Source organism: Erythranthe guttata, chromosome 14, assembly GCF_056151865.1.
Source record: "Erythranthe guttata isolate IM_541 chromosome 14, IM_541, whole genome shotgun sequence".
Lineage (NCBI taxonomy): Eukaryota > Viridiplantae > Streptophyta > Magnoliopsida > Lamiales > Phrymaceae > Erythranthe > Erythranthe guttata.
Genome location: NC_142546.1, coordinates 12867371 through 13011549, shown reverse-complemented (window position 1 = coordinate 13011549; position 144179 = coordinate 12867371).

Here is a 144179-nt window from a genome sequence, read left to right as displayed (position 1 = left end):
CATGCTTTTGTACTTTTACTTATGTGCGTAACTCTTCTAGCGAGTGTTTTTGTGCACGTTTCTTGATGCGCATTCATGTCCTCGAACGGTAGTACGTATTTTCATGATCGCTTTTGGAATCCAATTTTGACCATGTTCGAGTCCGAATTTGGAATTTTGCCATTAGACAGGAATTGTAGCCAGCTGAAATAGCTTTCCAATGCCGCCGGAACCAGTTGATTTGGAGTACGTATGAGAAAGTTATGCTCGACTTCGTGGACACTACCAAAGATGTTCGGGGATTCTCTCTTCTAATTTGATTTTATTTTCCTAATTGCAACTCTTTTCTTACTCTTTGATCATTTTTGCTTCCTGTACACCTAATTTTCGACTTTGTACCTATAAGATACCAAATCCACCAATTAATATAGAAATATAAATTAATCCGAAAAAATCCACCTAAACGTAAACGTAGAGTTTTAATTCTACACTCCACTTTATCTTTTTTATCTAGTGTTTTTGCTGTTGTTTGTTGATGCGCATTAAAGTCCGAGTATTGTAGTTCGTGTTTTTAAGAACGTTGTTGCGAATGCACTTTTGCGCATGTTTTTTTACATGTACGTTTGTGCATGTCCATTTGAGCGAGTGTGCTTATGCATGTTTGTTGATTTGTATTAATGTCCTAGGATTGTAGTTTGTGTTTTCATGATCCTTTTTGCGAATCCACTTTTGCGTGAGTACTTTTGTGCATGCTTTTGTACTTTTACTTATGTGCGTAACTCTTCTAGCGAGTGTTTTTTTGCACGTTTCTTGATGCGCATTCATGTCCTCGAACGGTAGTACGTATTTTCATGATCGCTTTTGGAATCCAATTTTGAGCATGTTCGAGTCCGAATTTGGAATTTTGCCATTAGACAGGAATTGTAGCCAGCTGAAATAGCTTTCCAATGCCGCCGGAACCAGTTGATTTGGAGTACGTATGAGAAAGTTATGCTCGACTTCGTGGACACTACCAAAGATGTTCGGGGATTCTCTCTTCTAATTTGATTTTATTTTCCTAATTGCAACTCTTTTCTTACTCTTTGATCATTTTTGCTTCCTGGACACCTAATTTTCGACTTGTACCTATAAGATACCAAATCCACCAATTAATAAAGAAATATAAATTAATCCGAAAAAAATCCACCTAAACGTAAACGTAGAGTTTTAATTCTACACTCCACTTTATCTTTTTTATCTAGTGTTTTTGCTGTTGTTTGTTGATGCGTATTAAAGTCCGAGTATTGTAGTTCGTGTTTTTAAGAACGTTGTTGCGAATGCACTTTTGCGCATGTTTTTTTACATGTACGTTTGTGCATGTCCATTTGAGCGAGTGTGCTTATGCATGTTTGTTGATTTGTATTAATGTCCTAGGATTGTAGTTTGTGTTTTCATGATCCTTTTTGCGAATCCACTTTTGCGTGAGTACTTTTGTGCATGCTTTTGTACTTTTACTTATGTGCGTAACTCTTCTAGCGAGTGTTTTTGTGCACGTTTCTTGATGCGCATTCATGTCCTCGAATGGTAGTACGTATTTTCATGATCGCTTTTGGAATCCAATTTTGACCATGTTCGAGTCCGAATTTGGAATTTTGCCATTAGACAGGAATTGTAGCCAGCTGAAATAGCTTTCCAATGCCGCCGGAACCAGTTGATTTGGAGTACGTATGAGAAAGTTATGCTCGACTTCGTGGACACTACCAAAGATGTTCGGGGATTCTCTCTTCTAATTTGATTTTATTTTCCTAATTGCAACTCTTTTCTTACTCTTTGATCATTTTTGCTTCCTGGACACCTAATTTTCGACTTGTACCTATAAGATACCAAATCCACCAATTAATAAAGAAATATAAATTAATCCGAAAAAAATCCACCTAAACGTAAACGTAGAGTTTTAATTCTACACTCCACTTTATCTTTTTTATCTAGTGTTTTTGCTGTTGTTTGTTGATGCGTATTAAAGTCTGAGTATTGTAGTTCGTGTTTTTAAGAACGTTGTTGCGAATGCACTTTTGCGCATGTTTTTTTACATGTACGTTTGTGCATGTCCATTTGAGCGAGTGTGCTTATGCATGTTTGTTGATTTGTATTAATGTCCTAGGATTGTAGTTTGTGTTTTCATGATCCTTTTTGCGAATCCACTTTTGCGTGAGTACTTTTGTGCATGCTTTTGTACTTTTACTTATGTGCGTAACTCTTCTAGCGAGTGTTTTTGTGCACGTTTCTTGATGCGCATTCATGTCCTCGAACGGTAGTACGTATTTTCATGATCGCTTTTGGAATCCAATTTTGACCATGTTCGAGTCCGAATTTGGAATTTTGCCATTAGACAGGAATTGTAGCCAGCTGAAATAGCTTTCCAATGCCGCCGGAACCAGTTGATTTGGAGTACGTATGAGAAAGTTATGCTCGACACTACCAAAGATGTTCGGGGATTCTCTCTTCTAATTTGATTTTATTTTCCTAATTGCAACTCTTTTCTTACTCTTTGATCATTTTTGCTTCCTGGACACCTAATTTTCGACTTGTACCTATAAGATACCAAATCCACCAATTAATATAGAAATATAAATTAATCCGAAAAAATCCACCTAAACGTAAACGTAGAGTTTTAATTCTACACTCCACTGTATCTTTTTTATCTAGTGTTTTTGCTGTTTGTTGATGCGCATTAAAGTCCGAGTATTGTAGTTCGTGTTTTTAAGAACGTTGTTGCGAATGCACTTTTGCGCATGTTTTTTTACATGTACGTTTGTGCATGTCCATTTGAGCGAGTGTGCTTATGCATGTTTGTTGATTTGTATTAATGTCCTAGGATTGTAGTTTGTGTTTTCATGATCCTTTTTGCGAATCCACTTTTGCGTGAGTACTTTTGTGCATGCTTTTGTACTTTTACTTATGTGCGTAACTCTTCTAGCGAGTTTTTTGTGCACGTTTCTTGATGCGCATTCATGTCCTCGAACGGTAGTACGTATTTTCATGATCGCTTTTGGAATCCAATTTTGACCATGTTCGAGTCCGAATTTGGAATTTTGCCATTAGACAGGAATTGTAGCCAGCTGAAATAGCTTTCCAATGCCGCCGGAACCAGTTGATTTGGAGTACGTATGAGAAAGTTATGCTCGACTTCGTGGACACTACCAAAGATGTTCGGGGATTCTCTCTTCTAATTTGATTTTATTTTCCTAATTGCAACTCTTTTCTTACTCTTTGATCATTTTTGCTTCCTGGACACCTAATTTTCGACTTGTACCTATAAGATACCAAATCCACCAATTAATATAGAAATATAAATTAATCCGAAAAAATCCACCTAAACGTAAACGTAGAGTTTTATTTCTACACTCCACTGTATCTTTTTTATCTAGTGTTTTTGCTGTTGTTTGTTGATGCGCATTAAAGTCCGAGTATTGTAGTTCGTGTTTTTAAGAACGTTGTTGCGAATGCACTTTTGCGCATGTTTTTTTACATGTACGTTTGTGCATGTCCATTTGAGCGAGTGTGCTTATGCATGTTTGTTGATTTGTATTAATGTCCTAGGATTGTAGTTTGTGTTTTCATGATCCTTTTTGCGAATCCACTTTTGCGTGAGTACTTTTGTGCATGCTTTTGTACTTTTACTTATGTGCGTAATTCTTCTAGCGAGTGTTTTTGTGCACGTTTCTTGATGCGCATTCATGTCCTCGAACGGTAGTACGTATTTTCATGATCGCTTTTGGAATCCAATTTTGACCATGTTCGAGTCCGAATTTGGAATTTTGCCATTAGACAGGAATTGTAGCCAGCTGAAATAGCTTTCCAATGCCGCCGGAACCAGTTGATTTGGAGTACGTATGAGAAAGTTATGCTCGACACTACCAAAGATGTTCGGGGATTCTCTCTTCTAATTTGATTTTATTTTCCTAATTGCAACTCTTTTCTTACTCTTTGATCATTTTTGCTTCCTGGACACCTAATTTTCGACTTGTACCTATAAGATACCAAATCCACCAATTAATATAGAAATATAAATTAATCCGAAAAAAATCCACCTAAACGTAAACGTAGAGTTTTAATTCTACACTCCACTGTATCTTTTTTATCTAGTGTTTTTGCTGTTGTTTGTTGATGCGCATTAAAGTCCGAGTATTGTAGTTCGTGTTTTTAAGAACGTTGTTGCGAATGCACTTTTGCGCATGTTTTTTTACATGTACGTTTGTGCATGTCCATTTGAGCGAGTGTGCTTATGCATGTTTGTTGATTTGTATTAATGTCCTAGGATTGTAGTTTGTGTTTTCATGATCCTTTTTGCGAATCCACTTTTGCGTGAGTACTTTTGTGCATGCTTTTGTACTTTTACTTATGTGCGTAACTCTTCTAGCGAGTGTTTTTGTGCACGTTTCTTGATGCGCATTCATGTCCTCGAACGGTAGTACGTATTTTCATGATCGCTTTTGGAATCCAATTTTGACCATGTTCGAGTCCGAATTTGGAATTTTGCCATTAGACAGGAATTGTAGCCAGCTGAAATAGCTTTCCAATGCCGCCGGAACCAGTTGATTTGGAGTACGTATGAGAAAGTTATGCTCGACTTCGTGGACACTACCAAAGATGTTCGGGGATTCTCTCTTCTAATTTGATTTTATTTTCCTAATTGCAACTCTTTTCTTACTCTTTGATCATTTTTGCTTCCTGGACACCTAATTTTCGACTTGTACCTATAAGATACCAAATCCACCAATTAATATAGAAATATAAATTAATCCGAAAAAATCCACCTAAACGTAAACGTAGAGTTTTAATTCTACACTCCACTGTATCTTTTTTATCTAGTGTTTTTGCTGTTGTTTGTTGATGCGCATTAAAGTCCGAGTATTGTAGTTCGTGTTTTTAAGAACGTTGTTGCGAATGCACTTTTGCGCATGTTTTTTTACATGTACGTTTGTGCATGTCCATTTGAGCGAGTGTGCTTATGCATGTTTGTTGATTTGTATTAATGTCCTAGGATTGTAGTTTGTGTTTTCATGATCCTTTTTGCGAATCCACTTTTGCGTGAGTACTTTTGTGCATGCTTTTGTACTTTTACTTATGTGCGTAACTCTTCTAGCGAGTGTTTTTGTGCACGTTTCTTGATGCGCATTCATGTCCTCGAACGGTAGTACGTATTTTCATGATCGCTTTTGGAATCCAATTTTGACCATGTTCGAGTCCGAATTTGGAATTTTGCCATTAGACAGGAATTGTAGCCAGCTGAAATAGCTTTCCAATGCCGCCGGAACCAGTTGATTTGGAGTACGTATGAGAAAGTTATGCTCGACTTCGTGGACACTACCAAAGATGTTCGGGGATTCTCTCTTCTAATTTGATTTTATTTTCCTAATTGCAACTCTTTTCTTACTCTTTGATCATTTTTGCTTCCTGGACACCTAATTTTCGACTTGTACCTATAAGATACCAAATCCACCAATTAATAAAGAAATATAAATTAATCCGAAAAAAATCCACCTAAACGTAAACGTAGAGTTTTAATTCTACACTCCACTGTATCTTTTTTATCTAGTGTTTTTGCTGTTGTTTGTTGATGCGTATTAAAGTCCGAGTATTGTAGTTCGTGTTTTTAAGAACGTTGTTGCGAATGCACTTTTGCGCATGTTTTTTTACATGTACGTTTGTGCATGTCCATTTGAGCGAGTGTGCTTATGCATGTTTGTTGATTTGTATTAATGTCCTAGGATTGTAGTTTGTGTTTTCATGATCCTTTTTGCGAATCCACTTTTGCGTGAGTACTTTTGTGCATGCTTTTGTACTTTTACTTATGTGCGTAACTCTTCTAGCGAGTGTTTTTGTGCACGTTTCTTGATGCGCATTCATGTCCTCGAACGGTAGTACGTATTTTCATGATCGCTTTTGGAATCCAATTTTGACCATGTTCGAGTCCGAATTTGGAATTTTGCCATTAGACAGGAATTGTAGCCAGCTGAAATAGCTTTCCAATGCCGCCGGAACCAGTTGATTTGGAGTACGTATGAGAAAGTTATGCTCGACTTCGTGGACACTACCAAAGATGTTCGGGGATTCTCTCTTCTAATTTGATTTTATTTTCCTAATTGCAACTCTTTTCTTACTCTTTGATCATTTTTGCTTCCTGGACACCTAATTTTCGACTTGTACCTATAAGATACCAAATCCACCAATTAATATAGAAATATAAATTAATCCGAAAAAAATCCACCTAAACGTAAACGTAGAGTTTTAATTCTACACTCCACTGTATCTTTTTTATCTAGTGTTTTTGCTGTTGTTTGTTGATGCGTATTAAAGTCCGAGTATTGTAGTTCGTGTTTTTAAGAACGTTGTTGCGAATGCACTTTTGCGCATGTTTTTTTACATGTACGTTTGTGCATGTCCATTTGAGCGAGTGTGCTTATGCATGTTTGTTGATTTGTATTAATGTCCTAGGATTGTAGTTTGTGTTTTCATGATCCTTTTTGCGAATCCACTTTTGCGTGAGTACTTTTGTGCATGCTTTTGTACTTTTACTTATGTGCGTAACTCTTCTAGCGAGTGTTTTTGTGCACGTTTCTTGATGCGCATTCATGTCCTCGAACGGTAGTACGTATTTTCATGATCGCTTTTGGAATCCAATTTTGACCATGTTCGAGTCCGAATTTGGAATTTTGCCATTAGACAGGAATTGTAGCCAGCTGAAATAGCTTTCCAATGCCGCCGGAACCAGTTGATTTGGAGTACGTATGAGAAAGTTATGCTCGACTTCGTGGACACTACCAAAGATGTTCGGGGATTCTCTCTTCTAATTTGATTTTATTTTCCTAATTGCAACTCTTTTCTTACTCTTTGATCATTTTTGCTTCCTGGACACCTAATTTTCGACTTGTACCTATAAGATACCAAATCCACCAATTAATATAGAAATATAAATTAATCCGAAAAAATCCACCTAAACGTAAACGTAGAGTTTTAATTCTACACTCCACTGTATCTTTTTTATCTAGTGTTTTTGCTGTTGTTTGTTGATGCGTATTAAAGTCCGAGTATTGTAGTTCGTGTTTTTAAGAACGTTGTTGCGAATGCACTTTTGCGCATGTTTTTTTACATGTACGTTTGTGCATGTCCATTTGAGCGAGTGTGCTTATGCATGTTTGTTGATTTGTATTAATGTCCTAGGATTGTAGTTTGTGTTTTCATGATCCTTTTTGCGAATCCACTTTTGCGTGAGTACTTTTGTGCATGCTTTTGTACTTTTACTTATGTGCGTAACTCTTCTAGCGAGTGTTTTTGTGCACGTTTCTTGATGCGCATTCATGTCCTCGAACGGTAGTACGTATTTTCATGATCGCTTTTGGAATCCAATTTTGACCATGTTCGAGTCCGAATTTGGAATTTTGCCATTAGACAGGAATTGTAGCCAGCTGAAATAGCTTTCCAATGCCGCCGGAACCAGTTGATTTGGAGTACGTATGAGAAAGTTATGCTCGACTTCGTGGACACTACCAAAGATGTTCGGGGATTCTCTCTTCTAATTTGATTTTATTTTCCTAATTGCAACTCTTTTCTTACTCTTTGATCATTTTTGCTTCCTGGACACCTAATTTTCGACTTGTACCTATAAGATACCAAATCCACCAATTAATAAAGAAATATAAATTAATCCGAAAAAAATCCACCTAAACGTAAACGTAGAGTTTTAATTCTACACTCCACTGTATCTTTTTTATCTAGTGTTTTTGCTGTTGTTTGTTGATGCGTATTAAAGTCCGAGTATTGTAGTTCGTGTTTTTAAGAACGTTGTTGCGAATGCACTTTTGCGCATGTTTTTTTACATGTACGTTTGTGCATGTCCATTTGAGCGAGTGTGCTTATGCATGTTTGTTGATTTGTATTAATGTCCTAGGATTGTAGTTTGTGTTTTCATGATCCTTTTTGCGAATCCACTTTTGCGTGAGTACTTTTGTGCATGCTTTTGTACTTTTACTTATGTGCGTAACTCTTCTAGCGAGTGTTTTTGTGCACGTTTCTTGATGCGCATTCATGTCCTCGAACGGTAGTACGTATTTTCATGATCGCTTTTGGAATCCAATTTTGACCATGTTCGAGTCCGAATTTGGAATTTTGCCATTAGACAGGAATTGTAGCCAGCTGAAATAGCTTTCCAATGCCGCCGGAACCAGTTGATTTGGAGTACGTATGAGAAAGTTATGCTCGACTTCGTGGACACTACCAAAGATGTTCGGGGATTCTCTCTTCTAATTTGATTTTATTTTCCTAATTGCAACTCTTTTCTTACTCTTTGATCATTTTTGCTTCCTGGACACCTAATTTTCGACTTGTACCTATAAGATACCAAATCCACCAATTAATATAGAAATATAAATTAATCCGAAAAAAATCCACCTAAACGTAAACGTAGAGTTTTAATTCTACACTCCACTGTATCTTTTTTATCTAGTGTTTTTGCTGTTGTTTGTTGATGCGTATTAAAGTCCGAGTATTGTAGTTCGTGTTTTTAAGAACGTTGTTGCGAATGCACTTTTGCGCATGTTTTTTTACATGTACGTTTGTGCATGTCCATTTGAGCGAGTGTGCTTATGCATGTTTGTTGATTTGTATTAATGTCCTAGGATTGTAGTTTGTGTTTTCATGATCCTTTTTGCGAATCCACTTTTGCGTGAGTACTTTTGTGCATGCTTTTGTACTTTTACTTATGTGCGTAACTCTTCTAGCGAGTGTTTTTGTGCACGTTTCTTGATGCGCATTCATGTCCTCGAACGGTAGTACGTATTTTCATGATCGCTTTTGGAATCCAATTTTGACCATGTTCGAGTCCGAATTTGGAATTTTGCCATTAGACAGGAATTGTAGCCAGCTGAAATAGCTTTCCAATGCCGCCGGAACCAGTTGATTTGGAGTACGTATGAGAAAGTTATGCTCGACTTCGTGGACACTACCAAAGATGTTCGGGGATTCTCTCTTCTAATTTGATTTTATTTTCCTAATTGCAACTCTTTTCTTACTCTTTGATCATTTTTGCTTCCTGGACACCTAATTTTCGACTTGTACCTATAAGATACCAAATCCACCAATTAATATAGAAATATAAATTAATCCGAAAAAAATCCACCTAAACGTAAACGTAGAGTTTTAATTCTACACTCCACTGTATCTTTTTTATCTAGTGTTTTTGCTGTTGTTTGTTGATGCGTATTAAAGTCCGAGTATTGTAGTTCGTGTTTTTAAGAACGTTGTTGCGAATGCACTTTTGCGCATGTTTTTTTACATGTACGTTTGTGCATGTCCATTTGAGCGAGTGTGCTTATGCATGTTTGTTGATTTGTATTAATGTCCTAGGATTGTAGTTTGTGTTTTCATGATCCTTTTTGCGAATCCACTTTTGCGTGAGTACTTTTGTGCATGCTTTTGTACTTTTACTTATGTGCGTAACTCTTCTAGCGAGTGTTTTTGTGCACGTTTCTTGATGCGCATTCATGTCCTCGAACGGTAGTACGTATTTTCATGATCGCTTTTGGAATCCAATTTTGACCATGTTCGAGTCCGAATTTGGAATTTTGCCATTAGACAGGAATTGTAGCCAGCTGAAATAGCTTTCCAATGCCGCCGGAACCAGTTGATTTGGAGTACGTATGAGAAAGTTATGCTCGACTTCGTGGACACTACCAAAGATGTTCGGGGATTCTCTCTTCTAATTTGATTTTATTTTCCTAATTGCAACTCTTTTCTTACTCTTTGATCATTTTTGCTTCCTGGACACCTAATTTTCGACTTGTACCTATAAGATACCAAATCCACCAATTAATAAAGAAATATAAATTAATCCGAAAAAAATCCACCTAAACGTAAACGTAGAGTTTTAATTCTACACTCCACTGTATCTTTTTTATCTAGTGTTTTTGCTGTTGTTTGTTGATGCGTATTAAAGTCCGAGTATTGTAGTTCGTGTTTTTAAGAACGTTGTTGCGAATGCACTTTTGCGCATGTTTTTTTACATGTACGTTTGTGCATGTCCATTTGAGCGAGTGTGCTTATGCATGTTTGTTGATTTGTATTAATGTCCTAGGATTGTAGTTTGTGTTTTCATGATCCTTTTTGCGAATCCACTTTTGCGTGAGTACTTTTGTGCATGCTTTTGTACTTTTACTTATGTGCGTAACTCTTCTAGCGAGTGTTTTTGTGCACGTTTCTTGATGCGCATTCATGTCCTCGAACGGTAGTACGTATTTTCATGATCGCTTTTGGAATCCAATTTTGACCATGTTCGAGTCCGAATTTGGAATTTTGCCATTAGACAGGAATTGTAGCCAGCTGAAATAGCTTTCCAATGCCGCCGGAACCAGTTGATTTGGAGTACGTATGAGAAAGTTATGCTCGACTTCGTGGACACTACCAAAGATGTTCGGGGATTCTCTCTTCTAATTTGATTTTATTTTCCTAATTGCAACTCTTTTCTTACTCTTTGATCATTTTTGCTTCCTGGACACCTAATTTTCGACTTGTACCTATAAGATACCAAATCCACCAATTAATATAGAAATATAAATTAATCCGAAAAAATCCACCTAAACGTAAACGTAGAGTTTTAATTCTACACTCCACTGTATCTTTTTTATCTAGTGTTTTTGCTGTTGTTTGTTGATGCGCATTAAAGTCCGAGTATTGTAGTTCGTGTTTTTAAGAACGTTGTTGCGAATGCACTTTTGCGCATGTTTTTTTACATGTACGTTTGTGCATGTCCATTTGAGCGAGTGTGCTTATGCATGTTTGTTGATTTGTATTAATGTCCTAGGATTGTAGTTTGTGTTTTCATGATCCTTTTTGCGAATCCACTTTTGCGTGAGTACTTTTGTGCATGCTTTTGTACTTTTACTTATGTGCGTAACTCTTCTAGCGAGTGTTTTTGTGCACGTTTCTTGATGCGCATTCATGTCCTCGAACGGTAGTACGTATTTTCATGATCGCTTTTGGAATCCAATTTTGACCATGTTCGAGTCCGAATTTGGAATTTTGCCATTAGACAGGAATTGTAGCCAGCTGAAATAGCTTTCCAATGCCGCCGGAACCAGTTGATTTGGAGTACTTATGAGAAAGTTATGCTCGACTTCTAGTGTTTTTGTTGTTGTTTGTTGATGCGTATTAAAGTCCGAGTATTGTAGTTCGTGTTTTTAAGAACGTTGTTGCGAATGCACTTTTGCGCATGTTTTTTTACATGTACGTTTGTGCATGTCCATTTGAGCGAGTGTGCTTATGCATGTTTGTTGATTTGTATTAATGTCCTAGGATTGTAGTTTGTGTTTTCATGATCCTTTTTGCGAATCCACTTTTGCGTGAGTACTTTTGTGCATGCTTTTGTACTTTTACTTATGTGCGTAACTCTTCTAGCGAGTGTTTTTGTGCACGTTTCTTGATGCGCATTCATGTCCTCGAACGGTAGTACGTATTTTCATGATCGCTTTTGGAATCCAATTTTGACCATGTTCGAGTCCGAATTTGGAATTTTGCCATTAGACAGGAATTGTAGCCAGCTGAAATAGCTTTCCAATGCCGCCGGAACCAGTTGATTTGGAGTACGTATGAGAAAGTTATGCTCGACTTCGTGGACACTACCAAAGATGTTCGGGGATTCTCTCTTCTAATTTGATTTTATTTTCCTAATTGCAACTCTTTTCTTACTCTTTGATCATTTTTGCTTCCTGTACACCTAATTTTCGACTTGTACCTATAAGATACCAAATCCACCAATTAATATAGAAATATAAATTAATCCGAAAAAATCCACCTAAACGTAAACGTAGAGTTTTAATTCTACACTCCACTGTATCTTTTTTATCTAGTGTTTTTGCTGTTGTTTGTTGATGCGTATTAAAGTCCGAGTATTGTAGTTCGTGTTTTTAAGAACGTTGTTGCGAATGCACTTTTGCGCATGTTTTTTTACATGTACGTTTGTGCATGTCCATTTGAGCGAGTGTGCTTATGCATGTTTGTTGATTTGTATTAATGTCCTAGGATTGTAGTTTGTGTTTTCATGATCCTTTTTGCGAATCCACTTTTGCGTGAGTACTTTTGTGCATGCTTTTGTACTTTTACTTATGTGCGTAACTCTTCTAGCGAGTGTTTTTGTGCACGTTTCTTGATGCGCATTCATGTCCTCGAACGGTAGTACGTATTTTCATGATCGCTTTTGGAATCCAATTTTGACCATGTTCGAGTCCGAATTTGGAATTTTGCCATTAGACAGGAATTGTAGCCAGCTGAAATAGCTTTCCAATGCCGCCGGAACCAGTTGATTTGGAGTACGTATGAGAAAGTTATGCTCGACTTCGTGGACACTACCAAAGATGTTCGGGGATTCTCTCTTCTAATTTGATTTTATTTTCCTAATTGCAACTCTTTTCTTACTCTTTGATCATTTTTGCTTCCTGGACACCTAATTTTCGACTTGTACCTATAAGATACCAAATCCACCAATTAATAAAGAAATATAAATTAATCCGAAAAAAATCCACCTAAACGTAAACGTAGAGTTTTAATTCTACACTCCACTGTATCTTTTTTATCTAGTGTTTTTGCTGTTGTTTGTTGATGCGTATTAAAGTCCGAGTATTGTAGTTCGTGTTTTTAAGAACGTTGTTGCGAATGCACTTTTGCGCATGTTTTTTTACATGTACGTTTGTGCATGTCCATTTGAGCGAGTGTGCTTATGCATGTTTGTTGATTTGTATTAATGTCCTAGGATTGTAGTTTGTGTTTTCATGATCCTTTTTGCGAATCCACTTTTGCGTGAGTACTTTTGTGCATGCTTTTGTACTTTTACTTATGTGCGTAACTCTTCTAGCGAGTGTTTTTGTGCACGTTTCTTGATGCGCATTCATGTCCTCGAACGGTAGTACGTATTTTCATGATCGCTTTTGGAATCCAATTTTGACCATGTTCGAGTCCGAATTTGGAATTTTGCCATTAGACAGGAATTGTAGCCAGCTGAAATAGCTTTCCAATGCCGCCGGAACCAGTTGATTTGGAGTACGTATGAGAAAGTTATGCTCGACTTCGTGGACACTACCAAAGATGTTCGGGGATTCTCTCTTCTAATTTGATTTTATTTTCCTAATTGCAACTCTTTTCTTACTCTTTGATCATTTTTGCTTCCTGGACACCTAATTTTCGACTTGTACCTATAAGATACCAAATCCACCAATTAATATAGAAATATAAATTAATCCGAAAAAAATCCACCTAAACGTAAACGTAGAGTTTTAATTCTACACTCCACTGTATCTTTTTTATCTAGTGTTTTTGCTGTTGTTTGTTGATGCGTATTAAAGTCCGAGTATTGTAGTTCGTGTTTTTAAGAACGTTGTTGCGAATGCACTTTTGCGCATGTTTTTTTACATGTACGTTTGTGCATGTCCATTTGAGCGAGTGTGCTTATGCATGTTTGTTGATTTGTATTAATGTCCTAGGATTGTAGTTTGTGTTTTCATGATCCTTTTTGCGAATCCACTTTTGCGTGAGTACTTTTGTGCATGCTTTTGTACTTTTACTTATGTGCGTAACTCTTCTAGCGAGTGTTTTTGTGCACGTTTCTTGATGCGCATTCATGTCCTCGAACGGTAGTACGTATTTTCATGATCGCTTTTGGAATCCAATTTTGACCATGTTCGAGTCCGAATTTGGAATTTTGCCATTAGACAGGAATTGTAGCCAGCTGAAATAGCTTTCCAATGCCGCCGGAACCAGTTGATTTGGAGTACGTATGAGAAAGTTATGCTCGACTTCGTGGACACTACCAAAGATGTTCGGGGATTCTCTCTTCTAATTTGATTTTATTTTCCTAATTGCAACTCTTTTCTTACTCTTTGATCATTTTTGCTTCCTGGACACCTAATTTTCGACTTGTACCTATAAGATACCAAATCCACCAATTAATATAGAAATATAAATTAATCCGAAAAAAATCCACCTAAACGTAAACGTAGAGTTTTAATTCTACACTCCACTGTATCTTTTTTATCTAGTGTTTTTGCTGTTGTTTGTTGATGCGTATTAAAGTCCGAGTATTGTAGTTCGTGTTTTTAAGAACGTTGTTGCGAATGCACTTTTGCGCATGTTTTTTTACATGTACGTTTGTGCATGTCCATTTGAGCGAGTGTGCTTATGCATGTTTGTTGATTTGTATTAATGTCCTAGGATTGTAGTTTGTGTTTTCATGATCCTTTTTGCGAATCCACTTTTGCGTGAGTACTTTTGTGCATGCTTTTGTACTTTTACTTATGTGCGTAACTCTTCTAGCGAGTGTTTTTGTGCACGTTTCTTGATGCGCATTCATGTCCTCGAACGGTAGTACGTATTTTCATGATCGCTTTTGGAATCCAATTTTGACCATGTTCGAGTCCGAATTTGGAATTTTGCCATTAGACAGGAATTGTAGCCAGCTGAAATAGCTTTCCAATGCCGCCGGAACCAGTTGATTTGGAGTACGTATGAGAAAGTTATGCTCGACTTCGTGGACACTACCAAAGATGTTCGGGGATTCTCTCTTCTAATTTGATTTTATTTTCCTAATTGCAACTCTTTTCTTACTCTTTGATCATTTTTGCTTCCTGGACACCTAATTTTCGACTTGTACCTATAAGATACCAAATCCACCAATTAATATAGAAATATAAATTAATCCGAAAAAAATCCACCTAAACGTAAACGTAGAGTTTTAATTCTACACTCCACTGTATCTTTTTTATCTAGTGTTTTTGCTGTTGTTTGTTGATGCGTATTAAAGTCCGAGTATTGTAGTTCGTGTTTTTAAGAACGTTGTTGCGAATGCACTTTTGCGCATGTTTTTTTACATGTACGTTTGTGCATGTCCATTTGAGCGAGTGTGCTTATGCATGTTTGTTGATTTGTATTAATGTCCTAGGATTGTAGTTTGTGTTTTCATGATCCTTTTTGCGAATCCACTTTTGCGTGAGTACTTTTGTGCATGCTTTTGTACTTTTACTTATGTGCGTAACTCTTCTAGCGAGTGTTTTTGTGCACGTTTCTTGATGCGCATTCATGTCCTCGAACGGTAGTACGTATTTTCATGATCGCTTTTGGAATCCAATTTTGACCATGTTCGAGTCCGAATTTGGAATTTTGCCATTAGACAGGAATTGTAGCCAGCTGAAATAGCTTTCCAATGCCGCCGGAACCAGTTGATTTGGAGTACGTATGAGAAAGTTATGCTCGACTTCGTGGACACTACCAAAGATGTTCGGGGATTCTCTCTTCTAATTTGATTTTATTTTCCTAATTGCAACTCTTTTCTTACTCTTTGATCATTTTTGCTTCCTGGACACCTAATTTTCGACTTGTACCTATAAGATACCAAATCCACCAATTAATATAGAAATATAAATTAATCCGAAAAAATCCACCTAAACGTAAACGTAGAGTTTTAATTCTACACTCCACTGTATCTTTTTTATCTAGTGTTTTTGCTGTTGTTTGTTGATGCGCATTAAAGTCCGAGTATTGTAGTTCGTGTTTTTAAGAACGTTGTTGCGAATGCACTTTTGCGCATGTTTTTTTACATGTACGTTTGTGCATGTCCATTTGAGCGAGTGTGCTTATGCATGTTTGTTGATTTGTATTAATGTCCTAGGATTGTAGTTTGTGTTTTCATGATCCTTTTTGCGAATCCACTTTTGCGTGAGTACTTTTGTGCATGCTTTTGTACTTTTACTTATGTGCGTAACTCTTCTAGCGAGTGTTTTTGTGCACGTTTCTTGATGCGCATTCATGTCCTCGAACGGTAGTACGTATTTTCATGATCGCTTTTGGAATCCAATTTTGACCATGTTCGAGTCCGAATTTGGAATTTTGCCATTAGACAGGAATTGTAGCCAGCTGAAATAGCTTTCCAATGCCGCCGGAACCAGTTGATTTGGAGTACGTATGAGAAAGTTATGCTCGACTTCGTGGACACTACCAAAGATGTTCGGGGATTCTCTCTTCTAATTTGATTTTATTTTCCTAATTGCAACTCTTTTCTTACTCTTTGATCATTTTTGCTTCCTGGACACCTAATTTTCGACTTGTACCTATAAGATACCAAATCCACCAATTAATATAGAAATATAAATTAATCCGAAAAAAATCCACCTAAACGTAAACGTAGAGTTTTAATTCTACACTCCACTGTATCTTTTTTATCTAGTGTTTTTGCTGTTGTTTGTTGATGCGCATTAAAGTCCGAGTATTGTAGTTCGTGTTTTTAAGAACGTTGTTGCGAATGCACTTTTGCGCATGTTTTTTTACATGTACGTTTGTGCATGTCCATTTGAGCGAGTGTGCTTATGCATGTTTGTTGATTTGTATTAATGTCCTAGGATTGTAGTTTGTGTTTTCATGATCCTTTTTGCGAATCCACTTTTGCGTGAGTACTTTTGTGCATGCTTTTGTACTTTTACTTATGTGCGTAACTCTTCTAGCGAGTGTTTTTGTGCACGTTTCTTGATGCGCATTCATGTCCTCGAACGGTAGTACGTATTTTCATGATCGCTTTTGGAATCCAATTTTGACCATGTTCGAGTCCGAATTTGGAATTTTGCCATTAGACAGGAATTGTAGCCAGCTGAAATAGCTTTCCAATGCCGCCGGAACCAGTTGATTTGGAGTACGTATGAGAAAGTTATGCTCGACTTCGTGGACACTACCAAAGATGTTCGGGGATTCTCTCTTCTAATTTGATTTTATTTTCCTAATTGCAACTCTTTTCTTACTCTTTGATCATTTTTGCTTCCTGGACACCTAATTTTCGACTTGTACCTATAAGATACCAAATCCACCAATTAATATAGAAATATAAATTAATCCGAAAAAAATCCACCTAAACGTAAACGTAGAGTTTTAATTCTACACTCCACTGTATCTTTTTTATCTAGTGTTTTTGCTGTTGTTTGTTGATGCGTATTAAAGTCCGAGTATTGTAGTTCGTGTTTTTAAGAACGTTGTTGCGAATGCACTTTTGCGCATGTTTTTTTACATGTACGTTTGTGCATGTCCATTTGAGCGAGTGTGCTTATGCATGTTTGTTGATTTGTATTAATGTCCTAGGATTGTAGTTTGTGTTTTCATGATCCTTTTTGCGAATCCACTTTTGCGTGAGTACTTTTGTGCATGCTTTTGTACTTTTACTTATGTGCGTAACTCTTCTAGCGAGTGTTTTTGTGCACGTTTCTTGATGCGCATTCATGTCCTCGAACGGTAGTACGTATTTTCATGATCGCTTTTGGAATCCAATTTTGACCATGTTCGAGTCCGAATTTGGAATTTTGCCATTAGACAGGAATTGTAGCCAGCTGAAATAGCTTTCCAATGCCGCCGGAACCAGTTGATTTGGAGTACGTATGAGAAAGTTATGCTCGACTTCGTGGACACTACCAAAGATGTTCGGGGATTCTCTCTTCTAATTTGATTTTATTTTCCTAATTGCAACTCTTTTCTTACTCTTTGATCATTTTTGCTTCCTGTACACCTAATTTTCGACTTGTACCTATAAGATACCAAATCCACCAATTAATATAGAAATATAAATTAATCCGAAAAAAATCCACCTAAACGTAAACGTAGAGTTTTAATTCTACACTCCACTGTATCTTTTTTATCTAGTGTTTTTGCTGTTGTTTGTTGATGCGTATTAAAGTCCGAGTATTGTAGTTCGTGTTTTTAAGAACGTTGTTGCGAATGCACTTTTGCGCATGTTTTTTTACATGTACGTTTGTGCATGTCCATTTGAGCGAGTGTGCTTATGCATGTTTGTTGATTTGTATTAATGTCCTAGGATTGTAGTTTGTGTTTTCATGATCCTTTTTGCGAATCCACTTTTGCGTGAGTACTTTTGTGCATGCTTTTGTACTTTTACTTATGTGCGTAACTCTTCTAGCGAGTGTTTTTGTGCACGTTTCTTGATGCGCATTCATGTCCTCGAACGGTAGTACGTATTTTCATGATCGCTTTTGGAATCCAATTTTGACCATGTTCGAGTCCGAATTTGGAATTTTGCCATTAGACAGGAATTGTAGCCAGCTGAAATAGCTTTCCAATGCCGCCGGAACCAGTTGATTTGGAGTACGTATGAGAAAGTTATGCTCGACTTCGTGGACACTACCAAAGATGTTCGGGGATTCTCTCTTCTAATTTGATTTTATTTTCCTAATTGCAACTCTTTTCTTACTCTTTGATCATTTTTGCTTCCTGGACACCTAATTTTCGACTTGTACCTATAAGATACCAAATCCACCAATTAATATAGAAATATAAATTAATCCGAAAAAATCCACCTAAACGTAAACGTAGAGTTTTAATTCTACACTCCACTGTATCTTTTTTATCTAGTGTTTTTGCTGTTGTTTGTTGATGCGCATTAAAGTCCGAGTATTGTAGTTCGTGTTTTTAAGAACGTTGTTGCGAATGCACTTTTGCGCATGTTTTTTTACATGTACGTTTGTGCATGTCCATTTGAGCGAGTGTGCTTATGCATGTTTGTTGATTTGTATTAATGTCCTAGGATTGTAGTTTGTGTTTTCATGATCCTTTTTGCGAATCCACTTTTGCGTGAGTACTTTTGTGCATGCTTTTGTACTTTTACTTATGTGCGTAACTCTTCTAGCGAGTGTTTTTGTGCACGTTTCTTGATGCGCATTCATGTCCTCGAACGGTAGTACGTATTTTCATGATCGCTTTTGGAATCCAATTTTGACCATGTTCGAGTCCGAATTTGGAATTTTGCCATTAGACAGGAATTGTAGCCAGCTGAAATAGCTTTCCAATGCCGCCGGAACCAGTTGATTTGGAGTACGTATGAGAAAGTTATGCTCGACTTCGTGGACACTACCAAAGATGTTCGGGGATTCTCTCTTCTAATTTGATTTTATTTTCCTAATTGCAACTCTTTTCTTACTCTTTGATCATTTTTGCTTCCTGGACACCTAATTTTCGACTTGTACCTATAAGATACCAAATCCACCAATTAATATAGAAATATAAATTAATCCGAAAAAAATCCACCTAAACGTAAACGTAGAGTTTTAATTCTACACTCCACTGTATCTTTTTTATCTAGTGTTTTTGCTGTTGTTTGTTGATGCGTATTAAAGTCCGAGTATTGTAGTTCGTGTTTTTAAGAACGTTGTTGCGAATGCACTTTTGCGCATGTTTTTTTACATGTACGTTTGTGCATGTCCATTTGAGCGAGTGTGCTTATGCATGTTTGTTGATTTGTATTAATGTCCTAGGATTGTAGTTTGTGTTTTCATGATCCTTTTTGCGAATCCACTTTTGCGTGAGTACTTTTGTGCATGCTTTTGTACTTTTACTTATGTGCGTAACTCTTCTAGCGAGTGTTTTTGTGCACGTTTCTTGATGCGCATTCATGTCCTCGAACGGTAGTACGTATTTTCATGATCGCTTTTGGAATCCAATTTTGACCATGTTCGAGTCCGAATTTGGAATTTTGCCATTAGACAGGAATTGTAGCCAGCTGAAATAGCTTTCCAATGCCGCCGGAACCAGTTGATTTGGAGTACGTATGAGAAAGTTATGCTCGACTTCGTGGACACTACCAAAGATGTTCGGGGATTCTCTCTTCTAATTTGATTTTATTTTCCTAATTGCAACTCTTTTCTTACTCTTTGATCATTTTTGCTTCCTGGACACCTAATTTTCGACTTGTACCTATAAGATACCAAATCCACCAATTAATATAGAAATATAAATTAATCCGAAAAAAATCCACCTAAACGTAAACGTAGAGTTTTAATTCTACACTCCACTGTATCTTTTTTATCTAGTGTTTTTGCTGTTGTTTGTTGATGCGCATTAAAGTCCGAGTATTGTAGTTCGTGTTTTTAAGAACGTTGTTGCGAATGCACTTTTGCGCATGTTTTTTTACATGTACGTTTGTGCATGTCCATTTGAGCGAGTGTGCTTATGCATGTTTGTTGATTTGTATTAATGTCCTAGGATTGTAGTTTGTGTTTTCATGATCCTTTTTGCGAATCCACTTTTGCGTGAGTACTTTTGTGCATGCTTTTGTACTTTTACTTATGTGCGTAACTCTTCTAGCGAGTGTTTTTGTGCACGTTTCTTGATGCGCATTCATGTCCTCGAACGGTAGTACGTATTTTCATGATCGCTTTTGGAATCCAATTTTGACCATGTTCGAGTCCGAATTTGGAATTTTGCCATTAGACAGGAATTGTAGCCAGCTGAAATAGCTTTCCAATGCCGCCGGAACCAGTTGATTTGGAGTACGTATGAGAAAGTTATGCTCGACTTCGTGGACACTACCAAAGATGTTCGGGGATTCTCTCTTCTAATTTGATTTTATTTTCCTAATTGCAACTCTTTTCTTACTCTTTGATCATTTTTGCTTCCTGGACACCTAATTTTCGACTTGTACCTATAAGATACCAAATCCACCAATTAATATAGAAATATAAATTAATCCGAAAAAATCCACCTAAACGTAAACGTAGAGTTTTAATTCTACACTCCACTGTATCTTTTTTATCTAGTGTTTTTGCTGTTGTTTGTTGATGCGCATTAAAGTCCGAGTATTGTAGTTCGTGTTTTTAAGAACGTTGTTGCGAATGCACTTTTGCGCATGTTTTTTTACATGTACGTTTGTGCATGTCCATTTGAGCGAGTGTGCTTATGCATGTTTGTTGATTTGTATTAATGTCCTAGGATTGTAGTTTGTGTTTTCATGATCCTTTTTGCGAATCCACTTTTGCGTGAGTACTTTTGTGCATGCTTTTGTACTTTTACTTATGTGCGTAACTCTTCTAGCGAGTGTTTTTGTGCACGTTTCTTGATGCGCATTCATGTCCTCGAACGGTAGTACGTATTTTCATGATCGCTTTTGGAATCCAATTTTGACCATGTTCGAGTCCGAATTTGGAATTTTGCCATTAGACAGGAATTGTAGCCAGCTGAAATAGCTTTCCAATGCCGCCGGAACCAGTTGATTTGGAGTACGTATGAGAAAGTTATGCTCGACTTCGTGGACACTACCAAAGATGTTCGGGGATTCTCTCTTCTAATTTGATTTTATTTTCCTAATTGCAACTCTTTTCTTACTCTTTGATCATTTTTGCTTCCTGGACACCTAATTTTCGACTTGTACCTATAAGATACCAAATCCACCAATTAATATAGAAATATAAATTAATCCGAAAAAAATCCACCTAAACGTAAACGTAGAGTTTTAATTCTACACTCCACTGTATCTTTTTTATCTAGTGTTTTTGCTGTTGTTTGTTGATGCGTATTAAAGTCCGAGTATTGTAGTTCGTGTTTTTAAGAACGTTGTTGCGAATGCACTTTTGCGCATGTTTTTTTACATGTACGTTTGTGCATGTCCATTTGAGCGAGTGTGCTTATGCATGTTTGTTGATTTGTATTAATGTCCTAGGATTGTAGTTTGTGTTTTCATGATCCTTTTTGCGAATCCACTTTTGCGTGAGTACTTTTGTGCATGCTTTTGTACTTTTACTTATGTGCGTAACTCTTCTAGCGAGTGTTTTTGTGCACGTTTCTTGATGCGCATTCATGTCCTCGAACGGTAGTACGTATTTTCATGATCGCTTTTGGAATCCAATTTTGACCATGTTCGAGTCCGAATTTGGAATTTTGCCATTAGACAGGAATTGTAGCCAGCTGAAATAGCTTTCCAATGCCGCCGGAACCAGTTGATTTGGAGTACGTATGAGAAAGTTATGCTCGACTTCGTGGACACTACCAAAGATGTTCGGGGATTCTCTCTTCTAATTTGATTTTATTTTCCTAATTGCAACTCTTTTCTTACTCTTTGATCATTTTTGCTTCCTGGACACCTAATTTTCGACTTGTACCTATAAGATACCAAATCCACCAATTAATATAGAAATATAAATTAATCCGAAAAAAATCCACCTAAACGTAAACGTAGAGTTTTAATTCTACACTCCACTGTATCTTTTTTATCTAGTGTTTTTGCTGTTGTTTGTTGATGCGTATTAAAGTCCGAGTATTGTAGTTCGTGTTTTTAAGAACGTTGTTGCGAATGCACTTTTGCGCATGTTTTTTTACATGTACGTTTGTGCATGTCCATTTGAGCGAGTGTGCTTATGCATGTTTGTTGATTTGTATTAATGTCCTAGGATTGTAGTTTGTGTTTTCATGATCCTTTTTGCGAATCCACTTTTGCGTGAGTACTTTTGTGCATGCTTTTGTACTTTTACTTATGTGCGTAACTCTTCTAGCGAGTGTTTTTGTGCACGTTTCTTGATGCGCATTCATGTCCTCGAACGGTAGTACGTATTTTCATGATCGCTTTTGGAATCCAATTTTGACCATGTTCGAGTCCGAATTTGGAATTTTGCCATTAGACAGGAATTGTAGCCAGCTGAAATAGCTTTCCAATGCCGCCGGAACCAGTTGATTTGGAGTACGTATGAGAAAGTTATGCTCGACTTCGTGGACACTACCAAAGATGTTCGGGGATTCTCTCTTCTAATTTGATTTTATTTTCCTAATTGCAACTCTTTTCTTACTCTTTGATCATTTTTGCTTCCTGGACACCTAATTTTCGACTTGTACCTATAAGATACCAAATCCACCAATTAATATAGAAATATAAATTAATCCGAAAAAAATCCACCTAAACGTAAACGTAGAGTTTTAATTCTACACTCCACTGTATCTTTTTTATCTAGTGTTTTTGCTGTTGTTTGTTGATGCGTATTAAAGTCCGAGTATTGTAGTTCGTGTTTTTAAGAACGTTGTTGCGAATGCACTTTTGCGCATGTTTTTTTACATGTACGTTTGTGCATGTCCATTTGAGCGAGTGTGCTTATGCATGTTTGTTGATTTGTATTAATGTCCTAGGATTGTAGTTTGTGTTTTCATGATCCTTTTTGCGAATCCACTTTTGCGTGAGTACTTTTGTGCATGCTTTTGTACTTTTACTTATGTGCGTAACTCTTCTAGCGAGTGTTTTTGTGCACGTTTCTTGATGCGCATTCATGTCCTCGAACGGTAGTACGTATTTTCATGATCGCTTTTGGAATCCAATTTTGACCATGTTCGAGTCCGAATTTGGAATTTTGCCATTAGACAGGAATTGTAGCCAGCTGAAATAGCTTTCCAATGCCGCCGGAACCAGTTGATTTGGAGTACGTATGAGAAAGTTATGCTCGACTTCGTGGACACTACCAAAGATGTTCGGGGATTCTCTCTTCTAATTTGATTTTATTTTCCTAATTGCAACTCTTTTCTTACTCTTTGATCATTTTTGCTTCCTGGACACCTAATTTTCGACTTGTACCTATAAGATACCAAATCCACCAATTAATATAGAAATATAAATTAATCCGAAAAAAATCCACCTAAACGTAAACGTAGAGTTTTAATTCTACACTCCACTGTATCTTTTTTATCTAGTGTTTTTGCTGTTGTTTGTTGATGCGTATTAAAGTCCGAGTATTGTAGTTCGTGTTTTTAAGAACGTTGTTGCGAATGCACTTTTGCGCATGTTTTTTTACATGTACGTTTGTGCATGTCCATTTGAGCGAGTGTGCTTATGCATGTTTGTTGATTTGTATTAATGTCCTAGGATTGTAGTTTGTGTTTTCATGATCCTTTTTGCGAATCCACTTTTGCGTGAGTACTTTTGTGCATGCTTTTGTACTTTTACTTATGTGCGTAACTCTTCTAGCGAGTGTTTTTGTGCACGTTTCTTGATGCGCATTCATGTCCTCGAACGGTAGTACGTATTTTCATGATCGCTTTTGGAATCCAATTTTGACCATGTTCGAGTCCGAATTTGGAATTTTGCCATTAGACAGGAATTGTAGCCAGCTGAAATAGCTTTCCAATGCCGCCGGAACCAGTTGATTTGGAGTACGTATGAGAAAGTTATGCTCGACTTCGTGGACACTACCAAAGATGTTCGGGGATTCTCTCTTCTAATTTGATTTTATTTTCCTAATTGCAACTCTTTTCTTACTCTTTGATCATTTTTGCTTCCTGTACACCTAATTTTCGACTTGTACCTATAAGATACCAAATCCACCAATTAATATAGAAATATAAATTAATCCGAAAAAATCCACCTAAACGTAAACGTAGAGTTTTAATTCTACACTCCACTGTATCTTTTTTATCTAGTGTTTTTGCTGTTGTTTGTTGATGCGCATTAAAGTCCGAGTATTGTAGTTCGTGTTTTTAAGAACGTTGTTGCGAATGCACTTTTGCGCATGTTTTTTTACATGTACGTTTGTGCATGTCCATTTGAGCGAGTGTGCTTATGCATGTTTGTTGATTTGTATTAATGTCCTAGGATTGTAGTTTGTGTTTTCATGATCCTTTTTGCGAATCCACTTTTGCGTGAGTACTTTTGTGCATGCTTTTGTACTTTTACTTATGTGCGTAACTCTTCTAGCGAGTGTTTTTGTGCACGTTTCTTGATGCGCATTCATGTCCTCGAACGGTAGTACGTATTTTCATGATCGCTTTTGGAATCCAATTTTGACCATGTTCGAGTCCGAATTTGGAATTTTGCCATTAGACAGGAATTGTAGCCAGCTGAAATAGCTTTCCAATGCCGCCGGAACCAGTTGATTTGGAGTACGTATGAGAAAGTTATGCTCGACTTCGTGGACACTACCAAAGATGTTCGGGGATTCTCTCTTCTAATTTGATTTTATTTTCCTAATTGCAACTCTTTTCTTACTCTTTGATCATTTTTGCTTCCTGGACACCTAATTTTCGACTTGTACCTATAAGATACCAAATCCACCAATTAATATAGAAATATAAATTAATCCGAAAAAAATCCACCTAAACGTAAACGTAGAGTTTTAATTCTACACTCCACTGTATCTTTTTTATCTAGTGTTTTTGCTGTTGTTTGTTGATGCGTATTAAAGTCCGAGTATTGTAGTTCGTGTTTTTAAGAACGTTGTTGCGAATGCACTTTTGCGCATGTTTTTTTACATGTACGTTTGTGCATGTCCATTTGAGCGAGTGTGCTTATGCATGTTTGTTGATTTGTATTAATGTCCTAGGATTGTAGTTTGTGTTTTCATGATCCTTTTTGCGAATCCACTTTTGCGTGAGTACTTTTGTGCATGCTTTTGTACTTTTACTTATGTGCGTAACTCTTCTAGCGAGTGTTTTTGTGCACGTTTCTTGATGCGCATTCATGTCCTCGAACGGTAGTACGTATTTTCATGATCGCTTTTGGAATCCAATTTTGACCATGTTCGAGTCCGAATTTGGAATTTTGCCATTAGACAGGAATTGTAGCCAGCTGAAATAGCTTTCCAATGCCGCCGGAACCAGTTGATTTGGAGTACGTATGAGAAAGTTATGCTCGACTTCGTGGACACTACCAAAGATGTTCGGGGATTCTCTCTTCTAATTTGATTTTATTTTCCTAATTGCAACTCTTTTCTTACTCTTTGATCATTTTTGCTTCCTGGACACCTAATTTTCGACTTGTACCTATAAGATACCAAATCCACCAATTAATATAGAAATATAAATTAATCCGAAAAAAATCCACCTAAACGTAAACGTAGAGTTTTAATTCTACACTCCACTGTATCTTTTTTATCTAGTGTTTTTGCTGTTGTTTGTTGATGCGTATTAAAGTCCGAGTATTGTAGTTCGTGTTTTTAAGAACGTTGTTGCGAATGCACTTTTGCGCATGTTTTTTTACATGTACGTTTGTGCATGTCCATTTGAGCGAGTGTGCTTATGCATGTTTGTTGATTTGTATTAATGTCCTAGGATTGTAGTTTGTGTTTTCATGATCCTTTTTGCGAATCCACTTTTGCGTGAGTACTTTTGTGCATGCTTTTGTACTTTTACTTATGTGCGTAACTCTTCTAGCGAGTGTTTTTGTGCACGTTTCTTGATGCGCATTCATGTCCTCGAACGGTAGTACGTATTTTCATGATCGCTTTTGGAATCCAATTTTGACCATGTTCGAGTCCGAATTTGGAATTTTGCCATTAGACAGGAATTGTAGCCAGCTGAAATAGCTTTCCAATGCCGCCGGAACCAGTTGATTTGGAGTACGTATGAGAAAGTTATGCTCGACTTCGTGGACACTACCAAAGATGTTCGGGGATTCTCTCTTCTAATTTGATTTTATTTTCCTAATTGCAACTCTTTTCTTACTCTTTGATCATTTTTGCTTCCTGGACACCTAATTTTCGACTTGTACCTATAAGATACCAAATCCACCAATTAATATAGAAATATAAATTAATCCGAAAAAATCCACCTAAACGTAAACGTAGAGTTTTAATTCTACACTCCACTGTATCTTTTTTATCTAGTGTTTTTGCTGTTGTTTGTTGATGCGCATTAAAGTCCGAGTATTGTAGTTCGTGTTTTTAAGAACGTTGTTGCGAATGCACTTTTGCGCATGTTTTTTTACATGTACGTTTGTGCATGTCCATTTGAGCGAGTGTGCTTATGCATGTTTGTTGATTTGTATTAATGTCCTAGGATTGTAGTTTGTGTTTTCATGATCCTTTTTGCGAATCCACTTTTGCGTGAGTACTTTTGTGCATGCTTTTGTACTTTTACTTATGTGCGTAACTCTTCTAGCGAGTGTTTTTGTGCACGTTTCTTGATGCGCATTCATGTCCTCGAACGGTAGTACGTATTTTCATGATCGCTTTTGGAATCCAATTTTGACCATGTTCGAGTCCGAATTTGGAATTTTGCCATTAGACAGGAATTGTAGCCAGCTGAAATAGCTTTCCAATGCCGCCGGAACCAGTTGATTTGGAGTACGTATGAGAAAGTTATGCTCGACTTCGTGGACACTACCAAAGATGTTCGGGGATTCTCTCTTCTAATTTGATTTTATTTTCCTAATTGCAACTCTTTTCTTACTCTTTGATCATTTTTGCTTCCTGGACACCTAATTTTCGACTTGTACCTATAAGATACCAAATCCACCAATTAATATAGAAATATAAATTAATCCGAAAAAAATCCACCTAAACGTAAACGTAGAGTTTTAATTCTACACTCCACTGTATCTTTTTTATCTAGTGTTTTTGCTGTTGTTTGTTGATGCGTATTAAAGTCCGAGTATTGTAGTTCGTGTTTTTAAGAACGTTGTTGCGAATGCACTTTTGCGCATGTTTTTTTACATGTACGTTTGTGCATGTCCATTTGAGCGAGTGTGCTTATGCATGTTTGTTGATTTGTATTAATGTCCTAGGATTGTAGTTTGTGTTTTCATGATCCTTTTTGCGAATCCACTTTTGCGTGAGTACTTTTGTGCATGCTTTTGTACTTTTACTTATGTGCGTAACTCTTCTAGCGAGTGTTTTTGTGCACGTTTCTTGATGCGCATTCATGTCCTCGAACGGTAGTACGTATTTTCATGATCGCTTTTGGAATCCAATTTTGACCATGTTCGAGTCCGAATTTGGAATTTTGCCATTAGACAGGAATTGTAGCCAGCTGAAATAGCTTTCCAATGCCGCCGGAACCAGTTGATTTGGAGTACGTATGAGAAAGTTATGCTCGACTTCGTGGACACTACCAAAGATGTTCGGGGATTCTCTCTTCTAATTTGATTTTATTTTCCTAATTGCAACTCTTTTCTTACTCTTTGATCATTTTTGCTTCCTGGACACCTAATTTTCGACTTGTACCTATAAGATACCAAATCCACCAATTAATATAGAAATATAAATTAATCCGAAAAAAATCCACCTAAACGTAAACGTAGAGTTTTAATTCTACACTCCACTGTATCTTTTTTATCTAGTGTTTTTGCTGTTGTTTGTTGATGCGTATTAAAGTCCGAGTATTGTAGTTCGTGTTTTTAAGAACGTTGTTGCGAATGCACTTTTGCGCATGTTTTTTTACATGTACGTTTGTGCATGTCCATTTGAGCGAGTGTGCTTATGCATGTTTGTTGATTTGTATTAATGTCCTAGGATTGTAGTTTGTGTTTTCATGATCCTTTTTGCGAATCCACTTTTGCGTGAGTACTTTTGTGCATGCTTTTGTACTTTTACTTATGTGCGTAACTCTTCTAGCGAGTGTTTTTGTGCACGTTTCTTGATGCGCATTCATGTCCTCGAACGGTAGTACGTATTTTCATGATCGCTTTTGGAATCCAATTTTGACCATGTTCGAGTCCGAATTTGGAATTTTGCCATTAGACAGGAATTGTAGCCAGCTGAAATAGCTTTCCAATGCCGCCGGAACCAGTTGATTTGGAGTACGTATGAGAAAGTTATGCTCGACTTCGTGGACACTACCAAAGATGTTCGGGGATTCTCTCTTCTAATTTGATTTTATTTTCCTAATTGCAACTCTTTTCTTACTCTTTGATCATTTTTGCTTCCTGGACACCTAATTTTCGACTTGTACCTATAAGATACCAAATCCACCAATTAATATAGAAATATAAATTAATCCGAAAAAATCCACCTAAACGTAAACGTAGAGTTTTAATTCTACACTCCACTGTATCTTTTTTATCTAGTGTTTTTGCTGTTGTTTGTTGATGCGTATTAAAGTCCGAGTATTGTAGTTCGTGTTTTTAAGAACGTTGTTGCGAATGCACTTTTGCGCATGTTTTTTTACATGTACGTTTGTGCATGTCCATTTGAGCGAGTGTGCTTATGCATGTTTGTTGATTTGTATTAATGTCCTAGGATTGTAGTTTGTGTTTTCATGATCCTTTTTGCGAATCCACTTTTGCGTGAGTACTTTTGTGCATGCTTTTGTACTTTTACTTATGTGCGTAACTCTTCTAGCGAGTGTTTTTGTGCACGTTTCTTGATGCGCATTCATGTCCTCGAACGGTAGTACGTATTTTCATGATCGCTTTTGGAATCCAATTTTGACCATGTTCGAGTCCGAATTTGGAATTTTGCCATTAGACAGGAATTGTAGCCAGCTGAAATAGCTTTCCAATGCCGCCGGAACCAGTTGATTTGGAGTACGTATGAGAAAGTTATGCTCGACTTCGTGGACACTACCAAAGATGTTCGGGGATTCTCTCTTCTAATTTGATTTTATTTTCCTAATTGCAACTCTTTTCTTACTCTTTGATCATTTTTGCTTCCTGGACACCTAATTTTCGACTTGTACCTATAAGATACCAAATCCACCAATTAATATAGAAATATAAATTAATCCGAAAAAAATCCACCTAAACGTAAACGTAGAGTTTTAATTCTACACTCCACTGTATCTTTTTTATCTAGTGTTTTTGCTGTTGTTTGTTGATGCGTATTAAAGTCCGAGTATTGTAGTTCGTGTTTTTAAGAACGTTGTTGCGAATGCACTTTTGCGCATGTTTTTTTACATGTACGTTTGTGCATGTCCATTTGAGCGAGTGTGCTTATGCATGTTTGTTGATTTGTATTAATGTCCTAGGATTGTAGTTTGTGTTTTCATGATCCTTTTTGCGAATCCACTTTTGCGTGAGTACTTTTGTGCATGCTTTTGTACTTTTACTTATGTGCGTAACTCTTCTAGCGAGTGTTTTTGTGCACGTTTCTTGATGCGCATTCATGTCCTCGAACGGTAGTACGTATTTTCATGATCGCTTTTGGAATCCAATTTTGACCATGTTCGAGTCCGAATTTGGAATTTTGCCATTAGACAGGAATTGTAGCCAGCTGAAATAGCTTTCCAATGCCGCCGGAACCAGTTGATTTGGAGTACGTATGAGAAAGTTATGCTCGACTTCGTGGACACTACCAAAGATGTTCGGGGATTCTCTCTTCTAATTTGATTTTATTTTCCTAATTGCAACTCTTTTCTTACTCTTTGATCATTTTTGCTTCCTGGACACCTAATTTTCGACTTGTACCTATAAGATACCAAATCCACCAATTAATATAGAAATATAAATTAATCCGAAAAAAATCCACCTAAACGTAAACGTAGAGTTTTAATTCTACACTCCACTGTATCTTTTTTATCTAGTGTTTTTGCTGTTGTTTGTTGATGCGTATTAAAGTCCGAGTATTGTAGTTCGTGTTTTTAAGAACGTTGTTGCGAATGCACTTTTGCGCATGTTTTTTTACATGTACGTTTGTGCATGTCCATTTGAGCGAGTGTGCTTATGCATGTTTGTTGATTTGTATTAATGTCCTAGGATTGTAGTTTGTGTTTTCATGATCCTTTTTGCGAATCCACTTTTGCGTGAGTACTTTTGTGCATGCTTTTGTACTTTTACTTATGTGCGTAACTCTTCTAGCGAGTGTTTTTGTGCACGTTTCTTGATGCGCATTCATGTCCTCGAACGGTAGTACGTATTTTCATGATCGCTTTTGGAATCCAATTTTGACCATGTTCGAGTCCGAATTTGGAATTTTGCCATTAGACAGGAATTGTAGCCAGCTGAAATAGCTTTCCAATGCCGCCGGAACCAGTTGATTTGGAGTACGTATGAGAAAGTTATGCTCGACTTCGTGGACACTACCAAAGATGTTCGGGGATTCTCTCTTCTAATTTGATTTTATTTTCCTAATTGCAACTCTTTTCTTACTCTTTGATCATTTTTGCTTCCTGGACACCTAATTTTCGACTTGTACCTATAAGATACCAAATCCACCAATTAATATAGAAATATAAATTAATCCGAAAAAATCCACCTAAACGTAAACGTAGAGTTTTAATTCTACACTCCACTGTATCTTTTTTATCTAGTGTTTTTGCTGTTGTTTGTTGATGCGTATTAAAGTCCGAGTATTGTAGTTCGTGTTTTTAAGAACGTTGTTGCGAATGCACTTTTGCGCATGTTTTTTTACATGTACGTTTGTGCATGTCCATTTGAGCGAGTGTGCTTATGCATGTTTGTTGATTTGTATTAATGTCCTAGGATTGTAGTTTGTGTTTTCATGATCCTTTTTGCGAATCCACTTTTGCGTGAGTACTTTTGTGCATGCTTTTGTACTTTTACTTATGTGCGTAACTCTTCTAGCGAGTGTTTTTGTGCACGTTTCTTGATGCGCATTCATGTCCTCGAACGGTAGTACGTATTTTCATGATCGCTTTTGGAATCCAATTTTGACCATGTTCGAGTCCGAATTTGGAATTTTGCCATTAGACAGGAATTGTAGCCAGCTGAAATAGCTTTCCAATGCCGCCGGAACCAGTTGATTTGGAGTACGTATGAGAAAGTTATGCTCGACTTCGTGGACACTACCAAAGATGTTCGGGGATTCTCTCTTCTAATTTGATTTTATTTTCCTAATTGCAACTCTTTTCTTACTCTTTGATCATTTTTGCTTCCTGGACACCTAATTTTCGACTTGTACCTATAAGATACCAAATCCACCAATTAATATAGAAATATAAATTAATCCGAAAAAAATCCACCTAAACGTAAACGTAGAGTTTTAATTCTACACTCCACTGTATCTTTTTTATCTAGTGTTTTTGCTGTTGTTTGTTGATGCGTATTAAAGTCCGAGTATTGTAGTTCGTGTTTTTAAGAACGTTGTTGCGAATGCACTTTTGCGCATGTTTTTTTACATGTACGTTTGTGCATGTCCATTTGAGCGAGTGTGCTTATGCATGTTTGTTGATTTGTATTAATGTCCTAGGATTGTAGTTTGTGTTTTCATGATCCTTTTTGCGAATCCACTTTTGCGTGAGTACTTTTGTGCATGCTTTTGTACTTTTACTTATGTGCGTAACTCTTCTAGCGAGTGTTTTTGTGCACGTTTCTTGATGCGCATTCATGTCCTCGAACGGTAGTACGTATTTTCATGATCGCTTTTGGAATCCAATTTTGACCATGTTCGAGTCCGAATTTGGAATTTTGCCATTAGACAGGAATTGTAGCCAGCTGAAATAGCTTTCCAATGCCGCCGGAACCAGTTGATTTGGAGTACGTATGAGAAAGTTATGCTCGACTTCGTGGACACTACCAAAGATGTTCGGGGATTCTCTCTTCTAATTTGATTTTATTTTCCTAATTGCAACTCTTTTCTTACTCTTTGATCATTTTTGCTTCCTGGACACCTAATTTTCGACTTGTACCTATAAGATACCAAATCCACCAATTAATATAGAAATATAAATTAATCCGAAAAAAATCCACCTAAACGTAAACGTAGAGTTTTAATTCTACACTCCACTGTATCTTTTTTATCTAGTGTTTTTGCTGTTGTTTGTTGATGCGTATTAAAGTCCGAGTATTGTAGTTCGTGTTTTTAAGAACGTTGTTGCGAATGCACTTTTGCGCATGTTTTTTTACATGTACGTTTGTGCATGTCCATTTGAGCGAGTGTGCTTATGCATGTTTGTTGATTTGTATTAATGTCCTAGGATTGTAGTTTGTGTTTTCATGATCCTTTTTGCGAATCCACTTTTGCGTGAGTACTTTTGTGCATGCTTTTGTACTTTTACTTATGTGCGTAACTCTTCTAGCGAGTGTTTTTGTGCACGTTTCTTGATGCGCATTCATGTCCTCGAACGGTAGTACGTATTTTCATGATCGCTTTTGGAATCCAATTTTGACCATGTTCGAGTCCGAATTTGGAATTTTGCCATTAGACAGGAATTGTAGCCAGCTGAAATAGCTTTCCAATGCCGCCGGAACCAGTTGATTTGGAGTACGTATGAGAAAGTTATGCTCGACTTCGTGGACACTACCAAAGATGTTCGGGGATTCTCTCTTCTAATTTGATTTTATTTTCCTAATTGCAACTCTTTTCTTACTCTTTGATCATTTTTGCTTCCTGGACACCTAATTTTCGACTTGTACCTATAAGATACCAAATCCACCAATTAATATAGAAATATAAATTAATCCGAAAAAATCCACCTAAACGTAAACGTAGAGTTTTAATTCTACACTCCACTGTATCTTTTTTATCTAGTGTTTTTGCTGTTGTTTGTTGATGCGTATTAAAGTCCGAGTATTGTAGTTCGTGTTTTTAAGAACGTTGTTGCGAATGCACTTTTGCGCATGTTTTTTTACATGTACGTTTGTGCATGTCCATTTGAGCGAGTGTGCTTATGCATGTTTGTTGATTTGTATTAATGTCCTAGGATTGTAGTTTGTGTTTTCATGATCCTTTTTGCGAATCCACTTTTGCGTGAGTACTTTTGTGCATGCTTTTGTACTTTTACTTATGTGCGTAACTCTTCTAGCGAGTGTTTTTGTGCACGTTTCTTGATGCGCATTCATGTCCTCGAACGGTAGTACGTATTTTCATGATCGCTTTTGGAATCCAATTTTGACCATGTTCGAGTCCGAATTTGGAATTTTGCCATTAGACAGGAATTGTAGCCAGCTGAAATAGCTTTCCAATGCCGCCGGAACCAGTTGATTTGGAGTACGTATGAGAAAGTTATGCTCGACTTCGTGGACACTACCAAAGATGTTCGGGGATTCTCTCTTCTAATTTGATTTTATTTTCCTAATTGCAACTCTTTTCTTACTCTTTGATCATTTTTGCTTCCTGGACACCTAATTTTCGACTTGTACCTATAAGATACCAAATCCACCAATTAATATAGAAATATAAATTAATCCGAAAAAAATCCACCTAAACGTAAACGTAGAGTTTTAATTCTACACTCCACTGTATCTTTTTTATCTAGTGTTTTTGCTGTTGTTTGTTGATGCGTATTAAAGTCCGAGTATTGTAGTTCGTGTTTTTAAGAACGTTGTTGCGAATGCACTTTTGCGCATGTTTTTTTACATGTACGTTTGTGCATGTCCATTTGAGCGAGTGTGCTTATGCATGTTTGTTGATTTGTATTAATGTCCTAGGATTGTAGTTTGTGTTTTCATGATCCTTTTTGCGAATCCACTTTTGCGTGAGTACTTTTGTGCATGCTTTTGTACTTTTACTTATGTGCGTAACTCTTCTAGCGAGTGTTTTTGTGCACGTTTCTTGATGCGCATTCATGTCCTCGAACGGTAGTACGTATTTTCATGATCGCTTTTGGAATCCAATTTTGACCATGTTCGAGTCCGAATTTGGAATTTTGCCATTAGACAGGAATTGTAGCCAGCTGAAATAGCTTTCCAATGCCGCCGGAACCAGTTGATTTGGAGTACGTATGAGAAAGTTATGCTCGACTTCGTGGACACTACCAAAGATGTTCGGGGATTCTCTCTTCTAATTTGATTTTATTTTCCTAATTGCAACTCTTTTCTTACTCTTTGATCATTTTTGCTTCCTGGACACCTAATTTTCGACTTGTACCTATAAGATACCAAATCCACCAATTAATATAGAAATATAAATTAATCCGAAAAAAATCCACCTAAACGTAAACGTAGAGTTTTAATTCTACACTCCACTGTATCTTTTTTATCTAGTGTTTTTGCTGTTGTTTGTTGATGCGTATTAAAGTCCGAGTATTGTAGTTCGTGTTTTTAAGAACGTTGTTGCGAATGCACTTTTGCGCATGTTTTTTTACATGTACGTTTGTGCATGTCCATTTGAGCGAGTGTGCTTATGCATGTTTGTTGATTTGTATTAATGTCCTAGGATTGTAGTTTGTGTTTTCATGATCCTTTTTGCGAATCCACTTTTGCGTGAGTACTTTTGTGCATGCTTTTGTACTTTTACTTATGTGCGTAACTCTTCTAGCGAGTGTTTTTGTGCACGTTTCTTGATGCGCATTCATGTCCTCGAACGGTAGTACGTATTTTCATGATCGCTTTTGGAATCCAATTTTGACCATGTTCGAGTCCGAATTTGGAATTTTGCCATTAGACAGGAATTGTAGCCAGCTGAAATAGCTTTCCAATGCCGCCGGAACCAGTTGATTTGGAGTACGTATGAGAAAGTTATGCTCGACTTCGTGGACACTACCAAAGATGTTCGGGGATTCTCTCTTCTAATTTGATTTTATTTTCCTAATTGCAACTCTTTTCTTACTCTTTGATCATTTTTGCTTCCTGGACACCTAATTTTCGACTTGTACCTATAAGATACCAAATCCACCAATTAATATAGAAATATAAATTAATCCGAAAAAATCCACCTAAACGTAAACGTAGAGTTTTAATTCTACACTCCACTGTATCTTTTTTATCTAGTGTTTTTGCTGTTGTTTGTTGATGCGTATTAAAGTCCGAGTATTGTAGTTCGTGTTTTTAAGAACGTTGTTGCGAATGCACTTTTGCGCATGTTTTTTTACATGTACGTTTGTGCATGTCCATTTGAGCGAGTGTGCTTATGCATGTTTGTTGATTTGTATTAATGTCCTAGGATTGTAGTTTGTGTTTTCATGATCCTTTTTGCGAATCCACTTTTGCGTGAGTACTTTTGTGCATGCTTTTGTACTTTTACTTATGTGCGTAACTCTTCTAGCGAGTGTTTTTGTGCACGTTTCTTGATGCGCATTCATGTCCTCGAACGGTAGTACGTATTTTCATGATCGCTTTTGGAATCCAATTTTGACCATGTTCGAGTCCGAATTTGGAATTTTGCCATTAGACAGGAATTGTAGCCAGCTGAAATAGCTTTCCAATGCCGCCGGAACCAGTTGATTTGGAGTACGTATGAGAAAGTTATGCTCGACTTCGTGGACACTACCAAAGATGTTCGGGGATTCTCTCTTCTAATTTGATTTTATTTTCCTAATTGCAACTCTTTTCTTACTCTTTGATCATTTTTGCTTCCTGGACACCTAATTTTCGACTTGTACCTATAAGATACCAAATCCACCAATTAATATAGAAATATAAATTAATCCGAAAAAATCCACCTAAACGTAAACGTAGAGTTTTAATTCTACACTCCACTGTATCTTTTTTATCTAGTGTTTTTGCTGTTGTTTGTTGATGCGTATTAAAGTCCGAGTATTGTAGTTCGTGTTTTTAAGAACGTTGTTGCGAATGCACTTTTGCGCATGTTTTTTTACATGTACGTTTGTGCATGTCCATTTGAGCGAGTGTGCTTATGCATGTTTGTTGATTTGTATTAATGTCCTAGGATTGTAGTTTGTGTTTTCATGATCCTTTTTGCGAATCCACTTTTGCGTGAGTACTTTTGTGCATGCTTTTGTACTTTTACTTATGTGCGTAACTCTTCTAGCGAGTGTTTTTGTGCACGTTTCTTGATGCGCATTCATGTCCTCGAACGGTAGTACGTATTTTCATGATCGCTTTTGGAATCCAATTTTGACCATGTTCGAGTCCGAATTTGGAATTTTGCCATTAGACAGGAATTGTAGCCAGCTGAAATAGCTTTCCAATGCCGCCGGAACCAGTTGATTTGGAGTACGTATGAGAAAGTTATGCTCGACTTCGTGGACACTACCAAAGATGTTCGGGGATTCTCTCTTCTAATTTGATTTTATTTTCCTAATTGCAACTCTTTTCTTACTCTTTGATCATTTTTGCTTCCTGGACACCTAATTTTCGACTTGTACCTATAAGATACCAAATCCACCAATTAATATAGAAATATAAATTAATCCGAAAAAATCCACCTAAACGTAAACGTAGAGTTTTAATTCTACACTCCACTGTATCTTTTTTATCTAGTGTTTTTGCTGTTGTTTGTTGATGCGTATTAAAGTCCGAGTATTGTAGTTCGTGTTTTTAAGAACGTTGTTGCGAATGCACTTTTGCGCATGTTTTTTTACATGTACGTTTGTGCATGTCCATTTGAGCGAGTGTGCTTATGCATGTTTGTTGATTTGTATTAATGTCCTAGGATTGTAGTTTGTGTTTTCATGATCCTTTTTGCGAATCCACTTTTGCGTGAGTACTTTTGTGCATGCTTTTGTACTTTTACTTATGTGCGTAACTCTTCTAGCGAGTGTTTTTGTGCACGTTTCTTGATGCGCATTCATGTCCTCGAACGGTAGTACGTATTTTCATGATCGCTTTTGGAATCCAATTTTGACCATGTTCGAGTCCGAATTTGGAATTTTGCCATTAGACAGGAATTGTAGCCAGCTGAAATAGCTTTCCAATGCCGCCGGAACCAGTTGATTTGGAGTACGTATGAGAAAGTTATGCTCGACTTCGTGGACACTACCAAAGATGTTCGGGGATTCTCTCTTCTAATTTGATTTTATTTTCCTAATTGCAACTCTTTTCTTACTCTTTGATCATTTTTGCTTCCTGGACACCTAATTTTCGACTTGTACCTATAAGATACCAAATCCACCAATTAATATAGAAATATAAATTAATCCGAAAAAAATCCACCTAAACGTAAACGTAGAGTTTTAATTCTACACTCCACTGTATCTTTTTTATCTAGTGTTTTTGCTGTTGTTTGTTGATGCGTATTAAAGTCCGAGTATTGTAGTTCGTGTTTTTAAGAACGTTGTTGCGAATGCACTTTTGCGCATGTTTTTTTACATGTACGTTTGTGCATGTCCATTTGAGCGAGTGTGCTTATGCATGTTTGTTGATTTGTATTAATGTCCTAGGATTGTAGTTTGTGTTTTCATGATCCTTTTTGCGAATCCACTTTTGCGTGAGTACTTTTGTGCATGCTTTTGTACTTTTACTTATGTGCGTAACTCTTCTAGCGAGTGTTTTTGTGCACGTTTCTTGATGCGCATTCATGTCCTCGAACGGTAGTACGTATTTTCATGATCGCTTTTGGAATCCAATTTTGACCATGTTCGAGTCCGAATTTGGAATTTTGCCATTAGACAGGAATTGTAGCCAGCTGAAATAGCTTTCCAATGCCGCCGGAACCAGTTGATTTGGAGTACGTATGAGAAAGTTATGCTCGACTTCGTGGACACTACCAAAGATGTTCGGGGATTCTCTCTTCTAATTTGATTTTATTTTCCTAATTGCAACTCTTTTCTTACTCTTTGATCATTTTTGCTTCCTGGACACCTAATTTTCGACTTGTACCTATAAGATACCAAATCCACCAATTAATATAGAAATATAAATTAATCCGAAAAAATCCACCTAAACGTAAACGTAGAGTTTTAATTCTACACTCCACTGTATCTTTTTTATCTAGTGTTTTTGCTGTTGTTTGTTGATGCGTATTAAAGTCCGAGTATTGTAGTTCGTGTTTTTAAGAACGTTGTTGCGAATGCACTTTTGCGCATGTTTTTTTACATGTACGTTTGTGCATGTCCATTTGAGCGAGTGTGCTTATGCATGTTTGTTGATTTGTATTAATGTCCTAGGATTGTAGTTTGTGTTTTCATGATCCTTTTTGCGAATCCACTTTTGCGTGAGTACTTTTGTGCATGCTTTTGTACTTTTACTTATGTGCGTAACTCTTCTAGCGAGTGTTTTTGTGCACGTTTCTTGATGCGCATTCATGTCCTCGAACGGTAGTACGTATTTTCATGATCGCTTTTGGAATCCAATTTTGACCATGTTCGAGTCCGAATTTGGAATTTTGCCATTAGACAGGAATTGTAGCCAGCTGAAATAGCTTTCCAATGCCGCCGGAACCAGTTGATTTGGAGTACGTATGAGAAAGTTATGCTCGACTTCGTGGACACTACCAAAGATGTTCGGGGATTCTCTCTTCTAATTTGATTTTATTTTCCTAATTGCAACTCTTTTCTTACTCTTTGATCATTTTTGCTTCCTGGACACCTAATTTTCGACTTGTACCTATAAGATACCAAATCCACCAATTAATATAGAAATATAAATTAATCCGAAAAAAATCCACCTAAACGTAAACGTAGAGTTTTAATTCTACACTCCACTGTATCTTTTTTATCTAGTGTTTTTGCTGTTGTTTGTTGATGCGTATTAAAGTCCGAGTATTGTAGTTCGTGTTTTTAAGAACGTTGTTGCGAATGCACTTTTGCGCATGTTTTTTTACATGTACGTTTGTGCATGTCCATTTGAGCGAGTGTGCTTATGCATGTTTGTTGATTTGTATTAATGTCCTAGGATTGTAGTTTGTGTTTTCATGATCCTTTTTGCGAATCCACTTTTGCGTGAGTACTTTTGTGCATGCTTTTGTACTTTTACTTATGTGCGTAACTCTTCTAGCGAGTGTTTTTGTGCACGTTTCTTGATGCGCATTCATGTCCTCGAACGGTAGTACGTATTTTCATGATCGCTTTTGGAATCCAATTTTGACCATGTTCGAGTCCGAATTTGGAATTTTGCCATTAGACAGGAATTGTAGCCAGCTGAAATAGCTTTCCAATGCCGCCGGAACCAGTTGATTTGGAGTACGTATGAGAAAGTTATGCTCGACTTCGTGGACACTACCAAAGATGTTCGGGGATTCTCTCTTCTAATTTGATTTTATTTTCCTAATTGCAACTCTTTTCTTACTCTTTGATCATTTTTGCTTCCTGGACACCTAATTTTCGACTTGTACCTATAAGATACCAAATCCACCAATTAATATAGAAATATAAATTAATCCGAAAAAATCCACCTAAACGTAAACGTAGAGTTTTAATTCTACACTCCACTGTATCTTTTTTATCTAGTGTTTTTGCTGTTGTTTGTTGATGCGTATTAAAGTCCGAGTATTGTAGTTCGTGTTTTTAAGAACGTTGTTGCGAATGCACTTTTGCGCATGTTTTTTTACATGTACGTTTGTGCATGTCCATTTGAGCGAGTGTGCTTATGCATGTTTGTTGATTTGTATTAATGTCCTAGGATTGTAGTTTGTGTTTTCATGATCCTTTTTGCGAATCCACTTTTGCGTGAGTACTTTTGTGCATGCTTTTGTACTTTTACTTATGTGCGTAACTCTTCTAGCGAGTGTTTTTGTGCACGTTTCTTGATGCGCATTCATGTCCTCGAACGGTAGTACGTATTTTCATGATCGCTTTTGGAATCCAATTTTGACCATGTTCGAGTCCGAATTTGGAATTTTGCCATTAGACAGGAATTGTAGCCAGCTGAAATAGCTTTCCAATGCCGCCGGAACCAGTTGATTTGGAGTACGTATGAGAAAGTTATGCTCGACTTCGTGGACACTACCAAAGATGTTCGGGGATTCTCTCTTCTAATTTGATTTTATTTTCCTAATTGCAACTCTTTTCTTACTCTTTGATCATTTTTGCTTCCTGGACACCTAATTTTCGACTTGTACCTATAAGATACCAAATCCACCAATTAATATAGAAATATAAATTAATCCGAAAAAATCCACCTAAACGTAAACGTAGAGTTTTAATTCTACACTCCACTGTATCTTTTTTATCTAGTGTTTTTGCTGTTGTTTGTTGATGCGTATTAAAGTCCGAGTATTGTAGTTCGTGTTTTTAAGAACGTTGTTGCGAATGCACTTTTGCGCATGTTTTTTTACATGTACGTTTGTGCATGTCCATTTGAGCGAGTGTGCTTATGCATGTTTGTTGATTTGTATTAATGTCCTAGGATTGTAGTTTGTGTTTTCATGATCCTTTTTGCGAATCCACTTTTGCGTGAGTACTTTTGTGCATGCTTTTGTACTTTTACTTATGTGCGTAACTCTTCTAGCGAGTGTTTTTGTGCACGTTTCTTGATGCGCATTCATGTCCTCGAACGGTAGTACGTATTTTCATGATCGCTTTTGGAATCCAATTTTGACCATGTTCGAGTCCGAATTTGGAATTTTGCCATTAGACAGGAATTGTAGCCAGCTGAAATAGCTTTCCAATGCCGCCGGAACCAGTTGATTTGGAGTACGTATGAGAAAGTTATGCTCGACTTCGTGGACACTACCAAAGATGTTCGGGGATTCTCTCTTCTAATTTGATTTTATTTTCCTAATTGCAACTCTTTTCTTACTCTTTGATCATTTTTGCTTCCTGGACACCTAATTTTCGACTTGTACCTATAAGATACCAAATCCACCAATTAATATAGAAATATAAATTAATCCGAAAAAATCCACCTAAACGTAAACGTAGAGTTTTAATTCTACACTCCACTGTATCTTTTTTATCTAGTGTTTTTGCTGTTGTTTGTTGATGCGTATTAAAGTCCGAGTATTGTAGTTCGTGTTTTTAAGAACGTTGTTGCGAATGCACTTTTGCGCATGTTTTTTTACATGTACGTTTGTGCATGTCCATTTGAGCGAGTGTGCTTATGCATGTTTGTTGATTTGTATTAATGTCCTAGGATTGTAGTTTGTGTTTTCATGATCCTTTTTGCGAATCCACTTTTGCGTGAGTACTTTTGTGCATGCTTTTGTACTTTTACTTATGTGCGTAACTCTTCTAGCGAGTGTTTTTGTGCACGTTTCTTGATGCGCATTCATGTCCTCGAACGGTAGTACGTATTTTCATGATCGCTTTTGGAATCCAATTTTGACCATGTTCGAGTCCGAATTTGGAATTTTGCCATTAGACAGGAATTGTAGCCAGCTGAAATAGCTTTCCAATGCCGCCGGAACCAGTTGATTTGGAGTACGTATGAGAAAGTTATGCTCGACTTCGTGGACACTACCAAAGATGTTCGGGGATTCTCTCTTCTAATTTGATTTTATTTTCCTAATTGCAACTCTTTTCTTACTCTTTGATCATTTTTGCTTCCTGGACACCTAATTTTCGACTTGTACCTATAAGATACCAAATCCACCAATTAATATAGAAATATAAATTAATCCGAAAAAAATCCACCTAAACGTAAACGTAGAGTTTTAATTCTACACTCCACTGTATCTTTTTTATCTAGTGTTTTTGCTGTTGTTTGTTGATGCGTATTAAAGTCCGAGTATTGTAGTTCGTGTTTTTAAGAACGTTGTTGCGAATGCACTTTTGCGCATGTTTTTTTACATGTACGTTTGTGCATGTCCATTTGAGCGAGTGTGCTTATGCATGTTTGTTGATTTGTATTAATGTCCTAGGATTGTAGTTTGTGTTTTCATGATCCTTTTTGCGAATCCACTTTTGCGTGAGTACTTTTGTGCATGCTTTTGTACTTTTACTTATGTGCGTAACTCTTCTAGCGAGTGTTTTTGTGCACGTTTCTTGATGCGCATTCATGTCCTCGAACGGTAGTACGTATTTTCATGATCGCTTTTGGAATCCAATTTTGACCATGTTCGAGTCCGAATTTGGAATTTTGCCATTAGACAGGAATTGTAGCCAGCTGAAATAGCTTTCCAATGCCGCCGGAACCAGTTGATTTGGAGTACGTATGAGAAAGTTATGCTCGACTTCGTGGACACTACCAAAGATGTTCGGGGATTCTCTCTTCTAATTTGATTTTATTTTCCTAATTGCAACTCTTTTCTTACTCTTTGATCATTTTTGCTTCCTGGACACCTAATTTTCGACTTGTACCTATAAGATACCAAATCCACCAATTAATATAGAAATATAAATTAATCCGAAAAAATCCACCTAAACGTAAACGTAGAGTTTTAATTTCTACACTCCACTGTATCTTTTTTATCTAGTGTTTTTGCTGTTGTTTGTTGATGCGTATTAAAGTCCGAGTATTGTAGTTCGTGTTTTTAAGAACGTTGTTGCGAATGCACTTTTGCGCATGTTTTTTTACATGTACGTTTGTGCATGTCCATTTGAGCGAGTGTGCTTATGCATGTTTGTTGATTTGTATTAATGTCCTAGGATTGTAGTTTGTGTTTTCATGATCCTTTTTGCGAATCCACTTTTGCGTGAGTACTTTTGTGCATGCTTTTGTACTTTTACTTATGTGCGTAACTCTTCTAGCGAGTGTTTTTGTGCACGTTTCTTGATGCGCATTCATGTCCTCGAACGGTAGTACGTATTTTCATGATCGCTTTTGGAATCCAATTTTGACCATGTTCGAGTCCGAATTTGGAATTTTGCCATTAGACAGGAATTGTAGCCAGCTGAAATAGCTTTCCAATGCCGCCGGAACCAGTTGATTTGGAGTACGTATGAGAAAGTTATGCTCGACTTCGTGGACACTACCAAAGATGTTCGGGGATTCTCTCTTCTAATTTGATTTTATTTTCCTAATTGCAACTCTTTTCTTACTCTTTGATCATTTTTGCTTCCTGGACACCTAATTTTCGACTTGTACCTATAAGATACCAAATCCACCAATTAATATAGAAATATAAATTAATCCGAAAAAATCCACCTAAACGTAAACGTAGAGTTTTAATTCTACACTCCACTGTATCTTTTTTATCTAGTGTTTTTGCTGTTGTTTGTTGATGCGTATTAAAGTCCGAGTATTGTAGTTCGTGTTTTTAAGAACGTTGTTGCGAATGCACTTTTGCGCATGTTTTTTTACATGTACGTTTGTGCATGTCCATTTGAGCGAGTGTGCTTATGCATGTTTGTTGATTTGTATTAATGTCCTAGGATTGTAGTTTGTGTTTTCATGATCCTTTTTGCGAATCCACTTTTGCGTGAGTACTTTTGTGCATGCTTTTGTACTTTTACTTATGTGCGTAACTCTTCTAGCGAGTGTTTTTGTGCACGTTTCTTGATGCGCATTCATGTCCTCGAACGGTAGTACGTATTTTCATGATCGCTTTTGGAATCCAATTTTGACCATGTTCGAGTCCGAATTTGGAATTTTGCCATTAGACAGGAATTGTAGCCAGCTGAAATAGCTTTCCAATGCCGCCGGAACCAGTTGATTTGGAGTACGTATGAGAAAGTTATGCTCGACTTCGTGGACACTACCAAAGATGTTCGGGGATTCTCTCTTCTAATTTGATTTTATTTTCCTAATTGCAACTCTTTTCTTACTCTTTGATCATTTTTGCTTCCTGGACACCTAATTTTCGACTTGTACCTATAAGATACCAAATCCACCAATTAATATAGAAATATAAATTAATCCGAAAAAATCCACCTAAACGTAAACGTAGAGTTTTAATTCTACACTCCACTGTATCTTTTTTATCTAGTGTTTTTGCTGTTGTTTGTTGATGCGTATTAAAGTCCGAGTATTGTAGTTCGTGTTTTTAAGAACGTTGTTGCGAATGCACTTTTGCGCATGTTTTTTTACATGTACGTTTGTGCATGTCCATTTGAGCGAGTGTGCTTATGCATGTTTGTTGATTTGTATTAATGTCCTAGGATTGTAGTTTGTGTTTTCATGATCCTTTTTGCGAATCCACTTTTGCGTGAGTACTTTTGTGCATGCTTTTGTACTTTTACTTATGTGCGTAACTCTTCTAGCGAGTGTTTTTGTGCACGTTTCTTGATGCGCATTCATGTCCTCGAACGGTAGTACGTATTTTCATGATCGCTTTTGGAATCCAATTTTGACCATGTTCGAGTCCGAATTTGGAATTTTGCCATTAGACAGGAATTGTAGCCAGCTGAAATAGCTTTCCAATGCCGCCGGAACCAGTTGATTTGGAGTACGTATGAGAAAGTTATGCTCGACTTCGTGGACACTACCAAAGATGTTCGGGGATTCTCTCTTCTAATTTGATTTTATTTTCCTAATTGCAACTCTTTTCTTACTCTTTGATCATTTTTGCTTCCTGGACACCTAATTTTCGACTTGTACCTATAAGATACCAAATCCACCAATTAATATAGAAATATAAATTAATCCGAAAAAAATCCACCTAAACGTAAACGTAGAGTTTTAATTCTACACTCCACTGTATCTTTTTTATCTAGTGTTTTTGCTGTTGTTTGTTGATGCGTATTAAAGTCCGAGTATTGTAGTTCGTGTTTTTAAGAACGTTGTTGCGAATGCACTTTTGCGCATGTTTTTTTACATGTACGTTTGTGCATGTCCATTTGAGCGAGTGTGCTTATGCATGTTTGTTGATTTGTATTAATGTCCTAGGATTGTAGTTTGTGTTTTCATGATCCTTTTTGCGAATCCACTTTTGCGTGAGTACTTTTGTGCATGCTTTTGTACTTTTACTTATGTGCGTAACTCTTCTAGCGAGTGTTTTTGTGCACGTTTCTTGATGCGCATTCATGTCCTCGAACGGTAGTACGTATTTTCATGATCGCTTTTGGAATCCAATTTTGACCATGTTCGAGTCCGAATTTGGAATTTTGCCATTAGACAGGAATTGTAGCCAGCTGAAATAGCTTTCCAATGCCGCCGGAACCAGTTGATTTGGAGTACGTATGAGAAAGTTATGCTCGACTTCGTGGACACTACCAAAGATGTTCGGGGATTCTCTCTTCTAATTTGATTTTATTTTCCTAATTGCAACTCTTTTCTTACTCTTTGATCATTTTTGCTTCCTGGACACCTAATTTTCGACTTGTACCTATAAGATACCAAATCCACCAATTAATATAGAAATATAAATTAATCCGAAAAAATCCACCTAAACGTAAACGTAGAGTTTTAATTCTACACTCCACTGTATCTTTTTTATCTAGTGTTTTTGCTGTTGTTTGTTGATGCGTATTAAAGTCCGAGTATTGTAGTTCGTGTTTTTAAGAACGTTGTTGCGAATGCACTTTTGCGCATGTTTTTTTACATGTACGTTTGTGCATGTCCATTTGAGCGAGTGTGCTTATGCATGTTTGTTGATTTGTATTAATGTCCTAGGATTGTAGTTTGTGTTTTCATGATCCTTTTTGCGAATCCACTTTTGCGTGAGTACTTTTGTGCATGCTTTTGTACTTTTACTTATGTGCGTAACTCTTCTAGCGAGTGTTTTTGTGCACGTTTCTTGATGCGCATTCATGTCCTCGAACGGTAGTACGTATTTTCATGATCGCTTTTGGAATCCAATTTTGACCATGTTCGAGTCCGAATTTGGAATTTTGCCATTAGACAGGAATTGTAGCCAGCTGAAATAGCTTTCCAATGCCGCCGGAACCAGTTGATTTGGAGTACGTATGAGAAAGTTATGCTCGACTTCGTGGACACTACCAAAGATGTTCGGGGATTCTCTCTTCTAATTTGATTTTATTTTCCTAATTGCAACTCTTTTCTTACTCTTTGATCATTTTTGCTTCCTGGACACCTAATTTTCGACTTGTACCTATAAGATACCAAATCCACCAATTAATATAGAAATATAAATTAATCCGAAAAAATCCACCTAAACGTAAACGTAGAGTTTTAATTCTACACTCCACTGTATCTTTTTTATCTAGTGTTTTTGCTGTTGTTTGTTGATGCGTATTAAAGTCCGAGTATTGTAGTTCGTGTTTTTAAGAACGTTGTTGCGAATGCACTTTTGCGCATGTTTTTTTACATGTACGTTTGTGCATGTCCATTTGAGCGAGTGTGCTTATGCATGTTTGTTGATTTGTATTAATGTCCTAGGATTGTAGTTTGTGTTTTCATGATCCTTTTTGCGAATCCACTTTTGCGTGAGTACTTTTGTGCATGCTTTTGTACTTTTACTTATGTGCGTAACTCTTCTAGCGAGTGTTTTTGTGCACGTTTCTTGATGCGCATTCATGTCCTCGAACGGTAGTACGTATTTTCATGATCGCTTTTGGAATCCAATTTTGACCATGTTCGAGTCCGAATTTGGAATTTTGCCATTAGACAGGAATTGTAGCCAGCTGAAATAGCTTTCCAATGCCGCCGGAACCAGTTGATTTGGAGTACGTATGAGAAAGTTATGCTCGACTTCGTGGACACTACCAAAGATGTTCGGGGATTCTCTCTTCTAATTTGATTTTATTTTCCTAATTGCAACTCTTTTCTTACTCTTTGATCATTTTTGCTTCCTGGACACCTAATTTTCGACTTGTACCTATAAGATACCAAATCCACCAATTAATATAGAAATATAAATTAATCCGAAAAAATCCACCTAAACGTAAACGTAGAGTTTTAATTCTACACTCCACTGTATCTTTTTTATCTAGTGTTTTTGCTGTTGTTTGTTGATGCGCATTAAAGTCCGAGTATTGTAGTTCGTGTTTTTAAGAACGTTGTTGCGAATGCACTTTTGCGCATGTTTTTTTACATGTACGTTTGTGCATGTCCATTTGAGCGAGTGTGCTTATGCATGTTTGTTGATTTGTATTAATGTCCTAGGATTGTAGTTTGTGTTTTCATGATCCTTTTTGCGAATCCACTTTTGCGTGAGTACTTTTGTGCATGCTTTTGTACTTTTACTTATGTGCGTAACTCTTCTAGCGAGTGTTTTTGTGCACGTTTCTTGATGCGCATTCATGTCCTCGAACGGTAGTACGTATTTTCATGATCGCTTTTGGAATCCAATTTTGACCATGTTCGAGTCCGAATTTGGAATTTTGCCATTAGACAGGAATTGTAGCCAGCTGAAATAGCTTTCCAATGCCGCCGGAACCAGTTGATTTGGAGTACGTATGAGAAAGTTATGCTCGACTTCGTGGACACTACCAAAGATGTTCGGGGATTCTCTCTTCTAATTTGATTTTATTTTCCTAATTGCAACTCTTTTCTTACTCTTTGATCATTTTTGCTTCCTGGACACCTAATTTTCGACTTGTACCTATAAGATACCAAATCCACCAATTAATATAGAAATATAAATTAATCCGAAAAAATCCACCTAAACGTAAACGTAGAGTTTTAATTCTACACTCCACTGTATCTTTTTTATCTAGTGTTTTTGCTGTTGTTTGTTGATGCGTATTAAAGTCCGAGTATTGTAGTTCGTGTTTTTAAGAACGTTGTTGCGAATGCACTTTTGCGCATGTTTTTTTACATGTACGTTTGTGCATGTCCATTTGAGCGAGTGTGCTTATGCATGTTTGTTGATTTGTATTAATGTCCTAGGATTGTAGTTTGTGTTTTCATGATCCTTTTTGCGAATCCACTTTTGCGTGAGTACTTTTGTGCATGCTTTTGTACTTTTACTTATGTGCGTAACTCTTCTAGCGAGTGTTTTTGTGCACGTTTCTTGATGCGCATTCATGTCCTCGAACGGTAGTACGTATTTTCATGATCGCTTTTGGAATCCAATTTTGACCATGTTCGAGTCCGAATTTGGAATTTTGCCATTAGACAGGAATTGTAGCCAGCTGAAATAGCTTTCCAATGCCGCCGGAACCAGTTGATTTGGAGTACGTATGAGAAAGTTATGCTCGACTTCGTGGACACTACCAAAGATGTTCGGGGATTCTCTCTTCTAATTTGATTTTATTTTCCTAATTGCAACTCTTTTCTTACTCTTTGATCATTTTTGCTTCCTGGACACCTAATTTTCGACTTGTACCTATAAGATACCAAATCCACCAATTAATATAGAAATATAAATTAATCCGAAAAAATCCACCTAAACGTAAACGTAGAGTTTTAATTCTACACTCCACTGTATCTTTTTTATCTAGTGTTTTTGCTGTTGTTTGTTGATGCGTATTAAAGTCCGAGTATTGTAGTTCGTGTTTTTAAGAACGTTGTTGCGAATGCACTTTTGCGCATGTTTTTTTACATGTACGTTTGTGCATGTCCATTTGAGCGAGTGTGCTTATGCATGTTTGTTGATTTGTATTAATGTCCTAGGATTGTAGTTTGTGTTTTCATGATCCTTTTTGCGAATCCACTTTTGCGTGAGTACTTTTGTGCATGCTTTTGTACTTTTACTTATGTGCGTAACTCTTCTAGCGAGTGTTTTTGTGCACGTTTCTTGATGCGCATTCATGTCCTCGAACGGTAGTACGTATTTTCATGATCGCTTTTGGAATCCAATTTTGACCATGTTCGAGTCCGAATTTGGAATTTTGCCATTAGACAGGAATTGTAGCCAGCTGAAATAGCTTTCCAATGCCGCCGGAACCAGTTGATTTGGAGTACGTATGAGAAAGTTATGCTCGACTTCGTGGACACTACCAAAGATGTTCGGGGATTCTCTCTTCTAATTTGATTTTATTTTCCTAATTGCAACTCTTTTCTTACTCTTTGATCATTTTTGCTTCCTGGACACCTAATTTTCGACTTGTACCTATAAGATACCAAATCCACCAATTAATATAGAAATATAAATTAATCCGAAAAAATCCACCTAAACGTAAACGTAGAGTTTTAATTCTACACTCCACTGTATCTTTTTTATCTAGTGTTTTTGCTGTTGTTTGTTGATGCGTATTAAAGTCCGAGTATTGTAGTTCGTGTTTTTAAGAACGTTGTTGCGAATGCACTTTTGCGCATGTTTTTTTACATGTACGTTTGTGCATGTCCATTTGAGCGAGTGTGCTTATGCATGTTTGTTGATTTGTATTAATGTCCTAGGATTGTAGTTTGTGTTTTCATGATCCTTTTTGCGAATCCACTTTTGCGTGAGTACTTTTGTGCATGCTTTTGTACTTTTACTTATGTGCGTAACTCTTCTAGCGAGTGTTTTTGTGCACGTTTCTTGATGCGCATTCATGTCCTCGAACGGTAGTACGTATTTTCATGATCGCTTTTGGAATCCAATTTTGACCATGTTCGAGTCCGAATTTGGAATTTTGCCATTAGACAGGAATTGTAGCCAGCTGAAATAGCTTTCCAATGCCGCCGGAACCAGTTGATTTGGAGTACGTATGAGAAAGTTATGCTCGACTTCGTGGACACTACCAAAGATGTTCGGGGATTCTCTCTTCTAATTTGATTTTATTTTCCTAATTGCAACTCTTTTCTTACTCTTTGATCATTTTTGCTTCCTGGACACCTAATTTTCGACTTGTACCTATAAGATACCAAATCCACCAATTAATATAGAAATATAAATTAATCCGAAAAAATCCACCTAAACGTAAACGTAGAGTTTTAATTCTACACTCCACTGTATCTTTTTTATCTAGTGTTTTTGCTGTTGTTTGTTGATGCGTATTAAAGTCCGAGTATTGTAGTTCGTGTTTTTAAGAACGTTGTTGCGAATGCACTTTTGCGCATGTTTTTTTACATGTACGTTTGTGCATGTCCATTTGAGCGAGTGTGCTTATGCATGTTTGTTGATTTGTATTAATGTCCTAGGATTGTAGTTTGTGTTTTCATGATCCTTTTTGCGAATCCACTTTTGCGTGAGTACTTTTGTGCATGCTTTTGTACTTTTACTTATGTGCGTAACTCTTCTAGCGAGTGTTTTTGTGCACGTTTCTTGATGCGCATTCATGTCCTCGAACGGTAGTACGTATTTTCATGATCGCTTTTGGAATCCAATTTTGACCATGTTCGAGTCCGAATTTGGAATTTTGCCATTAGACAGGAATTGTAGCCAGCTGAAATAGCTTTCCAATGCCGCCGGAACCAGTTGATTTGGAGTACGTATGAGAAAGTTATGCTCGACTTCGTGGACACTACCAAAGATGTTCGGGGATTCTCTCTTCTAATTTGATTTTATTTTCCTAATTGCAACTCTTTTCTTACTCTTTGATCATTTTTGCTTCCTGGACACCTAATTTTCGACTTGTACCTATAAGATACCAAATCCACCAATTAATATAGAAATATAAATTAATCCGAAAAAATCCACCTAAACGTAAACGTAGAGTTTTAATTCTACACTCCACTGTATCTTTTTTATCTAGTGTTTTTGCTGTTGTTTGTTGATGCGTATTAAAGTCCGAGTATTGTAGTTCGTGTTTTTAAGAACGTTGTTGCGAATGCACTTTTGCGCATGTTTTTTTACATGTACGTTTGTGCATGTCCATTTGAGCGAGTGTGCTTATGCATGTTTGTTGATTTGTATTAATGTCCTAGGATTGTAGTTTGTGTTTTCATGATCCTTTTTGCGAATCCACTTTTGCGTGAGTACTTTTGTGCATGCTTTTGTACTTTTACTTATGTGCGTAACTCTTCTAGCGAGTGTTTTTGTGCACGTTTCTTGATGCGCATTCATGTCCTCGAACGGTAGTACGTATTTTCATGATCGCTTTTGGAATCCAATTTTGACCATGTTCGAGTCCGAATTTGGAATTTTGCCATTAGACAGGAATTGTAGCCAGCTGAAATAGCTTTCCAATGCCGCCGGAACCAGTTGATTTGGAGTACGTATGAGAAAGTTATGCTCGACTTCGTGGACACTACCAAAGATGTTCGGGGATTCTCTCTTCTAATTTGATTTTATTTTCCTAATTGCAACTCTTTTCTTACTCTTTGATCATTTTTGCTTCCTGGACACCTAATTTTCGACTTGTACCTATAAGATACCAAATCCACCAATTAATATAGAAATATAAATTAATCCGAAAAAAATCCACCTAAACGTAAACGTAGAGTTTTAATTCTACACTCCACTGTATCTTTTTTATCTAGTGTTTTTGCTGTTGTTTGTTGATGCGTATTAAAGTCCGAGTATTGTAGTTCGTGTTTTTAAGAACGTTGTTGCGAATGCACTTTTGCGCATGTTTTTTTACATGTACGTTTGTGCATGTCCATTTGAGCGAGTGTGCTTATGCATGTTTGTTGATTTGTATTAATGTCCTAGGATTGTAGTTTGTGTTTTCATGATCCTTTTTGCGAATCCACTTTTGCGTGAGTACTTTTGTGCATGCTTTTGTACTTTTACTTATGTGCGTAACTCTTCTAGCGAGTGTTTTTGTGCACGTTTCTTGATGCGCATTCATGTCCTCGAACGGTAGTACGTATTTTCATGATCGCTTTTGGAATCCAATTTTGACCATGTTCGAGTCCGAATTTGGAATTTTGCCATTAGACAGGAATTGTAGCCAGCTGAAATAGCTTTCCAATGCCGCCGGAACCAGTTGATTTGGAGTACGTATGAGAAAGTTATGCTCGACTTCGTGGACACTACCAAAGATGTTCGGGGATTCTCTCTTCTAATTTGATTTTATTTTCCTAATTGCAACTCTTTTCTTACTCTTTGATCATTTTTGCTTCCTGGACACCTAATTTTCGACTTGTACCTATAAGATACCAAATCCACCAATTAATATAGAAATATAAATTAATCCGAAAAAATCCACCTAAACGTAAACGTAGAGTTTTAATTCTACACTCCACTGTATCTTTTTTATCTAGTGTTTTTGCTGTTGTTTGTTGATGCGTATTAAAGTCCGAGTATTGTAGTTCGTGTTTTTAAGAACGTTGTTGCGAATGCACTTTTGCGCATGTTTTTTTACATGTACGTTTGTGCATGTCCATTTGAGCGAGTGTGCTTATGCATGTTTGTTGATTTGTATTAATGTCCTAGGATTGTAGTTTGTGTTTTCATGATCCTTTTTGCGAATCCACTTTTGCGTGAGTACTTTTGTGCATGCTTTTGTACTTTTACTTATGTGCGTAACTCTTCTAGCGAGTGTTTTTGTGCACGTTTCTTGATGCGCATTCATGTCCTCGAACGGTAGTACGTATTTTCATGATCGCTTTTGGAATCCAATTTTGACCATGTTCGAGTCCGAATTTGGAATTTTGCCATTAGACAGGAATTGTAGCCAGCTGAAATAGCTTTCCAATGCCGCCGGAACCAGTTGATTTGGAGTACGTATGAGAAAGTTATGCTCGACTTCGTGGACACTACCAAAGATGTTCGGGGATTCTCTCTTCTAATTTGATTTTATTTTCCTAATTGCAACTCTTTTCTTACTCTTTGATCATTTTTGCTTCCTGGACACCTAATTTTCGACTTGTACCTATAAGATACCAAATCCACCAATTAATATAGAAATATAAATTAATCCGAAAAAAATCCACCTAAACGTAAACGTAGAGTTTTAATTCTACACTCCACTGTATCTTTTTTATCTAGTGTTTTTGCTGTTGTTTGTTGATGCGCATTAAAGTCCGAGTATTGTAGTTCGTGTTTTTAAGAACGTTGTTGCGAATGCACTTTTGCGCATGTTTTTTTACATGTACGTTTGTGCATGTCCATTTGAGCGAGTGTGCTTATGCATGTTTGTTGATTTGTATTAATGTCCTAGGATTGTAGTTTGTGTTTTCATGATCCTTTTTGCGAATCCACTTTTGCGTGAGTACTTTTGTGCATGCTTTTGTACTTTTACTTATGTGCGTAACTCTTCTAGCGAGTGTTTTTGTGCACGTTTCTTGATGCGCATTCATGTCCTCGAACGGTAGTACGTATTTTCATGATCGCTTTTGGAATCCAATTTTGACCATGTTCGAGTCCGAATTTGGAATTTTGCCATTAGACAGGAATTGTAGCCAGCTGAAATAGCTTTCCAATGCCGCCGGAACCAGTTGATTTGGAGTACGTATGAGAAAGTTATGCTCGACTTCGTGGACACTACCAAAGATGTTCGGGGATTCTCTCTTCTAATTTGATTTTATTTTCCTAATTGCAACTCTTTTCTTACTCTTTGATCATTTTTGCTTCCTGGACACCTAATTTTCGACTTGTACCTATAAGATACCAAATCCACCAATTAATATAGAAATATAAATTAATCCGAAAAAATCCACCTAAACGTAAACGTAGAGTTTTAATTCTACACTCCACTGTATCTTTTTTATCTAGTGTTTTTGCTGTTGTTTGTTGATGCGCATTAAAGTCCGAGTATTGTAGTTCGTGTTTTTAAGAACGTTGTTGCGAATGCACTTTTGCGCATGTTTTTTTACATGTACGTTTGTGCATGTCCATTTGAGCGAGTGTGCTTATGCATGTTTGTTGATTTGTATTAATGTCCTAGGATTGTAGTTTGTGTTTTCATGATCCTTTTTGCGAATCCACTTTTGCGTGAGTACTTTTGTGCATGCTTTTGTACTTTTACTTATGTGCGTAACTCTTCTAGCGAGTGTTTTTGTGCACGTTTCTTGATGCGCATTCATGTCCTCGAACGGTAGTACGTATTTTCATGATCGCTTTTGGAATCCAATTTTGACCATGTTCGAGTCCGAATTTGGAATTTTGCCATTAGACAGGAATTGTAGCCAGCTGAAATAGCTTTCCAATGCCGCCGGAACCAGTTGATTTGGAGTACGTATGAGAAAGTTATGCTCGACTTCGTGGACACTACCAAAGATGTTCGGGGATTCTCTCTTCTAATTTGATTTTATTTTCCTAATTGCAACTCTTTTCTTACTCTTTGATCATTTTTGCTTCCTGGACACCTAATTTTCGACTTGTACCTATAAGATACCAAATCCACCAATTAATATAGAAATATAAATTAATCCGAAAAAATCCACCTAAACGTAAACGTAGAGTTTTAATTCTACACTCCACTGTATCTTTTTTATCTAGTGTTTTTGCTGTTGTTTGTTGATGCGTATTAAAGTCCGAGTATTGTAGTTCGTGTTTTTAAGAACGTTGTTGCGAATGCACTTTTGCGCATGTTTTTTTACATGTACGTTTGTGCATGTCCATTTGAGCGAGTGTGCTTATGCATGTTTGTTGATTTGTATTAATGTCCTAGGATTGTAGTTTGTGTTTTCATGATCCTTTTTGCGAATCCACTTTTGCGTGAGTACTTTTGTGCATGCTTTTGTACTTTTACTTATGTGCGTAACTCTTCTAGCGAGTGTTTTTGTGCACGTTTCTTGATGCGCATTCATGTCCTCGAACGGTAGTACGTATTTTCATGATCGCTTTTGGAATCCAATTTTGACCATGTTCGAGTCCGAATTTGGAATTTTGCCATTAGACAGGAATTGTAGCCAGCTGAAATAGCTTTCCAATGCCGCCGGAACCAGTTGATTTGGAGTACGTATGAGAAAGTTATGCTCGACTTCGTGGACACTACCAAAGATGTTCGGGGATTCTCTCTTCTAATTTGATTTTATTTTCCTAATTGCAACTCTTTTCTTACTCTTTGATCATTTTTGCTTCCTGTACACCTAATTTTCGACTTGTACCTATAAGATACCAAATCCACCAATTAATATAGAAATATAAATTAATCCGAAAAAATCCACCTAAACGTAAACGTAGAGTTTTAATTCTACACTCCACTGTATCTTTTTTATCTAGTGTTTTTGCTGTTGTTTGTTGATGCGCATTAAAGTCCGAGTATTGTAGTTCGTGTTTTTAAGAACGTTGTTGCGAATGCACTTTTGCGCATGTTTTTTTACATGTACGTTTGTGCATGTCCATTTGAGCGAGTGTGCTTATGCATGTTTGTTGATTTGTATTAATGTCCTAGGATTGTAGTTTGTGTTTTCATGATCCTTTTTGCGAATCCACTTTTGCGTGAGTACTTTTGTGCATGCTTTTGTACTTTTACTTATGTGCGTAACTCTTCTAGCGAGTGTTTTTGTGCACGTTTCTTGATGCGCATTCATGTCCTCGAACGGTAGTACGTATTTTCATGATCGCTTTTGGAATCCAATTTTGACCATGTTCGAGTCCGAATTTGGAATTTTGCCATTAGACAGGAATTGTAGCCAGCTGAAATAGCTTTCCAATGCCGCCGGAACCAGTTGATTTGGAGTACGTATGAGAAAGTTATGCTCGACTTCGTGGACACTACCAAAGATGTTCGGGGATTCTCTCTTCTAATTTGATTTTATTTTCCTAATTGCAACTCTTTTCTTACTCTTTGATCATTTTTGCTTCCTGGACACCTAATTTTCGACTTGTACCTATAAGATACCAAATCCACCAATTAATATAGAAATATAAATTAATCCGAAAAAAATCCACCTAAACGTAAACGTAGAGTTTTAATTCTACACTCCACTGTATCTTTTTTATCTAGTGTTTTTGCTGTTGTTTGTTGATGCGTATTAAAGTCCGAGTATTGTAGTTCGTGTTTTTAAGAACGTTGTTGCGAATGCACTTTTGCGCATGTTTTTTTACATGTACGTTTGTGCATGTCCATTTGAGCGAGTGTGCTTATGCATGTTTGTTGATTTGTATTAATGTCCTAGGATTGTAGTTTGTGTTTTCATGATCCTTTTTGCGAATCCACTTTTGCGTGAGTACTTTTGTGCATGCTTTTGTACTTTTACTTATGTGCGTAACTCTTCTAGCGAGTGTTTTTGTGCACGTTTCTTGATGCGCATTCATGTCCTCGAACGGTAGTACGTATTTTCATGATCGCTTTTGGAATCCAATTTTGACCATGTTCGAGTCCGAATTTGGAATTTTGCCATTAGACAGGAATTGTAGCCAGCTGAAATAGCTTTCCAATGCCGCCGGAACCAGTTGATTTGGAGTACGTATGAGAAAGTTATGCTCGACTTCGTGGACACTACCAAAGATGTTCGGGGATTCTCTCTTCTAATTTGATTTTATTTTCCTAATTGCAACTCTTTTCTTACTCTTTGATCATTTTTGCTTCCTGGACACCTAATTTTCGACTTGTACCTATAAGATACCAAATCCACCAATTAATATAGAAATATAAATTAATCCGAAAAAATCCACCTAAACGTAAACGTAGAGTTTTAATTCTACACTCCACTGTATCTTTTTTATCTAGTGTTTTTGCTGTTGTTTGTTGATGCGCATTAAAGTCCGAGTATTGTAGTTCGTGTTTTTAAGAACGTTGTTGCGAATGCACTTTTGCGCATGTTTTTTTACATGTACGTTTGTGCATGTCCATTTGAGCGAGTGTGCTTATGCATGTTTGTTGATTTGTATTAATGTCCTAGGATTGTAGTTTGTGTTTTCATGATCCTTTTTGCGAATCCACTTTTGCGTGAGTACTTTTGTGCATGCTTTTGTACTTTTACTTATGTGCGTAACTCTTCTAGCGAGTGTTTTTGTGCACGTTTCTTGATGCGCATTCATGTCCTCGAACGGTAGTACGTATTTTCATGATCGCTTTTGGAATCCAATTTTGACCATGTTCGAGTCCGAATTTGGAATTTTGCCATTAGACAGGAATTGTAGCCAGCTGAAATAGCTTTCCAATGCCGCCGGAACCAGTTGATTTGGAGTACGTATGAGAAAGTTATGCTCGACTTCGTGGACACTACCAAAGATGTTCGGGGATTCTCTCTTCTAATTTGATTTTATTTTCCTAATTGCAACTCTTTTCTTACTCTTTGATCATTTTTGCTTCCTGGACACCTAATTTTCGACTTGTACCTATAAGATACCAAATCCACCAATTAATATAGAAATATAAATTAATCCGAAAAAATCCACCTAAACGTAAACGTAGAGTTTTAATTCTACACTCCACTGTATCTTTTTTATCTAGTGTTTTTGCTGTTGTTTGTTGATGCGCATTAAAGTCCGAGTATTGTAGTTCGTGTTTTTAAGAACGTTGTTGCGAATGCACTTTTGCGCATGTTTTTTTACATGTACGTTTGTGCATGTCCATTTGAGCGAGTGTGCTTATGCATGTTTGTTGATTTGTATTAATGTCCTAGGATTGTAGTTTGTGTTTTCATGATCCTTTTTGCGAATCCACTTTTGCGTGAGTACTTTTGTGCATGCTTTTGTACTTTTACTTATGTGCGTAACTCTTCTAGCGAGTGTTTTTGTGCACGTTTCTTGATGCGCATTCATGTCCTCGAACGGTAGTACGTATTTTCATGATCGCTTTTGGAATCCAATTTTGACCATGTTCGAGTCCGAATTTGGAATTTTGCCATTAGACAGGAATTGTAGCCAGCTGAAATAGCTTTCCAATGCCGCCGGAACCAGTTGATTTGGAGTACGTATGAGAAAGTTATGCTCGACTTCGTGGACACTACCAAAGATGTTCGGGGATTCTCTCTTCTAATTTGATTTTATTTTCCTAATTGCAACTCTTTTCTTACTCTTTGATCATTTTTGCTTCCTGGACACCTAATTTTCGACTTGTACCTATAAGATACCAAATCCACCAATTAATATAGAAATATAAATTAATCCGAAAAAATCCACCTAAACGTAAACGTAGAGTTTTAATTCTACACTCCACTGTATCTTTTTTATCTAGTGTTTTTGCTGTTGTTTGTTGATGCGTATTAAAGTCCGAGTATTGTAGTTCGTGTTTTTAAGAACGTTGTTGCGAATGCACTTTTGCGCATGTTTTTTTACATGTACGTTTGTGCATGTCCATTTGAGCGAGTGTGCTTATGCATGTTTGTTGATTTGTATTAATGTCCTAGGATTGTAGTTTGTGTTTTCATGATCCTTTTTGCGAATCCACTTTTGCGTGAGTACTTTTGTGCATGCTTTTGTACTTTTACTTATGTGCGTAACTCTTCTAGCGAGTGTTTTTGTGCACGTTTCTTGATGCGCATTCATGTCCTCGAACGGTAGTACGTATTTTCATGATCGCTTTTGGAATCCAATTTTGACCATGTTCGAGTCCGAATTTGGAATTTTGCCATTAGACAGGAATTGTAGCCAGCTGAAATAGCTTTCCAATGCCGCCGGAACCAGTTGATTTGGAGTACGTATGAGAAAGTTATGCTCGACTTCGTGGACACTACCAAAGATGTTCGGGGATTCTCTCTTCTAATTTGATTTTATTTTCCTAATTGCAACTCTTTTCTTACTCTTTGATCATTTTTGCTTCCTGTACACCTAATTTTCGACTTGTACCTATAAGATACCAAATCCACCAATTAATATAGAAATATAAATTAATCCGAAAAAATCCACCTAAACGTAAACGTAGAGTTTTAATTCTACACTCCACTGTATCTTTTTTATCTAGTGTTTTTGCTGTTGTTTGTTGATGCGCATTAAAGTCCGAGTATTGTAGTTCGTGTTTTTAAGAACGTTGTTGCGAATGCACTTTTGCGCATGTTTTTTTACATGTACGTTTGTGCATGTCCATTTGAGCGAGTGTGCTTATGCATGTTTGTTGATTTGTATTAATGTCCTAGGATTGTAGTTTGTGTTTTCATGATCCTTTTTGCGAATCCACTTTTGCGTGAGTACTTTTGTGCATGCTTTTGTACTTTTACTTATGTGCGTAACTCTTCTAGCGAGTGTTTTTGTGCACGTTTCTTGATGCGCATTCATGTCCTCGAACGGTAGTACGTATTTTCATGATCGCTTTTGGAATCCAATTTTGACCATGTTCGAGTCCGAATTTGGAATTTTGCCATTAGACAGGAATTGTAGCCAGCTGAAATAGCTTTCCAATGCCGCCGGAACCAGTTGATTTGGAGTACGTATGAGAAAGTTATGCTCGACTTCGTGGACACTACCAAAGATGTTCGGGGATTCTCTCTTCTAATTTGATTTTATTTTCCTAATTGCAACTCTTTTCTTACTCTTTGATCATTTTTGCTTCCTGTACACCTAATTTTCGACTTGTACCTATAAGATACCAAATCCACCAATTAATATAGAAATATAAATTAATCCGAAAAAAATCCACCTAAACGTAAACGTAGAGTTTTAATTCTACACTCCACTGTATCTTTTTTATCTAGTGTTTTTGCTGTTGTTTGTTGATGCGTATTAAAGTCCGAGTATTGTAGTTCGTGTTTTTAAGAACGTTGTTGCGAATGCACTTTTGCGCATGTTTTTTTACATGTACGTTTGTGCATGTCCATTTGAGCGAGTGTGCTTATGCATGTTTGTTGATTTGTATTAATGTCCTAGGATTGTAGTTTGTGTTTTCATGATCCTTTTTGCGAATCCACTTTTGCGTGAGTACTTTTGTGCATGCTTTTGTACTTTTACTTATGTGCGTAACTCTTCTAGCGAGTGTTTTTGTGCACGTTTCTTGATGCGCATTCATGTCCTCGAACGGTAGTACGTATTTTCATGATCGCTTTTGGAATCCAATTTTGACCATGTTCGAGTCCGAATTTGGAATTTTGCCATTAGACAGGAATTGTAGCCAGCTGAAATAGCTTTCCAATGCCGCCGGAACCAGTTGATTTGGAGTACGTATGAGAAAGTTATGCTCGACTTCGTGGACACTACCAAAGATGTTCGGGGATTCTCTCTTCTAATTTGATTTTATTTTCCTAATTGCAACTCTTTTCTTACTCTTTGATCATTTTTGCTTCCTGTACACCTAATTTTCGACTTGTACCTATAAGATACCAAATCCACCAATTAATATAGAAATATAAATTAATCCGAAAAAATCCACCTAAACGTAAACGTAGAGTTTTAATTCTACACTCCACTGTATCTTTTTTATCTAGTGTTTTTGCTGTTGTTTGTTGATGCGCATTAAAGTCCGAGTATTGTAGTTCGTGTTTTTAAGAACGTTGTTGCGAATGCACTTTTGCGCATGTTTTTTTACATGTACGTTTGTGCATGTCCATTTGAGCGAGTGTGCTTATGCATGTTTGTTGATTTGTATTAATGTCCTAGGATTGTAGTTTGTGTTTTCATGATCCTTTTTGCGAATCCACTTTTGCGTGAGTACTTTTGTGCATGCTTTTGTACTTTTACTTATGTGCGTAACTCTTCTAGCGAGTGTTTTTGTGCACGTTTCTTGATGCGCATTCATGTCCTCGAACGGTAGTACGTATTTTCATGATCGCTTTTGGAATCCAATTTTGACCATGTTCGAGTCCGAATTTGGAATTTTGCCATTAGACAGGAATTGTAGCCAGCTGAAATAGCTTTCCAATGCCGCCGGAACCAGTTGATTTGGAGTACGTATGAGAAAGTTATGCTCGACTTCGTGGACACTACCAAAGATGTTCGGGGATTCTCTCTTCTAATTTGATTTTATTTTCCTAATTGCAACTCTTTTCTTACTCTTTGATCATTTTTGCTTCCTGTACACCTAATTTTCGACTTGTACCTATAAGATACCAAATCCACCAATTAATATAGAAATATAAATTAATCCGAAAAAATCCACCTAAACGTAAACGTAGAGTTTTAATTCTACACTCCACTGTATCTTTTTTATCTAGTGTTTTTGCTGTTGTTTGTTGATGCGCATTAAAGTCCGAGTATTGTAGTTCGTGTTTTTAAGAACGTTGTTGCGAATGCACTTTTGCGCATGTTTTTTTACATGTACGTTTGTGCATGTCCATTTGAGCGAGTGTGCTTATGCATGTTTGTTGATTTGTATTAATGTCCTAGGATTGTAGTTTGTGTTTTCATGATCCTTTTTGCGAATCCACTTTTGCGTGAGTACTTTTGTGCATGCTTTTGTACTTTTACTTATGTGCGTAACTCTTCTAGCGAGTGTTTTTGTGCACGTTTCTTGATGCGCATTCATGTCCTCGAACGGTAGTACGTATTTTCATGATCGCTTTTGGAATCCAATTTTGACCATGTTCGAGTCCGAATTTGGAATTTTGCCATTAGACAGGAATTGTAGCCAGCTGAAATAGCTTTCCAATGCCGCCGGAACCAGTTGATTTGGAGTACGTATGAGAAAGTTATGCTCGACTTCGTGGACACTACCAAAGATGTTCGGGGATTCTCTCTTCTAATTTGATTTTATTTTCCTAATTGCAACTCTTTTCTTACTCTTTGATCATTTTTGCTTCCTGTACACCTAATTTTCGACTTGTACCTATAAGATACCAAATCCACCAATTAATATAGAAATATAAATTAATCCGAAAAAATCCACCTAAACGTAAACGTAGAGTTTTAATTCTACACTCCACTGTATCTTTTTTATCTAGTGTTTTTGCTGTTGTTTGTTGATGCGCATTAAAGTCCGAGTATTGTAGTTCGTGTTTTTAAGAACGTTGTTGCGAATGCACTTTTGCGCATGTTTTTTTACATGTACGTTTGTGCATGTCCATTTGAGCGAGTGTGCTTATGCATGTTTGTTGATTTGTATTAATGTCCTAGGATTGTAGTTTGTGTTTTCATGATCCTTTTTGCGAATCCACTTTTGCGTGAGTACTTTTGTGCATGCTTTTGTACTTTTACTTATGTGCGTAACTCTTCTAGCGAGTGTTTTTGTGCACGTTTCTTGATGCGCATTCATGTCCTCGAACGGTAGTACGTATTTTCATGATCGCTTTTGGAATCCAATTTTGACCATGTTCGAGTCCGAATTTGGAATTTTGCCATTAGACAGGAATTGTAGCCAGCTGAAATAGCTTTCCAATGCCGCCGGAACCAGTTGATTTGGAGTACGTATGAGAAAGTTATGCTCGACTTCGTGGACACTACCAAAGATGTTCGGGGATTCTCTCTTCTAATTTGATTTTATTTTCCTAATTGCAACTCTTTTCTTACTCTTTGATCATTTTTGCTTCCTGTACACCTAATTTTCGACTTGTACCTATAAGATACCAAATCCACCAATTAATATAGAAATATAAATTAATCCGAAAAAATCCACCTAAACGTAAACGTAGAGTTTTAATTCTACACTCCACTGTATCTTTTTTATCTAGTGTTTTTGCTGTTGTTTGTTGATGCGCATTAAAGTCCGAGTATTGTAGTTCGTGTTTTTAAGAACGTTGTTGCGAATGCACTTTTGCGCATGTTTTTTTACATGTACGTTTGTGCATGTCCATTTGAGCGAGTGTGCTTATGCATGTTTGTTGATTTGTATTAATGTCCTAGGATTGTAGTTTGTGTTTTCATGATCCTTTTTGCGAATCCACTTTTGCGTGAGTACTTTTGTGCATGCTTTTGTACTTTTACTTATGTGCGTAACTCTTCTAGCGAGTGTTTTTGTGCACGTTTCTTGATGCGCATTCATGTCCTCGAACGGTAGTACGTATTTTCATGATCGCTTTTGGAATCCAATTTTGACCATGTTCGAGTCCGAATTTGGAATTTTGCCATTAGACAGGAATTGTAGCCAGCTGAAATAGCTTTCCAATGCCGCCGGAACCAGTTGATTTGGAGTACGTATGAGAAAGTTATGCTCGACTTCGTGGACACTACCAAAGATGTTCGGGGATTCTCTCTTCTAATTTGATTTTATTTTCCTAATTGCAACTCTTTTCTTACTCTTTGATCATTTTTGCTTCCTGGACACCTAATTTTCGACTTGTACCTATAAGATACCAAATCCACCAATTAATATAGAAATATAAATTAATCCGAAAAAATCCACCTAAACGTAAACGTAGAGTTTTAATTCTACACTCCACTGTATCTTTTTTATCTAGTGTTTTTGCTGTTGTTTGTTGATGCGCATTAAAGTCCGAGTATTGTAGTTCGTGTTTTTAAGAACGTTGTTGCGAATGCACTTTTGCGCATGTTTTTTTACATGTACGTTTGTGCATGTCCATTTGAGCGAGTGTGCTTATGCATGTTTGTTGATTTGTATTAATGTCCTAGGATTGTAGTTTGTGTTTTCATGATCCTTTTTGCGAATCCACTTTTGCGTGAGTACTTTTGTGCATGCTTTTGTACTTTTACTTATGTGCGTAACTCTTCTAGCGAGTGTTTTTGTGCACGTTTCTTGATGCGCATTCATGTCCTCGAACGGTAGTACGTATTTTCATGATCGCTTTTGGAATCCAATTTTGACCATGTTCGAGTCCGAATTTGGAATTTTGCCATTAGACAGGAATTGTAGCCAGCTGAAATAGCTTTCCAATGCCGCCGGAACCAGTTGATTTGGAGTACGTATGAGAAAGTTATGCTCGACTTCGTGGACACTACCAAAGATGTTCGGGGATTCTCTCTTCTAATTTGATTTTATTTTCCTAATTGCAACTCTTTTCTTACTCTTTGATCATTTTTGCTTCCTGTACACCTAATTTTCGACTTGTACCTATAAGATACCAAATCCACCAATTAATATAGAAATATAAATTAATCCGAAAAAATCCACCTAAACGTAAACGTAGAGTTTTAATTCTACACTCCACTGTATCTTTTTTATCTAGTGTTTTTGCTGTTGTTTGTTGATGCGCATTAAAGTCCGAGTATTGTAGTTCGTGTTTTTAAGAACGTTGTTGCGAATGCACTTTTGCGCATGTTTTTTTACATGTACGTTTGTGCATGTCCATTTGAGCGAGTGTGCTTATGCATGTTTGTTGATTTGTATTAATGTCCTAGGATTGTAGTTTGTGTTTTCATGATCCTTTTTGCGAATCCACTTTTGCGTGAGTACTTTTGTGCATGCTTTTGTACTTTTACTTATGTGCGTAACTCTTCTAGCGAGTGTTTTTGTGCACGTTTCTTGATGCGCATTCATGTCCTCGAACGGTAGTACGTATTTTCATGATCGCTTTTGGAATCCAATTTTGACCATGTTCGAGTCCGAATTTGGAATTTTGCCATTAGACAGGAATTGTAGCCAGCTGAAATAGCTTTCCAATGCCGCCGGAACCAGTTGATTTGGAGTACGTATGAGAAAGTTATGCTCGACTTCGTGGACACTACCAAAGATGTTCGGGGATTCTCTCTTCTAATTTGATTTTATTTTCCTAATTGCAACTCTTTTCTTACTCTTTGATCATTTTTGCTTCCTGTACACCTAATTTTCGACTTGTACCTATAAGATACCAAATCCACCAATTAATATAGAAATATAAATTAATCCGAAAAAATCCACCTAAACGTAAACGTAGAGTTTTAATTCTACACTCCACTGTATCTTTTTTATCTAGTGTTTTTGCTGTTGTTTGTTGATGCGCATTAAAGTCCGAGTATTGTAGTTCGTGTTTTTAAGAACGTTGTTGCGAATGCACTTTTGCGCATGTTTTTTTACATGTACGTTTGTGCATGTCCATTTGAGCGAGTGTGCTTATGCATGTTTGTTGATTTGTATTAATGTCCTAGGATTGTAGTTTGTGTTTTCATGATCCTTTTTGCGAATCCACTTTTGCGTGAGTACTTTTGTGCATGCTTTTGTACTTTTACTTATGTGCGTAACTCTTCTAGCGAGTGTTTTTGTGCACGTTTCTTGATGCGCATTCATGTCCTCGAACGGTAGTACGTATTTTCATGATCGCTTTTGGAATCCAATTTTGACCATGTTCGAGTCCGAATTTGGAATTTTGCCATTAGACAGGAATTGTAGCCAGCTGAAATAGCTTTCCAATGCCGCCGGAACCAGTTGATTTGGAGTACGTATGAGAAAGTTATGCTCGACTTCGTGGACACTACCAAAGATGTTCGGGGATTCTCTCTTCTAATTTGATTTTATTTTCCTAATTGCAACTCTTTTCTTACTCTTTGATCATTTTTGCTTCCTGTACACCTAATTTTCGACTTGTACCTATAAGATACCAAATCCACCAATTAATATAGAAATATAAATTAATCCGAAAAAATCCACCTAAACGTAAACGTAGAGTTTTAATTCTACACTCCACTGTATCTTTTTTATCTAGTGTTTTTGCTGTTGTTTGTTGATGCGCATTAAAGTCCGAGTATTGTAGTTCGTGTTTTTAAGAACGTTGTTGCGAATGCACTTTTGCGCATGTTTTTTTACATGTACGTTTGTGCATGTCCATTTGAGCGAGTGTGCTTATGCATGTTTGTTGATTTGTATTAATGTCCTAGGATTGTAGTTTGTGTTTTCATGATCCTTTTTGCGAATCCACTTTTGCGTGAGTACTTTTGTGCATGCTTTTGTACTTTTACTTATGTGCGTAACTCTTCTAGCGAGTGTTTTTGTGCACGTTTCTTGATGCGCATTCATGTCCTCGAACGGTAGTACGTATTTTCATGATCGCTTTTGGAATCCAATTTTGACCATGTTCGAGTCCGAATTTGGAATTTTGCCATTAGACAGGAATTGTAGCCAGCTGAAATAGCTTTCCAATGCCGCCGGAACCAGTTGATTTGGAGTACGTATGAGAAAGTTATGCTCGACTTCGTGGACACTACCAAAGATGTTCGGGGATTCTCTCTTCTAATTTGATTTTATTTTCCTAATTGCAACTCTTTTCTTACTCTTTGATCATTTTTGCTTCCTGTACACCTAATTTTCGACTTGTACCTATAAGATACCAAATCCACCAATTAATATAGAAATATAAATTAATCCGAAAAAATCCACCTAAACGTAAACGTAGAGTTTTAATTCTACACTCCACTGTATCTTTTTTATCTAGTGTTTTTGCTGTTGTTTGTTGATGCGCATTAAAGTCCGAGTATTGTAGTTCGTGTTTTTAAGAACGTTGTTGCGAATGCACTTTTGCGCATGTTTTTTTACATGTACGTTTGTGCATGTCCATTTGAGCGAGTGTGCTTATGCATGTTTGTTGATTTGTATTAATGTCCTAGGATTGTAGTTTGTGTTTTCATGATCCTTTTTGCGAATCCACTTTTGCGTGAGTACTTTTGTGCATGCTTTTGTACTTTTACTTATGTGCGTAACTCTTCTAGCGAGTGTTTTTGTGCACGTTTCTTGATGCGCATTCATGTCCTCGAACGGTAGTACGTATTTTCATGATCGCTTTTGGAATCCAATTTTGACCATGTTCGAGTCCGAATTTGGAATTTTGCCATTAGACAGGAATTGTAGCCAGCTGAAATAGCTTTCCAATGCCGCCGGAACCAGTTGATTTGGAGTACGTATGAGAAAGTTATGCTCGACTTCGTGGACACTACCAAAGATGTTCGGGGATTCTCTCTTCTAATTTGATTTTATTTTCCTAATTGCAACTCTTTTCTTACTCTTTGATCATTTTTGCTTCCTGTACACCTAATTTTCGACTTGTACCTATAAGATACCAAATCCACCAATTAATATAGAAATATAAATTAATCCGAAAAAATCCACCTAAACGTAAACGTAGAGTTTTAATTCTACACTCCACTGTATCTTTTTTATCTAGTGTTTTTGCTGTTGTTTGTTGATGCGCATTAAAGTCCGAGTATTGTAGTTCGTGTTTTTAAGAACGTTGTTGCGAATGCACTTTTGCGCATGTTTTTTTACATGTACGTTTGTGCATGTCCATTTGAGCGAGTGTGCTTATGCATGTTTGTTGATTTGTATTAATGTCCTAGGATTGTAGTTTGTGTTTTCATGATCCTTTTTGCGAATCCACTTTTGCGTGAGTACTTTTGTGCATGCTTTTGTACTTTTACTTATGTGCGTAACTCTTCTAGCGAGTGTTTTTGTGCACGTTTCTTGATGCGCATTCATGTCCTCGAACGGTAGTACGTATTTTCATGATCGCTTTTGGAATCCAATTTTGACCATGTTCGAGTCCGAATTTGGAATTTTGCCATTAGACAGGAATTGTAGCCAGCTGAAATAGCTTTCCAATGCCGCCGGAACCAGTTGATTTGGAGTACGTATGAGAAAGTTATGCTCGACTTCGTGGACACTACCAAAGATGTTCGGGGATTCTCTCTTCTAATTTGATTTTATTTTCCTAATTGCAACTCTTTTCTTACTCTTTGATCATTTTTGCTTCCTGTACACCTAATTTTCGACTTGTACCTATAAGATACCAAATCCACCAATTAATATAGAAATATAAATTAATCCGAAAAAATCCACCTAAACGTAAACGTAGAGTTTTAATTCTACACTCCACTGTATCTTTTTTATCTAGTGTTTTTGCTGTTGTTTGTTGATGCGCATTAAAGTCCGAGTATTGTAGTTCGTGTTTTTAAGAACGTTGTTGCGAATGCACTTTTGCGCATGTTTTTTTACATGTACGTTTGTGCATGTCCATTTGAGCGAGTGTGCTTATGCATGTTTGTTGATTTGTATTAATGTCCTAGGATTGTAGTTTGTGTTTTCATGATCCTTTTTGCGAATCCACTTTTGCGTGAGTACTTTTGTGCATGCTTTTGTACTTTTACTTATGTGCGTAACTCTTCTAGCGAGTGTTTTTGTGCACGTTTCTTGATGCGCATTCATGTCCTCGAACGGTAGTACGTATTTTCATGATCGCTTTTGGAATCCAATTTTGACCATGTTCGAGTCCGAATTTGGAATTTTGCCATTAGACAGGAATTGTAGCCAGCTGAAATAGCTTTCCAATGCCGCCGGAACCAGTTGATTTGGAGTACGTATGAGAAAGTTATGCTCGACTTCGTGGACACTACCAAAGATGTTCGGGGATTCTCTCTTCTAATTTGATTTTATTTTCCTAATTGCAACTCTTTTCTTACTCTTTGATCATTTTTGCTTCCTGTACACCTAATTTTCGACTTGTACCTATAAGATACCAAATCCACCAATTAATATAGAAATATAAATTAATCCGAAAAAATCCACCTAAACGTAAACGTAGAGTTTTAATTCTACACTCCACTGTATCTTTTTTATCTAGTGTTTTTGCTGTTGTTTGTTGATGCGCATTAAAGTCCGAGTATTGTAGTTCGTGTTTTTAAGAACGTTGTTGCGAATGCACTTTTGCGCATGTTTTTTTACATGTACGTTTGTGCATGTCCATTTGAGCGAGTGTGCTTATGCATGTTTGTTGATTTGTATTAATGTCCTAGGATTGTAGTTTGTGTTTTCATGATCCTTTTTGCGAATCCACTTTTGCGTGAGTACTTTTGTGCATGCTTTTGTACTTTTACTTATGTGCGTAACTCTTCTAGCGAGTGTTTTTGTGCACGTTTCTTGATGCGCATTCATGTCCTCGAACGGTAGTACGTATTTTCATGATCGCTTTTGGAATCCAATTTTGACCATGTTCGAGTCCGAATTTGGAATTTTGCCATTAGACAGGAATTGTAGCCAGCTGAAATAGCTTTCCAATGCCGCCGGAACCAGTTGATTTGGAGTACGTATGAGAAAGTTATGCTCGACTTCGTGGACACTACCAAAGATGTTCGGGGATTCTCTCTTCTAATTTGATTTTATTTTCCTAATTGCAACTCTTTTCTTACTCTTTGATCATTTTTGCTTCCTGTACACCTAATTTTCGACTTGTACCTATAAGATACCAAATCCACCAATTAATATAGAAATATAAATTAATCCGAAAAAATCCACCTAAACGTAAACGTAGAGTTTTAATTCTACACTCCACTGTATCTTTTTTATCTAGTGTTTTTGCTGTTGTTTGTTGATGCGCATTAAAGTCCGAGTATTGTAGTTCGTGTTTTTAAGAACGTTGTTGCGAATGCACTTTTGCGCATGTTTTTTTACATGTACGTTTGTGCATGTCCATTTGAGCGAGTGTGCTTATGCATGTTTGTTGATTTGTATTAATGTCCTAGGATTGTAGTTTGTGTTTTCATGATCCTTTTTGCGAATCCACTTTTGCGTGAGTACTTTTGTGCATGCTTTTGTACTTTTACTTATGTGCGTAACTCTTCTAGCGAGTGTTTTTGTGCACGTTTCTTGATGCGCATTCATGTCCTCGAACGGTAGTACGTATTTTCATGATCGCTTTTGGAATCCAATTTTGACCATGTTCGAGTCCGAATTTGGAATTTTGCCATTAGACAGGAATTGTAGCCAGCTGAAATAGCTTTCCAATGCCGCCGGAACCAGTTGATTTGGAGTACGTATGAGAAAGTTATGCTCGACTTCGTGGACACTACCAAAGATGTTCGGGGATTCTCTCTTCTAATTTGATTTTATTTTCCTAATTGCAACTCTTTTCTTACTCTTTGATCATTTTTGCTTCCTGTACACCTAATTTTCGACTTGTACCTATAAGATACCAAATCCACCAATTAATATAGAAATATAAATTAATCCGAAAAAATCCACCTAAACGTAAACGTAGAGTTTTAATTCTACACTCCACTGTATCTTTTTTATCTAGTGTTTTTGCTGTTGTTTGTTGATGCGCATTAAAGTCCGAGTATTGTAGTTCGTGTTTTTAAGAACGTTGTTGCGAATGCACTTTTGCGCATGTTTTTTTACATGTACGTTTGTGCATGTCCATTTGAGCGAGTGTGCTTATGCATGTTTGTTGATTTGTATTAATGTCCTAGGATTGTAGTTTGTGTTTTCATGATCCTTTTTGCGAATCCACTTTTGCGTGAGTACTTTTGTGCATGCTTTTGTACTTTTACTTATGTGCGTAACTCTTCTAGCGAGTGTTTTTGTGCACGTTTCTTGATGCGCATTCATGTCCTCGAACGGTAGTACGTATTTTCATGATCGCTTTTGGAATCCAATTTTGACCATGTTCGAGTCCGAATTTGGAATTTTGCCATTAGACAGGAATTGTAGCCAGCTGAAATAGCTTTCCAATGCCGCCGGAACCAGTTGATTTGGAGTACGTATGAGAAAGTTATGCTCGACTTCGTGGACACTACCAAAGATGTTCGGGGATTCTCTCTTCTAATTTGATTTTATTTTCCTAATTGCAACTCTTTTCTTACTCTTTGATCATTTTTGCTTCCTGTACACCTAATTTTCGACTTGTACCTATAAGATACCAAATCCACCAATTAATATAGAAATATAAATTAATCCGAAAAAATCCACCTAAACGTAAACGTAGAGTTTTAATTCTACACTCCACTGTATCTTTTTTATCTAGTGTTTTTGCTGTTGTTTGTTGATGCGCATTAAAGTCCGAGTATTGTAGTTCGTGTTTTTAAGAACGTTGTTGCGAATGCACTTTTGCGCATGTTTTTTTACATGTACGTTTGTGCATGTCCATTTGAGCGAGTGTGCTTATGCATGTTTGTTGATTTGTATTAATGTCCTAGGATTGTAGTTTGTGTTTTCATGATCCTTTTTGCGAATCCACTTTTGCGTGAGTACTTTTGTGCATGCTTTTGTACTTTTACTTATGTGCGTAACTCTTCTAGCGAGTGTTTTTGTGCACGTTTCTTGATGCGCATTCATGTCCTCGAACGGTAGTACGTATTTTCATGATCGCTTTTGGAATCCAATTTTGACCATGTTCGAGTCCGAATTTGGAATTTTGCCATTAGACAGGAATTGTAGCCAGCTGAAATAGCTTTCCAATGCCGCCGGAACCAGTTGATTTGGAGTACGTATGAGAAAGTTATGCTCGACTTCGTGGACACTACCAAAGATGTTCGGGGATTCTCTCTTCTAATTTGATTTTATTTTCCTAATTGCAACTCTTTTCTTACTCTTTGATCATTTTTGCTTCCTGGACACCTAATTTTCGACTTGTACCTATAAGATACCAAATCCACCAATTAATATAGAAATATAAATTAATCCGAAAAAATCCACCTAAACGTAAACGTAGAGTTTTAATTCTACACTCCACTGTATCTTTTTTATCTAGTGTTTTTGCTGTTGTTTGTTGATGCGCATTAAAGTCCGAGTATTGTAGTTCGTGTTTTTAAGAACGTTGTTGCGAATGCACTTTTGCGCATGTTTTTTTACATGTACGTTTGTGCATGTCCATTTGAGCGAGTGTGCTTATGCATGTTTGTTGATTTGTATTAATGTCCTAGGATTGTAGTTTGTGTTTTCATGATCCTTTTTGCGAATCCACTTTTGCGTGAGTACTTTTGTGCATGCTTTTGTACTTTTACTTATGTGCGTAACTCTTCTAGCGAGTGTTTTTGTGCACGTTTCTTGATGCGCATTCATGTCCTCGAACGGTAGTACGTATTTTCATGATCGCTTTTGGAATCCAATTTTGACCATGTTCGAGTCCGAATTTGGAATTTTGCCATTAGACAGGAATTGTAGCCAGCTGAAATAGCTTTCCAATGCCGCCGGAACCAGTTGATTTGGAGTACGTATGAGAAAGTTATGCTCGACTTCGTGGACACTACCAAAGATGTTCGGGGATTCTCTCTTCTAATTTGATTTTATTTTCCTAATTGCAACTCTTTTCTTACTCTTTGATCATTTTTGCTTCCTGTACACCTAATTTTCGACTTGTACCTATAAGATACCAAATCCACCAATTAATATAGAAATATAAATTAATCCGAAAAAATCCACCTAAACGTAAACGTAGAGTTTTAATTCTACACTCCACTGTATCTTTTTTATCTAGTGTTTTTGCTGTTGTTTGTTGATGCGTATTAAAGTCCGAGTATTGTAGTTCGTGTTTTTAAGAACGTTGTTGCGAATGCACTTTTGCGCATGTTTTTTTACATGTACGTTTGTGCATGTCCATTTGAGCGAGTGTGCTTATGCATGTTTGTTGATTTGTATTAATGTCCTAGGATTGTAGTTTGTGTTTTCATGATCCTTTTTGCGAATCCACTTTTGCGTGAGTACTTTTGTGCATGCTTTTGTACTTTTACTTATGTGCGTAACTCTTCTAGCGAGTGTTTTTGTGCACGTTTCTTGATGCGCATTCATGTCCTCGAACGGTAGTACGTATTTTCATGATCGCTTTTGGAATCCAATTTTGACCATGTTCGAGTCCGAATTTGGAATTTTGCCATTAGACAGGAATTGTAGCCAGCTGAAATAGCTTTCCAATGCCGCCGGAACCAGTTGATTTGGAGTACGTATGAGAAAGTTATGCTCGACTTCGTGGACACTACCAAAGATGTTCGGGGATTCTCTCTTCTAATTTGATTTTATTTTCCTAATTGCAACTCTTTTCTTACTCTTTGATCATTTTTGCTTCCTGTACACCTAATTTTCGACTTGTACCTATAAGATACCAAATCCACCAATTAATATAGAAATATAAATTAATCCGAAAAAATCCACCTAAACGTAAACGTAGAGTTTTAATTCTACACTCCACTGTATCTTTTTTATCTAGTGTTTTTGCTGTTGTTTGTTGATGCGCATTAAAGTCCGAGTATTGTAGTTCGTGTTTTTAAGAACGTTGTTGCGAATGCACTTTTGCGCATGTTTTTTTACATGTACGTTTGTGCATGTCCATTTGAGCGAGTGTGCTTATGCATGTTTGTTGATTTGTATTAATGTCCTAGGATTGTAGTTTGTGTTTTCATGATCCTTTTTGCGAATCCACTTTTGCGTGAGTACTTTTGTGCATGCTTTTGTACTTTTACTTATGTGCGTAACTCTTCTAGCGAGTGTTTTTGTGCACGTTTCTTGATGCGCATTCATGTCCTCGAACGGTAGTACGTATTTTCATGATCGCTTTTGGAATCCAATTTTGACCATGTTCGAGTCCGAATTTGGAATTTTGCCATTAGACAGGAATTGTAGCCAGCTGAAATAGCTTTCCAATGCCGCCGGAACCAGTTGATTTGGAGTACGTATGAGAAAGTTATGCTCGACTTCGTGGACACTACCAAAGATGTTCGGGGATTCTCTCTTCTAATTTGATTTTATTTTCCTAATTGCAACTCTTTTCTTACTCTTTGATCATTTTTGCTTCCTGTACACCTAATTTTCGACTTGTACCTATAAGATACCAAATCCACCAATTAATATAGAAATATAAATTAATCCGAAAAAAATCCACCTAAACGTAAACGTAGAGTTTTAATTCTACACTCCACTGTATCTTTTTTATCTAGTGTTTTTGCTGTTGTTTGTTGATGCGCATTAAAGTCCGAGTATTGTAGTTCGTGTTTTTAAGAACGTTGTTGCGAATGCACTTTTGCGCATGTTTTTTTACATGTACGTTTGTGCATGTCCATTTGAGCGAGTGTGCTTATGCATGTTTGTTGATTTGTATTAATGTCCTAGGATTGTAGTTTGTGTTTTCATGATCCTTTTTGCGAATCCACTTTTGCGTGAGTACTTTTGTGCATGCTTTTGTACTTTTACTTATGTGCGTAACTCTTCTAGCGAGTGTTTTTGTGCACGTTTCTTGATGCGCATTCATGTCCTCGAACGGTAGTACGTATTTTCATGATCGCTTTTGGAATCCAATTTTGACCATGTTCGAGTCCGAATTTGGAATTTTGCCATTAGACAGGAATTGTAGCCAGCTGAAATAGCTTTCCAATGCCGCCGGAACCAGTTGATTTGGAGTACGTATGAGAAAGTTATGCTCGACTTCGTGGACACTACCAAAGATGTTCGGGGATTCTCTCTTCTAATTTGATTTTATTTTCCTAATTGCAACTCTTTTCTTACTCTTTGATCATTTTTGCTTCCTGTACACCTAATTTTCGACTTGTACCTATAAGATACCAAATCCACCAATTAATATAGAAATATAAATTAATCCGAAAAAATCCACCTAAACGTAAACGTAGAGTTTTAATTCTACACTCCACTGTATCTTTTTTATCTAGTGTTTTTGCTGTTGTTTGTTGATGCGCATTAAAGTCCGAGTATTGTAGTTCGTGTTTTTAAGAACGTTGTTGCGAATGCACTTTTGCGCATGTTTTTTTACATGTACGTTTGTGCATGTCCATTTGAGCGAGTGTGCTTATGCATGTTTGTTGATTTGTATTAATGTCCTAGGATTGTAGTTTGTGTTTTCATGATCCTTTTTGCGAATCCACTTTTGCGTGAGTACTTTTGTGCATGCTTTTGTACTTTTACTTATGTGCGTAACTCTTCTAGCGAGTGTTTTTGTGCACGTTTCTTGATGCGCATTCATGTCCTCGAACGGTAGTACGTATTTTCATGATCGCTTTTGGAATCCAATTTTGACCATGTTCGAGTCCGAATTTGGAATTTTGCCATTAGACAGGAATTGTAGCCAGCTGAAATAGCTTTCCAATGCCGCCGGAACCAGTTGATTTGGAGTACGTATGAGAAAGTTATGCTCGACTTCGTGGACACTACCAAAGATGTTCGGGGATTCTCTCTTCTAATTTGATTTTATTTTCCTAATTGCAACTCTTTTCTTACTCTTTGATCATTTTTGCTTCCTGTACACCTAATTTTCGACTTGTACCTATAAGATACCAAATCCACCAATTAATATAGAAATATAAATTAATCCGAAAAAATCCACCTAAACGTAAACGTAGAGTTTTAATTCTACACTCCACTGTATCTTTTTTATCTAGTGTTTTTGCTGTTGTTTGTTGATGCGCATTAAAGTCCGAGTATTGTAGTTCGTGTTTTTAAGAACGTTGTTGCGAATGCACTTTTGCGCATGTTTTTTTACATGTACGTTTGTGCATGTCCATTTGAGCGAGTGTGCTTATGCATGTTTGTTGATTTGTATTAATGTCCTAGGATTGTAGTTTGTGTTTTCATGATCCTTTTTGCGAATCCACTTTTGCGTGAGTACTTTTGTGCATGCTTTTGTACTTTTACTTATGTGCGTAACTCTTCTAGCGAGTGTTTTTGTGCACGTTTCTTGATGCGCATTCATGTCCTCGAACGGTAGTACGTATTTTCATGATCGCTTTTGGAATCCAATTTTGACCATGTTCGAGTCCGAATTTGGAATTTTGCCATTAGACAGGAATTGTAGCCAGCTGAAATAGCTTTCCAATGCCGCCGGAACCAGTTGATTTGGAGTACGTATGAGAAAGTTATGCTCGACTTCGTGGACACTACCAAAGATGTTCGGGGATTCTCTCTTCTAATTTGATTTTATTTTCCTAATTGCAACTCTTTTCTTACTCTTTGATCATTTTTGCTTCCTGTACACCTAATTTTCGACTTGTACCTATAAGATACCAAATCCACCAATTAATATAGAAATATAAATTAATCCGAAAAAATCCACCTAAACGTAAACGTAGAGTTTTAATTCTACACTCCACTGTATCTTTTTTATCTAGTGTTTTTGCTGTTGTTTGTTGATGCGTATTAAAGTCCGAGTATTGTAGTTCGTGTTTTTAAGAACGTTGTTGCGAATGCACTTTTGCGCATGTTTTTTTACATGTACGTTTGTGCATGTCCATTTGAGCGAGTGTGCTTATGCATGTTTGTTGATTTGTATTAATGTCCTAGGATTGTAGTTTGTGTTTTCATGATCCTTTTTGCGAATCCACTTTTGCGTGAGTACTTTTGTGCATGCTTTTGTACTTTTACTTATGTGCGTAACTCTTCTAGCGAGTGTTTTTGTGCACGTTTCTTGATGCGCATTCATGTCCTCGAACGGTAGTACGTATTTTCATGATCGCTTTTGGAATCCAATTTTGACCATGTTCGAGTCCGAATTTGGAATTTTGCCATTAGACAGGAATTGTAGCCAGCTGAAATAGCTTTCCAATGCCGCCGGAACCAGTTGATTTGGAGTACGTATGAGAAAGTTATGCTCGACTTCGTGGACACTACCAAAGATGTTCGGGGATTCTCTCTTCTAATTTGATTTTATTTTCCTAATTGCAACTCTTTTCTTACTCTTTGATCATTTTTGCTTCCTGTACACCTAATTTTCGACTTGTACCTATAAGATACCAAATCCACCAATTAATATAGAAATATAAATTAATCCGAAAAAATCCACCTAAACGTAAACGTAGAGTTTTAATTCTACACTCCACTGTATCTTTTTTATCTAGTGTTTTTGCTGTTGTTTGTTGATGCGCATTAAAGTCCGAGTATTGTAGTTCGTGTTTTTAAGAACGTTGTTGCGAATGCACTTTTGCGCATGTTTTTTTACATGTACGTTTGTGCATGTCCATTTGAGCGAGTGTGCTTATGCATGTTTGTTGATTTGTATTAATGTCCTAGGATTGTAGTTTGTGTTTTCATGATCCTTTTTGCGAATCCACTTTTGCGTGAGTACTTTTGTGCATGCTTTTGTACTTTTACTTATGTGCGTAACTCTTCTAGCGAGTGTTTTTGTGCACGTTTCTTGATGCGCATTCATGTCCTCGAACGGTAGTACGTATTTTCATGATCGCTTTTGGAATCCAATTTTGACCATGTTCGAGTCCGAATTTGGAATTTTGCCATTAGACAGGAATTGTAGCCAGCTGAAATAGCTTTCCAATGCCGCCGGAACCAGTTGATTTGGAGTACGTATGAGAAAGTTATGCTCGACTTCGTGGACACTACCAAAGATGTTCGGGGATTCTCTCTTCTAATTTGATTTTATTTTCCTAATTGCAACTCTTTTCTTACTCTTTGATCATTTTTGCTTCCTGTACACCTAATTTTCGACTTGTACCTATAAGATACCAAATCCACCAATTAATATAGAAATATAAATTAATCCGAAAAAATCCACCTAAACGTAAACGTAGAGTTTTAATTCTACACTCCACTGTATCTTTTTTATCTAGTGTTTTTGCTGTTGTTTGTTGATGCGCATTAAAGTCCGAGTATTGTAGTTCGTGTTTTTAAGAACGTTGTTGCGAATGCACTTTTGCGCATGTTTTTTTACATGTACGTTTGTGCATGTCCATTTGAGCGAGTGTGCTTATGCATGTTTGTTGATTTGTATTAATGTCCTAGGATTGTAGTTTGTGTTTTCATGATCCTTTTTGCGAATCCACTTTTGCGTGAGTACTTTTGTGCATGCTTTTGTACTTTTACTTATGTGCGTAACTCTTCTAGCGAGTGTTTTTGTGCACGTTTCTTGATGCGCATTCATGTCCTCGAACGGTAGTACGTATTTTCATGATCGCTTTTGGAATCCAATTTTGACCATGTTCGAGTCCGAATTTGGAATTTTGCCATTAGACAGGAATTGTAGCCAGCTGAAATAGCTTTCCAATGCCGCCGGAACCAGTTGATTTGGAGTACGTATGAGAAAGTTATGCTCGACTTCGTGGACACTACCAAAGATGTTCGGGGATTCTCTCTTCTAATTTGATTTTATTTTCCTAATTGCAACTCTTTTCTTACTCTTTGATCATTTTTGCTTCCTGTACACCTAATTTTCGACTTGTACCTATAAGATACCAAATCCACCAATTAATATAGAAATATAAATTAATCCGAAAAAAATCCACCTAAACGTAAACGTAGAGTTTTAATTCTACACTCCACTGTATCTTTTTTATCTAGTGTTTTTGCTGTTGTTTGTTGATGCGCATTAAAGTCCGAGTATTGTAGTTCGTGTTTTTAAGAACGTTGTTGCGAATGCACTTTTGCGCATGTTTTTTTACATGTACGTTTGTGCATGTCCATTTGAGCGAGTGTGCTTATGCATGTTTGTTGATTTGTATTAATGTCCTAGGATTGTAGTTTGTGTTTTCATGATCCTTTTTGCGAATCCACTTTTGCGTGAGTACTTTTGTGCATGCTTTTGTACTTTTACTTATGTGCGTAACTCTTCTAGCGAGTGTTTTTGTGCACGTTTCTTGATGCGCATTCATGTCCTCGAACGGTAGTACGTATTTTCATGATCGCTTTTGGAATCCAATTTTGACCATGTTCGAGTCCGAATTTGGAATTTTGCCATTAGACAGGAATTGTAGCCAGCTGAAATAGCTTTCCAATGCCGCCGGAACCAGTTGATTTGGAGTACGTATGAGAAAGTTATGCTCGACTTCGTGGACACTACCAAAGATGTTCGGGGATTCTCTCTTCTAATTTGATTTTATTTTCCTAATTGCAACTCTTTTCTTACTCTTTGATCATTTTTGCTTCCTGGACACCTAATTTTCGACTTGTACCTATAAGATACCAAATCCACCAATTAATATAGAAATATAAATTAATCCGAAAAAATCCACCTAAACGTAAACGTAGAGTTTTAATTCTACACTCCACTGTATCTTTTTTATCTAGTGTTTTTGCTGTTGTTTGTTGATGCGTATTAAAGTCCGAGTATTGTAGTTCGTGTTTTTAAGAACGTTGTTGCGAATGCACTTTTGCGCATGTTTTTTTACATGTACGTTTGTGCATGTCCATTTGAGCGAGTGTGCTTATGCATGTTTGTTGATTTGTATTAATGTCCTAGGATTGTAGTTTGTGTTTTCATGATCCTTTTTGCGAATCCACTTTTGCGTGAGTACTTTTGTGCATGCTTTTGTACTTTTACTTATGTGCGTAACTCTTCTAGCGAGTGTTTTTGTGCACGTTTCTTGATGCGCATTCATGTCCTCGAACGGTAGTACGTATTTTCATGATCGCTTTTGGAATCCAATTTTGACCATGTTCGAGTCCGAATTTGGAATTTTGCCATTAGACAGGAATTGTAGCCAGCTGAAATAGCTTTCCAATGCCGCCGGAACCAGTTGATTTGGAGTACGTATGAGAAAGTTATGCTCGACTTCGTGGACACTACCAAAGATGTTCGGGGATTCTCTCTTCTAATTTGATTTTATTTTCCTAATTGCAACTCTTTTCTTACTCTTTGATCATTTTTGCTTCCTGTACACCTAATTTTCGACTTGTACCTATAAGATACCAAATCCACCAATTAATATAGAAATATAAATTAATCCGAAAAAAATCCACCTAAACGTAAACGTAGAGTTTTAATTCTACACTCCACTGTATCTTTTTTATCTAGTGTTTTTGCTGTTGTTTGTTGATGCGCATTAAAGTCCGAGTATTGTAGTTCGTGTTTTTAAGAACGTTGTTGCGAATGCACTTTTGCGCATGTTTTTTTACATGTACGTTTGTGCATGTCCATTTGAGCGAGTGTGCTTATGCATGTTTGTTGATTTGTATTAATGTCCTAGGATTGTAGTTTGTGTTTTCATGATCCTTTTTGCGAATCCACTTTTGCGTGAGTACTTTTGTGCATGCTTTTGTACTTTTACTTATGTGCGTAACTCTTCTAGCGAGTGTTTTTGTGCACGTTTCTTGATGCGCATTCATGTCCTCGAACGGTAGTACGTATTTTCATGATCGCTTTTGGAATCCAATTTTGACCATGTTCGAGTCCGAATTTGGAATTTTGCCATTAGACAGGAATTGTAGCCAGCTGAAATAGCTTTCCAATGCCGCCGGAACCAGTTGATTTGGAGTACGTATGAGAAAGTTATGCTCGACTTCGTGGACACTACCAAAGATGTTCGGGGATTCTCTCTTCTAATTTGATTTTATTTTCCTAATTGCAACTCTTTTCTTACTCTTTGATCATTTTTGCTTCCTGGACACCTAATTTTCGACTTGTACCTATAAGATACCAAATCCACCAATTAATATAGAAATATAAATTAATCCGAAAAAAATCCACCTAAACGTAAACGTAGAGTTTTAATTCTACACTCCACTGTATCTTTTTTATCTAGTGTTTTTGCTGTTGTTTGTTGATGCGTATTAAAGTCCGAGTATTGTAGTTCGTGTTTTTAAGAACGTTGTTGCGAATGCACTTTTGCGCATGTTTTTTTACATGTACGTTTGTGCATGTCCATTTGAGCGAGTGTGCTTATGCATGTTTGTTGATTTGTATTAATGTCCTAGGATTGTAGTTTGTGTTTTCATGATCCTTTTTGCGAATCCACTTTTGCGTGAGTACTTTTGTGCATGCTTTTGTACTTTTACTTATGTGCGTAACTCTTCTAGCGAGTGTTTTTGTGCACGTTTCTTGATGCGCATTCATGTCCTCGAACGGTAGTACGTATTTTCATGATCGCTTTTGGAATCCAATTTTGACCATGTTCGAGTCCGAATTTGGAATTTTGCCATTAGACAGGAATTGTAGCCAGCTGAAATAGCTTTCCAATGCCGCCGGAACCAGTTGATTTGGAGTACGTATGAGAAAGTTATGCTCGACTTCGTGGACACTACCAAAGATGTTCGGGGATTCTCTCTTCTAATTTGATTTTATTTTCCTAATTGCAACTCTTTTCTTACTCTTTGATCATTTTTGCTTCCTGGACACCTAATTTTCGACTTGTACCTATAAGATACCAAATCCACCAATTAATATAGAAATATAAATTAATCCGAAAAAATCCACCTAAACGTAAACGTAGAGTTTTAATTCTACACTCCACTGTATCTTTTTTATCTAGTGTTTTTGCTGTTGTTTGTTGATGCGCATTAAAGTCCGAGTATTGTAGTTCGTGTTTTTAAGAACGTTGTTGCGAATGCACTTTTGCGCATGTTTTTTTACATGTACGTTTGTGCATGTCCATTTGAGCGAGTGTGCTTATGCATGTTTGTTGATTTGTATTAATGTCCTAGGATTGTAGTTTGTGTTTTCATGATCCTTTTTGCGAATCCACTTTTGCGTGAGTACTTTTGTGCATGCTTTTGTACTTTTACTTATGTGCGTAACTCTTCTAGCGAGTGTTTTTGTGCACGTTTCTTGATGCGCATTCATGTCCTCGAACGGTAGTACGTATTTTCATGATCGCTTTTGGAATCCAATTTTGACCATGTTCGAGTCCGAATTTGGAATTTTGCCATTAGACAGGAATTGTAGCCAGCTGAAATAGCTTTCCAATGCCGCCGGAACCAGTTGATTTGGAGTACGTATGAGAAAGTTATGCTCGACTTCGTGGACACTACCAAAGATGTTCGGGGATTCTCTCTTCTAATTTGATTTTATTTTCCTAATTGCAACTCTTTTCTTACTCTTTGATCATTTTTGCTTCCTGTACACCTAATTTTCGACTTGTACCTATAAGATACCAAATCCACCAATTAATATAGAAATATAAATTAATCCGAAAAAATCCACCTAAACGTAAACGTAGAGTTTTAATTCTACACTCCACTGTATCTTTTTTATCTAGTGTTTTTGCTGTTGTTTGTTGATGCGCATTAAAGTCCGAGTATTGTAGTTCGTGTTTTTAAGAACGTTGTTGCGAATGCACTTTTGCGCATGTTTTTTTACATGTACGTTTGTGCATGTCCATTTGAGCGAGTGTGCTTATGCATGTTTGTTGATTTGTATTAATGTCCTAGGATTGTAGTTTGTGTTTTCATGATCCTTTTTGCGAATCCACTTTTGCGTGAGTACTTTTGTGCATGCTTTTGTACTTTTACTTATGTGCGTAACTCTTCTAGCGAGTGTTTTTGTGCACGTTTCTTGATGCGCATTCATGTCCTCGAACGGTAGTACGTATTTTCATGATCGCTTTTGGAATCCAATTTTGACCATGTTCGAGTCCGAATTTGGAATTTTGCCATTAGACAGGAATTGTAGCCAGCTGAAATAGCTTTCCAATGCCGCCGGAACCAGTTGATTTGGAGTACGTATGAGAAAGTTATGCTCGACTTCGTGGACACTACCAAAGATGTTCGGGGATTCTCTCTTCTAATTTGATTTTATTTTCCTAATTGCAACTCTTTTCTTACTCTTTGATCATTTTTGCTTCCTGGACACCTAATTTTCGACTTGTACCTATAAGATACCAAATCCACCAATTAATATAGAAATATAAATTAATCCGAAAAAATCCACCTAAACGTAAACGTAGAGTTTTAATTCTACACTCCACTGTATCTTTTTTATCTAGTGTTTTTGCTGTTGTTTGTTGATGCGCATTAAAGTCCGAGTATTGTAGTTCGTGTTTTTAAGAACGTTGTTGCGAATGCACTTTTGCGCATGTTTTTTTACATGTACGTTTGTGCATGTCCATTTGAGCGAGTGTGCTTATGCATGTTTGTTGATTTGTATTAATGTCCTAGGATTGTAGTTTGTGTTTTCATGATCCTTTTTGCGAATCCACTTTTGCGTGAGTACTTTTGTGCATGCTTTTGTACTTTTACTTATGTGCGTAACTCTTCTAGCGAGTGTTTTTGTGCACGTTTCTTGATGCGCATTCATGTCCTCGAACGGTAGTACGTATTTTCATGATCGCTTTTGGAATCCAATTTTGACCATGTTCGAGTCCGAATTTGGAATTTTGCCATTAGACAGGAATTGTAGCCAGCTGAAATAGCTTTCCAATGCCGCCGGAACCAGTTGATTTGGAGTACGTATGAGAAAGTTATGCTCGACTTCGTGGACACTACCAAAGATGTTCGGGGATTCTCTCTTCTAATTTGATTTTATTTTCCTAATTGCAACTCTTTTCTTACTCTTTGATCATTTTTGCTTCCTGTACACCTAATTTTCGACTTGTACCTATAAGATACCAAATCCACCAATTAATATAGAAATATAAATTAATCCGAAAAAATCCACCTAAACGTAAACGTAGAGTTTTAATTCTACACTCCACTGTATCTTTTTTATCTAGTGTTTTTGCTGTTGTTTGTTGATGCGCATTAAAGTCCGAGTATTGTAGTTCGTGTTTTTAAGAACGTTGTTGCGAATGCACTTTTGCGCATGTTTTTTTACATGTACGTTTGTGCATGTCCATTTGAGCGAGTGTGCTTATGCATGTTTGTTGATTTGTATTAATGTCCTAGGATTGTAGTTTGTGTTTTCATGATCCTTTTTGCGAATCCACTTTTGCGTGAGTACTTTTGTGCATGCTTTTGTACTTTTACTTATGTGCGTAACTCTTCTAGCGAGTGTTTTTGTGCACGTTTCTTGATGCGCATTCATGTCCTCGAACGGTAGTACGTATTTTCATGATCGCTTTTGGAATCCAATTTTGACCATGTTCGAGTCCGAATTTGGAATTTTGCCATTAGACAGGAATTGTAGCCAGCTGAAATAGCTTTCCAATGCCGCCGGAACCAGTTGATTTGGAGTACGTATGAGAAAGTTATGCTCGACTTCGTGGACACTACCAAAGATGTTCGGGGATTCTCTCTTCTAATTTGATTTTATTTTCCTAATTGCAACTCTTTTCTTACTCTTTGATCATTTTTGCTTCCTGGACACCTAATTTTCGACTTGTACCTATAAGATACCAAATCCACCAATTAATATAGAAATATAAATTAATCCGAAAAAAATCCACCTAAACGTAAACGTAGAGTTTTAATTCTACACTCCACTGTATCTTTTTTATCTAGTGTTTTTGCTGTTGTTTGTTGATGCGTATTAAAGTCCGAGTATTGTAGTTCGTGTTTTTAAGAACGTTGTTGCGAATGCACTTTTGCGCATGTTTTTTTACATGTACGTTTGTGCATGTCCATTTGAGCGAGTGTGCTTATGCATGTTTGTTGATTTGTATTAATGTCCTAGGATTGTAGTTTGTGTTTTCATGATCCTTTTTGCGAATCCACTTTTGCGTGAGTACTTTTGTGCATGCTTTTGTACTTTTACTTATGTGCGTAACTCTTCTAGCGAGTGTTTTTGTGCACGTTTCTTGATGCGCATTCATGTCCTCGAACGGTAGTACGTATTTTCATGATCGCTTTTGGAATCCAATTTTGACCATGTTCGAGTCCGAATTTGGAATTTTGCCATTAGACAGGAATTGTAGCCAGCTGAAATAGCTTTCCAATGCCGCCGGAACCAGTTGATTTGGAGTACGTATGAGAAAGTTATGCTCGACTTCGTGGACACTACCAAAGATGTTCGGGGATTCTCTCTTCTAATTTGATTTTATTTTCCTAATTGCAACTCTTTTCTTACTCTTTGATCATTTTTGCTTCCTGTACACCTAATTTTCGACTTGTACCTATAAGATACCAAATCCACCAATTAATATAGAAATATAAATTAATCCGAAAAAAATCCACCTAAACGTAAACGTAGAGTTTTAATTCTACACTCCACTGTATCTTTTTTATCTAGTGTTTTTGCTGTTGTTTGTTGATGCGCATTAAAGTCCGAGTATTGTAGTTCGTGTTTTTAAGAACGTTGTTGCGAATGCACTTTTGCGCATGTTTTTTTACATGTACGTTTGTGCATGTCCATTTGAGCGAGTGTGCTTATGCATGTTTGTTGATTTGTATTAATGTCCTAGGATTGTAGTTTGTGTTTTCATGATCCTTTTTGCGAATCCACTTTTGCGTGAGTACTTTTGTGCATGCTTTTGTACTTTTACTTATGTGCGTAACTCTTCTAGCGAGTGTTTTTGTGCACGTTTCTTGATGCGCATTCATGTCCTCGAACGGTAGTACGTATTTTCATGATCGCTTTTGGAATCCAATTTTGACCATGTTCGAGTCCGAATTTGGAATTTTGCCATTAGACAGGAATTGTAGCCAGCTGAAATAGCTTTCCAATGCCGCCGGAACCAGTTGATTTGGAGTACGTATGAGAAAGTTATGCTCGACTTCGTGGACACTACCAAAGATGTTCGGGGATTCTCTCTTCTAATTTGATTTTATTTTCCTAATTGCAACTCTTTTCTTACTCTTTGATCATTTTTGCTTCCTGTACACCTAATTTTCGACTTGTACCTATAAGATACCAAATCCACCAATTAATATAGAAATATAAATTAATCCGAAAAAATCCACCTAAACGTAAACGTAGAGTTTTAATTCTACACTCCACTGTATCTTTTTTATCTAGTGTTTTTGCTGTTGTTTGTTGATGCGCATTAAAGTCCGAGTATTGTAGTTCGTGTTTTTAAGAACGTTGTTGCGAATGCACTTTTGCGCATGTTTTTTTACATGTACGTTTGTGCATGTCCATTTGAGCGAGTGTGCTTATGCATGTTTGTTGATTTGTATTAATGTCCTAGGATTGTAGTTTGTGTTTTCATGATCCTTTTTGCGAATCCACTTTTGCGTGAGTACTTTTGTGCATGCTTTTGTACTTTTACTTATGTGCGTAACTCTTCTAGCGAGTGTTTTTGTGCACGTTTCTTGATGCGCATTCATGTCCTCGAACGGTAGTACGTATTTTCATGATCGCTTTTGGAATCCAATTTTGACCATGTTCGAGTCCGAATTTGGAATTTTGCCATTAGACAGGAATTGTAGCCAGCTGAAATAGCTTTCCAATGCCGCCGGAACCAGTTGATTTGGAGTACGTATGAGAAAGTTATGCTCGACTTCGTGGACACTACCAAAGATGTTCGGGGATTCTCTCTTCTAATTTGATTTTATTTTCCTAATTGCAACTCTTTTCTTACTCTTTGATCATTTTTGCTTCCTGTACACCTAATTTTCGACTTGTACCTATAAGATACCAAATCCACCAATTAATATAGAAATATAAATTAATCCGAAAAAAATCCACCTAAACGTAAACGTAGAGTTTTAATTCTACACTCCACTGTATCTTTTTTATCTAGTGTTTTTGCTGTTGTTTGTTGATGCGTATTAAAGTCCGAGTATTGTAGTTCGTGTTTTTAAGAACGTTGTTGCGAATGCACTTTTGCGCATGTTTTTTTACATGTACGTTTGTGCATGTCCATTTGAGCGAGTGTGCTTATGCATGTTTGTTGATTTGTATTAATGTCCTAGGATTGTAGTTTGTGTTTTCATGATCCTTTTTGCGAATCCACTTTTGCGTGAGTACTTTTGTGCATGCTTTTGTACTTTTACTTATGTGCGTAACTCTTCTAGCGAGTGTTTTTGTGCACGTTTCTTGATGCGCATTCATGTCCTCGAACGGTAGTACGTATTTTCATGATCGCTTTTGGAATCCAATTTTGACCATGTTCGAGTCCGAATTTGGAATTTTGCCATTAGACAGGAATTGTAGCCAGCTGAAATAGCTTTCCAATGCCGCCGGAACCAGTTGATTTGGAGTACGTATGAGAAAGTTATGCTCGACTTCGTGGACACTACCAAAGATGTTCGGGGATTCTCTCTTCTAATTTGATTTTATTTTCCTAATTGCAACTCTTTTCTTACTCTTTGATCATTTTTGCTTCCTGTACACCTAATTTTCGACTTGTACCTATAAGATACCAAATCCACCAATTAATATAGAAATATAAATTAATCCGAAAAAATCCACCTAAACGTAAACGTAGAGTTTTAATTCTACACTCCACTGTATCTTTTTTATCTAGTGTTTTTGCTGTTGTTTGTTGATGCGTATTAAAGTCCGAGTATTGTAGTTCGTGTTTTTAAGAACGTTGTTGCGAATGCACTTTTGCGCATGTTTTTTTACATGTACGTTTGTGCATGTCCATTTGAGCGAGTGTGCTTATGCATGTTTGTTGATTTGTATTAATGTCCTAGGATTGTAGTTTGTGTTTTCATGATCCTTTTTGCGAATCCACTTTTGCGTGAGTACTTTTGTGCATGCTTTTGTACTTTTACTTATGTGCGTAACTCTTCTAGCGAGTGTTTTTGTGCACGTTTCTTGATGCGCATTCATGTCCTCGAACGGTAGTACGTATTTTCATGATCGCTTTTGGAATCCAATTTTGACCATGTTCGAGTCCGAATTTGGAATTTTGCCATTAGACAGGAATTGTAGCCAGCTGAAATAGCTTTCCAATGCCGCCGGAACCAGTTGATTTGGAGTACGTATGAGAAAGTTATGCTCGACTTCGTGGACACTACCAAAGATGTTCGGGGATTCTCTCTTCTAATTTGATTTTATTTTCCTAATTGCAACTCTTTTCTTACTCTTTGATCATTTTTGCTTCCTGTACACCTAATTTTCGACTTGTACCTATAAGATACCAAATCCACCAATTAATATAGAAATATAAATTAATCCGAAAAAATCCACCTAAACGTAAACGTAGAGTTTTAATTCTACACTCCACTGTATCTTTTTTATCTAGTGTTTTTGCTGTTGTTTGTTGATGCGCATTAAAGTCCGAGTATTGTAGTTCGTGTTTTTAAGAACGTTGTTGCGAATGCACTTTTGCGCATGTTTTTTTACATGTACGTTTGTGCATGTCCATTTGAGCGAGTGTGCTTATGCATGTTTGTTGATTTGTATTAATGTCCTAGGATTGTAGTTTGTGTTTTCATGATCCTTTTTGCGAATCCACTTTTGCGTGAGTACTTTTGTGCATGCTTTTGTACTTTTACTTATGTGCGTAACTCTTCTAGCGAGTGTTTTTGTGCACGTTTCTTGATGCGCATTCATGTCCTCGAACGGTAGTACGTATTTTCATGATCGCTTTTGGAATCCAATTTTGACCATGTTCGAGTCCGAATTTGGAATTTTGCCATTAGACAGGAATTGTAGCCAGCTGAAATAGCTTTCCAATGCCGCCGGAACCAGTTGATTTGGAGTACGTATGAGAAAGTTATGCTCGACTTCGTGGACACTACCAAAGATGTTCGGGGATTCTCTCTTCTAATTTGATTTTATTTTCCTAATTGCAACTCTTTTCTTACTCTTTGATCATTTTTGCTTCCTGGACACCTAATTTTCGACTTGTACCTATAAGATACCAAATCCACCAATTAATATAGAAATATAAATTAATCCGAAAAAAATCCACCTAAACGTAAACGTAGAGTTTTAATTCTACACTCCACTGTATCTTTTTTATCTAGTGTTTTTGCTGTTGTTTGTTGATGCGTATTAAAGTCCGAGTATTGTAGTTCGTGTTTTTAAGAACGTTGTTGCGAATGCACTTTTGCGCATGTTTTTTTACATGTACGTTTGTGCATGTCCATTTGAGCGAGTGTGCTTATGCATGTTTGTTGATTTGTATTAATGTCCTAGGATTGTAGTTTGTGTTTTCATGATCCTTTTTGCGAATCCACTTTTGCGTGAGTACTTTTGTGCATGCTTTTGTACTTTTACTTATGTGCGTAACTCTTCTAGCGAGTGTTTTTGTGCACGTTTCTTGATGCGCATTCATGTCCTCGAACGGTAGTACGTATTTTCATGATCGCTTTTGGAATCCAATTTTGACCATGTTCGAGTCCGAATTTGGAATTTTGCCATTAGACAGGAATTGTAGCCAGCTGAAATAGCTTTCCAATGCCGCCGGAACCAGTTGATTTGGAGTACGTATGAGAAAGTTATGCTCGACTTCGTGGACACTACCAAAGATGTTCGGGGATTCTCTCTTCTAATTTGATTTTATTTTCCTAATTGCAACTCTTTTCTTACTCTTTGATCATTTTTGCTTCCTGGACACCTAATTTTCGACTTGTACCTATAAGATACCAAATCCACCAATTAATATAGAAATATAAATTAATCCGAAAAAAATCCACCTAAACGTAAACGTAGAGTTTTAATTCTACACTCCACTGTATCTTTTTTATCTAGTGTTTTTGCTGTTGTTTGTTGATGCGTATTAAAGTCCGAGTATTGTAGTTCGTGTTTTTAAGAACGTTGTTGCGAATGCACTTTTGCGCATGTTTTTTTACATGTACGTTTGTGCATGTCCATTTGAGCGAGTGTGCTTATGCATGTTTGTTGATTTGTATTAATGTCCTAGGATTGTAGTTTGTGTTTTCATGATCCTTTTTGCGAATCCACTTTTGCGTGAGTACTTTTGTGCATGCTTTTGTACTTTTACTTATGTGCGTAACTCTTCTAGCGAGTGTTTTTGTGCACGTTTCTTGATGCGCATTCATGTCCTCGAACGGTAGTACGTATTTTCATGATCGCTTTTGGAATCCAATTTTGACCATGTTCGAGTCCGAATTTGGAATTTTGCCATTAGACAGGAATTGTAGCCAGCTGAAATAGCTTTCCAATGCCGCCGGAACCAGTTGATTTGGAGTACGTATGAGAAAGTTATGCTCGACTTCGTGGACACTACCAAAGATGTTCGGGGATTCTCTCTTCTAATTTGATTTTATTTTCCTAATTGCAACTCTTTTCTTACTCTTTGATCATTTTTGCTTCCTGTACACCTAATTTTCGACTTGTACCTATAAGATACCAAATCCACCAATTAATATAGAAATATAAATTAATCCGAAAAAATCCACCTAAACGTAAACGTAGAGTTTTAATTCTACACTCCACTGTATCTTTTTTATCTAGTGTTTTTGCTGTTGTTTGTTGATGCGCATTAAAGTCCGAGTATTGTAGTTCGTGTTTTTAAGAACGTTGTTGCGAATGCACTTTTGCGCATGTTTTTTTACATGTACGTTTGTGCATGTCCATTTGAGCGAGTGTGCTTATGCATGTTTGTTGATTTGTATTAATGTCCTAGGATTGTAGTTTGTGTTTTCATGATCTTTTTGCGAATCCACTTTTGCGTGAGTACTTTTGTGCATGCTTTTGTACTTTTACTTATGTGCGTAACTCTTCTAGCGAGTGTTTTTGTGCACGTTTCTTGATGCGCATTCATGTCCTCGAACGGTAGTACGTATTTTCATGATCGCTTTTGGAATCCAATTTTGACCATGTTCGAGTCCGAATTTGGAATTTTGCCATTAGACAGGAATTGTAGCCAGCTGAAATAGCTTTCCAATGCCGCCGGAACCAGTTGATTTGGAGTACGTATGAGAAAGTTATGCTCGACTTCGTGGACACTACCAAAGATGTTCGGGGATTCTCTCTTCTAATTTGATTTTATTTTCCTAATTGCAACTCTTTTCTTACTCTTTGATCATTTTTGCTTCCTGTACACCTAATTTTCGACTTGTACCTATAAGATACCAAATCCACCAATTAATATAGAAATATAAATTAATCCGAAAAAAATCCACCTAAACGTAAACGTAGAGTTTTAATTCTACACTCCACTGTATCTTTTTTATCTAGTGTTTTTGTGTTGTTTGTTGATGCGCATTAAGTTAAACCGAGTATTGTAGTTCGTGTTTTTAAGAACGTTGTTGCGAATGCACTTTTGCGCATGTTTTTTTACATGTACGTTTGTGCATGTCCATTTGAGCGAGTGTGCTTATGCATGTTTGTTGATTTGTATTAATGTCCTAGGATTGTAGTTTGTGTTTTCATGATCCTTTTTGCGAATCCACTTTTGCGTGAGTACTTTTGTGCATGCTTTTGTACTTTTACTTATGTGCGTAACTCTTCTAGCGAGTGTTTTTGTGCACGTTTCTTGATGCGCATTCATGTCCTCGAACGGTAGTACGTATTTTCATGATCGCTTTTGGAATCCAATTTTGACCATGTTCGAGTCCGAATTTGGAATTTTGCCATTAGACAGGAATTGTAGCAGCTGAAATAGCTTTCCAATGCCGCCGGAACCAGTTGATTTGGAGTACGTATGAGAAAGTTATGCTCGACTTCGTGGACACTACCAAAGATGTTCGGGGATTCTCTCTTCTAATTTGATTTTATTTTCTAATTGCAACTCTTTTCTTACTCTTTGATCATTTTTGCTTCCTGTACACCTAATTTTCGACTTGTACCTATAAGATACCAAATCCACCAATTAATATAGAAATATAAATTAATCCGAAAAAATCCACCTAAACGTAAACGTAGAGTTTTATTTCTACACTCCACTGTATCTTTTTATCTAGTGTTTTTGCTGTTGTTTGTTGATGCGCATTAAAGTCCGAGTATTGTAGTTCGTGTTTTTAAGAACGTTGTTGCGAATGCACTTTTGCGCATGTTTTTTTACATGTACGTTTGTGCATGTCCATTTGAGCGAGTGTGCTTATGCATGTTTGTTGATTTGTATTAATGTCCTAGGATTGTAGTTTGTGTTTTCATGATCTTTTTGCGAATCCACTTTTGCGTGAGTACTTTTGTGCATGCTTTTGTACTTTTACTTATGTGCGTAACTCTTCTAGCGAGTGTTTTTGTGCACGTTTCTTGATGCGCATTCATGTCCTCGAACGGTAGTACGTATTTTCATGATCGCTTTTGGAATCCAATTTTGACCATGTTCGAGTCCGAATTTGGAATTTTGCCATTAGACAGGAATTGTAGCCAGCTGAAATAGCTTTCCAATGCGCCGGAACCAGTTGATTTGGAGTACGTATGAGAAAGTTATGCTCGACTTCGTGGACACTACCAAAGATGTTCGGGGATTCTCTCTTCTAATTTGATTTTATTTTCCTAATTGCAACTCTTTTCTTACTCTTTGATCATTTTTGCTTCTGTACACCTAATTTTCGACTTGTACCTATAAGATACCAAATCCACCAATTAATATAGAAATATAAATTAATCCGAAAAATCCACTAAACGTAAACGTAGAGTTTTAATTCTACACTCCACTGTATCTTTTTTATCTAGTGTTTTTTGCTGTTGTTTGTTGATGCGCATTAAAGTCGAGTATTGTAGTTCGTGTTTTTAAGAACGTTGTTGCGAATGCACTTTTGCGCATGTTTTTTTACATGTACGTTTGTGCATGTCCATTTGAGCGAGTGTGCTTATGCATGTTTGTTGATTTGTATTAATGTATAGGATTGTAGTTTGTGTTTTCATGATCCTTTTTGCGAATCCACTTTTGGTGAGTACTTTTGTGCATGCTTTTGTACTTTTACTTATGTGCGTAACTCTTCTAGCGAGTGTTTTTGTGCACGTTCTTGATGCGCATTCATGTCCTCGAACGGTAGTACGTATTTTATGATCGCTTTTGGAATCCAATTTTGAGCATGTTCGAGTCCGAATTTGGAATTTTGCCATTAGACAGGACTTGTAGCCAGCTGAAATAGCTTTCCAATGCGCCGGAACCAGTTGATTTGGAGTACGTATGAGAAAGTTATGCTCGACTTCGTGGACACTACAAAGATGTTCGGGGATTCTCTCTTCTAATTTGATTTTATTTTCCTAATTGCAACTCTTTTCTTACTCTTTGATCATTTTTGCTTCTGTACACCTAATTTTCGACTTGTACCTATAAGATACGTACTTTTACTTATGTGCGTACTCTTCTAGCGAGTTTTTTTGTGCACGTTTCTTGATGCGCATTCATGTCCTCGAACGTAATACGTATTTCATGATCGCTTTTGGAATCCATTTTGTGACCATGTTCGAGTCCGAATTTGGAATTTTGGCCATTAGACAGGAATTGTAGCCAGCTGAAATAGCTTTCCAATGCCGCCGGAACCAGTTGATTTGGAGTACGTATGAGAAAGTTATGCTCGACTTCGTGGACACTACCAAAGATGTTCGGGATTCCTCTCTTCTAATTTGATTTTATTTTCTAATTGCAACTCTTTTCTTACTCTTTGATCATTTTTGCTTCCTGGACACCTAATTTTCGACTTGTACCTATAAGATACCAAATCCACCAATTAATATAGAAATATAAATTAATCCGAAAAAAATCCACCTAAACGTAAACGTAGAGTTTAATTTCTACACTCCACTGTATCTTTTTTATCTAGTGTTTTGCTGTGTTTGTTTGTTGCGTATTAAAGTCCGAGTATTGTAGTTCGTGTTTTTAAGAACGTTGTTGCGAATGCACTTTTGCGCATGTTTTTTTACATGTACGTTTGTGCATGTCCATTTGAGCGAGTGTGCTTATGCATGTTTGTTGATTTGTATTAATGTCCTAGGATTGTAGTTTGTGTTTTCATGATCCTTTTTGCGAATCCACTTTTGCGTGAGTACTTTTGTGCATGCTTTTGTACTTTTACTTATGTGCGTAACTCTTCTAGCGAGTGTTTTTGTGCACGTTTCTTGATGCGCATTCATGTCCTCGAACGGTAGTACGTATTTTCATGATCGCTTTTGGAATCCAATTTGACCATGTTCGAGTCCGAATTTGGAATTTTGCCATTAGACAGGAATTGTAGCCAGCTGAAATAGCTTTCCAATGCCGCCGGAACCAGTTGATTTGGAGTACGTATGAGAAAGTTATGCTCGACTTTCGTGGACACTACCTAAGATGTTCGGGGATTCTCTCTTCTAATTTGATTTTATTTTCCTAATTGCAACTCTTTTCTTACTCTTTGATCATTTTTGCTTCCTGGACACCTAATTTTCGACTGTCCTATAAGATACCAAATCCACCAATTAATATAGAAATATAAATTAATCCGAAAAAAAATCCAACTAAACGTAAACGTAGAGTTTTATTTCTACACTCCACTGTATCTTTTTTATCTAGTGTTTTTGCTGTTGTTTGTTGATGCGTATTAAAGTCCGAGTATTGTAGTTCGTGTTTTTAAGAACGTTGTTGCGAATGCACTTTTGCGCATGTTTTTTTACATGTACGTTTGTGCATGTCCATTTGAGCGAGTGTGCTTATGCATGTTTGTTGATTTGTATTAATGTCCTAGGATTGTAGTTTGTGTTTTCATGATCCTTTTTGCGAATCCACTTTTGCGTGAGTACTTTTGTGCATGCTTTTGTACTTTTACTTATGTGCGTAACTCTTCTAGCGAGTGTTTTTGTGCACGTTTCTTGATGCGCATTCATGTCCTCGAACGGTAGTACGTATTTTCATGATCGCTTTTGGAATCCAATTTTGACCATGTTCGAGTCCGAATTTGGAATTTTGCCATTAGACAGGAATTGTAGCCAGCTGAAATAGCTTTCCAATGCCGCCGGAACCATGTTGATTTGGAGTACGGATGAGAAAGTTATGCTCGACTTCGTGGACACTACCAAAGATGTTCGGGATTCTCTCTTCTAATTTGATTTTATTTTCCTAATTGCAACTCTTTTCTTACTCTTTGATCATTTTTGCTTCCTGGACACCTAATTTTCGACTGTACCTATAAGATACCAAATCCACCAATTAATATAGAAATATAAATTAATCCGAAAAAAATCCACCGAAACGTAAACGTAGAGTTTATTTCTACACTCCACTGTATCTTTTTTATCTAGTGTTTTTGCTGTTGTTTGTTGATGCGTATTAAAGTCCGAGTATTGTAGTTCGTGTTTTTAAGAACGTTGTTGCGAATGCACTTTGTGCGCATGTTTTTTACATGTACGTTTGTGCATGTCCATTTGAGCGAGTGTGCTTATGCATGTTTTGTTGATTTGTATTAATGTCCTAGGATTGTAGTTTGTGTTTTCATGATCCTTTTTGCGAATCCACTTTTGCGTGAGTACTTTTGTGCATGCTTTTGTACTTTTACTTATGTGCGTAACTCTTCTAGCATCTGTTTTTGTGCACAATTCTTGATGCGCATTCATGTCCTCGAACGGTAGTACGTATTTTCATGATCGCTTTGGAATCCAATTTTGACCATGTTCGAGTCCGAATTTGGATTTTTGCCATTAGACAGGAATTGTAGCCAGCTGAAATAGCTTTCCAATGCCGCCGGAACCAGTTGATTTGGAGTACGTATGAGAAAGTTATGCTCGACTTCGTGGACACTACCAAAGATGTTCGGGGATTCTCTCTTCTATTTGATTTTATTTTCCTAATTGCAACTCTTTTCTTACTCTTTGATCATTTTTGCTTCCGCACCCTAATTTTCGACTTGTACCTATAAGATACCAAATCCACCAATTAATATAGAAATATAAATTAATCCGAAAAAAATCCACCTAAACGTAAACGTAGAGTTTTATTTCTACACTCCACTGTATCTTTTTTATCTAGTGTTTTTTGCTGTTGTTTGTTGATGCGTATTAAAGTCCGAGTATTGTAGTTCGTGTTTTTAAGAACGTTGTTGCGAATGCACTTTTGCGCATGTTTTTTTACATGTACGTTTGTGCATGTCCATTTGAGCGAGTGTGCTTATGCATGTTTGTTGATTTGTATTAATGTCCTAGGATTGTAGTTTGTGTTTTCATGATCCTTTTTCGAATCCACTTTTGCGTGAGTACTTTTGTGCATGCTTTTGTACTTTTACTTATGTGCGTAACTCTTCTAGCGAGTGTTTTTTGTGCACGTTTCTTGATGCGCATTCATGTCCTCGAACGGTAGTACGTATTTTCATGATCGCTTTTGGAATCCAATTTTGACCATGTTCGAGTCCGAATTTGGAATTTTGCCATTAGACAGGAATTGTAGCCAGCTGAAATAGCTTTCCAATGCCGCCGGAACCAGTTGATTTGGAGTACGGATGAGAAAGTTATGCTCGACTTCGTGGACACTACCAAAGATGTTCGGGGATTCTCTCTTCTAATTTGATTTTATTTTCCTAATTGCAACTCTTTTCTTACTCTTTGATCATTTTTGCTTCCTGGACACCTAATTTTCGACTTGTACCTATAAGATACCAAATCCACCAATTAATATAGAAATATAAATTAATCCGAAAAAAATCCACCTAAACGTAAACGTAGAGTTTATTTCTACACTCCACTGTATCTTTTTTATCTAGTGTTTTTGCTGTTGTTTGTTGATGCGTATTAAAGTCCGAGTATTGTAGTTCGTGTTTTTAAGAACGTGTTGCGAATGCACTTTTGCGCATGTTTTTTTACATGTACGTTTGTGCATGTCCATTTGAGCGAGTGTGCTTATGCATGTTTGTTGATTTGTATTAATGTCCTAGGATTGTAGTTTGTGTTTTCATGATCCTTTTTGCGAATCCACTTTTGCGTGAGTACTTTTGTGCATGCTTTTGTACTTTTACTTATGTGCGTAACTCTTCTAGCGAGTGTTTTTGTGCACGTTTCTTGATGCGCATTCATGTCCTCGAACGGTAGTACGTATTTTCATGATCGCTTTTGGAATCCAATTTTGACCATGTTCGAGTCCGAATTTGGAATTTTGCCATTAGACAGGAATTGTAGCCAGCTGAAATAGCTTTCCAATGCCGCCGAACCAGTTGATTTGGAGTACGTATGAGAAAGTTATGCTCGACTCTTCGTGGACACTAGCAAAGATGTTCGGGGATTCTCTCTTCTAATTTGATTTTATTTTCCTAATTGCAACTCTTTTCTTACTCTTTGATCATTTTTGCTTCCTGGACACCTAATTTTCGACTTGTACCTATAAGATACCAAATCCACCAATTAATATAGAAATATAAATTAATCCGAAAAAAATCCACCTAAACGTAAACGTAGAGTTTTATTTCTACACTCCACTGTATCTTTTTTATCTAGTGTTTTTGCTGTTGTTTGTTGATGCGTATTAAAGTCCGAGTATTGTAGTTCGTGTTTTTAAGAACGTTGTTGCGAATGCACTTTTGCGCGCATGTTTTTTACATGTACGTTTGTGCATGTCCATTTGAGCGAGTGTGCTTATGCATGTTTGTTGATTTGTATTAATGTCCTAGGATTGTAGTTTGTGTTTTCATGATCCTTTTTGCGAATCCACTTTTGCGTGAGTACTTTTGTGCATGCTTTTGTACTTTTACTTATGTGCGTAACTCTTCTAGCGTGTGTTTTTGTGCACGTTTCTTGATGCGCATTCATGTCCTCGAACGGTAGTACGTATTTTCATGATCGCTTTTGGAATCCAATTTGACCATGTTCGAGTCCGAATTTGGGAATTTTGCCATTAGACAGGAATTGTAGCCAGCTGAAATAGCTTTCCATGCCGCCGGAACCAGTTGATTTGGAGTACGTATGAGAAAGTTATGCTCGACTTCGTGGACACTACCAAAATGTTCGGGGATTCTCTCTTCTAATGATTTTATTTTCCTAATTGCAACTCTTTTCTTACTCTTTGATCATTTTTGCTTCCTGGACACCTAATTTTCGACTTGTACCTAAAGATACAAATCCACCAATTAATATAGAAATATAAATTAATCCGAAAAAAAATCCACCTAAACGTAAACGTAGAGTTTTATTTCTACACTCCACTGTATCTTTTTTATCTAGTGTTTTTGCTGTTGTTTGTTGATGCGTATTAAAGTCCGAGTATTGTAGTTCGTGGTTTTAAGAACGTTGTTGCGAATGCACTTTTGCGCATGTTTTTTTACATGTACGTTTGTGCATGTCCATTTGAGCGAGTGTGCTTATGCATGTTTGTTGATTTGTATTAATGTCCTAGGATTGTAGTTTGTGTTTTCATGATCCTTTTTGCGAATCCACTTTTGCGTGAGTACTTTTGTGCATGCTTTTGTACTTTTACTTATGTGCGTAACTCTTCTAGCGAGTGTTTTTGTGCACGTTTCTTGATGCGCATTCATGTCCTCGAACGTAGTACGTATTTTCATGATCGCTTTTGGAATCCAATTTTGACCATGTTCGAGTCCGAATTTGGAATTTTGCCATTAGACAGGAATTGTAGCCAGCTGAAATAGCTTTCCAATGCCGCCGGAACCAGTTGATTTGGAGTACGGATGAGAAAGTTATGCTCGACTTCGTGGACACTACCAAAGATGTTCGGGGATTCTCTCTTCTAATTTGATTTTATTTTCCTAATTGCAACTCTTTTCTTACTCTTTGATCATTTTTGCTTCCTGGACACCTAATTTTCGACTTGTACCTATAAGATACCAAATCCACCAATTAATATAGAAATATAATTAATCCGAAAAAAATCCACCTAAACGTAAACGTAGAGTTTTATTTCTACACTCCACTGTATCTTTTTATCTAGTGTTTTTGCTGTTGTTTGTTGATGCGTATTAAAGTCCGAGTATTGTAGTTCGTGTTTTAAGAACGTTGTTGCGAATGCACTTTTGCGCATGTTTTTTTACATGTACGTTTGTGCATGTCCATTTGAGCGAGTGTGCTTATGCATGTTTTTGTTGATTTGTATTAATGTCCTAGGATTGTAGTTTGTGTTTTCATGATCCTTTTTGCGAATCCACTTTTGCGTGAGTACTTTTGTGCATGCTTTTGTACTTTTACTTATGTGCGTAACTCTTCTAGCGAGTGTTTTTGTGCACGTTTCTTGATGCGCATTCATGTCCTCGAACGGTAGTACGTATTTTCATGATCGCTTTTGGAATCCAATTTTGACCATGTTCGAGTCCGAATTTGGAATTTTGCCATTAGACAGGAATTGTAGCCAGCTGAAATAGCTTTCCAATGCCGCCGGAACCAGTTGATTTGGAGTACGTATGAGAAAGTTATGCTCGACTTCGTGGACACTACCAAAGATGTTCGGGATTCTCTCTTCTAATTTGATTTTATTTTCCTAATTGCAACTCTTTTCTTACTCTTTGATCATTTTTGCTTCCTGGACACCTAATTTTCGACTTGTACCTATAAGATACCAAATCCACCAATTAATATAGAAATATAAATTAATCCGAAAAAAATCCACCTAAACGTAAACGTAGAGTTTTATTTCTACACTCCACTGTATCTTTTTTATCTAGTGTTTTTTGCTGTTGTTTGTTGATGCGTATTAAAGTCCGAGTATTGTAGTTCGTGTTTTTTAGAACGTTGTTGCGAATGCACTTTTGCGCATGTTTTTTTACATGTACGTTTGTGCATGTCCATTTGAGCGAGTGTGCTTATGCATGTTTGTTGATTTGTATTAATGTCCTAGGATTGTAGTTTGTGTTTTCATGATCCTTTTTGCGAATCCACTTTTGCGTGAGTACTTTTGTGCATGCTTTTGTACTTTTACTTATGTGCGTAACTCTTCTAGCGAGTGTTTTTGTGCACGTTTCTCGATGCGCATTCATGTCCTCGAACGGTAGTACGTATTTTCATGATCGCTTTTGGAATCCAATTTTGACCATGTTCGAGTCCGAATTTGGAATTTTGCCATTAGACAGGAATTGTAGCCAGCTGAAATAGCTTTCCAATGCCGCCGGAACCAGTTGATTTGGAGTACGTATGAGAAAGTTATGCTCGACTTCGTGGACACTACCAAAGATGTTCGGGGATTCTCTCTTCTAATTTGATTTTATTTTCCTAATTGCAACTCTTTTCTTACTCTTTGATCATTTTGCTTCCTGGACACCTAATTTTCGACTTGTACCTATAAGATACCAAATCCACCAATTAATATAGAAATATAAATTAATCCGAAAAAAATCCACCTAAACGTAAACGTAGAGTTTTATTTCTACACTCCACTGTATCTTTTTTATCTAGTGTTTTTGCTGTTGTTTGTTGATGCGTATTAAAGTCCGAGTATTGTAGTTCGTGTTTTTAAGAACGTTGTTGCGAATGCATTTTGCGCATGTTTTTTACATGTACGTTTGTGCATGTCCATTTGAGCGAGTGTGCTTATGCATGTTTGTTGATTTGTATTAATGTCCTAGGATTGTAGTTTGTGTTTTCATGATCCTTTTTGCGAATCCACTTTTGCGTGAGTACTTTTGTGCATGCTTTTGTACTTTTACTTATGTGCGTAACTCTTCTAGCGAGTGTTTTTGTGCACGTTTCTTGATGCGCATTCATGTCCTCGAACGGTAGTACGTATTTTCATGATCGCTTTTGGAATCCAATTTTGACCATGTTCGAGTCCGAATTTGGAATTTTGCCATTTGACAGGAATTGTAGCCAGCTGAAATAGCTTTCAATGCCGCCGGAACCAGTTGATTTGGAGTACGTATGAGAAAGTTATGCTCGACTTCGTGGACACTTGATAAAGATGTTCGGGGATTCTCTCTTCTAATTTGATTTTATTTTCCTAATTGCAACTCTTTTCTTACTCTTTGATCATTTTTGCTTCCTGGACACCTAATTTTCGACTAGTTCCTATAAGATACCAAATCCACCAATTAATATAGAAATATAAATTAATCCGAAAAAAATCCACCTAAACGTAAACGTAGAGTTTTATTTCTACACTCCACTGTATCTTTTTTATCTAGTGTTTTTGCTGTTGTTTGTTGATGCGTATTAAAGTCTGAGTATTGTAGTTCGTGTTTTTAGAACGTTGTTGCGAATGCACTTTTGCGCATGTTTTTTTACATGTACGTTTGTGCATGTCCATTTGAGCGAGTGTGCTTATGCATGTTTGTTGATTTGTATTAATGTCCTAGGATTGTAGTTTGTGTTTTCATGATCCTTTTTGCGAATCCACTTTTGCGTGAGTACTTTTGTGCATGCTTTTGTACTTTTACTTATGTGCGTAACTCTTCTAGCGAGTGTTTTTTGTGCACGTTTCTTGATGCGCATTCATGTCCTCGAACGGTAGTACGTATTTTCATGATCGCTTTTGGAATCCAATTTTGACATGTTCGAGTCCGAATTTGGAATTTCGCCATTAGACAGGAATTGTAGCCAGCTGAAATAGCTTTCCAATGCCGCCGGAACCAGTTGATTTGGAGTACGTATGAGAAAGTTATGCTCGACTTCGTGGACACTACAAAGATGTTCGGGGATTCTCTCTTCTAATTTGATTTTATTTTCCTAATTGCAACTCTTTTCTTACTCTTTGATCATTTTTGCTTCCTGGACACCTAATTTTCGACTTGTACCTATAAGATACCAAATCCACCAATTAATATAGAAATATAAATTAATCCGAAAAAAATCCACCTAAACGTAAACGTAGAGTTTTATTTCTACACTCCACTGTATCTTTTTATCTAGTGTTTTTGCTGTTGTTTGTTGATGCGTATTAAAGTCCGAGTATTGTAGTTCGTGTTTTTAAGAACGTTGTTGCGAATGCACTTTTGCGCATGTTTTTTTACATGTACGTTTGTGCATGTCCATTTGAGCGAGTGTGCTTATGCATGTTTGTTGATTTGTATTAATGTCCTAGGATTGTAGTTTGTGTTTTCATGATCCTTTTTGCGAATCCACTTTTGCGTGAGTACTTTTGTGCATGCTTTTGTACTTTACTTATGTGCGTAACTCTTCTAGCGAGTGTTTTTGTGCACAATTCTTGATGCGCATTCATGTCCTCGAACGGTAGTACGTATTTTCATGATCGCTTTTGGAATCCAATTTTGACCATGTTCGAGTCCGAATTTGGAATTTTGCCATTAGACAGGAATTGTAGCAAGCCTGAAATAGCTTTCCAATGCCGCCGGAACCAGTTGATTTGGAGTACGTATGAGAAAGTTATGCTCGACTTCGTGGACACTAGCAAAGATGTTCGGGGATTCTCTCTTCTAATTTGATTTTATTTTCCTAATTGCAACTCTTTTCTTACTCTTTGATCATTTTTGCTTCCTGGACACCTAATTTTCGACTTGTACCTATAAGATACCAAATCCACCAATTAATATAGAAATATAAATTAATCCGAAAAAAATCCACCTAAACGTAAACGTAGAGTTTTATTTCTACACTCCACTGTATCTTTTTTATCTAGTGTTTTTGCTGTTGTTTGTTGATGCGTATTAAAGTCCGAGTATTGTAGTTCGTGTTTTTAAGAACGTTGTTGCGAATGCACTTTTGCGCATGTTTTTTTACATGTACGTTTGTGCATGTCCATTTGAGCGAGTGTGCTTATGCATGTTTGTTGATTTGTATTAATGTCCTAGGATTGTAGTTTGTGTTTTCATGATCCTTTTTGCGAATCCACTTTTGCGTGAGTACTTTTGTGCATGCTTTTGTACTTTTACTTATGTGCGTAACTCTTCTAGCGAGTGTTTTTGTGCACGTTTCTTGATGCGCATTCATGTCCTCGAACGGTAGTATGTATTTTCATGATCGCTTTTGGAATCCAATTTTGAGCATGTTCGAGTCCGAATTTGGAATTTCGCCATTAGACAGGAATTGTAGCCAGCTGAAATAGCTTTCCAATGCCGCCGGAACCAGTTGATTTGGAGTACGTATGAGAAAGTTATGCTCGACTTCGTGGACACTAGCAAAGATGTTCGGGGATTCTCTCTTCTAATTTGATTTTATTTTCCTAATTGCAACTCTTTTCTTACTCTTTGATCATTTTTGCTTCCTGGACACCTAATTTTCGACTTGTACCTATAAGATACCAAATCCACCAATTAATATAGAAATATAAATTAATCCGAAAAAAATCCACCTAAACGTAAACGTAGAGTTTTATTTCTACACTCCACTGTATCTTTTTTATCTAGTGTTTTTGCCGTTGTTTGTTGATGCGTATTAAAGTCCGAGTATTGTAGTTCGTGTTTTTAAGAACGTTGTTGCGAATGCACTTTTGCGCATGTTTTTTTACATGTACGTTTGTGCATGTCCATTTGAGCGAGTGTGCTTATGCATGTTTGTTGATTTGTATTAATGTCCTAGGATTGTAGTTTGTGTTTTCATGATCCTCTTTGCGAATCCACTTTTGCGTGAGTACTTTTGTGCATGCTTTTGTACTTTTACTTATGTGCGTAACTCTTCTAGCGAGTGTTTTTGTGCACGTTTCTTGATGCGCATTCATGTCCTCGAACGGTTGTACGTATTTTCATGATCGCTTTTGGAATCCAATTTTGACCATGTTCGAGTCCGAATTTGGAATTTTGCCATTAGACAGGAATTGTAGCAAGCTGAAAAAGCTTTCCAATGCCGCCGGAACCATTGATTTGGAGTACGTATGCGAAAGTTATGCTCGACTTCGTGGACACTAGCAAAGATGTTCGGGGATTCTCTCTTCTAATTTGATTTTATTTTCCTAATTGCAACTCTTTTCTTACTCTTTGATCATTTTTGCTTCCTGGACACCTAATTTTCGACTTGTACCTATAAGATACCAAATCCACCAATTAATATAGAAATATAAATTAATCCGAAAAAAATCCACCTAAACGTAAACGTAGAGTTTTATTTCTACACTCCACTGTATCATTTTTATCTAGTGTTTTTGTCGTTGTTTGTTGATGCGTATTAAAGTCCGAGTATTGTAGTTCGTGTTTTTAAGAACGTTGTTGCGAATGCACTTTTGCGCATGTTTTTTTACATGTACGTTTGTGCATGTCCATTTGAGCGAGTGTGCTTATGCATGTTTGTTGATTTGTATTAATGTCCTAGGATTGTAGTTTGTGTTTTCATGATCCTTTTTGCGAATCCACTTTTGCGTGAGTACTTTTGTGCATGGTTTTGTACTTTTACTTATGTGCGTAACTCTTCTAGCGAGTATTTTTGTGCACAATTCTCGATGCGCATTCATGTCCTCGAACGGTAGTACGTATTTGCATGATCGCTTTTGGAATCCAATTTTGAGCATTTTCGAGTCCGAATTTGGAATTGCGCCATTAGACAGGAATTGTAGCCAGTTGAAATAGCTTTCCAATGTCGCCGAACCAGTTGATTTGGAGTACGTATGAGAAAGTTATGCTCGACTTCGTGGACACTAGCAAAGATGTTCGGGGATTCTCTCTTCTAATTTGATTTTATTTTCCTAATTGCAACTCTTTTCTTACTCTTTGATCATTTTTGCTTCCTGGACACCTAATTTTCGACTTGTTCCTATAAGATACCAAATCCACCAATTAATATAGAAATATAAATTAATCCGAAAAAAATCCACCTAAACGTAAACGTAGAGTTTTATTTCTACACTCCACTGTATCTTTTTTATCTAGTGTTTTTGCGTTGTTTGTTGATGCGTATTAAAGTCCGAGTATTGTAGTTCATGTTTTTAAGAACGTTGTTGCGAATGCAGTTTTGCGCATGTTTTTTTACATGTACGTTTGTGCATGTCCATTTGAGCGAGTGTGCTTATGCATGTTTGTTGATTTGTATTAATGTCCTAGGATTGTAGTTTGTGTTTTCATGATCCTTTTTGCGAATCCACTTTTGCGTGAGTACTTTTGTGCATGCTTTTGTACTTTTACTTATGTGCGTAACTCTTCTAGCGAGTGTTTTTGTGCACAATTCTTGATGTGCATTCATGTCCTCGAACGGTAGTACGTATTTTCATGATCGCTTTTGGAATCCAATTTTGAGCATGTTCGAGTCCGAATTTGGAATTTCGCCATTAGACAGGAATTGTAGCCAGCTGAAATAGCTTTCCAATGCCGCCGGAACCAGTTGATTTGGAGTACGTATGAGAAAGTTATGCTCGACTTCGTGGACACTAGCAAAGATGTTCGGGGATTCTCTCTTCTAATTTGATTTTATTTTCCTAATTACAACTCTTTTCTTACTCTTTGATCATTTTTGCTTCCTGGACACCTAATTTTCGACTTGTACCTATAAGATACCAAATCCACCAATTAATATAGAAATATAAATTAATCCGAAAAAAATCCACCTAAACGTAAACGTAGAGTTTTATTTCTACACTCCACTGTATCTTTTTTATCTAGTGTTTTTGCCGTTGTTTGTTGATGCGTATTAAAGTCCGAGTATTGTAGTTCGTGTTTTTAAGAACGTTGTTGCGAATGCACTTTTGCGCATGTTTTTTTACATGTACGTTTGTGCATGTCCATTTGAGCGAGTGTGCTTATGCATGTTTGTTGATTTGTATTAATGTCCTAGGATTGTAGTTTGTGTTTTCATGATCCTTTTTGCGAATCCACTTTTGCGTGAGTACTTTTGTGCATGCTTTTGTACTTTTACTTATGTGCGTAACTCTTCTAGCGAGTGTTTTTGTGCACGTTTCTTGATGCGCATTCATGTCCTCGAATGGTAGTATGTATTTTCATGATCGCTTTTGGAATCCAATTTTGACCATGTTCGAGTCCGAATTTGGAATTTTGCCATTAGACATGAATTGTAGCAAGCCGAAAAAGCTTTCCAATGCCGCCGGAACCATCTGATTTGGAGTACGTATGAGAAAGTTATGCTCGACTTCGTGGACACTAGCAAAGATGTTCGGGGATTCTCTCTTCTAATTTGATTTTATTTTCCTAATTGCAACTCTTTTCTTACTCTTTGATCATTTTTGCTTCCTGGACACCTAATTTTCGACTTGTACCTATAAGATACCAAATCCACCAATTAATATAGAAATAAAATTAATCTGAAAAAATCCACCTAAACGTAAACGTAGAGTTTTATTTCTACACTCCACTGTATCTTTTTTATCTAGTGTTTTTGCTGTTGTTTGTTGATGCGTATTAAAGTCTGAGTATTGTAGTTCGTGTTTTTAAGAACGTTGTTGCGAATGCAGTTTTGCGCATGTTTTTTTACATGTACGTTTGTGCATGTCCATTTGAGCGAGTGTGCTTATGCATGTTTGTTGATTTGTATTAATGTCCTAGGATTGTAGTTTGTGTTTTCATGATCCTTTTTGCGAATCCACTTTTGCGTGAGTACTTTTGTGCATGGTTTTGTACTTTTACTTATGTGCGTAACTCTTCTAGCGAGTATTTTTGTGCACAATTCTTGATGCGCATTCATGTCCTCGAACGGTAGTACGTATTTTCATGATCGCTTTTGGAATCCAATTTTGAGCATGTTCGAGTCCGAATTTGGAATTTCGCCATTAGACAGGAATTGTAGCCAGCTGAAATAGCTTTCCAATGTTGCCGGAACCAGTTGATTTGGAGTACGTATGAGAAAGTTATGCTCGACTTCGTGGACACTAGCAAAGATGTTCGGGATTCTCTCTTCTAATTTGATTTTATTTTCCTAATTGCAACTCTTTTCTTACTCTTTGATCATTTTTGCTTCCTGGACACCTAATTTTCGACTTGTACCTATAAGATACCAAATCCACCAATTAATATAGAAATATAAATTAATCCGAAAAAAATCCACCTAAACGTAAACGTAGAGTTTTATTTCTACACTCCACTGTATCTTTTTTATCTAGTGTTTTTGCTGTTGTTTGTTGATGCGTATTAAAGTCCGAGTATTGTAGTTCATGTTTTTAAGAACGTTGTTGCGAATGCAGTTTTGCGCATGTTTTTTTACATGTACGTTTGTGCATGTCCATTTGAGCGAGTGTGCTTATGCATGTTTGTTGATTTGTATTAATGTCCTAGGATTGTAGTTTGTGTTTTCATGATCCTTTTTGCGAATCCACTTTTGCGTGAGTACTTTTGTGCATGCTTTTGTACTTTTACTTATGTGCGTAACTCTTCTAGCGAGTGTTTTTGTGCACGTTTCTTGATGCGCATTCATGTCCTCGAACGGTAGTACGTATTTTCATGATCGCTTTTGGAATCCAATTTTGACCATGTTCGAGTCCGAATTTGGAATTTCGCCATTAGACAGGAATTGTAGCCAGCTGAAATAGCTTTCCAATGCCGCCGGAACCAGCTGATTTGGAGTACGTATGAGAAAGTTATGCTCGACTTCGTGGACACTAGCAAAGATGTTCGGGGATTCTCTCTTCTAATTTGATTTTATTTTCCTAATTGCAACTCTTTTCTTACTCTTTGATCATTTTTTCTTCCTGGACACCTACTTTTCGACTTGTACCTATAAGATACCAAATCCACCAATTAATATAGAAATATAAATTAATCCGAAAAAAATCCACCTAAACGTAAACGTGGAGTTTTATTTCTATACTCCACTGTATCTTTTTTATCTAGTGTTTTTGCTGTTGTTTGTTGATGCGTATTAAAGTCCGAGTATTGTAGTTCGTGTTTTTAAGAACGTTGTTGCGAATGCACTTTTGCGCATGTTTTTTTACATGTACGTTTGTGCATGTCCATTTGAGCGAGTGTGCTTATGCATGTTTGTTGATTTGTATTAATGTCCTAGGATTGTAGTTTGTGTTTTCATGATCCTTTTTGCGAATCCACTTTTGCGTGAGTACTTTTGTGCATGGTTTTGTACTTTTACTTATGTGCGTAACTCTTCTAGCGAGTATTTTTGTGCACAATTCTCGATGCGCATTCATGTCCTCGAACGGTAGTACGTATTTTCATGATCGCTTTTGGAATCCAATTTTGAGCATGTTCGAGTCCGAATTTGGAATTTTGCCATTAGACAGGAATTGTAGCCAGCTGAAAAAGCTTTCCAATGCCGCCTGAACCAGTTGATTTGGAGTACGTATGAGAAAGTTATGCTCGACTTCGTGGACACTAGATAAAATGTTCGGGGATTCTCTCTTCTAATTTGATTTTATTTTCCTAATTGCAACTCTTTTCTTACTCTTTGATCATTTTTGCTTCCTGGACACCTAATTTTCGACTTGTACCTATAAGATACCAAATCCACCAATTAATATAGAAATATAAATTAATCCGAAAAAAATCCACCTAAACGTAAACGTAGAGTTTTATTTCTACACTCCACTGTATCTTTTTTATCTAGTGTTTTTGCTGTTGTTTGTTGATGCGTATTAAAGTCCGAGTATTGTAGTTCTTGTTTTTAAGAACGTTGTTGCGAATGCAGTTTTGCGCATGTTTTTTTACATGTACGTTTGTGCATGTCCATTTGAGCGAGTGTGCTTATGCATGTTTGTTGATTTGTATTAATGTCCTAGGATTGTAGTTTGTGTTTTCATGATCCTTTTTGCGAATCCACTTTTGCGTGAGTACTTTTGTGCATGCTTTTGTACTTTTACTTATGTGCGTAACTCTTCTAGCGAGTGTTTTTGTGCACGTTTCTTGATGCGCATTCATGTCCTCGAACGGTAGTACGTATTTTCATGATCGCTTTTGGTATCCAATTTTGACCATGTTCGAGTCCGAATTTGGAATTTTGCCATTAGACATGAATTGTAGCAAGCGAAATAGCTTTCCAATGCCGCCGGAACCATTGATTTGGAGTACGTATGAGAAAGTTATGCTCGACTTCGTGGACACTAGCAAAGATGTTCGGGGATTCTCTCTTCTAATTTGATTTTATTTTCCTAATTGCAACTCTTTTCTTACTCTTTGATCATTTTTGCTTCCTGGACACCTAATTTTCGACTTGTACCTATAAGATACCAAATCCACCAATTAATATAGAAATATAAATTATTCCGAAAAAAATCCACCTAAACGTAAACGTAGAGTTTTATTTCTACACTCCACTGTATCTTTTTTATCTAGTGTTTTTGCTGTTGTTTGTTGATGCGAATTAAAGTCCGAGTATTGTAGTTCGTGTTTTTAAGAACGTTGTTGCGAATGCACTTTTGCGCATGTTTTTTTACATGTACGTTTGTGCATGTCCATTTGAGCGAGTGTGCTTATGCATGTTTGTTGATTTGTATTAATGTCCTAGGATTGTAGTTTGTGTTTTCATGATCCTTTTTGCGAATCCACTTTTGCGTGAGTACTTTTGTGCATGCTTTTGTACTTTTACTTATGTGCGTAACTCTTCTAGCGAGTGTTTTTGTGCACGTTTCTTGATGCGCATTCATGTCCTCGAACGGTAGTACGTATTTTCATGATCGCTTTTGGTATTCAATTTTGACCATGTTCGAGTCCGAATTTGGAATTTTGCCATTAGACATGAATTGTAGCAAGCCGAAAAAGCTTTCCAATGCCGCCGGAACCATCTGATTTGGAGTACGTATGAGAAAGTTATGCTCGACTTCGTGGACACTAGCAAAGATGTTCGGGGATTCTCTCTTCTAATTTGATTTTATTTTCCTAATTGCAACTCTTTTCTTACTCTTTGATCATTTTTGCTTCCTGGACACCTAATTTTCGACTTGTACCTATAAGATACCAAATCCACCAATTAATATAGAAATATAAATTAATCCGAAAAAAATCCACCTAAACGTAAACGTAGAGTTTTATTTCTACACTCCACTGTATCTTTGTTATCTAGTGTTTTTGCTGTTGTTTGTTGATGCGAATTAAAGTCCGAGTATTGTAGTTCGTGTTTTTAAGAACGTTGTTGCGAATGCAGTTTTGCGCATGTTTTTTTACATGTACGTTTGTGCATGTCCATTTGAGCGAGTGTGCTTATGCATGTTTGTTGATTTGTATTAATGTCCTAGGATTGTAGTTTGTGTTTTCATGATCCTTTTTGCGAATCCACTTTTGCGTGAGTACTTTTGTGCATGGTTTTGTACTTTTACTTATGTGCGTAACTCTTCTAGCGAGTATTTTTGTGCACAATTCTTGATGCGCATTCATGTCCTCGAACGGTAGTACGTATTTTCATGATCGCTTTTGGAATCCAATTTTGAGCATTTTCGAGTCCGAATTTGGAATTTTGCCATTAGACAGGAATTGTAGCCAGCTGAAAAAGCTTTCCAATGCCGCCTGAACCAGTTGATTTGGAGTACGTATGAGAAAGTTATGCTCGACTTCGTGGACACTAGATAAAATGTTCGGGGATTCTCTCTTCTAATTTGATTTTATTTTCCTAATTGCAACTCTTTTCTTACTCTTTGATCATTTTTGCTTCCTGGACACCTAATTTTCGACTTGTTCCTATAAGATACCAAATCCACCAATTAATATAGAAATAAAATTAATCCGAAAAAAATCCACCTAAACGTAAACGTGGAGTTTTATTTCTACACTCCACTGTATCTTTTTTATCTAGTGTTTTTGCTGTTGTTTGTTGATGCGTATTAAAGTCTGAAAATTGTAGTTCGTGTTTTTAAGAACGTTGTTGCGAATGCAGTTTTGCGCATGTTTTTTTACATGTACGTTTGTGCATGTCCATTTGAGCGAGTGTGCTTATGCATGTTTGTTGATTTGTATTAATGTCCTAGGATTGTAGTTTGTGTTTTCATGATCCTTTTTGCGAATCCACTTTTGCGTGAGTAGTTTTGTGCATGCTTTTGTACTTTTACTTATGTGCGTAACTCTTCTAGCGAGTGTTTTTGTGCACAATTCTCGATGCGCATTCATGTCCTCGAACGGTAGTACGTATTTTCATGATCGCTTTTGGAATCCAATTTTGAGCATTTTCGAGTCCGAATTTGGAATTTCGCCATTAGACAGGAATTGTAGCCAGCTGAAATAGCTTTCCAATGCCGCCGGAACCAGTTGATTTGGAGTACGTATGAGAAAGTTATGCTCGACTTCGTGGACACTAGCAAAGATGTTCGGGGATTCTCTCTTCTAATTTGATTTTATTTTCCTAATTGCAACTCTTTTCTTACTCTTTGATCATTTTTGCTTCCTGGACACCTAATTTTCGACTAGTTCCTACAAGATACCAAATCCACCAATTAATATAGAAATATAAATTAATCCGAAAAAAATCCACCTAAACGTAAACGTAGAGTTTTATTTCTACACTCCACTGTATCTTTTTTATCTAGTGTTTTTGCCGTTGTTTGTTGATGCGTATTAAAGTCCGAGTATTGTAGTTCGTGTTTTTAAGAACGTTGTTGCGAATGCACTTTTGCGCATGTTTTTTTACATGTACGTTTGTGCATGTCCATTTGAGCGAGTGTGCTTATGCATGTTTGTTGATTTGTATTAATGTCCTAGGATTGTAGTTTGTGTTTTCATGATCCTTTTTGCGAATCAACTTTTGCGTGAGTACTTTTGTGCATGCTTTTGTACTTTTACTTATGTGCGTAACTCTTCTAGCGAGTGTTTTTGTGCACGTTTCTTGATGCGCATTCATGTCCTCGAATGGTAGTATGTATTTTCATGATCGCTTTTGGTATCCAATTTTGACCATGTTCGAGTCCGAATTTGGAATTTTGCCATTAGACATAAATTGTAGCCAGCCGAAAAAGCTTTCCAATGCCGCCGGAACCATTGATTTGGAGTACGTATGAGAAAGTTATGCTCGACTTCGTGGACACTAGCAAAGATGTTCGGGGATTCTCTCTTCTAATTTGATTTTATTTTCCTAATTGCAACTCTTTTCTTACTCTTTGATCATTTTTGCTTCCTGGACACCTAATTTTCGACTTGTACCTATAAGATACCAAATCCACCAATTAATATAGAAATATAAATTAATCTGAAAAAAATCCACCTAAACGTAAACGTAGAGTTTTATTTCTACACTCCACTGTATCATTTTTATCTAGTGTTTTTGCCGTTGTTTGTTGATGCGTATTAAAGTCTGAGTATTGTAGTTCGTGTTTTTAAGAACGTTGTTGCGAATGCACTTTTGCGCATGTTTTTTTACATGTACGTTTGTGCATGTCCATTTGAGCGAGTGTGCTTATGCATGTTTGTTGATTTGTATTAATGTCCTAGGATTGTAGTTTGTGTTTTCATGATCCTTTTTGCGAATCCACTTTTGCGTGAGTACTTTTGTGCATGGTTTTGTACTTTTACTTATGTGCGTAACTCTTCTAGCGAGTATTTTTGTGCACAATTCTTGATGCGCATTCATGTCCTCGAACGGTAGTACGTATTTGCATGATCGCTTTTGGAATCCAATTTTGAGCATTTTCGAGTCCGAATTTGGAATTTCGCCATTAGACAGGAATTGTAGCCAGCTGAAATAGGTTTCCAATGTTGCCGGAACCATCTGATTTGGAGTACGTATGAGAAAGTTATGCTCGACTTCGTGGACACTAGCAAAGATGTTCGGGGATTCTCTCTTCTTATTTGATTTTATTTTCCTAATTGCAACTCTTTTCTTACTCTTTGATCATTTTTGCTTCCTGGACACCTAATTTTCGACTTGTACCTATAAGATACCAAATCCACCAATTAATATAGAAATATAAATTAATCTGAAAAAAATCCACCTAAACGTAAACGTAGAGTTTTATTTCTACACTCCACTGTATCATTTTTATCTAGTGTTTTTGCTGTTGTTTGTTGATGCGTATTAAAGTCTGAGTATTGTAGTTCGTGTTTTTAAGAACGTTGTTGCGAATGCAGTTTTGCGCATGTTTTTTTACATGTACGTTTGTGCATGTCCATTTGAGCGAGTGTGCTTATGCATGTTTGTTGATTTGTATTAATGTCCTAGGATTGTAGTTTGTGTTTTCATGATCCTTTTTGCGAATCCACTTTTGCGTGAGTACTTTTGTGCATGGTTTTGTACTTTTACTTATGTGCGTAACTCTTCTAGCGAGTATTTTTGTGCACAATTCTTGATGCGCATTCATGTCCTCGAACGGTAGTACGTATTTTCATGATCGCTTTTGGAATCCAATTTTGAGCATTTTCGAGTCCGAATTTGGAATTTCGCCATTAGACAGGAATTGTAGCCAGCTGAAATAGCTTTCCAATGTTGCCGGAACCAGTTGATTTGGAGTACGTATGAGAAAGTTATGCTCGACTTCGTGGACACTAGCAAAGATGTTCGGGGATTCTCTCTTCTTATTTGATTTTATTTTCCTAATTGCAACTCTTTTCTTACTCTTTGATCATTTTTGCTTCCTGGACACCTAATTTTTGACTTGTACCTACAAGATACCAAATCCACCATTTAATATAGAAATATAAATTAATCCGAAAAAAATCCACCTAAACGTAAACGTGGAGTTTTATTTCTAAACTCCACTGTATCTTTTTTATCTAGTGTTTTTGCTGTTGTTTGTTGATGCGTATTAAAGTCCGAGTATTGTAGTTCGTGTTTTTAAGAACGTTGTTGCGAATGCACTTTTGCGCATGTTTTTTTACATGTACGTTTGTGCATGTCCATTTGAGCGAGTGTGCTTATGCATGTTTGTTGATTTGTATTAATGTCCTAGGATTGTAGTTTGTGTTTTCATGATCCTTTTTGCGAATCCACTTTTGCGTGAGTACTTTTGTGCATGCTTTTGTACTTTTACTTATGTGCGTAACTCTTCTAGCGAGTGTTTTTGTGCACAATTCTTGATGTGCATTCATGTCCTCGAACGGTAGTACGTATTTTCATGATCGCTTTTGGAATCCAATTTTGAGCATTTTCGAGTCGAATTTGGAATTTCGCCATTAGACATGAATTGTAGCCAGCTGAAATAGCTTTCCAATGCCGCCGGAACCAGCTGATTTGGAGTACGTATGAGAAAGTTATGCTCGACTTCGTGGACACTAGCAAAGATGTTCGGGGATTCTCTCTTCTAATTTGATTTTATTTTCCTAATTGCAACTCTTTTCTTACTCTTTGATCATTTTTTCTTCCTGGACACCTAATTTACGACTTGTACCTATAAGATACCAAATCCACCAATTAATATAGAAATATAAATTAATCCGAAAAAAATCCACCTAAACGTAAACGTAGAGTTTTATTTCTACACTCCACTGTATCTTTTTTATCTAGTGTTTTTGCTGTTGTTTGTTGATGCGTATTAAAGTCCGAGTATTGTAGTTCGTGTTTTTAAGAACGTTGTTGCGAATGCACTTTTGCGCATGTTTTTTTACATGTACGTTTGTGCATGTCCATTTGAGCGAGTGTGCTTATGCATGTTTGTTGATTTGTATTAATGTCCTAGGATTGTAGTTTGTGTTTTCATGATCCTTTTTGCGAATCAACTTTTGCGTGAGTACTTTTGTGCATGCTTTTGTACTTTTACTTATGTGCGTAACTCTTCTAGCGAGTGTTTTTGTGCACGTTTCTTGATGCGCATTCATGTCCTCGAATGGTAGTATGTATTTTCATGATCGCTTTTGGTATCCAATTTTGACCATGTTCGAGTCCGAATTTGGAATTTTGCCATTAGACATAAATTGTAGCAAGCTGAAAAAGCTTTCCAATGCCGCCGGAACCATCTGATTTGGAGTACGTATGCGAAAGTTATGCTCGACTTCGTGGACACTAGCAAAGATGTTCGGGGATTCTCTCTTCTAATTTGATTTTATTTTCCTAATTGCAACTCTTTTCTTACTCTTTGATCATTTTTGCTTCCTGGACACCTAATTTTCGACTTGTACCTATAAGATACCAAATCCACCAATTAATATAGAAATATAAATTAATCTGAAAAAAATCCACCTAAACGTAAACGTAGAGTTTTATTTCTACACTCCACTGTATCATTTTTATCTAGTGTTTTTGCCGTTGTTTGTTGATGCGTATTAAAGTCTGAGTATTGTAGTTCGTGTTTTTAAGAACGTTGTTGCGAATGCACTTTTGCGCATGTTTTTTTACATGTACGTTTGTGCATGTCCATTTGAGCGAGTGTGCTTATGCATGTTTGTTGATTTGTATTAATGTCCTAGGATTGTAGTTTGTGTTTTCATGATCCTTTTTGCGAATCCACTTTTGCGTGAGTACTTTTGTGCATGGTTTTGTACTTTTACTTATGTGCGTAACTCTTCTAGCGAGTATTTTTGTGCACAATTCTCGATGCGCATTCATGTCCTCGAACGGTAGTACGTATTTTCATGATCGCTTTTGGAATCCAATTTTGAGCATTTTCGAGTCCGAATTTGGAATTTCGCCATTAGACAGGAATTGTAGCCAGCTGAAATAGCTTTCCAATGTTGCCGGAACCAGTTGATTTGGAGTACGTATGAGAAAGTTATGCTCGACTTCGTGGACACTAGCAAAGATGTTCGGGGATTCTCTCTTCTAATTTGATTTTATTTTCCTAATTGCAACTCTTTTCTTACTCTTTGATCATTTTTGCTTCCTGGACACCTAATTTTCGACTTGTACCTATAAGATACCAAATCCACCAATTAATATAGAAATATAAATTAATCCGAAAAAAATCCACCTAAACGTAAACGTAGAGTTTTATTTCTACACTCCACTGTATCTTTGTTATCTAGTGTTTTTGCTGTTGTTTGTTGATGCGAATTAAAGTCCGAGTATTGTAGTTCGTGTTTTTAAGAACGTTGTTGCGAATGCACTTTTGCGCATGTTTTTTTACATGTACGTTTGTGCATGTCCATTTGAGCGAGTGTGCTTATGCATGTTTGTTGATTTGTATTAATGTCCTAGGATTGTAGTTTGTGTTTTCATGATCCTTTTTGCGAATCCACTTTTGCGTGAGTACTTTTGTGCATGCTTTTGTACTTTTACTTATGTGCGTAACTCTTCTAGCGAGTGTTTTTGTGCACAATTCTCGATGCGCATTCATGTCCTCGAACGGTAGTACGTATTTTCATGATCGCTTTTGGAATCCAATTTTGACCATTTTCGAGTCCGAATTTGGAATTTCGCCATTAGACAGGAATTGTAGCCAGCTGAAATAGCTTTCCAATGCCGCCGGAACCAGTTGATTTGGAGTACGTATGAGAAAGTTATGCTCGACTTCGTGGACACTAGCAAAGATGTTCGGGGATTCTCTCTTCTAATTTGATTTTATTTTCCTAATTGCAACTCTTTTCTTACTCTTTGATCATTTTTGCTTCCTGGACACCTAATTTTCGACTTGTTCCTACAAGATACCAAATCCACCAATTAATATAGAAATATAAATTAATCCGAAAAAAATCCACCTAAACGTAAACGTAGAGTTTTATTTCTACACTCCACTGTATCTTTTTTATCTAGTGTTTTTGCCGTTGTTTGTTGATGCGTATTAAAGTCCGAGTATTGTAGTTCGTGTTTTTAAGAACGTTGTTGCGAATGCACTTTTGCGCATGTTTTTTTACATGTACGTTTGTGCATGTCCATTTGAGCGAGTGTGCTTATGCATGTTTGTTGATTTGTATTAATGTCCTAGGATTGTAGTTTGTGTTTTCATGATCCTTTTTGCGAATCAACTTTTGCGTGAGTACTTTTGTGCATGCTTTTGTACTTTTACTTATGTGCGTAACTCTTCTAGCGAGTGTTTTTGTGCACGTTTCTTGATGCGCATTCATGTCCTCGAATGGTAGTATGTATTTTCATGATCGCTTTTGGTATCCAATTTTGACCATGTTCGAGTCCGAATTTGGAATTTTGCCATTAGACATAAATTGTAGCAAGCTGAAAAAGCTTTCCAATGCCGCCGGAACCATCTGATTTGGAGTACGTATGAGAAAGTTATGCTCGACTTCGTGGACACTAGCAAAGATGTTCGGGGATTCTCTCTTCTAATTTGATTTTATTTTCCTAATTGCAACTCTTTTCTTACTCTTTGATCATTTTTGCTTCCTGGACACCTAATTTTCGACTTGTACCTATAAGATACCAAATCCACCAATTAATATAGAAATATAAATTAATCTGAAAAAAATCCACCTAAACGTAAACGTAGAGTTTTATTTCTACACTCCACTGTATCATTTTTATCTAGTGTTTTTGCTGTTGTTTGTTGATGCGTATTAAAGTCTGAGTATTGTAGTTCGTGTTTTTAAGAACGTTGTTGCGAATGCACTTTTGCGCATGTTTTTTTACATGTACGTTTGTGCATGTCCATTTGAGCGAGTGTGCTTATGCATGTTTGTTGATTTGTATTAATGTCCTAGGATTGTAGTTTGTGTTTTCATGATCCTTTTTGCGAATCCACTTTTGCGTGAGTACTTTTGTGCATGGTTTTGTACTTTTACTTATGTGCGTAACTCTTCTAGCGAGTATTTTTGTGCACAATTCTCGATGCGCATTCATGTCCTCGAACGGTAGTACGTATTTGCATGATCGCTTTTGGAATCCAATTTTGAGCATTTTCGAGTCCGAATTTGGAATTTCGCCATTAGACAGGAATTGTAGCCAGCTGAAATAGCTTTCCAATGCCGCCGGAACCATCTGATTTGGAGTACGTATGAGAAAGTTATGCTCGACTTCGTGGACACTAGCAAAGATGTTCGGGGATTCTCTCTTCTTATTTGATTTTATTTTCCTAATTGCAACTCTTTTCTTACTCTTTGATCATTTTTGCTTCCTGGACACCTAATTTTCGACTTGTACCTATAAGATACCAAATCCACCAATTAATATAGAAATATAAATTAATCTGAAAAAAATCCACCTAAACGTAAACGTGGAGTTTTATTTCTACACTCCACTGTATCATTTTTATCTAGTGTTTTTGCCGTTGTTTGTTGATGCGTATTAAAGTCTGAGTATTGTAGTTCGTGTTTTTAAGAACGTTGTTGCGAATGCAGTTTTGCGCATGTTTTTTTACATGTACGTTTGTGCATGTCCATTTGAGCGAGTGTGCTTATGCATGTTTGTTGATTTGTATTAATGTCCTAGGATTGTAGTTTGTGTTTTCATGATCCTTTTTGCGAATCCACTTTTGCGTGAGTACTTTTGTGCATGGTTTTGTACTTTTACTTATGTGCGTAACTCTTCTAGCGAGTATTTTTGTGCACAATTCTCGATGCGCATTCATGTCCTCGAACGGTAGTACGTATTTTCATGATCGCTTTTGGAATCCAATTTTGAGCATTTTCGAGTCCGAATTTGGAATTTCGCCATTAGACAGGAATTGTAGCCAGCTGAAATAGGTTTCCAATGTTGCCGGAACCAGTTGATTTGGAGTACGTATGAGAAAGTTATGCTCGACTTCGTGGACACTAGCAAAGATGTTCGGGGATTCTCTCTTCTTATTTGATTTTATTTTCCTAATTGCAACTCTTTTCTTACTCTTTGATCATTTTTGCTTCCTGGACACCTAATTTTTGACTTGTACCTACAAGATACCAAATCCACCATTTAATATAGAAATATAAATTAATCCGAAAAAAATCCACCTAAACGTAAACGTGGAGTTTTATTTCTAAACTCCACTGTATCTTTTTTATCTAGTGTTTTTGCTGTTGTTTGTTGATGCGTATTAAAGTCCGAGTATTGTAGTTCGTGTTTTTAAGAACGTTGTTGCGAATGCACTTTTGCGCATGTTTTTTTACATGTACGTTTGTGCATGTCCATTTGAGCGAGTGTGCTTATGCATGTTTGTTGATTTGTATTAATGTCCTAGGATTGTAGTTTGTGTTTTCATGATCCTTTTTGCGAATCCACTTTTGCGTGAGTACTTTTGTGCATGCTTTTGTACTTTTACTTATGTGCGTAACTCTTCTAGCGAGTGTTTTTGTGCACAATTCTTGATGCGCATTCATGTCCTCGAACGGTAGTACGTATTTTCATGATCGCTTTTGGAATCCAATTTTGAGCATTTTCGAGTCGAATTTGGAATTTCGCCATTAGACATGAATTGTAGCCAGCTGAAATAGCTTTCCAATGCCGCCGGAACCAGTTGATTTGGAGTACGTATGAGAAAGTTATGCTCGACTTCGTGGACACTAGCAAAGATGTTCGGGGATTCTCTCTTCTAATTTGATTTTATTTTCCTAATTGCAACTCTTTTCTTACTCTTTGATCATTTTTTCTTCCTGGACACCTAATTTACGACTTGTACCTATAAGATACCAAATCCACCAATTAATATAGAAATATAAATTAATCCGAAAAAAATCCACCTTAACGTAAACGTAGAGTTTTATTTCTACACTCCACTGTATCTTTTTTATCTAGTGTTTTTGCCGTTGTTTGTTGATGCGTATTAAAGTCCGAGTATTGTAGTTCGTGTTTTTAAGAACGTTGTTGCGAATGCACTTTTGCGCATGTTTTTTTACATGTACGTTTGTGCATGTCCATTTGAGCGAGTGTGCTTATGCATGTTTGTTGATTTGTATTAATGTCCTAGGATTGTAGTTTGTGTTTTCATGATCCTTTTTGCGAATCAACTTTTGCGTGAGTACTTTTGTGCATGCTTTTGTACTTTTACTTATGTGCGTAACTCTTCTAGCGAGTGTTTTTGTGCACGTTTCTTGATGCGCATTCATGTCCTCGAATGGTAGTATGTATTTTCATGATCGCTTTTGGTATCCAATTTTGACCATGTTCGAGTCCGAATTTGGAATTTTGCCATTAGACATAAATTGTAGCAAGCCGAAAAAGCTTTCCAATGCCGCCGGAACCATCTGATTTGGAGTACGTATGAGAAAGTTATGCTCGACTTCGTGGACACTAGCAAAGATGTTCGGGGATACCTCTTCTAATTTGATTTTATTTTCCTAATTGCAACTCTTTTCTTACTCTTTGATCATTTTTGCTTCCTGGACACCTAATTTTCGACTTGTACCTATAAGATACCAAATCCACCAATTAATATAGAAATATAAATTAATCTGAAAAAAATCCACCTAAACGTAAACGTAGAGTTTTATTTCTACACTCCACTGTATCATTTTTATCTAGTGTTTTTGCCGTTGTTTGTTGATGCGTATTAAAGTCTGAGTATTGTAGTTCGTGTTTTTAAGAACGTTGTTGCGAATGCACTTTTGCGCATGTTTTTTTACATGTACGTTTGTGCATGTCCATTTGAGCGAGTGTGCTTATGCATGTTTGTTGATTTGTATTAATGTCCTAGGATTGTAGTTTGTGTTTTCATGATCCTTTTTGCGAATCCACTTTTGCGTGAGTACTTTTGTGCATGGTTTTGTACTTTTACTTATGTGCGTAACTCTTCTAGCGAGTATTTTTGTGCACAATTCTCGATGCGCATTCATGTCCTCGAACGGTAGTACGTATTTGCATGATCGCTTTTGGAATCCAATTTTGAGCATTTTCGAGTCCGAATTTGGAATTGCGCCATTAGACAGGAATTGTAGCCAGCTGAAATAGCTTTCCAATGTCGCCGGAACCAGTTGATTTGGAGTACGTATGAGAAAGTTATGCTCGACTTCGTGGACACTAGCAAAGATGTTCGGGGATTCTCTCTTCTAATTTGATTTTATTTTCCTAATTGCAACTCTTTTCTTACTCTTTGATCATTTTTGCTTCCTGGACACCTAATTTTCGACTTGTACCTATAAGATACCAAATCCACCAATTAATATAGAAATATAAATTAATCCGAAAAAAATCCACCTAAACGTAAACGTAGAGTTTTATTTCTACACTCCACTGTATCTTTTTTATCTAGTGTTTTTGCCGTTGTTTGTTGATGCGTATTAAAGTCCGAGTATTGTAGTTCGTGTTTTTAAGAACGTTGTTGCGAATGCACTTTTGCGCATGTTTTTTTACATGTACGTTTGTGCATGTCCATTTGAGCGAGTGTGCTTATGCATGTTTGTTGATTTGTATTAATGTCCTAGGATTGTAGTTTGTGTTTTCATGATCCTTTTTGCGAATCCACTTTTGCGTGAGTACTTTTGTGCATGCTTTTGTACATTTACTTATGTGCGTAACTCTTCTAGCGAGTGTTTTTGTGCACAATTCTTGATGCGCATTCATGTCCTCGAACGGTAGTACGTATTTTCATGATCGCTTTTGGAATCCAATTTTGAGCATTTTCGAGTCCGAATTTGGAATTTCGCCATTAGACAGGAATTGTAGCCAGCTGAAATAGCTTTCCAATGCCGCCGGAACCAGCTGATTTGGAGTACGTATGAGAAAGTTATGCTCGACTTCGTGGACACTAGCAAAGATGTTCGGGGATTCTCTCTTCTAATTTGATTTTATTTTCCTAATTGCAACTCTTTTCTTACTCTTTGATCATTTTTTCTTCCTGGACACCTAATTTTCGACTTGTACCTATAAGATACCAAATCCACCAATTAATATAGAAATATAAATTATTCCGAAAAAAATCCACCTAAACGTAAACGTGGAGTTTTATTTCTACACTCCACTGTATCTTTTTTATCTAGTGTTTTTGCTGTTGTTTGTTGATGCGAATTAAAGTCCGAGTATTGTAGTTCGTGTTTTTAAGAACGTTGTTGCGAATGCACTTTTGCGCATGTTTTTTTACATGTACGTTTGTGCATGTCCATTTGAGCGAGTGTGCTTATGCATGTTTGTTGATTTGTATTAATGTCCTAGGATTGTAGTTTGTGTTTTCATGATCCTTTTTGCGAATCCACTTTTGCGTGAGTACTTTTGTGCATGGTTTTGTACTTTTACTTATGTGCGTAACTCTTCTAGCGAGTATTTTTGTGCACAATTCTCGATGCGCATTCATGTCCTCGAACGGTAGTACGTATTTGCATGATCGCTTTTGGAATCCAATTTTGAGCATTTTCGAGTCCGAATTTGGAATTTTGCCATTAGACAGGAATTGTAGCCAGCTGAAAAAGCTTTCCAATGCCGCCTGAACCAGTTGATTTGGAGTACGTATGAGAAAGTTATGCTCGACTTCGTGGACACTAGATAAAATGTTCGGGGATTCTCTCTTCTAATTTGATTTTATTTTCCTAATTGCAACTCTTTTCTTACTCTTTGATCATTTTTGCTTCCTGGACACCTAATTTTCGACTAGTTCCTATAAGATACCAAATCCACCAATTAATATAGAAATATAAATTAATCCGAAAAAAATCCACCTAAACGTAAACGTAGAGTTTTATTTCTACACTCCACTGTATCTTTTTTATCTAGTGTTTTTGCCGTTGTTTGTTGATGCGTATTAAAGTCCGAGTATTGTAGTTCTTGTTTTTAAGAACGTTGTTGCGAATGCACTTTTGCGCATGTTTTTTTACATGTACGTTTGTGCATGTCCATTTGAGCGAGTGTGCTTATGCATGTTTGTTGATTTGTATTAATGTCCTAGGATTGTAGTTTGTGTTTTCATGATCCTTTTTGCGAATCCACTTTTGCGTGAGTACTTTTGTGCATGCTTTTGTACTTTTACTTATGTGCGTAACTCTTCTAGCGAGTGTTTTTGTGCACGTTTCTTGATGCGCATTCATGTCCTCGAACGGTAGTATGTATTTTCATGATCGCTTTTGGTATCCAATTTTGACCATGTTCGAGTCCGAATTTGGAATTTTGCCATTAGACATGAATTGTAGCAAGCCGAAAAAGCTTTCCAATGCCGCCGGAACCATCTGATTTGGAGTACGTATGAGAAAGTTATGCTCGACTTCGTGGACACTAGCAAAGATGTTCGGGGATTCTCTCTTCAAATTTGATTTTATTTTCCTAATTGCAACTCTTTTCTTACTCTTTGATCATTTTTGCTTCCTGGACACCTAATTTTCGACTTGTACCTATAAGATACCAAATCCACCAATTAATATAGAAATATAAATTATCCGAAAAAAATCCACCTAAACGTAAACGTGGAGTTTTATTTCTACACTCCACTGTATCTTTTTTATCTAGTGTTTTTGCTGTTGTTTGTTGATGCGAATTAAAGTCCGAGTATTGTAGTTCGTGTTTTTAAGAACGTTGTTGCGAATGCACTTTTGCGCATGTTTTTTTACATGTACGTTTGTGCATGTCCATTTGAGCGAGTGTGCTTATGCATGTTTGTTGATTTGTATTAATGTCCTAGGATTGTAGTTTGTGTTTTCATGATCCTTTTTGCGAATCCACTTTTGCGTGAGTACTTTTGTGCATGCTTTTGTACTTTTACTTATGTGCGTAACTCTTCTAGCGAGTGTTTTTGTGCACGTTTCTTGATGCGCATTCATGTCCTCGAACGGTAGTATGTATTTTCATGATCGCTTTTGGTATTCAATTTTGACCATGTTCGAGTCCGAATTTGGAATTTTGCCATTAGACATGAATTGTAGCAAGCCGAAAAAGCTTTCCAATGCCGCCGGAACCATCTGATTTGGAGTACGTATGAGAAAGTTATGCTCGACTTCGTGGACACTAGCAAAGATGTTCGGGGATTCTCTCTTCTAATTTGATTTTATTTTCCTAATTGCAACTCTTTTCTTACTCTTTGATCATTTTTGCTTCCTGGACACCTAATTTTCGACTTGTACCTATAAGATACCAAATCCACCAATTAATATAGAAATATAAATTAATCCGAAAAAAATCCACCTAAACGTAAACGTAGAGTTTTATTTCTACACTCCACTGTATCTTTGTTATCTAGTGTTTTTGCTGTTGTTTGTTGATGCGAATTAAAGTCCGAGTATTGTAGTTCGTGTTTTTAAGAACGTTGTTGCGAATGCAGTTTTGCGCATGTTTTTTTACATGTACGTTTGTGCATGTCCATTTGAGCGAGTGTGCTTATGCATGTTTGTTGATTTGTATTAATGTCCTAGGATTGTAGTTTGTGTTTTCATGATCCTTTTTGCGAATCCACTTTTGCGTGAGTACTTTTGTGCATGGTTTTGTACTTTTACTTATGTGCGTAACTCTTCTAGCGAGTATTTTTGTGCACAATTCTCGATGCGCATTCATGTCCTCGAACGGTAGAACGTATTTGCATGATCGCTTTTGGAATCCAATTTTGAGCATTTTCGAGTCCGAATTTGGAATTTTGCCATTAGACAGGAATTGTAGCCAGCTGAAAAAGCTTTCCAATGCCGCCTGAACCAGTTGATTTGGAGTACGTATGAGAAAGTTATGCTCGACTTCGTGGACACTAGATAAAATGTTCGGGGATTCTCTCTTCTAATTTGATTTTATTTTCCTAATTGCAACTCTTTTCTTACTCTTTGATCATTTTTGCTTCCTGGACACCTAATTTTCGACTAGTTCCTATAAGATACCAAATCCACCAATTAATATAGAAATAAAAATTAATCCGAAAAAAATCCACCTAAACGTAAACGTGGAGTTTTATTTCTACACTCCACTGTATCTTTTTTATCTAGTGTTTTTGCTGTTGTTTGTTGATGCGAATTAAAGTCTGAAAATTGTAGTTCGTGTTTTTAAGAACGTTGTTGCGAATGCAGTTTTGCGCATGTTTTTTTACATGTACGTTTGTGCATGTCCATTTGAGCGAGTGTGCTTATGCATGTTTGTTGATTTGTATTAATGTCCTAGGATTGTAGTTTGTGTTTTCATGATCCTTTTTGCGAATCCACTTTTGCGTGAGTACTTTTGTGCATGCTTTTGTACTTTTACTTATGTGCGTAACTCTTCTAGCGAGTGTTTTTGTGCACAATTCTCGATGCGCATTCATGTCCTCGAACGGTAGTACGTATTTGCATGATCGCTTTTGGAATCCAATTTTGAGCATTTTCGAGTCCGAATTTGGAATTTCGCCATTAGACAGGAATTGTAGCCAGCTGAAATAGCTTTCCAATGCCGCCGGAACCAGTTGATTTGGAGTACGTATGAGAAAGTTATGCTCGACTTCGTGGACACTAGCAAAGATGTTCGGGGATTCTCTCTTCTAATTTGATTTTATTTTCCTAATTGCAACTCTTTTCTTACTCTTTGATCATTTTTGCTTCCTGGACACCTAATTTTCGACTAGTTCCTACAAGATACCAAATCCACCAATTAATATAGAAATATAAATTATTCCGAAAAAAATCCACCTAAACGTAAACGTAGAGTTTTATTTCTACACTCCACTGTATCTTTTTTATCTAGTGTTTTTGCCGTTGTTTGTTGATGCGTATTAAAGTCCGAGTATTGTAGTTCGTGTTTTTAAGAACGTTGTTGCGAATGCACTTTTGCGCATGTTTTTTTACATGTACGTTTGTGCATGTCCATTTGAGCGAGTGTGCTTATGCATGTTTGTTGATTTGTATTAATGTCCTAGGATTGTAGTTTGTGTTTTCATGATCCTTTTTGCGAATCCACTTTTGCGTGAGTACTTTTGTGCATGCTTTTGTACTTTTACTTATGTGCGTAACTCTTCTAGCGAGTGTTTTTGTGCACAATTCTTGATGTGCATTCATGTCCTCGAACGGTAGTACGTATTTTCATGATCGCTTTTGGAATCCAATTTTGAGCATTTTCGAGTCGAATTTGGAATTTCGCCATTAGACATGAATTGTAGCCAGCTGAAATAGCTTTCCAATGCCGCCGGAACCAGCTGATTTGGAGTACGTATGAGAAAGTTATGCTCGACTTCGTGGACACTAGCAAAGATGTTCGGGGATTCTCTCTTCTAATTTGATTTTATTTTCCTAATTGCAACTCTTTTCTTACTCTTTGATCATTTTTTCTTCCTGGACACCTAATTTACGACTTGTACCTATAAGATACCAAATCCACCAATTAATATAGAAATATAAATTAATCCGAAAAAAATCCACCTTAACGTAAACGTAGAGTTTTATTTCTACACTCCACTGTATCTTTTTTATCTAGTGTTTTTGCCGTTGTTTGTTGATGCGTATTAAAGTCCGAGTATTGTAGTTCGTGTTTTTAAGAACGTTGTTGCGAATGCACTTTTGCGCATGTTTTTTTACATGTACGTTTGTGCATGTCCATTTGAGCGAGTGTGCTTATGCATGTTTGTTGATTTGTATTAATGTCCTAGGATTGTAGTTTGTGTTTTCATGATCCTTTTTGCGAATCAACTTTTGCGTGAGTACTTTTGTGCATGCTTTTGTACTTTTACTTATGTGCGTAACTCTTCTAGCGAGTGTTTTTGTGCACAATTCTCGATGCGCATTCATGTCCTCGAACGGTAGTACGTATTTGCATGATCGCTTTTGGAATCCAATTTTGAGCATTTTCGAGTCCGAATTTGGAATTTCGCCATTAGACAGGAATTGTAGCCAGCTGAAATAGCTTTCCAATGCCGCCGGAACCAGTTGATTTGGAGTACGTATGAGAAAGTTATGCTCGACTTCGTGGACACTAGCAAAAGATGTTCGGGGATTCTCTCTTCTAATTTGATTTTATTTTCCTAATTGAAACTCTTTTCTTACTCTTTGATCATTTTTGCTTCCTGTACACCTAATTTTCGACTTGTACCAATAACATACCAAATCCACCAATTAATATAGAAATATAAATTAATCCGAAAAAAATCCACCTAAACGTAAACGTAGAGTTTTATTTCTACACTCCACTGTATCTTTTTTATCTAGTGTTTTTGCCGTTGTTTGTTGATGCGTATTAAAGTCCGAGTATTGTAGTTCGTGTTTTTAAGAACGTTGTTGCGAATGCACTTTTGCGCATGTTTTTTTACATGTACGTTTGTGCATGTCCATTTGAGCGAGTGTGCTTATGCATGTTTGTTGATTTGTATTAATGTCCTAGGATTGTAGTTTGTGTTTTCATGATCCTTTTTGCGAATCCACTTTTGCGTGAGTACTTTTGTGCATGCTTTTGTACTTTTACTTATGTGCGTAACTCTTCTAGCGAGTGTTTTTGTGCACAATTCTTGATGCGCATTCATGTCCTCGAACGGTAGTACGTATTTTCATGATCGCTTTTGGAATCCAATTTTGAGCATTTTCGAGTCCGAATTTGGAATTTCGCCATTAGACATGAATTGTAGCCAGCTGAAATAGCTTTCCAATGCCGCCGGAACCAGCTGATTTGGAGTACGTATGAGAAAGTTATGCTCGACTTCGTGGACACTAGCAAAGATGTTCGGGGATTCTCTCTTCTAATTTGATTTTATTTTCCTAATTGCAACTCTTTTCTTACTCTTTGATCATTTTTTCTTCCTGGACACCTAATTTACGACTTGTACCTATAAGATACCAAATCCACCAATTAATATAGAAATATAAATTAATCCGAAAAAAATCCACCTTAACGTAAACGTAGAGTTTTATTTCTACACTCCACTGTATCTTTTTTATCTAGTGTTTTTGCCGTTGTTTGTTGATGCGTATTAAAGTCCGAGTATTGTAGTTCGTGTTTTTAAGAACGTTGTTGCGAATGCAGTTTTGCGCATGTTTTTTTACATGTACGTTTGTGCATGTCCATTTGAGCGATTGTGCTTATGCATGTTTGTTGATTTGTATTAATGTCCTAGGATTGTAGTTTGTGTTTTCATGATCCTTTTTGCGAATCAACTTTTGCGTGAGTACTTTTGTGCATGCTTTTGTACTTTTACTTATGTGCGTAACTCTTCTAGCGAGTGTTTTTGTGCACAATTCTCGATGCGCATTCATGTCCTCGAACGGTAGTACGTATTTGCATGATCGCTTTTGGAATCCAATTTTGAGCATTTTCGAGTCCGAATTTGGAATTTCGCCATTAGACAGGAATTGTAGCCAGCTGAAATAGCTTTCCAATGCCGCCGGAACCAGTTGATTTGGAGTACGTATGAGAAAGTTATGCTCGACTTCGTGGACACTAGCAAAAGATGTTCGGGGATTCTCTCTTCTAATTTGATTTTATTTTCCTAATTGCAACTCTTTTCTTACTCTTTGATCATTTTTGCTTCCTGTACACCTAATTTTCGACTTGTACCAATAACATACCAAATCCACCAATTAATATAGAAATATAAATTAATCCGAAAAAAATCCACCTAAACGTAAACGTAGAGTTTTATTTCTACACTCCACTGTATCTTTTTTATCTAGTGTTTTTGCCGTTGTTTGTTGATGCGTATTAAAGTCCGAGTATTGTAGTTCGTGTTTTTAAGAACGTTGTTGCGAATGCAGTTTTGCGCATGTTTTTTTACATGTACGTTTGTGCATGTCCATTTGAGCGAGTGTGCATGTTTGTTGATTTGTATTAATGTCCTAGGATTGTAGTTTGTGTTTTCATGATCCTTTTTGCGAATCCACTTTTGCGTGAGTACTTTTGTGCATGCTTTTGTACTTTTACTTATGTGCGTAACTCTTCTAGCGAGTGTTTTTGTGCACAATTCTTGATGCGCATTCAAGTCCTCGAACGGTAGTACGTATTTTCATGATCGCTTTTGGAATCCAATTTTGAGCATTTTCGAGTCCGAATTTGGAATTTCGCCATTAGACAGGAATTGTAGCCAACTGAAATAGCTTTCCAATGCCGCCGGAACCAGCTGATTTGGAGTACGTATGAGAAAGTTATGCTCGACTTCGTGGACACTAGCAAAGATGTTCGGGGATTCTCTCTTCTAATTTGATTTTATTTTCCTAATTGCAACTCTTTTCTTACTCTTTGATCATTTTTTCTTCCTGGACACCTAATTTTCGACTTGTACCTATAAGATACCAAATCCACCAATTAATATAGAAATATAAATTAATCCGAAAAAAATCCACCTAAACGTAAACGTAGAGTTTTATTTCTACACTCCACTGTATCTTTTTTATCTAGTGTTTTTGCCGTTGTTTGTTGATGCGTATTAAAGTCCGAGTATTGTAGTTCGTGTTTTTAAGAACGTTGTTGCGAATGCAGTTTTGCGCATGTTTTTTTACATGTACGTTTGTGCATGTCCATTTGAGCGAGTGTGCTTATGCATGTTTGTTGATTTGTATTAATGTCCTAGGATTGTAGTTTGTGTTTTCATGATTCTTTTTGCGAATCCACTTTTGCGTGAGTACTTTTGTGCATGCTTTTGTACTTTTACTTATGTGCGTAACTCTTCTAGCGAGTGTTTTTGTGCACAATTCTTGATGCGCATTCATGTCCTCGAACGGTAGTACGTATTTTCATGATCGCTTTTGGAATCCAATTTTGAGCATTTTCGAGTCCGAATTTGGAATTTCGCCATTAGACATGAATTGTAGCCAGCTGAAATAGCTTTCCAATGCCGCCGGAACCAGTTGATTTGGAGTACGTATGAGAAAGTTATGCTCGACTTCGTGGACCCTAGCAAAGATGTTCGGGGATTCTCTCTTCTAATTTGATTTTATTTTCCTAATTGCAACTCTTTTCTTACTCTTTGATCATTTTTTCTTCCTGGACACCTAATTTTCGACTTGTACCTATAAGATACCAAATCCACCATTTAATATAGAAATATAAATTAATCCGAAAAAAATCCACCTAAACGTAAACGTAGAGTTTTATTTCTACACTCCACTGTATCTTTTTTATCTAGTGTTTTTGCTGTTGTTTGTTATTGCAAATTAAAGTCTGAAAATTGTAGTTCGTGTTTTTAAGAACGTTGTTGCGAATGCAGTTTTGCGCATGTTTTTTTACATGTACGTTTGTGCATGTCCATTTGAGCGAGTGTGCTTATGCATGTTTGTTGATTTGTATTAATGTCCTAGGATTGTAGTTTGTGTTTTCATGATCCATTTTGCGAATCCACTTTTGCGTGAGTACTTTTGTGCATGGTTTTGTACTTTTACTTATGTGCGTAACTCTTCTAGCGAGTGTTTTTGTGCACAATTCTCGATGCGCATTCATGTCCTCGAACGGTAGTACGTATTTGCATGATCGCTTTTGGAATCCAATTTTGAGCATTTTCGAGTCCGAATTTGGAATTTCGCCATTAGACAGGAATTGTAGCCAGCTGAAATAGCTTTCCAATGCCGCCGGAACCAGTTGATTTGGAGTACGTATGAGAAAGTTATGCTCGACTTCGTGGACACTAGCAAAGATGTTCGGGGATTCTCTCTTCTAATTTGATTTTATTTTCCTAATTGCAACTCTTTTCTTACTCTTTGATCATTTTTGCTTCCTGGACACCTAATTTTCGACTTGTACCTATAACATACCAAATCCACCAATTAATATATAAATATAAATTAATGCGAAAAAAATCCACCTAAACGTAAACGTAGGGTTTTATTTCTACACTCCACTGTATCTTTTTTATCTAGTGTTTTTGCTGTTGTTTGTTGATGCGAATTAAAGTCTGAAAATTGTAGTTCGTGTTTTTAAGAACGTTGTTGCGAATGCAGTTTTGCGCATGTTTTTTTACATGTACGTTTGTGCATGTCCATTTGAGCGAGTGTGCTTATGCATGTTTGTTGATTTGTATTAATGTCCTAGGATTGTAGTTTGTGTTTTCATGATCCTTTTTGCGATCCACTTTTGCGTGAGTACTTTTGTGCATGCTTTTGTACTTTTACTTATGTGCGTAACTCTTCTAGCGAGTGTTTTTGTGCACAATTCTCGATGCGCATTCATGTCCTCGAACGGTAGTACGTATTTGCATGATCGCTTTTGGAATCCAATTTTGAGCATTTTCGAGTCCGAATTTGGAATTTCGCCATTAGACAGGAATTGTAGCCAGCTGAAATAGCTTTCCAATGCCGCCGGAACCAGTTGATTTGGAGTACGTATGAGAAAGTTATGCTCGACTTCGTGGACACTAGCAAAGATGTTCGGGGATTCTCTCTTCTAATTTGATTTTATTTTCCTAATTGCAACTCTTTTCTTACTCTTTGATCATTTTTGCTTCCTGGACACCTAATTTTCGACTTGTACCTATAAGATACCAAATCCACCAATTAATATAGAAATATAAATTAATCCGAAAAAAATCCACCTAAACGTAAACGTAGGGTTTTATTTCTACACTCCACTGTATCTTTTTTATCTAGTGTTTTTGCTGTTGTTTGTTGATGCGAATTAAAGTCTGAAAATTGTAGTTCGTGTTTTTAAGAACGTTGTTGCGAATGCACTTTTGCGCATGTTTTTTTACATGTACGTTTGTGCATGTCCATTTGAGCGAGTGTGCTTATGCATGTTTGTTGATTTGTATTAATGTCCTAGGATTGTAGTTTGTGTTTTCATGATCCTTTTTGCGAATCCACTTTTGCGTGAGTACTTTTGTGCATGCTTTTCTACTTTTACTTATGTGCGTAACTCTTCTAGCGAGTGTTTTTGTGCACAATTCTCGATGCGCATTCATGTCCTCGAACGGTAGTACGTATTTGCATGATCGCTTTTGGAATCCAATTTTGAGCATTTTCGAGTCCGAATTTGGAATTTCGCCATTAGACAGGAATTGTAGCCAGCTGAAATAGCTTTCCAATGCCGCCCGAACCAGTTGATTTGGAGTACGTATGAGAAAGTTATGCTCGACATCGTGGACACTAGCAAAGATGTTCGGGGATTCTCTCTTCTAATTTGATTTTATTTTCCTAATTGCAACTCTTTTCTTACTCTTTGATCATTTTTGCTTCCTGGATACCTAATTTTCGACTTGTACCTATAACATACCAAATCCACCAATTAATATAGAAATATAAATTAATCCGAAAAAAATCCACCTAAACGTAAACGTAGGGTTTTATTTCTACACTCCACTGTATCTTTTTTATCTAGTGTTTTTGCTGTTGTTTGTTGATGCGAATTAAAGTCTGAAAATTGTAGTTCGTGTTTTTAAGAACGTTGTTGCGAATGCACTTTTGCGCATGTTTTTTTACATGTACGTTTGTGCATGTCCATTTGAGCGAGTGTGCTTATGCATGTTTGTTGATTTGTATTAATGTCCTAGGATTGTAGTTTGTGTTTTCATGATCCTTTTTGCGAATCCACTTTTGCGTGAGTACTTTTGTGCATGCTTTTCTACTTTTACTTATGTGCGTAACTCTTCTAGCGAGTGTTTTTGTGCACAATTCTCGATGCGCATTCATGTCCTCGAACGGTAGTACGTATTTGCATGATCGCTTTTGGAATCCAATTTTGAGCATTTTCGAGTCCGAATTTGGAATTTCGCCATTAGACAGGAATTGTAGCCAGCTGAAATAGCTTTCCAATGCCGCCGGAACCAGTTGATTTGGAGTACGTATGAGAAAGTTATGCTCGACTTCGTGGACACTAGCAAAGATGTTCGGGGATTCTCTCTTCTAATTTGATTTTATTTTCCTAATTGCAACTCTTTTCTTACTCTTTGATCATTTTTGCTTCCTGGATACCTAATTTTCGACTTGTACCTATAACATACCAAATCCACCAATTAATATAGAAATATAAATTAATCCGAAAAAAATCCACCTAAACGTAAACGTAGAGTTTTATTTCTACACTCCACTGTATCTTTTTTATCTAGTGTTTTTGCTGTTGTTTGTTGATGCGAATTAAAGTCCGAGTATTGTAGTTCGTGTTTTTAAGAACGTTGTTGCGAATGCAGTTTTGCGCATGTTTTTTTACATGTACGTTTGTGCATGTCCATTTGAGCGAGTGTGCTTATGCATGTTTGTTGATTTGTATTAATGTCCTAGGATTGTAGTTTGTGTTTTCATGATCCTTTTTGCGAATCCACTTTTGCGTGAGTACTTTTGTGCATGCTTTTGTACTTTTACTTATGTGCGTAACTCTTCTAGCGAGTGTTTTTGTGCACGTTTCTTGATGCGCATTCATGTCCTCGAACGGTAGTACGTATTTTCATGATCGCTTTTGGAATCCAATTTTGACCATGTTCGAGTCCGAATTTGGAATTTTGCCATTAGACAGGAATTGTAACCAGCTGAAATAGCTTTCCAATGCCGCCGGAACCAGTTGATTTGGAGTACGGATGAGATAGTTATGCTCGACTTCGTGGACACTAGCAAAGATGTTCGGGGATTCTCTCTTCTAATTTGATTTTATTTTCCTAATTGCAACTCTTTTCATACTCTTTGATCATTTTTGCTTCCTGGACACCTAAGTTTCGACTTGTACCTATAAGACACCAAATCCACCAATTAATATAGAAATATAAATTAATCCGAAAAAAATCCACCTAAACGTAAACGTAGAGTTTTATTTCTACACTCCACTGTATCTTTTTTATCTAGTGTTTTTGCTGTTGTTTGTTGATGCGTATTAAAGTCCGAGTATTGTAGTTCGTGTTTTTAAGAACGTTGTTGCGAATGCACTTTTGCGCATGTTTTTTTACATGTACGTTTGTGCATGTCCATTTAAGCGAGTGTGCTTATGCATGTTTGTTGATTTGTATTAATGTCCTAGGATTGTAGTTTGTGTTTTCATGATCCTTTTTGCGAATCCACTTTTGCGCGAGTACTTTTGTGCATGATTTTGTACTTTTACTTATGTGCGTAACTCTTCTAGCGAGTGTTTTTGTGCACAATTCTTGATGCGCATTCATGTCCTCGAACGGTAGAACGTATTTTCATGATCGCTTTTGGAATCCAATTTTGACCATGTTCGAGTCCGAATTTGGAATTTTTCCATTAGACTGGAATTGTAGCCAGCTGAAATAGCTTTCCAATGCCGACGGAACCAGTTGATTTGGAGTACGTATGAGAAAGTTATGCTCGACTTCGTGGACACTAGCAAAGATGTTCGGGGATTCTCTCTTCTAATTTGATTTTATTTTCCTAATTGCAACTCTTTTCTTACTTTTTGATTATTTTTGCTTCCTGGACACCTAATTTTCAACTTGTACCTATAAGAAACCAAATCCACCAATTAATATAGAAATATAAGTTAATCCGAAAAAAATCCACCTAAACGTAAACGTAGAGTTTTATTTCTACACTCCACTGTATCTTTTTTATCTAGTGTTTTTGCTGTTGTTTGTTGATGCGTATTAAAGTCCGAGTATTGTAGTTCGTGTTTTTAAGAACGTTGTTGCGAATGCACTTTTGCGCATGTTTTTTTATATGTACGTTTGTGCATGTCCATTTGAGCGAGTGTGCTTATGCATGTTTGTTGATTTGTATTAATGTCCTAGGATTGTAGTTTGTGTTTTCATGATCCTTTTTGCGAATCCACTTTTGCGTGAGTACTTTTGTGCATGCTTTTGTACTTTTACTTATGTGCGTAACTCTTCTAGCGAGTGTTTTTGTGCACAATTCTTGATGCACATTCATGTCCTCGAACGGTAGTACGTATTTTCATGATCGCTTTTGGAATCCAATTTTGACCATGTTCGAGTCCGAATTTGGAATTTTTGCCATTAGACAGGAATTGTAACCAGCTGAAATAGCTTTCCAATGCCGCAGGAACCAGTTGATTTGGAGTACGGATCAGATAGTTATGCTCGACTTCGTGGACACTACCAAAGATGTTCGGGGGATTCTCTCTTATAATTTGATTTTATTTTCCTAATTGCAACTCTTTTCTTACTCTTTGATCATTTTTGCTTCCTGGACACCTAAGTTTCGACTTGTACCTATAAGATACCAAATCCACCAATTAATATAGAAATATAAATTAATCCGAAAAAAATCCACCTAAACGTAAACGTAGAGTTTTATTTCTACACTCCACTGTATCTTTTTTATCTAGTGTTTTTGCTGTTGTTTGTTGATGCGTATTAAAGTCCGAGTATTGTAGTTCGTGTTTTTAAGAACGTTGTTGCAAATGCACTTTTGCGCATGTTTTTTTACATGTACGTTTGTGCATGTCCATTTGAGCGAGTGTGCTTATGCATGTTTGTTGATTTGTATTAATGTCCTAGGATTGTAGTTTGTGTTTTCATGATCCTTTTTGCGAATCCACTTTTGCGCGAGTACTTTTGTGCATGATTTTGTACTTTTACTTATGTGCGTAACTCTTCTAGCGAGTGTTTTTGTGTACAATTCTTGATGCGCATTCATGTCCTCGAACGGTAGAACGTATTTTCATGATCGCTTTTGGAATCCAATTTTGACCATGTTCGAGTCCGAATTTGGAATTTTGCCATTAGACAGGAATTGTAGCCAGCTGAAATAGCTTTCCAGTGCCGCCGAACCAGTTGATTTGGAGTACGTATGAGAAAGTTATGGTCGACTTCGTGGACACTAGCAAAGATGTTCGGGGATTCTCTCTTCTAATTTGATTTTATTTTCCTAATTGCAACTCTTTTCTTACTCTTTGATCATTTTTGCTTCCTAGACACCTAATTTTCGACTTGTACCTATAAGATACCAAATCCACCAATTAATATAGAAATATAAATTAATCCGAAAAAAATCCACCTAAACGTAACCGTAGAGTTTTATTTCTACACTCCACTGTATCTTTTTTATATAGTGTTTTTGCTGTTGTTTGTTGATGCGTGTTAAAGTCCGAAAATTGTAGTTTGTGTTTTTAAGAACGTTGTTGCGAATGCAGTTTTGCGCATGTTTTTTTACATGTACTTTTGTGCATGTCCATTTGAGCGAGTGTGCTTATGCATGTTTGTTGATTTGTATTAATGTCCTAGGATTGTAGTTTGTGTTTTCATGATCCTTTTTGCAAATCCACTTTTGCGCGAGTACTTTTGTGCATGCTTTTGTACTTTTACTTATGTGTGCAACTCTTCTAGCGAGTGTTTTTGTGCACAATTCTTGATGCGCATTCATGTCCTCGAACGGTAGTACGTATTTTCATGATCGCTTTTGGAATCCAATTCTGACCATGTTCGAGTCCGAATTTGGAATTTTGCCATTAGACAGGAATTGTAGCCAGCTGAAATAGCTTTCCAATGCCGCTGGAACCAGTTGATTTGGAGTACGGATGAAAAAGTTATGCTCGACTTCGTGGACACTACCAAAGATGTTCGGGGATTCTCTCTTCTAATTTGATTTTATTTTCCTAATTGCAACTATTTTCTTACTCTTTGATCATTTTTGCTTCCTGGACACCTATGTTTCGACTTGTACCTATAAGATACCAAATCCTCCAATTAATATAGAAATATAAATTAATCCGAAAAAAATCCACCTAAACGTAAACGTAGAGTTTTATTTCTACACTCCAATGTACCTTTTTTATCTAGTGTTTTTGCTGTTGTTTGTTGATGCGTATTAAAGTCCGAGTATTGTAGTTCGTGTTTTTAAGAATGTTGTTGCGAATGCACTTTTGCGCATGTTTTTTTATATGAACGTTTGTGCATGTCCATTTGAGCGAGTGTGCTTATGCATGTTTGTTGATTTGTATTAATGTCCTAGGATGGTAGTTTGTGTTTTCATGATCCTTTTTGCGAATCCACTTTTGCGTGAGTACTTTTGTGCATGCTTTTGTACTTTTACTTATGTGCGTAACTCTTCTAGCGAGTGTTTTTGTGCACAATTCTTGATGCGCATTCATGTCCTCGAACGGTAGTACGTATTTTCATGATCGCTTTTGGAATCCAATTTTGACCATGTTCGAGTCCGAATTTGGAATTTTGCCATTAGACAGGAATTGTAACCAGCTGAAATAGCTTTCCAATGCCGCAGGAACCAGTTGATTTGGAGTACGGATCAGATAGTTATGCTCGACTTCGTGGACACTACCAAAGATGTTCGGGGATTCTCTCTTCTAATTTGATTTTATTTTCCTAATTGCAACTCTTTTCTTACTCTTTGATCATTTTTGCTTCCTGGACACCTAAGTTTCGACTTGTACCTATAAGATACCAAATCCTCCAATTAATATAGAAATATAAATTAATCCGAAAAAAATCCACCTAAACGTAAACGTAGAGTTTTATTTCTACACTCCACTGTATCTTTTTTATCTAGTGTTTTTGCTGTTGTTTGTTGATGCGTATTAAAGTCCGAGTATTGTAGTTCGTGTTTTTAAGAACGTTGTTGCAAATGCACTTTTGCGCATGTTTTTTTACATGTACGTTTGTGCATGTCCATTTGAGCGAGTGTGCTTATGCATGTTTGTTGATTTGTATTACTGTCCTAGGATTGTAGTTTGTGTTTTCATGATCCTTTTTGCGAATCCACTTTTGCGCGAGTACTTTTGTGCATGCTTTTGTACTTTTACTTATGTGCGTAACTCTTCCAGCGAGTGTTTTTGTGCACGTTTCTTGATGCGCATTCATGTCCTCGAACGGTAGAACGTATTTTCATGATCGCTTTTGGAATCCAATTTTGACCATGTTCGAGTCCGAATTTGGAATTTTGCCATTAGACAGGAATTGTAGCCAGCTGAAATAGCTTTCCAGTGCCGCCGGAACCAGTTGATTTGGAGTACGTATGAGAAAGTTATGCTCGACTTCGTGGACACTAGCAAAGATGTTCGGGGATTCTCTCTTATAATTTGATTTTATTTTCCTAATTGCAACTCTTTTCTTACTCTTTGATAATTTTTGCTTCCTGGACACCTAATTTTCGACTTGTACCTATAAGATACCAAATCCACCAATTAATATAGAAATATAAATTAATCCGAAAAAAATCCACCTAAACGTAAACGTAGAGTTTTATTTCTACAGTCCACTGTATCTTTTTTATCTAGTGTTTTTGCTGTTGTTTGTTGATGCGTGTTAAAGTCCGAAAATTGTAGTTCATGTTTTTAAGAACGTTGTTGCGAATGCAGTTTTGCTCATGTTTTTTTACATGTACGTTTGTGCATGTCCATTTGAGCGAGTGTGCTTATGCATGTTTGTTGATTTGTATTAATGTCCTAGGATTGTAGTTTGTGTTTTCATGATCCTTTTTGCAAATCCACTTTTGCGCGAGTACTTTTGTGCATGCTTTTGTACTTTTACTTATTTGCATAACTGTTAGAGTAGGTGACCAACAAGCCAACATGTGGCTGTGGTCTTTCGTATTTGTTATTGTAATAAACGAACCTTTATTCGTATTAATGATAATACACCTTGGCATTCTATATCTTTGTCCCTTTGTCACAAGCATAGATATAGTCGTTACAGTTATTACAAGTACTAGTAATTGATCGTTAGGATCGTGAGATATTTACTTAAGTATTATAACTGTTAAACGTGTTCCTAGTCGAAGGGTTACGCCACTAATGAGGATATCGGCCTTGCCCATGAAGACTAGCACTTAGTGTATGTGTACTGCATCTCATCAGTAAACGGTATTGTGATATCGGCATGCATAAGTGGGTGCTCGTAAGTTGACGAGTTCACTGAACTCCCTCACCCTAGAAATCTCTAAGTGGTTCCCAATAATCGAGTAGAGATATCTATGGTATAGTTGTACAACATTAGTCCTTATGACCTAGACATCACCGTGACTTCACTAGAGGACGAGCTGTATCGTCACCTGTCCCTGAGTTCCACCGAGGACCATCCCAAGGGCCAGTGTTCGTGCAGTCCGAAATCTAGTGGGAGGTCTGTGCATTGTAGTCGGGGATACGATCGCTAGAATAGTCTTGGATGTCCTGTGTGTTCTGAAAGTTTGTAATCATTCTAAGTCTCTGGCCAGAGCTGACTAAGTGATGATTAGAGGATTCGATTCTCTAAGTCATGCACGTGACGATTACAACACTTAGAACGATCGCACCGTCATCGAACATATAAAGAGGTCTCGATGAACCAATGCCACTAGTTCGATCGGGACATATGAATCGAAGGGACCGTACTGTACGTTAACTATATCTGAAGGTTCTTGCAGGCACTTCATTTGTATCTAGGGAATCATGACGCGTAGTTGCTAGACGCCAATCTTGATTCGTTGGGTGATTAAGGTGAAACGAGCTTCATCTTAATCGTAACTCTAAGGGACGAGTTTTGACCACAAAGAGTTGTGGGCCCACGGCTAGCTTACACCTGAACCATCGAGGGTCACACTGCTCGTGCACATGAGATCTTTGAATAAACGGTCAGAGATAAAATAGTTTATCTTTGCATGATTGGAAGTCAATATGATTGAGTCCAACGTTTGTAATTTGGAATTATGAATGAGAATAAGAAAAGGAAAAGAATAGGCGAACGTGTTAGTGAACTTTCTAAATCGGGAAATTTCCAAATTTAGAAAGCGCACTGAACTAGGGTTTCCAGTTTTGGAAAGTTGGAAAATGAAAGATGGCACTCGTAATGACGAGGATATTATAATGATTCCGAAAATGTAATTGTTGCAATTTTCCGATCATTGGATTGAGAGAAACGAGCAAGTAAAAGTACTAGCGAACTTAAGCTGTTGGGTCCGGTCCAACTTAAGCCCGCTAGGGTTTTATGCAAGACACTATAAATACAAGATTTATAGGTCTTGCACTAAGAAGTGAAAACCCTAACCCTAGCAGCCGTCCACCTCTCTCTATCTCGCCCTCTCATCCGCGGCCGTGACCGGCGCCGTCGCCGGAATCTCACCGGAATCGGCCACTCATCGGCCGATCGTTTCGGTAGCTTCTTTCCTTCTCTTTTTCTTCCGTTTTTCTAACTATTACGTGTCTAGTGCCACGTGTTTAGTAGATCGAAGTATACGAGGTGAAATCCGAGAGGAGGAAGATCGAAGATCGAGGAATCGAAGAGCAGCGCACGAGCCGAAGCCGCACGCTACCCCACGCGCCGCCCCGGAAGACCGCGCGTGAGATTCACGCGCCGCCGTGGCCGTTTCACCGCTGCTGCCGCTGCACCGCTGCTGCCCCGATTGTACAGATTGGTTTCCGTAGCAATCTCGACTTGCTAAGCGCTCCTACCTCACGCTTCAAGAGGTAAACACACGAATCCCTTGTTTCGATTCGTTTACGTTTAAACTATATTTTCATGTTTGCTTTCGTATGATTTTATGTGATTATGTGTAATCGTTTTAATCGTTGCAAGCATGTTATTTGGTTTAAACGCGAGCATGTTAATTGATTTAAATTCGATTAAATTATTTAGCATGTATGTTGTTTTTAAATTTCGCTGGAAGCGCAAAGGTACGCAATTAATTGATTTTAATTTGTCGGGCATGTGCTTGTGTGCTTTAAAGTCGTTTAAATCACATTAAATTTTTGTTTTCCGCTGCGTATGCGTGTCCGAAACCCAACAGTAACTCTTCTAGCGAGTGTTTTTGTGCACAATTCTTGATGCGCATTCATGTCCTCGAACGGTAGTACGTATTTTCATGATCGCTTTTGGAATCCAATTTTGACCATGTTCGAGTCCGAATTTGGAATTTTGCCATTAGACAGGAATTTTAGCCAGCTGAAATAGCTTTCCAATGCCGCTCGAACCTGTTGATTTGGAGTACGGATGAGAAAGTTATGCTCGACTTCGTGGACACTACCAAAGATGTTCGGGGGATTCTCTCTTCTAATTTGATTTTATTTTCCTAATTGCAACTCTTTTCTTACTCTTTGATCATTTTTGCTTCCTGGACACCTATGTTTCGACTTGTACCTATAAGATACCAAATCCACCAATTAATATAGAAATATAAATTAATCCGAAAAAAATCCACCTAAACGTAAACGTAGAGTTTTATTTCTACACTCCACTGTATCTTTTTTATCTAGTGTTTTTGCTGTTCTTTGTTGATGCGTATTAAAGTCCGAGTATTGTAGTTCGTGTTTTTAAGAACGTTGTTGCGAATGCACTTTTGCGCATGTTTTTTTACATGTACGTTTGTGCATGTCCATTTGAGCGAGTGTGCTTATGCATGTTTGTTGATTTGTATTAATGTCCTAGGATTGTAGTTTGTGTTTTCATGATCCTTTTTGCGAATCCACTTTTGCGTGAGTACTTTTGTGCATGCTTTTGTACTTTTACTTATGTGCGTAACTCTTCTAGCGAGTGTTTTTGTGCACGTTTCTTGATGCGCATTCATGTCCTCGAACGGTAGTACGTATTTTCATGATCACTTTTGGTATCCAATTTTGACCATGTTCGAGTCCGAATTTGGAATTTTGCCATTAGACATGAATTGTAGCCAGCTGAAAAAGCTTTCCAATGCCGCCGGAACCTGTTGATTTGGAGTACGTATGAGAAAGTTATGCTCGACTTCGTGGACACTAGCAAAGATGTTCGGGGATTCTCTCTTCTAATTTGATTTTATTTTCCTAATTGCAACTCTTTTCTTACTCTTTGATCATTTTATCTTCCTGGACACCTAATTTTCGACTTGTACCTATAAGATACCAAATCCACCAATTAATATAGAAATATAAATTAATCCGCAAAAAATCCACCTAAACGTAAACGTAGAGTTTTATTTCTACACTCCACTGTATCTTTTTTATCTAGTGTTTTTGCTGTTGTTTGTTGATGCGTATTAAAGTTAGAAAATTGTAGTTCGTGTTTTTAAGAACGTTGTTGCGAATGCAGTTTTTCGCATGTTTTTTTACATGTACGTTTGTGCATGTCCATTTGAGCGAGTGTGCTTATGCATGTTTGTTGATTTGTATTAATGTCCTAGGACTGTAGTTTGTGTTTTCATGATCCTTTTTGCGAATCCACTTTTGCGCGAGTACTTTTGTGCATGATTTTGTACTTTTACTTATGTGCGTAACTCTTCTAGCGAGTGTTTTTATGCACAATTCTTGATGCGCATTCATGTCCTCGAACGGTAGTACGTATTTTCATGATCGCTTTTGGAATCCAATTTTGACCATGTTCGAGTCCAAATTTGGAATTTTGCCATTAGACAGGAATTGTAGCCAGATGAAATTTCTTTCCAATGCCGCCAGAACCAGTTGATTTGGAGTACGTATGAGAAAGTTATGCTCGACTTCGTGGACACTAGCAAAGATGTTCGGGGATTCTCTCTTCTAATTTGATTTTATTTTCCTAATTGCAACTCTTTTCTTACTCTTTGATTATTTTTGCTTCCTGGACACCTAATTTTCGACTTGTACCTATAATATACCAAATCCCCTAATTAATATAGAAATATAAATCAATCCGAAAAAAATCCACCTAAACGTAAACGTAGAGTTTTATTTCTACACTCCACTGTATCTTTTTTATCTAGTGTTTTTGTTGTTGTTTGTTGATGCGAATTCAAGTCCGAGTATTGTAGTTCGTGTTTTTAAGAACGTTGTTGCGAATGCACTTTTGCGCATGTTTTTTTACATGTACGTTTGTGCATGTCCATTTGAGCGAGTGTGCTTATGCATGTTTGTTGATTTGTATTAATGTCCTAGGATTGTAGTTTGTGTTTTCATGATCCTTTTTGCGAATCCACTTTTGCGTGAGTACTTTTGTGCATGCTTTTGTACTTTTACTTATGTGCGTAACTCTTCTAGCGAGTGTTTTTGTGCACGTTTCTTGATGCGCATTCATGTCCTCGAACGGTAGTACGTATTTTCATGATCGCTTTTGGAATCCAATTTTGACCATGTTCGAGTCCGAATTTGGAATTTTGCCATTAGACAGGAATTGTAACCAGCTGAAATAGCTTTCCAATGCCGCTGGAACCAGTTGATTTGGAGTACGGATGAGAAAGTTATGCTCGACTTCGTGGACACTACCAAAGATGTTCGGGGGATTCTCTCTTCTAATTTGATTTTATTTTCCTAATTGCAACTCTTTTCTTACTCTTTGATCATTTTTGCTTCCTGGACACCTAAGTTTCGACTTGTACCTATAAGATACCAAATCCTGCAACTAATATAGAAATATAAATTAATCCGAAAAAAATCCACCTAAACGTAAAAGTAGAGTTTTATTTCTACACTCCACTGTATCTTTTTTATCTAGTGTTTTTGCTGTTGTTTGTTGATGCGTATTAAAGTCCGAGTATTGTAGTTCGTGTTTTTAAGAACGTTGTTGCGAATGCAGTTTTGCGCATGTTTTTTTACATGTACGTTTGTGCATGTCCATTTGAGCGAGTGTGCTTATGCATGTTTGTTGATTTGTATTAATGTCCTAGGATTGTAGTTTGTGTTTTCATGATCCTTTTTTGCGAATCCACTTTTGCGCGAGTACTTTTGTGCATGATTTTGTACTTTTACTTATGTGCGTAACTCTTCTAGCGAGTGTTTTTGTGCACAATTCTTGATGCGCATTCATGTCCTCGAACGGTAGTACGTATTTTCATGATCGCTTTTGGAATCCAACTTTGACCATGTTCGAGTCCGAATTTGGAATTTTGCCATTAGACAGGAATTGTAGCCAGCTGAAATAGCCTAGTGCCGCCGGAACCAGTTGATTTGGAGTACGTATGAGAAAGTTATGCTGGACTTCGTGGACACTAGCAAAGATGTTCGGGGATTCTCTCTTCTAATTTGATTTTATTTTCCTAATTGCAACTCTTTTCTTACTCTTTGATCATTTTTGCTTCCTGGACACCTAATTTTCGACTTGTACATATAAGATAAAAAATCGACCAATAAATATAGAAATATAAATTAATCCGAAAAAAAATCCACCTAAACGTAAACGTAGAGTTTTATTTCTACACTCCACTGTATCTTTTTTATCTAGTGTTTTTGCTGTTGTTTGTTGATGCGTGTTAAAGTCCGAAAATTGTAGTTCGTGTTTTTAAGAACGTTGTTGCGAATGAAGTTTTGCGCATGTTTTTTTACATGTACGTCTGTGCATGTCCATTTGAGCGAGTGTGCTTATGCATGTTTGTTGATTTGTATTAATGTCCTAGGATTGTAGTTTGTGTTTTCATGATCCTTTTTGCGAATCCACTTTTGCGTGAGTACTTTTGTGCATGCTTTTGTACTTTTACTTATGTGCGTAACTCTTCTAGCGAGTGTTTTTGTGCACGTTTCTTGATGCGCATTCATGTCCTCGAACGGTAGTACGTATTTTCATGATCGCTTTTGGAATCCAATTTTGACCATGTTCGAGTCCGAATTTGGAATTTTGCCATTAGACATGAATTGTAGCCAGCTGAAATAGCTTTCCAATGCCGCTGGAACCAGTTGATTTGGAGTACGGATGAGAAAGTTATGCTCGACGTCGTGACACTACCAAAGATGTTCGGGGGATTCTCTCTTCTAATTTGATTTTATTTTCCTAATTGCAACTCTTTTCTTACTCTTTGATCATTTTTGCTTCCTGGACACCTAAGTATCGACTTGTACATATAAGATACCAAATCCTCCAATTAATATAGAAATATAAATTAATCCAAAAAAAATCCACCTAAACGTAAACGTAGAGTTTTATTTCTACACTCCACAGTATCTTTTTTATCTAGTGTTTTTGCTGTTGTTTGTTGATGCGTATTAAAGTCCGAGTATTGTAGTTCGTGTTTTTAAGAACGTTGTTGCGAATGCAGTTTTGCGCATGTTTTTTTACATGTACGTTTGTGCATGTCCATTTGAGCGAGTGTGCTTATGCATGTTTGTTGATTTGTATTAATGTCCTAGGATTGTAGTTTGTGTTTTCATGATCCTTTTTGCGAATCCACTTTTGCGCGAGTACTTTTGTGCATGCTTTTGTACTTTTACTTATGTGTGTAACTCTTTTAGCGAGTGTTTTTGTGCACGTTTCTTGATGCGCATTGATGTCCTCGAACGGTAGTACGTATTTTCATGATCGCTTTTGGAATCCAATTTTGACCATGTTTGATTCCGAATTTGGAATTTTGCCATTAGACATGAATTGTAGCCAGCTGAAAGAGCTTTCCAATGCCGCTGGAACCAGTTGATTTGGAGTACGTATGAGAAAGTTATGCTCGACTTCGTGGACACTAGCAAAGTTGTTCGGGGATTCTCTCTTCTAATTTGATTTTATTTTCCTAATTGCAACTCTTTTCTTACTCTTTGATCATTTTTGCTTCCTGGACACCTAAGTATCGACTTGTACCTATAAGATACCAAATCCTCCAATTAATATAGAAATATAAATTAATCCGAAAAAAATCCACCTAAACGTAAACGTAGAGTTTTATTTCTACACTCCACTGTATCTTTTTTATCTAGTGTTTTGGCGCTGTTGTTTGTTGATGCGTATTAAAGTCCGAAAATTGTAGTTCGTGTTTTTAAGAACGTTGTTGCGCATGCACTTTTGCGCATGTTTTTTTACATGTACGTTTGTGCATGTCCATTTGAGCGAGTGTGCTTATGCATGTTTGTTGATTTGTATTAGTGTCCTACGATTGTAGTTTGTGTTTTCATGATCCGTTTTGCGAATCCACTTTTGCGCGAGTACTTTTGTGCATGATTTTGTACTTTTACTTATGTGCGTAACACTTCTAGCGAGTGTTTTTGTGCACAATTCTTGATGCGCATTCATGTCCTCGAACGGTAGTACGTATTTTGATGATCGCTTTTGGAATCCAATTTTGACCATGTTCGAGTCCGAATTTGGAATTTTGCCATTAGACAGGAATTGTAGCCAGCTGAAATAGCTTTCCAATGCCGCTGGAACCAGTTGATTTAGAGTACGTATGAGAAGGTTATGCTCGACTTCGTGGACACTAGCAAAGATGTTCGGGGATTCTCTCTCCTAATTTGATTTTATTTTCCTAATCGCAACTCTTTTCTTACTCTTTGATCATTTTTGCTTCATGGACACCTAATTTTCGACTTGTACCTATAAGATACCAAATCCACCAATTAATATAGAAATATAAATTAATCCGAAAAAAATCCACCTAAACGTAAACGTAGAGTTTTATTTCTACACTCCACTGTATCTTTTTTATCTAGTGTTTTTGCTGTTGTTTGTTGATGCGTATTAAAGTCCGAAAATTATAGTTCGTGTTTTTAAGAACGTAGTTGCGAATGCACTTTTGCGCATGTTTTTTTACATGTACGTTTGTGCATGTCCATTTGAGCGAGTGTGCTTATGCATGTTTGTTGATTTGTATTAATGTCCTAGGATTGTAGTTTGTGTTTTCATGATCCTTTTTGCGAATCCACTTTTGCGTGAGTACTTTTGTGCATGCTTTTGTACTTTTACTTATGTGCGTAACTCTTCTAGCGTCTGTTTTTGTGCACAATTCTTGATGCGCATTCATGTCCTCGAACGGTAGTACATATTTTCATGATCGCTTTTGGAATCCAATTTTGACCATGTTCGAGTCCGAATTTGGAATTTTGCCATTAGACATGAATTGTAGCCAGCTGAAATAGCTTT